A 144,179-nucleotide genomic window follows, 5' to 3' on the forward strand; every position below is an offset into this window, starting at 1 on the left:
GCAGGAGGCAGGAGAGATTTATTTCCCTAAACACTCTACACAAACGCTGCAGATTCTGACTTCTTGGGCCAGGGCTGGAGGTTTCCATGGGGAGAACTGCTTCAAAAAAGGTCATGTTAAGGTAAGACGAGAAATTCTTTTTCCAAAAATGACATAATTCAAGCTTTCCCAGAACGTCCAGTTTCTTACATTGAGCACTTACTCTGCGTCAAAATGTGGGCAAATCACACATAATATCTTATTTCATCTTTATTTTAAAACCCTATGAAGTGAGTGATGTTATTACTCCATTTGATAGATAAGGGAACTGAGAATCACAGAGAATAAGGGAGTAAGTAGTTTGTACAAGGTCACAAAGCTAGTTTGTGGTAAAACTTCAAATCCCTCACGAGAATTTATAAAATAATATGGGTTACACGAATGAGAGAATATTCCATAGACTATTTGGCTTTCTATTTCCTAAAGAAAGAAAGGGAAAGTAATAACATCAATTTGGAATTACACCAAAATCTTTAAATTTGCTTTAAATATAATAGACTTTTACAATTTCAGATACATACATGATTTCTACAGGCGAATGATTGCTTCTTGCATATATAATTTAGTAAATCAACTGGTCTAAGTAGATTACATTACAAAAGTCTACTAACAGATTATTAAAGTTAGTAGAAACAGAAGAAGAAGCATTCATTGCCCTTGGGTGACATTTCTATTTGGGAAATGTTGGAAGTTTATTTCTACAAGATTAAGAGCAGTACAAGAATATCCCATTAAATGAGATCCTATAAATCTAAAATTTTCTTAAAGGAAAAAATAAAACTACTTGAAAATAAATTATATTGTTCTGCTTCCTTACCAACACACATTATTTCACACACACACTCACGCCCAAACACACACACACACACATCCTTTTACACCATCTCATCTCCTCGAGCAGAGCCAATAGTGCATTATTAACATGCTACATTAATTTAGCACTGTTTTTTCTATACCATTAACTTTTTTTCTGGCTCTCTATATGTCAGTGTACATTAGTTTTTCATAGAAAAGTTACAATATCTGTTCTAAAGCTTAACTAAACTTCAGCGTAAATCTTCCTTGTCAAACCCAATCCTTTGACCCATCTTTAATCTGTGTTCCAAATTTACAGTTAGAGAAAGATGTGAGAGGGTGATATCAATGTAAAGTAAAAAAGTGTTTTGCCTGATAAATTTCAGTGTATAAAATCAGTAACTCCAGGAACCAAAATAGGACTTAAAATGTCATCTTTTAATATTTTTAAAGATTTTGCAAGCCAGCATGAAAATAGGAATGGTGTAAGGAAACTGATGGAGACATATTAGATATACAATTAAAGCTATAGTTGTGCAGAATACTGTTAGCCGAGACATGTATTGTCACTGATAAAGAGAAAAAAGAAAAGAGTTGCAGGGTTTTAGAAAATATTTTGCCAGTTAAATATACAAAAATATTCCCCATACTTTGGAAATGTCATACAATATGTGTCAAAGAGAAGTCTCATTCTCTTTGCAGCTCTGCTCAATGTTTTATGTTTCCATCATTTCTGTTTCCTCCTCTTCTGGTGATATGCATGTCATGTGTCTGTGGACCTAAAGGGAAAACTCACATAAACACAATGTCTGCATTGACAACTTTACAGTTCATCTGCAATAAAGACATCCATTGAGTATGATAAAATTCCATTGCAGTATATCATCTAGAGACTTTATGAAAGGAAAGCCCTAGGTGCTCAGCACCCATTGTGGCTACTAAATTATGTATACTGCTTTATGTTTCCTTAATTTCCAATGTCCCAATTAGATCACAGACTAGCATATTATGCCTTCTTTATAAATGCCAGGATTTGATTTGAAGTTATAGAATGGTCATTTATTACTTTTGGTTGAAATTCCCATTTTGGAAATATTGGAAGTTAATTTCTACAACATTAAATGCATGCAGTACAAGAATACTTCATTACATGAGATTCTATGAATCTAGCATTTATAAGGAAGGCAACAGGGATAGCAAATATCTGATTAAAGTAAATGACTAACAGGACTCTTATCAAATTTTTAATTCTGAAGATGCAAGGCAGGTTTGTATATTTATGGGATATATGGAATGTTTTGATGAATTATACAATGTGTAATAATCACAACAGGGTAAAAAGAGTATCCATCACCTCAGGCATTTATCCTTTGTGGTACAAACAATGACATTATACACTTTGAGTTACTTTAAAATTTACAATTAAAGTATTACTGACTATAGTCACCTTGTTGTGCTATCAAATACTAGATTTTATTCATTTAATTTAACTAATGTTTTGTGCCCATTAACCATTTCCACTTCTCTGCCTACCACCCTAACTACCCTTCTCAGCCTCTGGTAATCATCCTTCAACTTTCTATCTTCATAAGATTAGGTGTTTTAATATTTGGCTTCCACAAATGAGTGAGAACATGAGAAGTTTGCCTTTCTGTGCCTGGCTTATTTCACTTATGATGACCTCCAGCTCCATCCATGTTGTTACAAATGACAGGATCTCATTCTTTCTTATGACTGAACAGTACTCCATTGTGTGTATGTACCACATTTTCTTATTCCATTCATCTATTGATAGACGTTTAGGTTGCTTCCAAATCTTTGCTATTGTGAATAGTGCTGCAGTAAACATGGGAGTGCAGATATCTCTATATATTTGTATTACCTTTCTTTTATGGATATATCTAGGAGTGGGGTTGCTGGATCACAAGATATCTCTATTTTTAGTTTTTTGATGAATCTCCCAACTGTTCTCCACAGTGGTTGTACTAATTTATATTCCCACCAACAGTGTACAAGGGTTCCCTTTTCTCCACATCCTTGCCACCATTTGTTATTGCCTGTCTTTTGGATAAAAACCATTTTAACTGGGGTGAGATGATATCTCATTGTAGTTTTGTTTTGTATTTCTCTGGTGGTCAATGATGTTGAGCACCTTCTCGTATGCCTGTTTTCCATTTCTGTGTCTTCTTTTGAGAAATGTCTATTCAGATCTTTTGCCCATTTTTGATTGGATTATTAGATTTTTATCTATAGAGTTGTTGGAGTTCCTTCTATATTCAGGTTGTTGATCCTTTGTCAGATGAGGATTTTGCAAATATTTTCTCCCATTCTGTGGGTCACGACTCCTTTGGGTGGAAGTGACAAAAATTCAATGGAAGATAGCTTAAACTATAACAGTAAGAGCAATAATTAACATTCACCAAAAACTTACTGTGTTCCAAGCATTTAGCTAAGTATTTCTCACACATGTGCTAGGTACTCTCTTTGTCTCATTTTTGACACATGAGGAAATGTGGCTCAGAGAACTCAAGGCACTTGTCCACACCAACAGAACTGGTAGATCATGGATTCAGATAGGAATCGAGCCAGTTTGACACTTAATTACTATGCCACTGGGAAAGAAAAATCCATTTATCTGAAGAAAACAAGGGGTGGTCACAAAATTAAAGGAAGAACAAAACAACACCCCAAGTCAGGAAAGAGGGCAGAAAATAAAACCAAGAATTATCTTATGTTAAAATCTTGCATCTTTTTCTCCTACACAGTAACAGTCTCCATGTGGCAGAGAATATGGCTATGAACAGGTCAGATTCCCATCTTTACCACTAAAGTTGAAAGGACATAGCATCAACACAACCAACACCCAAGACTGAAACATTCTGGGGAAGAATTCTGATGCATACCCACCCTCAGACCCAACAATGGGCTGGCGAAGTGCTGCAAATGGTCCACCTCCTGCTGGTTTGAAGGGGATGGAAAGGGCTTAGGATCCATTACGGAACCACATGGAAGGATTTGAGGAGTAGTTTTCCAAAGAAAGGTGCCATTAACAGAAAAACCTAAAGGCAGTTGTATTATAATGGAAACAACAATAACTGTTTATTATTCTTAGATGCAGAGGTGTGGACTCAGACTTCGCTCAAGTGTGGCTGAATCAGAGGCCCTTGGGAATGTCTGCATTTCCATGTGACTTCTAATTCATTTAAAAATAATCATTTCTGCCCTACCATCTTTATGATTCTTTCAAATGTGGTAACAATTTTCAAAAAATTAAAATTCCTCGATAAGATTTGTGACTATTTCAAAAGGCAAAGCTTTGTACTATTTATAAGGACAAATATGTATACAAGCTAAGTAAATTGTATGCAACACTTTGACCTTCTAAAGAGAAAAAGCACTTTTCAAGTGTTTCAATAGTAGTACTTTAAAAACCAAACTTTAAGTGTGAAATATATACTAAATATAAATTTTTCAAGTTATTTATTAAAGCAGATATAAAAAGCCTTTGGCTGGTAGAAAATTCTATTAAGATTTTTCATGCTCCTATAACAAAACAATTATACCAAAATCTTTCATAATTCACTTTTCACTAATTAGATTTACATTTTTGCCATTCATTCTTAAACTCATCTATTCATGTACTTGTACATGCAAGGTAATTCTATCACAATGTGTATAAATTAATTGGCCTGACTCTATCAAGAAATCAGCAGCCACTTAATGACTTCATTCAACAAATGCTACAAGAAACATTAGCCTCAAATTTTCCCTCTTCACTGAGTCTAACAATCAAAGTCCTGTTCCACCATAAAAAAATGACTTTTTTCCCAAGGTAATGAGAATTTTACAACAAAATTTGAATTGTCTAGAATCACAAGTAGCCTCTTCTAAATTTTGTTTTGCATGTTGTTTCACTATTCTTTCCAAAATTTACTAGCTCCCTAACAATTCTGTCAAACTAGATATTATGGAATGGTTTGGCCCTCATTAGACCACTAGAAGATATAAAACATGTTTTAAATTTAACATGAGAGAGAGAAATATTCTTCCCATGTACCTGAGAATTTCCAGAGATACTTGGATAACAAAACTTCCTGCAAAGAACTTGAAACTCTTTGAACCATCTCATTCTTCCAAACCCTTAATCTACTTTAAACAATCATGAGAGCAAAATCTCTTCACGATATCTACTCAAAGAGCTAAAGTGAAGAGAAAGCATTCCTTATTATCTGAACTAGTAATACCAAAATAGAAATAGAAATAAGAGCAAAAATGTCTTTCATGTTTGTCTAATGCATGATCATTAAGCACTCATAATTATTTTTGCTCAAGCATATTCTATCATATTAATAAATCTGTTTTTACATGCAAATGGCCCACAGAAATTCAGTCTTTCTTATTCCTGAGTGGTTCTAAGAAAGACTTTATATCCATGAACAATTCTTGCTTGCATGTCACCATATAAATAAATAACTCCTAAAGGTTATCTTAAATGTCACTAAGCAGACATTGCATATCTAGCAAGAATGGATCTAAATATTGAGGCAAACTAGGTCCGAATTTCCAGAGAATCAAAATAGCAATTAAAGAAACTTCTTATAAAATTCAGAAAGTTCAGCACTGATTTCTCCACTGCTGATGGGAATCAGAGTAGCCAATGCATCTTCCTGTCTTTTAGAGTTGTTTTATTCAATGGCTGGAAAGAAATTACAAAAAGTACTTTGAAAGCCAAAATGATTTTGAAATAAAAAGCCACCACCCAAATGGATTAGACTATGAAATCTCTTGGTCGATTTAACAGAGTGGAAGCCTTCCACAAAGATTTGGCTATCTCTGAGACAAATCCCTCAGGACAGTTCAATCTATGCTCCCAGAGCATTTAAATTTAGGATATCATTTACACAGAAACCCTCTAAATCTGATACATTCACAGACCCTCACTAAGTGAAGTCATATTTGTATTCAGTGCTAGGTGATACTAGCTGCTACTTGCGAAAAGTGGTGTCGTTTGCTGAAATTTCTATTTTAAACCCAACATTCTTTGTGAGAATAGTTAGTCTATGATGTTGTGTCCTCAGCTCCCTGCCACAGTTGAGGGAAGGGCAACCCTCATTTTCTGGAAGTGGGTGACAGATGTTTCCTTCATGATAGAACCAAACTGTCCATCAGTGTGTTTTTGAAGGTCTTCTGCTGACACCTGGAAACCATCAGTTGTATTCGCAGGTAAAGAATTCTCCCCAACAAGGGAGAAATTGTAGTGGTATAAAGAAGCTACTGGAGAAGACAAAGAACACACTGTCTTCATCTTGCAGTTGGAAACTGGTTATGTTTGCTCCAGCTACTCCAAATAGCAGCTGAAATCTAAAAAGAAATGTGAAAAAGAAGATATTTTTCTTAAGGTGTTTCAAAACCATAATAAGCAGAGAGGAAAAAACTGTCACTCAGGATAGGATCTCCGTATGACTATCATATCCTTTCTAAGAATATTCTCTGGTTGTGGTCTGTCTCTACCTGGATACTCACTATCCACCTAACCAAACTACTTCTCTTGACTATTTAGGCTTAAGAGATACAAAGAAAGCCCTGACTCCAGCAAAACTAACAGGAGTGAGGTTGTCCATAGGCCTTCAGGCCTGAACTGAAATTGGCTTTTCCTTGGAGAAGCTTCCCCTGACACCCAAACAGGATTTGGTTTTCCCCACTATTGATTTTACTGGAATCATCCACTTTTTCTTCATAGTATTTATTCCAGCTGTACAAACATAATTAAATTATCATTTATGATATTATTTGTTTACTGTAGACTGATTAGGGGAAATGAATAAACAGATGTTACTAAAATAAAAAAAATTCTCAGTTAAACCATGAGAAAATTTAATTATTTAGAATTCTTTGTTCCAAAACACTTAATTGGAAAAAAAAAAAAAAGGAGGAAGGGAGAAAGGAAGGAAAAGAGGAAAGGAGGGATGGAAAAAGGGAGGAAGGGAGTGAGAATCTTAGTGATTCGCCTGAGGGAATAGTCCAGAGTAATTGTAATTTCAGATGAGACTGAATCTGGAGTTCAAACAATGTCACCATATTGTTTGTGACCATCTTTTCTGAACTACGTTTTCACAGGCTGGCTTCTTTCAATGGCCTTGCTTCAAGGTTACATGCTTATTTGTTATGCCTAGTGGAGAATAAAAGAACATTTTATTCACTAACAACTCAACTAAAGTCAGAGAATTGAGACTTTTTGGTCATATCTTAACTTGGCAGTGTGCCCATTCTTAAGCCAATCAATGTGGCGGGATTTGTGGACAGGCTCACTTGCTTAAGCCAATCAAAACTCATTCTCAGAGCCAAGCACAAGGTTGTTGCTCCCAAATCTCATCACTGAAAAATCCAGGGTACTATTCAAAAGGCAAAAATTAAGAATGGATGCTACAGAGACAAGAAATAAATGTCTACAACAAGGACCAATGAAATTTTGCACTCGAAGCCTCAAAGGGGTTTTCAGTAGGGAAATAGCAAAACCTGATTTAGGTTTGTAACTGCTACCAATGTGGAATTGTTAGATATAAAGGGAATTTTTAAAGCAAAACAATAAGATTTGATGACTGGATATAAATGATAAGAGAGGATATCATAAGGAGGATGGCTCTGAATTTTCTAGCTTCCATGAATGCATAGATGTTTCTACCATGGATTAAGATAAAATATACAGGAGAAGTAGCAAACAGTTAGGACTCTTAAAATCTCTGTATTATTTTTTACATTCTGTAGCAAAGGGCTTTTACACAGATAGAACATTGGAAACTACAGAGGAATGTGTTAATCAGTCACATGGTGAGCTTAATAGGCTACCACCTCCCAAGATCATATTAAAATAAACATTGAGTTACAATAAATTACAAACACATTGCCTAACTCTATTTTCTCATTTTTTTAGAGATAAAATTATATCTCTATTTTAGGTACCAAAACAGGATATCCTACAACTTGAATAGCTTTTTACTAGAATAAAAGCTGAAACTCAACTAGGAGTATCCAGTGAATTCCAGTACTATTTCTGCTAAACACAGTGGAGGAATTTTTACTCTCTCACCTGAACTCACATCAGCTAAGAGAGTTTATTAATTAGTTTTGCTGCATGACAAACCACCCCAAAATTTAGTAGTTTAAATTACAATGAAATAATTTAACTCATAATTCCATCAGTAGGCAGTTTGGGCTAGGCTCAGCTAATCTGGGCCTGGAAAGCAGATTTCAGCCAGGACTCAACCAGGGTCAGTCAGCTGCCAGGTCAACTGGAGTCCCTATTTTCTCCTTAATAAGGTCTATCAATACCCAATAGTCTAGCCCAAGTTTATATAAAGAGTGACAGTATGGTTCCAAGAAGAAGAAAAAGCAAGACCCAATGTACAAGTGCCTTTTAAGTCCTTACTTATATCACATTTGCAAACATCCCATTGACCCAATTAAGCCACATGGCCAAGGCCAGAGTTACTGTAAGGGGGCACTACTGAAAAGCTTGGAAAGAGGAATGTGTGAACCCACTGGAGCTTTTATGGCAATTAATCCACCACAGTGACCAACAATTTGACCTACACAAAGTATTAACCACAAAATACTTTCTTACTCTTAAACCTGAGGGAGCATTATATCTATATTAAAGCTTCCTAAATTTTTAGAGTTGGGAAAATTAAGAAAGTATTTTTTATTCTTTTCATTAGACAATTACGTTAAGATTCTTGTTCTGGAAAATTGGGGTGATGAGTTTTTAATTTGCTGTCTTACTTAAAATCACCCTCTCTGACACAATTATTTATAACTACATTGACAGTAAAATTCATAAGGCTTTATTTAACTAAAAAAATAGAAATTCAAATTAGCAACAGTTTAATTTAGTTCTGATCTTAATATTCTCATTGCTGTTCTCATTATTAATCTGCACCAACCAGTTTCAATCAGTTCTCAACAGTGAATCTCTATCCTAAGGCTCATGATGGTCTTTTTCAACTTTGCAAATCAGGTATGTGTAAGTTCCTGACAATAAAAAGTCTGCTAAAAACATAGTTTTGGGAAATTATATCTGTAATAATGAAACAGAAAAACAATTAAGACATTTAAAAATTCAACTTGTTTTTAACCATGAGGGAGCAACAAGGGCCAGACTTACCACTTGAAATAATTGTTGTGTTTTTATTATCATATGTTTCAAAAAATTTTTCAGTTTCTTTCTTAATATCTTCATGGATCAACTGGTCATTCAAGAGCATATTGTTTAATTTCCATGTGTTTATATAGTTTAAAAATCCTCTTGTTATTGATTTCTATTTTACTTCCATTGTGGACAGAAAAAATACTTGACATTATTTGAATTTTTTGAATGTTTTAAGAATTGTTTTGTGGCCCACCATAGGATCTATTCTTGAGAATGATCCATGCACTGAGGAGAAGAATGTGTATTTTGCAGCCATTGGATGGAACGTTCTGTAAATATGTATTACGTCCATTTGGACTATGGTGCAGTACAAGTCTGAGGTTTCTTTGTTGATTTTCTCTCTGGGAGATTTCTTCAATGCTGAAAGTGTAGTTTTAAAGTCTCCAGCTATTATTGTATTGGGATCTATCTCTCTCTTTAGCTCTAATAATAGTTGCTTTATATGTCTGGTTGTTCCAGTGTTGGGTGCATATATATTTACAATTGTTATAACCTCTTGCTGAATTGACTTTTTTATCATTATATAATGATCTTTTTTTCTCTGTATATAGATTTTTTCTTGAAATCTATTTTGTCTGATATAAGTGTAGATACTTCTGCTCTTTTTGTCTGTTTATTTCCATTGGAATGAAATATCTTTTTCCATCCCTTTATTTTCAGTCTATATGTGTAGAGATTAATCCATTTACTTGTAATGTTATTCTTGATAAGTAAACACTCACTCCTGCCATTTTGTTATTTGGTTTTTGGTGGTTTGTGGTCTTTTCTTCCTTGTTTCCTTCCTGCCTGCCTTTCTTTTAGTGAAGGTGATGTTCTCTGATGGTATGATTTAGCTCCTTGCTTGTTTCTTTAGTATTAGTCGTATATTTTTGATTTGAGGTTACCATGAGGCTTGCAAATAAAAGAGCCCATTATTTTAAACTGATCACAACACTGATTTCCTAAAAAAAAAAAAACTAGCCAAAACACAGGCAAATAGAAAATAAAAACTCTACACTTCAACTTCATTCCCCCAGTTTTTAACTTTTTGTTCTTTTCTACTTATATCTTACTGTACTGCCTATGTCAGGAAAAGTTGTGTAGTTATTATTTTTGTTTGTTTCATCTTTTTGTCTTTTTAAGATATGAGTGGTTTACATATCATGATTCCAGTGCTATAATATTCTGTGTGTTTCTGTGCACTTACTATTGCCAGTGAGCTTTGTACCTCAAGATAATTTCTTATTGCTCGTTAACATTCTTTTCCTTCAGAATGAAGAACTACCTTTAGCATTTCTTGTAGGACAGGTTCAGTGTTGATGAAAACCCTTTTGTTTGTCTGGGAAAATATTTCTCCTTCATGTTTGAAGCATATTTCGCTGGATATATTATTCTAGGAAAAATCTTTTCTTTTCCTTCAGCACTTTAAATATGTTATGCCACTCTCTCGGTCCATAAGGTTGCCACTGCAAAGTCTGCTGCCAGACATATTGCAGTTTCATTGTATGTTATTTGTTTATTTTATCTTGCTTCTTTTGAGATCCATTCTTTATTTTTGAGCTTTAGGAATTTGATTATTAAATGACTTGAGGTAGTCTTTTTTGGGTTAAATCTGCTTGGTGTTCTCTAATTTTCTTGTGCTTGAATGTTGATATCTTTCTCTAGTTTGGGAAATTCTCTGTTATTATCCCTTTGAATAAACTTCTCTCTCTCTCTCTCTCTCTCTCTCTCTCCACCCTCCCCCCCCCCCCCACTTTAAGGCCATTAACTCTTAGATTTGCCTTTTTGAGGCTATTTTCTTTTGAGGCTATTTTCTAGATCTTATAGACATGCTTTATTCTTTTTTATTATTTTTTCTTTTGTCTCCTCTAACTGTGTATTTTAAAATAGCCTGTCTTCAACCTCACTAATTATTTATTCTGCCTCATCTATTCTGCTATTAAAAGACTCTGATGCATTCTTCAGGATGTCAATTGCATTTTTCAGCTCTAGAATTTATGCTTGATTCTTTTTAATTATTTCAATCTCTGTTAAGTTTATCAGACAGAATTCTAAATTTTTTCTCTGTATTATCTTGAATCTCTCTGAGTTTTCTCAAAATAGATTTTTGAATTCTTTGTCTGAAATGTCACATATGTCTGTCTCTCTGGGCTTGGTCCTTGGTGCCTTATTTCACTTTTTTGGTCAGCTCATGTTTTTCTGGATGGTCTTGATGTTTTCCAGTGTCTGGGCATTAAAGAGTTTCATGTTTATTGTAGTCTTGGCAGTCTGGGCTTGTTTGTACCCATCCTTCTTGGTAAGGCTTTCCAGTTATTCAAAGGGACTTGAGTGTTGTGATCTACATTTTTGGTCACTGCAGCTATATCTGCATTAGGGGGCACCCCAAGCCCAGTAACACTGTGCTTCTTGCAGCCTCACAGAGGCACCACAATGGTGGTCATGGATAAGATCTGGAAGAATTCTCTGGATTACCAGGCAGAGACTCTTGTTCTCTGTCCCTATTTTCTCCCAAACAAATGGAGTTTCTCTTTCTGTGCTGAGCTCCCTGGAGCCGTAGGAGGGGTGACACTAGCACCCTGTGGCCACCACCCCTGGGACTGTGTTGGGTTAGACCTGAAGCCAGCACAATACTAGGTCTCATCTAAGGCCCATTTTAACCACTACCTGGCTATTGTCTATGTTCGCTGAAGGCCCCAGGGCTCTAGAATCAGCAGATGACAAAGCCAGCCAGGCTTGTGTCCTTTTTTACAGGGCTGGGAGTTCCCCTGGGAACTGCTGGGTCCAGAGATGCTGTCAGGGAGCCAGGGCCTGGAGTCAGAAACCTTCGAAATCTACCTAGTACTCTATCATACTACAGCTGAGCTGGCACCAAAACCACAAGGCAAAGTTCTTCTCACTCTTCCCTCCCTTTTTCCCAGATACAGGAGTCTCTCTCCATGTCCAACTACACCCCAGGCCTATAAGGACTACTGCCAGGCTACCATTAATGTTCACTTCAGGCCCAAGACCTGAAGGAGCTAAAGACTCACTACTCTGCCGAGTGCCCTATCCTACTGTGGCTAAGCTGGTATCCAAGTTGTAAGACAAGGTCATCTTTACTCTTCTCTCTCCTCTTCTCAAGCAGAAGGCAGGGGTCTCCTTCAGAGCTGCAAGCTGTGCTGATTGAGGCTGGGTTAAGGGTGGTGCAACCACTCCCTTGGCTGACCAGCCAGTAACTCACTAGATCTTTTGCCCCCCAAGTCCAATGGCTCCAAGACCAGGACAGCACTAGGACTTGCCCAGGAGTTGCATTCCTTGTGGCCTAGACTGCCTTTCAAGTTTATTTAGAACCCCCAGAGCACTTCAGCCTGTGGTGGCAAGGCTTGCCAAAACTCAAGTTCCAACCACTGGGATGGTTGACTTCCCTCTGGCTAGGGCCGGTCTAAATGCTCCCTCCATGGGCACTGGCTGAATTCTGACTGGTGTTGCTTTCCACTACATTAGGGCAGCACTGAGTTTCAATGAAAAGCCCTAAAATCGCTGTGCTCTCCCTCTCTCAAACACACAAATTCTCTCTCAGCACCACAGGATGCTGATGGTGTACAGGTTAGTGTTAACAATTCAAGACTGCTTTTCCTACCCTCTTCAATGTCTCTTTCACTGATATGAGTTTAAAACCAGGTGCTGTAATCACTCACCTAATTTTTGCATTTTATGAAGGTGTGTTTTTTTGTGTGTAGATAGCTGTTAAATTTTGTTTTCCTAAGAGGGGATGAGTGGTGGAGGCTTCTATTGAGCCATCTTGCTCTGTCTCCTCCTCTATGTTCATTATCTTGATGTGGTAAAGGTTTCACAGTTAATAGATATGTCATAACCCTTTGAAAGCTAAATATATGTAGTACGTTAATTAAACTTCCATAAAGCTGTAGAAGAAAAAAATTTAAAAATCTAATAAACAGTTTGAATTTTGAAACTAGTATTCTAGTTGAACTTCGATATGTTAGTGATCATTTCTGAGTCCCAGTTTTCTCATCTATAGAAAAGAAGGGTTGGATCAAATGACTTCTAAAGTTTTTTCAAGGTGAAATGCCTAATTCTTTTGTTTTATGTGTTTATTATCTCAGGCATAATAGATTGTATATTTGTTCACAAATATGTGCTACTTCATCTCATGACCTCTCCCCTTATGGTAATTTCCTGTGGGTAGATTATATTCACAGTTGCATGACAGATTGGCTTGGCCATGTGATTTACTTTAGTCAATGAAAAGTAATTGGAAGTAAAATGATCAGAAGCTTTAAGACTATGATTGTGCCCTATCCGTTACCCTTTTCCATGTGATTAATAAGTCCAAACAGGAGCTGCTCCTTCAGCCTGGGTTCCAGGATGAAGAAGATGTGGAGCAAAGCTGAAGACCTGCATGGGCATTAATGTGAGCCAGAAAGGAATATATTTTGATAAGCCTCTAAGGATTGAGGAGCTTTTGTTAATATTTGGTAAAACTATCACCTGTAATAAGTTTGAAGTAAATACTGTATGTAATAAATTTTGGGCATTAAGCAAATAACATGAAAAACAGAAGGCTCATAAGAGTGAGTTAGTTGCATGTGCTATTTCTCCTATCTGACCTTAAGCTTCATGAGGATGAGCAATAGAAATTGTTCATTTAAAAAGAAAATGATGAGCTCAGAAAAATATATATATATATGTATGTATATATATATTTATATATATACACCTATTTTTTGGCTGGTTTTCAAGTAGCACTTAAAGGGAACATAGAAAGTCTGGGAATTCTAGGTTGGGAAGATTAAACTAATTCTTAATTCTAACTAATGAATTATAAATTGGAAAGAACCACTGGGCAACCAAATGTAATTAACACTCAGCCTCTAAACCAGGACCAAATCAACAATATGCTGAAAAGCTTCTTTTTTTTTTTTTTTTGGATTGTTATCAGTGCTCTTGTCTTATTATTAATACATTTTAAAAGAAAAAACTTTGAATGGATTATGTTCTCTGAGGCCACAACAGTAGGAGATCTCTTCCTACGGCTGGTCTAAATACTCCCTCCATGGGCACTAGCCAAGTTCTGACTGATGTTGCCTTCCACGGCATTAGGGCAGCACTGAGTTCCAATGAACAGCATTGTATTTGATTGAGGTTCTACATGTATAGCACACATTTATTACAGAGTTTTTGGTTGGCTTACTTCCTTCATGAGATGAGATTATCCACTGTGATACCTTCTCAACTGGAAGGCCTCTTCCAAATAATCAACTGGCTTCTACCATTTCTGTGGCCTTTCTTATATCAAGAGTTTCTACTAATAATGTCATCAATGTTATCCCAAGTGAGTTCCCTGAAATACATATTTTGTAAAATGTTAATGTGTTAGGCAAAAATGGGTTTGTGGTCAAATTAGTTTAGAATGCACACAGTTAAACAAAATTAAACAGTTTTATCTAGTATAGAACTTCTCGCAGATTTTAAAATGCCAATGGATATGGTGAATCTCCAACGAGGGACTTGATATGCAACATTTGCCAAACTTATTTGACCACAGAACGCTTTTTTTCCCCTAGTGCATTTTGCATATTTTATATTCTATGGAAAACACATAGAATTTAATATTCTATGGAAAAACTATTTCAACACTGTGGGAAACACTAAATGTATGTTAACATCTACGTTTTAGCCCAACTTTACTTCATGTGGTGACTTCCATGATACTAAGAATAATTAGAAGCAATGATGACAAATCTTAAATTTTTGCTTCAGGTTCTTTTCTATGCATTTCTATATTCCATAAGGACTTGAATAATCAATACATTCTTTGTTCCTTCATTGTGCCATGTTTATAGTTCAATTACAGCACTTCTTTCCAGCTGAGAAACTGCCTTTTGTTGTCCCCAATGCAGCAACACGTGGCCCTGGTTCAATGGGAAGGAAGCTAATCATATCTAGTTGCTGGCCCAATGCCTGGCACACCAATTGTAAGCTACGTATGAGCATGGAGCCCTAAAAAGAGTTCTGAAAAAGTGTTGAAAAGTTGCTTATCTTGCTGGTCTCTCCAGCCCCTTCCCCTCCTTTTCTGTTCATGCCATTTTCCAGCATCTTTGAGATATGCTATTGCCCTTTGTTCGTTCATTATTCCCATTAACTCTGCTAGTTAATCCCCTCAATGTTCTCCAGATATGCTCTGTGCTTTCATTTCCTGCCTCTGCTCTGGTTGTCCCTTTTTCCCAAATGTCTCTTATTTCCACATAGGCAAGACTGCTTATCCTTCAAGGTCCAGTTCAAATGAGCTATTGCCTTGATTCCCTAATTTTAAGAAAGCTCTCTCTTGAGAATATCCACAGCATGCAGTTTTTGACATGAAGCATGCTCTTTCATATGGTAATTTATGCACATGTGTATCTCTTCTGACCATTAAGTTCCATGAGGGTGGATGGTACAATTTGCTCACCTTCAGCTCTTCCTGTGCACACACTTTCCTCGCCTATAATATGTTTCAGAAGACAGTGATGTGTAAGACATTTATTGAAAGTCTTCCACATTGACTGTCTCTATCTTGGTGCAGTACATACATCAACATTGACTGGCTTTATCTTGGTGCAACGTACACTAGTATATAAACTCAATACCCTTTTACTTCCCTAGAAAATAATTATTTGCAATAAATATGCTAGTAATATAGATTTTATAAATATTTTATAGAAAAGAAGATTTACGGCCAGGCACGGTAGCTCACGCCTATAATCCCAGCACTTTGGGAGGCCGAGGTGGGCAGATCACCCGAAGTCAGGAGTTCAAGACCAGCCTGGTCAACATGGTGAAACCCCATCTCTACTAAAAAATACAAAAAAAAAAAAATTAGCCTGGAATGGTGGCATGTGCCTGTAATCCCAGCTACTCAGGAGGCTGAGGCAGGAGAATCACTTGAACCTGGGAGGCGGAGGTTGCAGTGAGCCGAGATCATACCATTGCACTCCAGCCTAAGCTACAAGAACAAAATTCCATCCAAAAAAAAAAAAAAAAAGAAGACGAAGATTTACATGCCACACTCCACAACACCTTCATAATTTTTATGTGTTTGACACATCACTTCGTTAAGTCCCTGTAGACCTACTGGCCATGAGAGCACTTCATCATTTTCTCTCTCTCATAGCCAAGCACACTTGCTTTTGGCTTTTCCATTCCAAGACCCTCTTCCCCAGCCATGAACTCCCTTTCTTCCTTTATATGCAGAAAAGATATCTCCATATCTGAATCAACATACTCTCAGGAAAGGTGTGTATAATCACTGTCTGCAATTTCTCTCCTTCCACTCAATCTTCAACATACTCCAATTACACTTTTGCTACCATTACTCCACCAAAAATTACTCCCATCAGGGCCAAAATACTTCCAAACAACTAAACCCTTTGATCAATTTTGGATGAAGCATTTGACTACTAATCAGTCACTCCTCCTTAATACTTTTGTTCACTCAGCCTCCTACATAGTACATTTTTGTGGTTTTCCTTTTACTCAACTCTTTGCTTCCTCTCAGTCTCACTTGGTGATTTTACTTCTTCTCCTTGGCTTCTAAGTATGTACCTTCTAGGAACCAGTCATTGCATATTTTCTCTTCACTATCCTCATTTGTTTCATTAGAGATCTCATCCAGGCCCACAGCCTAAATGTATGTTCGCTAGCAACTCCTGAATTTATTTCTCAACCCAAACTTTTTCCAAAGTCCAGATTCCCATATCCAACTTTCTACTCAACATTTCTACTCAACTGGTTAACAGCCTTCTGTACCCTCACACACCCTGGCTGTTACTCCAACCCCTGCTCTATCCACAGCCTTCTAAGTCTCACTGATGGTAATGCCTTTCTTCTAGGTCACAGGACACGAACCTTGAAGTCATCCTTAATTCTTCTTCTCCTCACACTCATCAACCAATCTATCAGAAAATTATCCTGGCTCTACTTTCGTAGTGCATCCAAAATAAGAAGTCCTCTCACCCCATTCATTGCTACTCCCCTGCTCTGAACCACAACCATGCTGCCTGGATTGCTGCAATATCCACTTAACATGTTTCCCTACTTCTACCCTGGACCCACTTAAATCTGTTTTCAGTTTAGCAGCCAAAGTGACCATTTAAAATGTGAGACCATGTCACTCCTCTGCTTAAAACCTTCCAATATCACCACTCTGCTCAAAACCTTATGAATTGTACTCAAGGTAAAAACCATTTACAGAAGCCTAAAAACTCTACATTTCTTAATACTTCTCTGACCACCTCTCTTTCCCCTTTCTTTGTCAGTCCTTCTTCTCCAGCTGTACAGCTACACCAGCCACCTGGATGTTCATCAAACACCAAGCATCCTTCTGTCCTAAGGCCTTTGCTCCAACTGTTCCCTCTTTCTAGACACACATGAAGACACAAAGAGACCTGTTCATCTTTGCTTAAATCTCACTTACACTAAGCATATTATTTAATACTAAAACCTGGCATGCAGATGTGCACGCACACATAAAAACATACACTTAGCATTCCCAATCCACCCTACCCTATTCTAATTATTTTCCATAGCATTTATCACCTTCTGCCATAATGTATGATGTGTTTACTTATTACTTCTTGTTTTATTAAGTGTTACCACAGATGGAATATGAGTTCCATGAGAGGAGACATTTTAATCTGACCTATTTGTTTGTTTGTCTTTTACACTGATATGTTCCAGATACTTAGAATAGTACCTGGTACTCAGTTGATGCTCAATAAATATTTATTGAAAGAATAAGTAGCCAAGTGTTAAAAAAAAAAAAGTTCTTGACCTGGACCTACTTTCTTTAGTATACAATAGGGACAGAATAATAATTGTCACTATTCCCTTTATAAAAGATTTATATATTTTATTTCCTTTTTAATATGAAAATACTAGCAATTCCTAATTGTTTATTCCAGCAGTCCCCAACCTTCTTGGCACCAGCAACCAGTTTCATGGAAGAAAATAAATCAGAGGGGTGGGGTAGGTGGTTTCCGAATGATTCAAGCACATTGCATTTATTGTACATTTTATTTCTATTATTATTTACATACCCACCATAATGTGGAGTCAGTGGGAATCCCGAGCTTATTTTCCTGCAACTAGATGGTTCCTTCTGGGGGTGATGGGAGACAGTGACAGGTCATCAGGCATTAGATTTTCGTAAGGAGCGCGCAATCTAGATCCTTCGCATGCACAGTTCACAATACAGTTCACAATACTATGAGAATATATTCCCACCATTGATCTGACAGGAGGCAGAGCTCAGGTGGTAATGCTTGCTTGCCTACTGCTCACATCCTGCTGTGCAGCTGGGTTCCTAACAGGCCATGGACCAGTAACAGTCCATGGTCTGGGGTTTGGGGATCCCTGGTTTATACCTTTCACCTCTTCCTACAGTGTGATCCTCCATGTACAACTGACCTTTCTAGGCTCTTACACATTATTAAGATCAGTCCTTCTTCTTCCTCTCTACTTACCCCAACAATGCCAACTCTAATATTTTAGCAGCATATAGACAATATTCAATAGCATTTTTATAAAATTATAAGAGAAAGTTTGTTTAGCCTTATTAATCATTGTCTATCATGTTTGGATTTTTAAAATCATTCTTTTTATTGCATTATAATGCAATGAACATAAAATAAACTGCACATATCTTACATGTTCTATTATATAAAATTTGACTATTGTAAATATCAATGAAATCTATCATCCAAAAGAAGTTATGGACTATTTCTATTATAAATGTAAAGTTCCCTCAGGCCACTGTCTTTCAACTGTCTCACACCCATTCATAAGAGGCAATCATTGTCCTCACTTCTATCCACAGAATTGTTTTGCCTGTCTATGAACTTTACATAAATGTATATGGTATGTATTTTTATGAGTCTTAGTATTTTTAATCAACATATGGTTTTGAGACTCACTCTTTTTATTACATGTATCAGTAGTTTGTTTTTTATTGTTGAGTATATTCCACTATAGAAATATACCACAATGAATTTATCCACTCAACTTTTTGACAGAGAGGTATTTCCAGTTTGGAGTAACTAAGAATAAGGCTGCTATGTACATTCTTATGTAAGTGCCTCTGTAGATAAATATTTTCATGTCTCTCAATAAAAACAAAGAAGAGGAATTTCTGGGCTGTAGGTATGTGGGTTTTTTTTAAATCTTACAAGATATCACTAAAAAGGTACCTGAAGTTGTCATAACATTTTTGTCCTCATGAGAAATATATGAAAGTCAGTTACTCCACTCCTCATCAACATTTAGTGCTGTCCATCTTTTTCATTTTAGCCATCTTGGTGTGTGTGAAAGGAGATTTCACTGTGATTGTAATTCATATTTCTCTGTGACTGATAATGCTGACAACTTTTCATGTGCTTAGGAATCATTCAAATGTCATCTGTTGTGTAGTCCCTGAATTTTTTTGCCCATTTTGAGTGGAATGCTTGTACTTTGATAGTAAATTTGTAGGAATTCTTTACATATTTTTAATATGAATTTTTTGCCAAATACCTATGCTACAAATATTTTCTTAAGGATGACTTGCCTATTTATTTCCCTAATGGTGTATTTTGGTGAGCTAATATTTATAATTTTGATGCTACCTAATCTATGAGTTTTTTTTCTGTTACTGCTAGCTCTTTTTGTGAAAACCTAAATAGAGAGATACATCCCGTTCATGAATTGGAAAACTAAACGTTGTTAAGATATCAATTATTTCTATATAGCTATATAGGTTCATTGCAACTTCAGTGTAACACACAGCAGGGGTTTTAAAGAAATTGACATGCTAATTCCAAAATTGTATAATAAAATGTCATATATTTATAAGCATTAGACCAATATATTTAAAAATATAACCACTTAAATGAACTATGCTACCTTATATCAAAATTTGTGAAAAAAAATCACAGGAAATAAACCAGGATGGTATTTGTATTAGGGTAGAAAATAGATCATGGGACATAATAAATTGTCTGTATTTAGACCCACTTGAATATGGTTAATTGATTTCACTACAGATAATTAATTTAGTCAATTAAATGTAAAAAGAAAAAGGATTTTGAACAAATAGTGTGTATTAGTCCGTTTTCACGCTGCTGATAAAGACATACCTGAGACTGGGCAATTTACAAGAGAGATTTAATGGACTTAACAGTTCCACATGGCTGAGGTAGCCTCACAATCACGGCAGAAGGTGAAAGTCATGTCTCACATGGCGACAGACAAGAGAAGAGAGCTTGTGCATGGAAACTCCTCTTTTTAAAACCATCAGATCTCATGAGATTTATTCATTATCACAAGAATGGCAGGGAAAAGACCTGCTCCCATAATTCAATTACCTCAAACCAGGTCCTTCCCATAACACATGGCAATTCAAGATGAGATTTGGGTGGGGATGCAGCCAAACCATAACATTTTGCTCCTGGCCCCTCCCAAATCTCATGACCTTACATTTCAAAACAAATTATGCCTTCCCAACAGTCCCCTAAACTCTTAACTCATTTCAGCATTAACCCAAAAGTCCATAGTCCAGTGTCTCATCTGAGACAAGGCAAGACCCTTCCACCTATAAGCCTGTAAAATCAAAAGCAAGTTAGTTACTTCCTAGATACAATGGGGGTACAGGCATTGGGTAAATACAGCCATTCCAAATGGGAGAAATTGGCCCAAACAAAGGGGCTACAGGGTATGTGTAAGTCCAAAATCCAGGAGGACAGTAAAATCTTAGTTCTCCAAAATGATCTCCTTTGACTCCATATCTCACATCCAGGTCACGCTGATGCAAGAGGTGGGTGCATGGTCTTGGGGAGCTCTGCCCCTGTGGCTTTGCAGGGTACATACAGCCTCTCTCCCAGCTGCTTTCGCAGGCTGGCATTGAGTGTCTGTGACTTTTCCAGGTGGATGGCGCAAGGTGTTGGTGGATCTACCATTCTGGGGTCCGGTGGATGGTGGCCCTCTTCTCATAGCTCCACTAGGCAGTGCCCAAGTAGGGTCTCTGTATGGGGGCCCCAACCCCATATTTCCCTTCCACACTGTGCTAGCAGAGATTCTCTATGAGTGACCTGCCCCTGCAGCAAGTTTCTGCCTGGGCATCCAGGCATTTCCATACATACTCTGAAATCTAGGTTGAGGTTCCCAAACCCCAATTCTTGATTTCTGTGTACTTGTCAGCTCAACACCATGTGGAAGCTGCCAAGTCTTGGGGCTTGCACCCTCTGAAGCCACAGCCAAAGCTCTACATCTTTCAGCCAAGGCTGGAGCTGCTGGAGCTGCTGCTCTGAAGCCACAACCAGAGCTCTATGTTAGTCCCTTTCATCCAATGCTGGAGCTGCTGGGACACAGGGCACCAAGTCTCCACACTGAACACAGCACAGGGACCCTAGGCCTGGCCCACAAAACCATTTTTTCCTCCTAGGCCTGTGGGCCTGTGATGGGAGGGAGTGCTGTGAAGATCTCTAATATATCCTAAAGACATTTTCCCCACTGTCTTGGAATTAACATTCAGCTGCTTGTTACTTATGCAAATTTCTGCAACTGGGTTGAATTTCTCCTCAGAAAATGGGATTTTATTTTCTACTGCATTGCCAGGCTGCAAATTTTCTGAACTTTTATGCTCTCCTTCCCTTATAAAACTGAATGCCTTTAACAGCACCCAAGTCACCCTTTGAATGCTTTGCTGCTTAGAAATTTCTTCTGCCAGATACCCTAAATCATCTCTCTCAAGTTCAAAGTTTCACAAATCTCTAGGGCAGGGGTAAAATGCTGCCAGTCTCTTTGCTAAAACATAACAAGAGTCATCTTTGCTCCAGTTCCTAACAAGTTCCTTATTTCCATCTGAGACCATCTCAGCCTGGTCTTTATTGTCCATATCACTATAAGCATTTTGAGCAATGCCCTTCAACAAGTCTCTAGGAAGCTCCAAACTTTCCCACATTTTCCTGTCTTCTTCTGAGGCTTCCAAACTGTTCCAACCTTTGTCTGTTACTCAGTTCCACATTTTCAGGTATTTTTTCAGAAGTGCCCCACTCTACTGGTACCAACTTACTGTATTAGTACATTTTCATGCTGCTGATAAAGACATACCCAAGACTGGGTAATTTACAAAAGAAAGAGGTTTCATGGACTTAAATTTCCATGTGGCAGGGGAGGCCTCAAAATCATGGCAGAAGGTGAAAGACCCATCTCACATGATGGTAGACAAGAGAAGAGAGCTTGTGCAGGGAAACTCCCTTTTTTAAAACCATCAGATCTTGTGACACTTATGCACTATCCTGAGAAGAGTATGGGAAAGACCTGCCCCCATGATTTAGTTACCTCCCACCAGGTCCCTCCCATGACATATGGGAATTCAAGATGAGATTTGGGTGGGGACACAGCCAAACCATATCATTGTGCCAGCAAAATTACATGTACATAGGGGGAGAAAAAGAAACAACACTGATCACACTTCATTCCCAAGCAGTAATTTAGGGTGGATAATAAAGCTAAACTTAAAACATGGAATAACATTTTATGAAAAAAAATAAGAGAAAATCTTTATGATCTTAAAGTAGGCAAAGCTTTTTTGAAAATAACTTTTTTACTCTACTTCCAGGTTACTGAATGAAGCCAATCTGATTCCTTTATCTGAGCTCATTTGTTAATGAAGAGCAAAAGGTGTAAAATGTAGCCTATTTCAGAAAACACAAGGAGAATATTTGGAAAATTCAACCTTAGGAAGAATTTAGTACATAAGGTTGGAAAGAAAATATTTTTTGAGCAGAAGATACCCTCTTCAGATGCCTCTGTAATAAAAAGATAGCCCTCTTATTTGTAATATGTACCTTGTTGTATAAACGATTACCCTATGGTGACTACTCTGTTATAGAGACATGCAAGGACAGGCCTGCATTCCTATCATTAATGGGTGGTCCTTCCTTGAGAAAGTGGCCATTTCCTGGGGTCAGTCATCCTGATAGTGGTGGGTCTTTGGGTAGAAAACAAATCATGAGGAATGCTAAATTTTCTACTTCTTTTGGTCTATATTTAGACCAAAAATTTATCAAGGATGGCAAGTACCTGGCACATTGCTCCTTACCTTTAGAAGACACAATTAACATAGCATAAGCAACTACCTCCTATTTATTAGAATTGTCATTTAAGAAAACAATCAAGGTATTCTTAATCTAAATGATTAGAAAAGGTACCCTCAATGGTATGTTTTAAGATGGTGTTTGTTGGGTGAAATCCATCCTGGAATAAAAAGGGAGGGACATAGAGATTTTTTTTTCTAGGGCTCCTCATAGATGGCACAAAGACTAAAAGCTCAGGGAAATAAGTTAAAATACATTTGGAAATGTCATATGCTCTAGATATCTGGCATTCTGTATTTATTGGCTTTTCATTACCTCTAAGATTTTTATGCATGTATGTATGCATTTAATGTATGTATTTATTTATTTATTTTTGCATTTTGACTTTGCCTATGAAAATCAATTTCCCAGCTACCTTCTGCTTTTCTAACAAAACTCTGACTTTGTCTTATACTTTTGTCATACTTCCATGTGTTTCGGGGGAGTCTCAGGAATTGAGTGCTGATTGGTGCAAGCTAGTCATGCAGAGTACCATTTTTGTTACGGGCAATGAGTGCATGTATAAGGCAATGCTGGCCAAAGAGACACAAAGGGATGTCTGAGGGGTTTTAAGAAAGACTTTCTTGCTCTTTAAAACACATGAAAAGGTAGCCTTCCTCTTCCTCTGACCATCATCATGACTGGAAATAATGCCTGAAATTGCTGTAGTAATTGTGTGTCTCTAAGTGGCACAAATATAAAGAGGATGGTGAAACAAAAAGATGGAGGAAGCCAAAACTGGATGACATCATTGAATTTCTGACCATGTGGTGCCAAAGATCTGCTTTCCTCTGATGTTCTTGATAGAGTCCCATAAAGTTATATCAATTTAGTATAAGATGTTTTCCATTACTTGCTACTAAAGGCATACTAACTAATATGCTTTTTTTGTTTCTTTAAAAAGCTTCGGCCTTTCCTTCATTTGAGTAGTTAGGCTATAGGGATTTATGAAAATGGTTTTGGTTCATGTTTGACCTAAGTTAAAAATGGAGGAGAACAGTTCCATGCCCTCGTGTTCCCATAATCACCCTGCCTGGAAAGAGGTTGAGTGCCAACTTTGAAGAGTTTGAGTTTGATTTTAATTAGGAAAGATGTTATTCTTCTCAGACCTTCGAATCACACTAAGGAAATCACTCTCTGGCAGTTGAACACTTGTACACAGAGCCATTATGCTCAGAGACACTGGAGAAAGAAAAAAAGGCTGCTTGGATGTCTGCTGGCTCAGTGGGTACTTGTCCAGGAAAAGGCAAGAGTCAAATTCTTTGAACAATGATTACCAGACTCCAAGAAACCACTTCTGTATTTACTTTTCTTTCTATTTTACAAGTTAGGACATGTTTAGGAGGCAAGATCGTTTTTATTCTAAGTTTTCTTTTTTGATGCTAATCACTTAATGACATTTTCTCCTTCTGGGCTGAGGTTTTCCACATTTGGTCTCTGTCTTCTTTTTGGCTTCATTAATTGGACCATAATCCCCTTCCCATCTGCCCTGCATTACCACTGATTTTCAGAGCAATCTCACAAAGGTGGAACAAGTACAAGAATGTGGCTCTTTGCTGGTGATGATGCAGCAGACAAGGAAGTGAAAATATGGTGGCAGAAGATACATCTGGGTAGAGACTACATCGTGAGTATTCACAGGGTTCCAAAGGATTCTCCACACCACTCACCCTCCAAACTCTGGTTTGTCACAGCACAATAAAGTAACCACATTTGAGCATGTTTATAAATCCTAAGCTTAACCCCCTTACATAATATATTTTGTTCACATTGTTTCTTAAGTGCCTTCAATTCAGCATTTCATTTACAATAATGGTTCTCATCTTTGAATACTAAGTATCTGCCAGGCACTATGATACCTGATTTGCAGATAAATCTTATTCATTCCACGCAGTTATCTAGCAAAGTTGGTATTATATATTATATGTGAAGAAACTGATTAAAGGAGAATGATTTGCCCAGAGTCCCCCTGTATGTAAGTGCCAGAACGTAGATTCATTCTAGTCCTATCTGACTCCTGTCAATTCTCTTAAGCACTAAACTGATTTCTCTTTTTCTTTGGCATTCACCTTCCAAATATGAATTTCTTAAGGGTATATGTACAATTCACCCAGACCGAGTATACACATAAGTGCTCATAAACAGCTATTGCTATTAGTGTAGAATACTGTGAATAATATAGGCAAAAGGAATTTTATTGATTCAGAATAAAATTCTTGGTGAGTGAACATCAACTCTGAAGAAATTATCCTAAGTGTGGCACTTAGCTCAGTTATTTAAGATAGTTCTTAGTCAAGCTAGGTCTAAGATTTGGTGGCTATAATAGCTATTTAGCCAAACTCTTGGTGGTAAGAATTGGGTCTGATTTATCTCTATTCCTCCAAGAATTGACACACAGTGGCAGGCACATATAAAATATTAAATAAATGTTTGTTAAGTTGAATTAAAACACATTAAAGTCCAGGCGCGGTGGCTCATGCCTGTAATCCCAGCACTTTGGGAGGCCGAGGCAGGTATATCACCCAAGGTCAGGAGTTCGAGACCAGCCTGACCAATATGATGAAACCCCATCTCTACTAAAAATACAAAAAAATTAGCTGGGCATGGTGTTGTGCACCTGTAGTCCCAGCAACTTGGGAGGCTGAGACAAGAGAATTGCTTGAACCTGGTATGCGGAGGTTGCAGTGACGGAGATTGCACCTGCCCTCCAGCCTGGGTGACAGAGCTAGACTCTGTCTCAAAAAAAAAAAAAAAAAAAAAAAAAAAAAAAAAAAAAAAAAAAAAAAAAAAAAAAAAACACATTACATAGAGGGAAGGAAAATATATTTTAGTTATACATTTAAATAAATACAAATAAAAGTACAAAAGACCCTTTAACTGCCTCTCTATTTTAAATATATTTTGTAACCCTGATATTAAGAGAAAACATGGAGGTGGAAAGTCAAAGAAATATTTGCTCAAATCCTTCTCCTTTATTAAAAAGTTATATGATTCTGGATAAAACAATAAACATTTAAATTCTCAGTTTTTTCTTCTATTAAATTGAAAATCATATTCAACTCATGGAGTTTTTAAGAATATATATATAACTTATAAATTACATAAAAAATTGTTATATGTATTACATATATAAGATACGTATACAAACATACATATACATGTAATGCAATCATGCAAAGCTTAACAGGGAGATACATTCTGAGAAATGTGTTCTAGGTGATTCTGTCACTATGTGAACACCACAGAGTGCACTTACAGAAACCTAGATCGTGCATCCTACTACATGCCTAGCCTACATGATATAGCCTTTTGCTCCTAAGCTACAAACCTGTACAGCATGTTACTGTACTCAATACTATAGGCAACTGTAACACAATGGTATTTGTGTATCTAAACATATCTTAACATAGATAAGATATACACTAAACATACAGAATTTTATACTTATGAGACCACTATCTTATATGTGGTCCGTAATTGACCAAAGATGGATATACGGCACATTACTATATATTTAATATGTAAGATATATATCATATATGTAACATATAGTATGTATCACATATGTATTACATATTACATACATATGTGATATATACTATATATTACATATTTTTTATCATAAACTTATGAGTATTATTTTCTGTATCATATATAAATATGAAATATATGTATGTCACATATATGTGACATACATGTTATATATAAGGTAATCCGTCTATGTATTAGTTTTTGCTGCAGTAACAATCAACTGTAAAAATATCAGTGACTTATAAAAACAAATGTTTATTTCTTGCTCTTTTTACATAAGGGCTGCAAGAAGTGTGCTGCAGCTCTGCTCTAGACTGCAGGTGGGTGTAGACCTATTCCATGTTTCTTTTAATCTAGGACCCAGAAGGACCTGCTGACTCATGGAAGAGGGCAAAAACACAAAAGTACTGGTAGAAACTTACAATATCTCTAAAAGCATCTCACATTCTATTTCCAAAGTTAGTCACATAGCCAAGTCAAAATAAATGAGTCAGGAAGTATACCCACCTACAAAGAAAGTGGGTAATATAATTATTCACAATTATATCACCAACCACCATAGAGATATTTTTAAAAATTTAATTTTCATTTCTGTTAAAAAAAACAAACAAACAAACATTTATGGAATACTAGCTGTGTCCCATATATTGTGCTAGTGGCTGGGAATATAAATATGAAAAGTTTTAGATCCTGACCCTAAGGAGCACAAAATATCATAAAATGATATTTTTTAGAATCTCATCAGTCTAATACTGTTGCATCCCAAGCTGTATAATTCATTGAACAAAATTTTCTATAGTTAATACCTGTTATAAAGTACATGTATGTATACATATATCCAGTCTGGGTGACAGAGTGAAACTCTCTCTCTCTCTCTCTGTGTTTCTCTCTCTGTCTTAAATAAATGTTTATTAAGTTGAATTAAAACACATTACATAGATGGGACAAAAATACATTTTAGTTCATATACATATATATACACACATCTATATATGTGTGTGTATGTGTATATATACATATATATATAGAGAGAGAGAGATAGATAGATAGATAGATAGATAGATAGACAAATAGATAGATAGATACAGACAGACAGAGAGAGAGAGACTCACTCTGTCACTCAGGCTGGAGTACAGTGGCGCTATCATGGCTCACTGAAGCCTCGACCTTCCCAGGCACAACCGATCCTCCCATTTCCACCTCCTGAGTAGCTGGGACTACATGCATGCACCACCATGTCTGGTTTATTTATTTATTTATTTTGTATTTTCTAGAGACAGGGTTTCATTATCTTGCTCAGGCTGGTCTCGAGCTCCTGGGCTGAAGTGACTCACACACCTCAGCATCCCAAAGTGTTGGAATTACAGGTGTGAGCCACGGTGCCCAGCCTAAAGTATATATTTTTTTACTAAGTTTTCTAACTTTAATATTTTTGCTTATCTGAAGAAAATTATGTTGCTGAAAAACCATCCAACATTAAAGATGAACAGTCAGTATCCAAGTTAAGAACTGAATAGTCACATTAGCTAGTGCAACTTTTATATATTCCACATTTTCAATTGCTATCTTGTTAGAAGAAGTTTGTGGTCCTATCTGTTAAATATGGCCATATTAAAACTGACATGAAAGAGTCTCTAGTTTGTTATTTTCTGTTTATAACTTTTAGCCTAAATGTTGTTCATAAAATACACTTTCTTACTTAAATTCTTAATGAAAATGTATTTTAAAAAACCCAGAAAGCTGGCAGAACCTTTCTGCTAATTGTAAATGTGGTCAGGTTTTCTATGAACTTTCTGTCTGAAAGCAGCGCTGAGCTTGGAAGTGCACATGTGTATTTTTTCACACATGCAAAAACTTTTAGCAAAAAAAAGTTTTAGACAGGTCTTGCATCAAATTACTCAATTTTAAAGGTTGCCATGGAAACAGATTAGCCCTCTGGAAGTGCAAAACCATGCTTGAGTCTAATGCAAAGAACAATCCATAGTATGAAAGAGAAGAACAGCTGGGAGCTGAGGTAGTGTCAGCTGACATGTCAGACAGTAGCCAGACAAAGTGAGCCAGGCACTGTCTGGGAAAAAAGGGGAGTGGGGGCTGGGGACGCAACTGAACACTGGCTACAGAGTGAACAAAATGGCCCAGCTGTTCACTCTCATCATAACTAAGAAAATATAGAGAATTCCAAGGACGAAGATTAAATTTACTAAGAGAATGAATATTTAAAATAAAATGGATTGCCCAAAGCAGCCTCCACCAGATGCTTTTGACTAGAAAGTGCAAGCAGGACTCTTCGTGGTAGGCCCAGTATCCTGGTTGCTAATGTGTTTGGGATATAAAACTGAGTGTAATCTCTCTCTTCCTGGGATATTGCCCTTCTTGCTTTGTGGCTGTTGGAAAGTTGCTTTCTTCTAGCAAGTTATCATGTAGCACTTCTCTTCTTGCACTGTCCCGAAGGGGAGGGGCAATTCCTAGACTGAGATGGATTCAAGGAGACCTCTCATGTACATGGTATTGGTAGCATGATTTGGAGGAATGGCCTGGGAGACAAAATGTCTGGAGTCATCTAAGACACTTGTTTTCTCTGAGTTGCAGTTGTTGGGCAAAGGTAAGGCAGTATGTTTCACATAAGCTGAGGTCAGAAAAGATGTTTTAGGAAACAAACAGGTTGAAAGACACTGTGTTTTTGAATCTTGAGGACTCACAATCTTGTCTTGTAAGTCCTCACTTGATGTCATCAAAGGGTTCCTGGAAACAAAGACCTTAAGGGAAATGACGTATAACAAAACCAGTTTTACCACAGGCTACTTGCAATAAACAAGAGGTAAGTTTCTACAGCATATTTCTCATCACAAGACCTTCACCATTCTAAGTAAAGACGAAAAACACTCTTAATATTAAATATTGCAAGGTGAGATATATAAGCATTTTTAAAAGATTAATAAAAACAAGCAGGATAATTAGTTAATAATATTTTCAGTTAATGATCATGAGTTGCCAGAAGTGCCAGAGCCTATCCTGGTAGCTCAGGGTGAGTGGCAGGAACCAACAACCCTGGACAAGAGGCTATCCCATGGAAGGGCACACTCACACCCACACATACACTCGCTCAGATGAGGACCATGTTAGGGACCACATCACATAATATAAACATCTTTGAGATGTCCGAGGAAACCAGAGTACCTGGAGAAATCCCACACAGATGTGGGGAGAACTTGCAAACTCCACATAATAGCCCTGGCTGGGAATCTATTTTTTTTTTATAGCAAAACAATGTTGAATAAAATGATGTTATTCAAAGATCTGCTATATGCTAAATTCTCTACGAAATCCCAAAAAGGAGGAAAAGCTGTCAACTACGTTTAATCCAATGTTTCCCTCATTATTTGGCCACAGAAAACTTTTATCACTTAACACTTGTTAAGATCCCACAGTGATGGGACCTTACAGTTCACTTTGGAAAACACTGGAATAACTGTTCCCAAGGACATTTTCAGCTGTGAAATCTGCATTATATTCCATATTTTTCAACTTTGTTGACATAGGGTCAATGCCGGAAGCTCAACCTTGGCTAGCACCTGGAAAGGAAAGATTAACTATCTTTAAAATCATCATTAAAACACAGAGGGTAGCTTCTGTTTCATATATAAAGTATGGTCAAGTAGTAACTACAGGCAAATTATTTTTAAAAGTGGGTGCTCCCCTGGCCTCCAGAGTGTAATTAAAATGCAAGGCAAGTTCTTATCCACAGGCAGCATCAGGATAATGTAGTTTAAAAATAGCATAAAGAGCAAACTCTACAATCTCACAGTTTAAAACTCAACTTTATCACTAATTAACTGTGTGCCTTCGGGCAAATAGTTTAACCTCTCTAAATCTCAACTCCTTTTTTCTATAAAATAAAGATAACCACAATGTTCACCAACACAATACCTGACAAATAATAAGTGTTCAATAAAGGTTAGAAAAAAAAATCAGTAAAAGGAAATTAGGACGGCCTCAGAAAAACCAGGCAACTTCCCTAAACAAAAAAACAAAAACAAAAAAGCAAACAAAAAGAATCATCCTTAGGTCAGGCCTTTTAATGACATCCCTATCATTTTAAATTAAGAAGGAATAATATCTAAAGTTAACTGAGTCTAAACACAAAAAAGGGGGTTTCTTTCTTTAGTTGTACCTTCCTGAATACTTAGGTGATACTTTTTCCAAAATACAAATACAAGCATGTCATTTGCCTACTTAAAACCTTGCTGTATCCTAGGAAGCCACTGCCTGCGCAGTGACTCATCCCACACATTTATCTCTACAACACAGCCCTAGCCCTAGCTCCAGGTTGTGGATTTACTTGTGATATTGTAAATGTACCCTGTTGTGTCCTAAGTTGATGCCTTACACTAGTTGCTCCCTTAGCGTGAAACACCCTTACCCTCACTTATCTGTTTGTTCCTTTATTCCACCCCTGGTTCATGTCACCTCCTCTATAAGCCTTCCCTAAATCATCCCCCAGTTCCTGACTCACCCAAGTTCCTCCAGAGAGTTGGCTCTGTCCTCTGGGTGCCCTCATAGTTCACTACAGTGTCCCTGGGCTGCACTGAAATGATTTGCTTCCTCACCAACTCCCCAGCTCCAGCATGCTTCGTGCTAGAGACGCCATTTGTCTCTGTGTCCCCAGAGTCTCACAGGGCTCTGGGCAAACATCTGTTAAAGGAAGGCATGAGGATATAGGGAAATGTTTCTGGAAACTGTTTTACCAAACAAACACTGTTGTGGCATGGAAAAGGTATTTTTTCCCACCAAATGTTTTGTTTTGTTTTTTAGCTACATACCAAAACAAACAAACAAATTTGTATACCTCAGGAACCACAAGCAAAATTGGGGTGCAAATCACAAGTAGAAAAAAACAAATCCGCCACAGACATGAGAGTTAGTATCTTTAGCTATCAGAAAAGGCAAATGTAACAAATGCCAATAAATACCTTGCTCACCTTCCTCAAATGATGGGCTTTAGGATAGTGAAGGGTACTGGTTTCAGTTAGAAGGTGGTCTGGCATTCTCAGATAGGACTCTGAGATAGGATCTGGAAACCTGACGGTACATTTCTTTTTTTCTCTTTTATTATTATTTTTAGTTGACACATAATAATTATACACATTTATAGACTACAGTGTGATATTTCAGTATGTGTATACATTGTATAATGATCAAATCAGAGTAATTAACATATCCATCACCTCAAACATGTATCATTTCTTTGTGTTGGACGTTTTAATGTTCTAATAATGATCATAGTGGAACTTGAGGCTCTAGAGTTGCCTGTGTTTAAATCCAGGTTCCACTTCTTTCCAGCTCTGAAAATGCGAGAAAATTTTTTCATGTCTCTGAGCCTGTTTCCGCTTCTGTGAATAACCATACACACTCCAGTCCTTAGAACAGGGCCAAGCATATGGTAATGTTACCAGTGGAGGTTCTTGACTACGAGTCGTCCAGGTTCTTGGTGTTTTGAACAAAGAATTGAACAAAATGCACAAAAAAATGAAGGAATGAAGTAATAAAAGCATAGAATTATTGAAACAAAAGTACACTCCACAGACTAGGAGTGGGATTGTGCAAGTGGCTCAAGAGAGCTAGTTACAGAATTTTCTGGGGCTTAAATATCCTTTAGAGGTTTCCCACTGGGTATTTGATTACACCCTACATAAAGGAAGGAGTGGCCCACCGCGTCATATTGGTTGTGGGAGACAACCAATCAGAGGCTGAAGTGAAGTTACAAAGTTACACAAGAAGAATTGGCCCTTGACCAGCCTGATTGGTTGCAGGAGGGGACCAATCAGAGGTACCTTCCATTTTTCATCTGCAGCCCAGTGCAAAGGTAACTGATCGTTTTGTTACTTGTGTGTGGAGAGGTGGGGTTTTCCTTTTGATTCAGTTCTAGGAATTCAGCGTGAATCAGCCTTAGGTTCCTTGTCTCTGGACCCTATTCTCCTGCCTCAGTAACTGCTTGTTAATTGTTATTGGATCATTTTACTATTCTTTGCATCATTATAGTATTTGTTGTTGTTGTTGTTACATAAAGTTATTTAAGTGTGGTGCCTGGAGCAACGTGTTCATTGTGTGACCTTAGCCCAGGGGAATCTCACACTTTTTTATATGTAACAATAGCAGAGAGGAGGGCTGGAGTTAACACAAAAGATTAAATACGATAATCTCAAAAGGAAATCATTTGTAAACTGTAAAGAGCGATTAAGTCGTTAGTTCGATATTGTTTATCTTATTTAAACTCAATTAAATAAAATTTGGCCCGTTTGAACCTTCCTCTAGGTGTGGCCATTTGGTTGGGGACCAAGTAATATAAATAATGTGAGCTAATTAGAAACTATAATTGTAAAAGAATTTCTGAAACCTTTCATAGACTAAGTTTTCAGTGTGGAAGCCTACGAATTCTGCAGCCTCAAGACTACTTATTTTCCCAGATGGCATTCCAGATATACCTAAACTTTTGCAAAATCCATCCTCTTTAAGATGATGGGTAATTGAATAAAAAGAATGAAACTGACTCTGCAAATATCTGGTTAATACATTTACTCACTGCTCAGTACTTCAGTAATATAACAGTGAGCAGAAGCAGGTTGAAGGAGTAAGTCCTGAAACTTCATTCACTAGCAAATGGCTGTGACCTTGAGAGAACCACAAATTGGGAGTGAGTCCATGTATAACAAGCCCTTTTTTGGTTTGTTTGTTTTTACTTTCTCTTTCAGTAATGATATGGATCTGGAGAGATTCTCTTAGGAGAGAATCTGGCTAAGTGTCTAGCAGGATGATTGATTAACAAGATGTTTTGTTTTCATCATCTCAGAGATAAGTACAACTATTCTGTCATCTAATCTGCTAACTCCTACATTATCAATACGGTAGTAATAAATTATGAATAAACATAAAATATACAGAGATAGAAACTGCAAATTTATTTCAGAGAGCACAATTAAGGGACTGATTTTATTATTTACACTGAATTATAAGCACAATTATTTCCTCCAACTATAACCACAGAAAGCACTTTAAATTAGGATGCTTGGGCAGAACAGCCCCGAAAATCTACTAGCCAGAAATTGAGATGAGCCTGTGGATAGAGTTTTAGGTCATGCTTCCAGTTCACATTCCAGCAGAGATAAGTGTGAGGCCTGGGCAGCATTTAGATTTTGAGGTTTTTCACTCTTTGTTTTTTCCTTTGACTTTTAGCAGTAGCTAGCCATGATGAATGACTATCAGTTACAATTAGGGTTGCCAGATAAAATATAGGGCTTCACGTTAAACTGATTTTCAAATAAACAATAAATAATCATTTAATATAATTTGGCACATATACTAAAAATTTGGGTTATACTAAAAAAATTCATTGTTTATCTGAAATTCAAATATAATTCGACCCTCCATATTCTTTTTTAAACAGCTTTATTGAGGTATAATTGATATGCCAAATAACTGGACACATTCAACTTGTGCAATTTGATGAGTTTGGAGATACACATACATCTGTGAAACCATCACCAAAATCAAGGTAATACATATATCCATCACCACTAAAAGTTTCTTCTTTCTCCTTTTTTTGTTATTTTGAATTTTGTGGTAAAAACACTTACCATGAGATGCTATTAAATTTTTACATGTACAATACTGAATTGTCAACTAAGGGCACTATATTGTAGAGTAGATCTCTAGAACTTGTTCATCTTAAAAAACTGAAGCTTCAAACCTATTGAACAACTCCCCATCCCCATCTCTCCCAGGCTCTGGCAACCATCATTATACTCTGTTTCTGTGACTTGGACTATTTTATTTATTTATTTTTTTTTATTTTTTGAGAGTGAGACAAGGTCTCACTTTGTCACCCAGGCTGGCATACAATGGTGCAATCATGGCTCATTGCAGCGTCAAACTCCTGGGCTCAGGTGATCCTCCTGCCTCAACCTTTCAAGTAGCTGGGGCTACAGGCATAACCCATCATGCCAATTTTTTTTTTTTTTTTTTTTTTTTTTTTTTTTTGTAGAGATAGGGTCTTACTGTGTTGCTCAGGCTGATGCTAAACCCCTGGCCTCAAGTGATTCTCCTGGCTCAGCCTCTCAAAGCACTGGGATTATAGGCATGAGCCACCACACCTGGCCTGGTTGAACTATTTTAGATATTTCACCATGACTGCAATGGTACAATGATAGCTCACTGTAGCTATTAAGCCAGTCACAGAAGACCAAATATCTCACTTACATGAGGCATAATCACATTTAGTATAACGTCTTCCAGATTCATCCATGTTGTTGAATTTTTATTTGCCAGCTCTGACAACCTTAGTTACAATCAATTTCTGAGAAGGAATTATCTGTCTCCCTACATACATTTCCCAGTGAGGAGAAAATAAGTGATTCCCTCAGACACAGAGGTCCCAGACAGCCCCACTAGCTACATTTTCCTCTTCCAGGTACAGAAGGAAATAGCTCCTTTAATGTTAAGAAGGTACCAGTTGCTTCCTTTGCCTGACTAAACTTTTTTCCTGCCTTCCCCGTAACTCTTATTTAAGTGGGAGGAGAGAATGGAAAGGTGATTAAGCATTTCAACCCAATGCCAAAATACACAATTTGCTAAGCAAATGCTTGTAAAAGAGAGGCTTGTAACAGAAAGAAATTGTTCATTAATTTCCTTACACCCTTTTCTTTCATTAATGATTAATCTATTTTGGCAGTTAGCAGAAGACACTTCCCTCTCTTCTAGGGTATTTCTATGAGTCATGTTGGAGGGAAAAACAGGGGTTTGGGATTCATACAATGTAGTTTCAAATTCAGCCTCCAGGACATACAAGTTATATGAGCTCTGTTTCTTCATATTTTTATCTGTAAAATGGGGCAATAACACAGTAATCACCCTTACAGAACTATTGTGAGAGTTAAATGGTTTGAGGTAGAAAAAGACACAAAATGTTGGGTTGGGATTTTCCTCCTCCTTCTCTTTCTGAATTTTTAGAAAGCTTTGAAAGGTTTATTCATCCTTTCATCTTTTTATTTTTTAAAATGTAAAGAGTCAAGGCACTGCCTCCTCTTCTCTCCACCAAGTGTATTTCCCTTGGCACTGCTTGAAGGTTCAGGATTATCTGCTTAGGAATCCTCTCTGTGATCTCTATTTATAATCACCCTTACCTTCACATGTGTCTGCCATACAAACTTTATCTTTGGGGTAAGAATACTTGTAACTTCAAATCTGTAGATAAAAAAATAGTCTATTTTTATACATGCCTAATACTTTTTGGAAGAGACCATCGAAAATTATTAAGTCACTCTCTGAGTTTGGAAGTAATGGTTAATGTTCACTAAATGTTATAAAGCTGTGAATGTTTCCAAATTTTGAAATATAAATATGCATTATGTTTATGATAAAAATAAAATTAATTGAGTATCAAAATATTAATAAGTTACTAAAGACCTCATAACCAGTCAGAGGCAGAAAAAAACCTTGAATTTTGTTCTTCTGACTACAAATAGGGGCTTATTTCCTTCTAGTATGCTGTCTCCTTGGTATGTCCCACTTGCCCTGGTGATCTTACAATGGATAATAATAAATATTCAAAAGTGAACAAACCCTGTCTTCCCCAATAGATCATAATGACCTTGAGAACGGGAGCCATGCCCTGTACTTGCATAAAATGGTGTCATCTAGATCCTAAGTGCTTATCAAATGTTTATTGACTAAATGATTTCCTACTCACAATAACTTTTCATTATCTTTTTAATGGCCTGGTGGTCTGTCTGGAGTGGCCACTGCGAGGACACCATAAGCAGCGGGGTAGGTGCAGCTAGGGCTGCGCACTCTGTAGAGCCAACGGGGCCCAGAAATAGGTGATCCCGGCAGGAGGCCTGCACCCTACCAAGTTGGGAGTGGCAGAAGCCTGTGCTCCCAGGAGTGACTGCAGCCACCCAGCCATGGCTCCAGACCCAGGCCTCCCTGTACTCTCAGGGGCCTGGACAGTACCCTGTCCCCACAGGCTTGGAAATGCTTGCTTCCAATCCCTGGCCTCTTCCAGCCCCTGCCTCACAGTGGAGCAAAGTTGTGGACATGTCCCGATAACCGAGCCTGGGCACTGTCGTGACCTGACTGGGTGTGCATGTGGTTGGGGCAGCACTGATATGCCAGCCTCCCCACTGCCTCTGCCCCCTCTGGAAACTGCTTCTAAGGCTAAAACTTTGAGCACCAACTAGCACAAGAGTGAGGATGTGACCAGGGGTGGGAAGGCCTGAGGGTGGCTCTGGGCCTGCAGGCACCCCTCAGCACAGCCTGTGCACTGTGGACAGCATGTTGATGGTGGTGGGAGGCAGAGAGGTTCCTAGGTGGGAATGTGCAGGTACCCAGTAAAACCCAGCCTTCCAGCCAGGGACAGCCTGAAGCCTGGGGGCTGGGCTGCCCTTTCCAGGTGAAGTCCACAACCTGGAGTGATAACTTTCTTGATGCTTTTCAGCCAGTCGATTGGTGCTTTCTCTGGGCCCACTCATGGACTGATCAGCACACGCTTTCTCCTGCTTATGTGACCAATCAGCATGCACTTCCTCCATTCTGAGCCCATAAAAACTCTCAACTCAGCCAGACTCAGACAATGGTTGGGACTACCTGCCTGTGGATAGGAGCTACCCACTTCAGGTCTTCTCTCCACTGGGAGAAGTTTGGTCACTCAGTAAAGCTCTTCTCTGCCTTGCTCACCCTCCAGTTGTCTGCTTAACCTCATTTTTCTGGGATGTGGGACAAGAACTCAAGACCTACCAAATGGCAGTAGCAAAAGGAGTTGTAACATGTTCCTGGCTGACTTGCTGAGATGTAGGTGGACTGCAGAAGTGAAGAGTATTTACTGTATTAGTCCATTTTCATTCTGCTGATAAAGACGTACCCAAGACTGAGCAATTTACAAAAGAAAGAGGTTTATTGGACTTAGAGTTTCACATGGCTGGGGGGTGCTCACAATCATGGAGGAAGCCAAGGAGGAGCCAGTCATATCTTACATGGATGGCAGCAGGCAAAGAGAGAGCTTGTGCAGGGCAACTCCTGTTTTTAAAACCATAAGATCTCGTGAGACCCATTCACTATCACGAGAATAGCACAAGAAAGACCCACCCCCATAATTCAATCATCTCCCACCAGGTCCCTCACACAACAAGTGGGAATTATGAGAGCTACAAGGTGAGATTTGGGTGAGGACACAGAGCTAAACCATGTCAGTGAGCCTTCTGGGGGCCCAGACCTTGGGATTCCCGAAGCCAGAGCTTAACAATATAGACCTCCCACCCTATGCCAGTAACAGATGGCTGCCCCATATGACAAAAAGCAGCAGCAGCAGGGCCAGGCCAGGCCAGGAGCCATGGGCCAGAGTGGGATGGTGAGACTGAAAGAGCTGCAACACAGATGGGTTGAAACATGCCCCTCCACACATGGTCCCTGCCCACCCCACCCCACCCCTCATCCCCGGCTGGCCAGGCTGCAGACAAGAAGAAGAACAAGAAGGAGAGAAGAGCTGTGGCCCTTCTGGGAACCCAGATCTAGAGGATCCCTGAGCCAGGGTTGTAACATGTTGTAACTTGTAACATCCTCTTTGGGGCTTTGCAGTTCCTGGCATCTCCAAACTTTCAGGCATCACTGTGTTTCCCTCATCCAGATGCTGGTGCCTGCAGTGGAAGCTGCTTGAGATACATCTGGTCCAGTCACAGCCTTGATTGGGGCCAGTGCCTGTGCCAGCACCTGGAGCTGCCTGCCCCACCACAGCAGCCAGCGTGCCTGGCTGTGCACAGAGGCCAGACCTGTGCTCACTCACTCACACGCCCCTCACCACTCTGTGCCTGGCTCACCCTTGGCAGGCATGGGATCTCGGCCAGTAGCACGAGCCAAGCACAGCCTGCTGGGCCAAGTGGGTAAAACGAGCCCAGTGGGTGCGAGCAAGACTCAAGCAGAGGCACCACCAGCTGCCGAGGCACCACCAGCCACAGAGGTTTCTGGCTGGTGAAGCAACACCTGAAGAATCCTATGGCATTTTCCTGACTTTGAAATTTACCCACTTAGTCAAGAAAATATGAAGCTATTCATTCCCTTTACTTGTCTAGCAGAATATTTCCACATAGAAGATTTTAGTCTTTGTCATCAAGACTGCGTAACATTTAACACTCCACCACATCAAAATGCTACTTACACATACATAATAAACACTCAGAGAGGAATGCTGCCTTAGACATCATCTTTTCTTCACTCTGTCTAAAGCATGAATGTCCTTAGATGTTCATTCAAAATTAGTGCCAGGAAGTGCTATTTGGCAAGGCCACTTAGAATATAGTAATTAATTATAATGCATTTATTAAATTAAGCTGAAACTATCCTCTCTAACTTTCACTGATGATTCATATATAAGCCATGTGGACCCAAATAAATTTTCATCCTTTCTACTTTAGAACTGCTTTTGAAGTGCTTTTAGATATATTTGGACCTCCTAAATATTCTTTTTTCCTTTCTTTTGGCTGGATATTTTTTAAAAAATTAAGCCCCCTCCTCAAATTCTAGAACATCCAACTTTTAATTTCCTGCCTTGCATTTGATATCTTAAAGTAATATGAATAGATGAGTAAGGGTAATATCAAGTGTAACAAACGGATTCAAAAAATATATAATGTCTTAAATACAATAGAAGTTTATTTATCACTCATGTTATTGGTGGGCAGCTCGTTTTGACTTGGTGTTATGGACAGCTAGGAGGTTCACATCCCTTGGCTCTCTGATCCCCCAAGGTTTCATTATTATTGTTTGCATCCAACAGATAAAAGGAGACAGAAGAGTGTGGAAAAGAAATATTACTTAAAAACTCTTTTCTAGATACTCATCACTTATGTTTACACTCTAAGACCAAAAAAGAAAAAAAAGAATCAATCACATGGTTATCTCTGAATGTAAGGAGGCCACGGAGGACAACACTGGGAAAGATGGTCTCCTCTTTGGTTGTCACTTCCCTGGAACAACCTTACATTATCACTAAAGGGGAGAGAAAATTGTGTGTGTGACAGTAACCTTATCTGCCATAGTGTGAGGGTAGATCAGATTTAGCAACCAAGTAGCAAAGTGCCAGAAGCCTCAGGTTAACAAGAATTTCTCCTTTATAGGTTTTCTTCTCTCTAAGGCCTAGCTGTGCTACCCTCTCCATTATTCTCACCCTCTCCCATGACTTTCTACTCTGATCAATTAAAAGACTCACCCAATATTTTGTGTGACCCTATGAAAGGAAAAAAAAAACACTGCTGATTATTCTGACACCGTTCTTTCAGAGCACAGTGACTGTATGATATATCCCAATATCTGAAGTTTTAAAATTGGGAAAAAAAAGCATCTTAGAATCACAATGTATGGTATCTGCTGTCTTATACAAACACATACATGCGCACACTGCAATGCATAGCTTGTTCTATTTTCTTTCTCCTATTTCAGAACTTCCAGGTATTACTCCTTTAATATAATATACCTAAAGCTCATAGGAGATTGTTTTAACAATCTGGGAATCTCTCAATCACAGGACACTTATCTATCATGCCCCTTGTAACATGTTGTTACAAAGAGTGTAGCTCAAAACCTTGCTTTTTGAGTTTTCTGAATCAGTCTGAAAATCATACTGCTTGTAACACAGTATGAAACATACTCCTTGTATCCCAGTCTGAAAATGATACTCCTTGTTACAAGTCAGCAGAGACATGAAGGACAGGAGAGGCAATGGAGTCTCCAAGGCTCTAGCCACACCCAGCATACACTGAGGGAGACAAAACGAAAACAAAAACAAACAAAAAAACACACAAAGAAACGATTTTCTTTGTATTACCCACAGTTCTCAACTTTATTGATATGGATTGAAACTTAAAACTAGAAAATCTTCTCCTCTTTTTTGTAAAGAGGAGAGAGATGAGTACAGTTAAATTCCCGGACTTTTCCTCTCACCAAGTCACAATTTCACTGTCCAGCCACACCAACAGTTCAGCGCTCTCTTGGCAGTAGAGGCCAAAAGCTTCCAAATAGACTCTGAAAGTGGCTATGCAGCCATGGCAAGTGACGGGAACCCCTTGTTTCTGACAGGAAAACAACTCAGGAGCTGCTTGCCACTTTCACTGGGGCCTTTTGGAAAGCCTGACTTCGATGGGCCCTAGGGGTGCATTGTTGAGGGGGAAGATGAGAGAGCTCAAGAGGCTTGTGGAACGTGAGCCATGGCTTTTGAAATTACTTCTTCCTGTGGGCTGATTTTGCAGTTTGATTTTACTTTTAAGAGAGGAAATACAGAGCCAGTCTCCACTAACACTTCAACTCATTTGCCAGAAGAAAATCATATCAGAAAGCAACAGAGTTACCCCAAAGGCCCTGGAGTGGGCGGGGGGTGGGAGAATCAGAGGCAATGGGGGAGGGAGAAGAGAAGGAGAAGAAAAGAGGGGACTGTGGAACTGCAGCCCAAGAAAAACCTATATACTTTTAATCCCTTATGCACTGCAAAGTGATTAAACTCACCTACCTCACACCTGCCTTAGAAAGAATGCAGATATATGGAAGAAGAGAATATTTGCAAACTGCGCTTTGGACCCATGAAAAGTTCATTTGGAATTCAGAAGGCTGATCCCACTTAGGGTGTGAAATATACACGGGTTCTGGCGCAAAATTGGAGGGGAAAGGTATGAGCCATTATGAACCAGAAACCTGTCTTGTGTTTCTCCAGAGAAAGTGGACTATGAACAATCCAAAGAAAGTGGTGGATGGTTTCTGGAAGGACAAGTCTGCACCAGAGAATAAAAGGGCATTCCTTAGGGTTGCTGAGGATTTTCTTCGATTGTATTCTGCTAATGTGTGTGCAAGGCAGATATAACACATTTGTGGAAGGCTCTAGAGACATTTTCTACAAATTTTACCCTGGTTTCAGGTATTCTTCTTCTCCCCTCATTTTAATGTCATTATTATAAATTGGACTTAAAAAGTTGACATAAGAGTTGTTTGTGTCTTTTATAGAACTTTTTATACAATACAGAGTTAGGTGAATTCACTACATTTGTTTCTTTTTTGTGTATAATACATTCATTTTATTCTCTAACAATTTCAATATGTGTTTCCAAAAAATTTGGAAATGCCACTCAGTATAATCTTATCACTCTTCTTTTACTTTTTAAACTTTTAAAACTATTTTTCAAGTGATAGGGTAGTTAATATAATTGTTCCAATAGATAATTAGTCACAGAGTACAATAAGCATCTGGAAACTCAATACATCAATGACAAAAGAATATGATGAAGGAAAACTAAACAACTGCCTGGCCAATATAAGTATGCAGTAAAATTAGGATTCTTAAATGGTTTTGTGCAAGAATAACAATCCAAAGACTTTGCATTTCTATAGTGTCATTATCATCATCATCGTTAAGATTTTTATTATTGAGTCTGATCTTATGAAAAGACAAACAAAATAATCTACTATCTGGGAGTAATTTGTTCCCCCATATGATGTGAATTAACTTTTCCTGGAGAACAGGGTTCTGTTCCAAGCTCTGAGAAGAGATAATCTCTGGGGAGCTCATGCTAATGTGAATGCAGCAGCAGAGGCTGCAGCCAGGAAGCAGAAGATTGTGAGGCCATTCTTTAACCAAAAGGAATCTGTCTCCTGCAGCTCACAGAAGCTCCCCGCTCCCCGTCTGACTTAGTGCACATTCCCAAAGTATTGCAATCCGTCTGGGCCTCCTGATGAGCTAGATTACTCCAATACATCCTGCAGAGATTGCAGAAAGTCTAGTTTTCCCAGGAGTGACACAGCAGAAACAGCAGGGACTTGATATTCTACCTATGTTTCTGACATGTTACCTGATCACACAGTAGGGAAGAGGGAAAGAGTGGTTTCTTTTTTTTTTTTTTCCAGCCAGTCTTTCACTTCCCTTAGTTTCCCTAGGGACTTTCACGACCCTTGATGCCCACTATTTTCTTTATATATGCAAACCAAGTCAACACAAATCATATCACAACCCTATCTCTGGCACAAATGCTATCAATTCATGACTGAGAGAATCTAAAGTTCAAGAGCAGAGGATTTATATCAAACCAACACCCTCACTTATTAGCAATGTCACCTTGGGCAAATCAGGTAACAGCCTTAGTGATACAATGTAAATGCCCAATAAATGGTAGCTTTTAATATTATCTAATGCTGTATTAAGGAATAATATGTATGTTGTTTTTAATGTTTTTATTTTTTACTGATACATAATAGATGTACATATTTGGGGGTGCATGTGATAATGTAATACATTTGCATAATTAATAAAGATTAAATCAGTGTAATTGGGATATCCATCACCTTAAATATGTGTCTTTTCTTTATGCTAGAAACATTTGCCAGCTATTCTGAAATATACAATAGATTATCCTAAACTGTAGTCAGCCTACTATCTATCAAACACTAGGTCTTAATTTCTTCTATCAAACTGTATATTGTACTCATTAATCAACTTCTCTTCATCCTCCCCTCTCTACCCTTCCTGGCCTCTGATTACCATCATTCTAATCACTATCTTCATGAGATCCACCTTTTTTAGCTCCCACAAATGATTGAAACCATGTGATATTCATCTGTCTGTGTTTGGCTTATTTCACTTAATGTAATGACCTCCAGTTCTACTTAGACTGAGTCCATATTTTGGCTATTGTAAATTCAGTGCTGCAATAAACACGAGAGTGCACATATCTTTTCTGTATATTGATTTTCTTTCTTTTGGATATATAACCAGTAGCAGAATTGCTGGATCATATGGTAGTTATGTTTTCACTTTTTTGGAGAAGCTCCATACACTTTTCCATAGTGGCTATACTAAGTTACATTCCCACCAACAGTGTAGAAGGGTTCCCCTTTCTCCACATCCTCACCAGCATCTGTTATGCCTGTTTTGTTGATAAAAGCCATTTTATCTGGGGTGAGGTATTTCACTGTGGTTTTAATTTGCATTTTCCTGATGATTAGTGATGTTTCATAGACCAGTTGGCTATGTGTATGTACTCTTTTAAGAAATACCTACTCAGGTATCTACTCAGATATTTTCTATATTTTCTCCATTTTAAAATCAGATTCTTTTTTTTTTTTTTTTGCTATTGTGCTGTTTGAATTCCTTATATATGCTTGTTATTAGTCCCTAGTCAGATAGATAGTTTGCAAATATTTTCTCCCAGTCTGTGTGTTGCCTCTTCACTTTGTTGATTGTTTTCTTCTCTGTGTAGAAGCTTTTTGGCATGTTGTAATCCCATTTATCATTTTTGCTTCAGTTGCCTGTGCTTTTGAGGTCTTACCCACACACACACACAAAATTTGCCTAGACCAATGTCTTAGAGTGTCCCCTAAAGTTTTCTTCTAGTAGTTTCAAAATCTCAAGTATTAGATTAAAGTTGTTAACATATTGTGATTTGATTTTTGTATATGATGAAAAATAGGAGTCTAGTTTCATTCTTCTGCATATGGTTATCTAGTTTCCTCAGTACCATTTATTGAAGACACTGTCCTTTTCCCACTGTATGTTCTTGGAAACTGTCAAAAATGAGTTGGCTCTAAATACATAGATTTATATCTGGGTTCCCTATGTGTCTGTTTTTATGCCAGTATTATGCTGATTTAAGTTTCTACAGCTTTACAGTATGCTTTGAAGTCAGATAGTGTGATGCCTTTTGCTTTGTTCTTTTTACTCTAGATTACTTTGGCTATTTGAGGTCTTTTGTGGTTCCATATACATTTTAGAATTTTTCTTTATTTCTATGAAGAACATTATTGGTATTTTGGTAAGTATTGCATTGACTCTATAAATTGCTTTAGGTACAATTGTCAGTTTAACAATATTGATTCTTTCAATTCATGAACATGAAATATCTTTCCAGCTTTTAGTATACTCTTCAATTTCTTTCATCAGTGTCTTATAGTTTTCCTTGTATAAATCTTTAATTTCTTGGGTCAGATTGATTGCTAAGTATTTTATGTTCTTTGTAGATATTGTAACTGGGATTGCTTTCTTGATTTCATTTTCAGATTGTTTGTTGTGTATATATAAATGCTACTAATTTTTGTACGCTGATTTTTAATCCTGGACATTTACTGAATTTGTTTGTTGGTTCTATTTGACGGAATCTTTAGGTTTTCGAAGTATAAGATCATGTTGTCTGTCAACAAGCTTAATTTGACTTCTTTCTTTCCAATTTGCATTTTTCTTTTTCTTTTTTTTTGAGATGCAGTTTTGCTCTTGTTGCCCAGGCTGGAGTGCAATAATGTGATCTCAGCTCACCACAACCTCCGCCTCAAAGGTTCAAGTGATTCTCCTACCTCAGCCTCCCAAGTAGCTGGGATTATAGGCATACACCACCACACCTGGCTAATTTTGTACTTTTAACAGAGACAGGGTTTCACCATGTTGGTTAGGCTGGTCTCAAACTTCTGACCTCAAGTGATCCACCCACGTCGGCCTCCCAAAGTGCTGGGATTACAGGCGTGAGTCACCATGCCCAGCTGCATTTTCTTTATTTATTTCTCTTTACTAATTACTTAGGCCAGGACTTCCAGTGTTATGTGGAACAAAAGTAGCAAAATTGGCTTTCCTTGTTTTTTTCCAGATCTTAGGAGAAAGGTATTAAATTTTTCCCCAGTTAGTACAACGTTAGCTATGAGTTTGTCATATATGGTCTTTATTATGTTGAGGTCAGTTCCTTTTACACCCAGTTTGATAAAAGAATGTTATAACAAAAGGCTGTTGAATTTTATCATCAAATGTTCTTTCAGCATCTATTGAAATTATATGTCTTTTGTTCTTGGTTCTGTTAATGTAATGTATCACATTTATTGATTTACATATGTTGAATCATTTTTGCATCCCGGGGATGAATCTCAATCAATCACGGTGAATAATTTCTTTAATGTGTTGTTGAATTCAGTTTGCTAGCATTTTATTGGAGATTTTTGCATCTGTGTTCATCAGTGATATTTGCCTGTAGTTTGTTATTGTTGCTGTTCTGCTCTTGTCTGGTTTTGGAACTACAGTAATGCCTGACTTGTAGAATAAGTTTGGAAGTATTCCTTCCTCTTCAGTTTTTCTGAAGAGTTTAATTAGGACCAATACTAGCTTTTCTTTAAATGTTTGGTAGAATTCAGTAGTGAAACCATCAGGTCCTAGGCTTTACTTTGGTGGGAGACTTTTTATTATGGCTTCAATTTTATTACTTATTATTGGTTTGCTAAGATTTTCTGTTTCTCAAGGTTCCATCTTGGTAGGTTGTATGTGTCCAGGAATTTATCTATTTATTCTAGATTTTCAAATTTGTTGGCATTTGTTTATGTTAATGATGATGTCTAATGATTCTTTGTATTTCTGTGATCTCAGTTGTTTCGTTTCTATTTTCATTTCTAATTTACTTATTTGGTTCTTCTTTTTTTTTTTTTTTTTGTTAGTCTAGCTAAAGGTTTGCTGATTTTGTTTCTTTTTTCAAAAAGCCAAATTTTTGTTTTGTTCATCTTCCGTATTGTTTTTCTAGCCTCAATTTCATTTGTTTCTGCTTTGTTCTTCATTATTTCCTTCCTTCTACTATTTTTTTTCCCTCCAAGAGGTACACCCTTAAGTTGTTTATTTGAAGTCTTTCTACTTTTTTGATATAGCTGTTTATTTCTATAAACATCCCTCTTAATAGTGCTTTTGCTGGGCCCTTAGATTTGATATGTTGTTTTGCCATTTTTATTTGTTTCAAGAAATTGATTGATTTCCTTTATAATTTCTTCATTGACCACTTGGTCATTTAGGAGCATGTTGTTTAAGTTTCCCGTGTTTGTGTATTTTTTGAAGTTCCTCTTGTTATAGATTTCTAATTTTATTCCATTGGGGTCAGAAAAGATACTTTATATGATTTCTACTCTTTCAAATTTCTTGAGACTTGTTCTGTGGCCTAAGATTTGGTCTGTTCTGGAGAATGTTCCAATTGCTGATGAAAAGAGTGTGTATTCTGCAGCAGTTGGAGGCAACATTCTATAAATGTCAGTTAGGACTATTTGGTCTACTAAGTAATTAACAACAATATTTCTTTGTTGGTTTTCTGTCTGGATGATCTGTCCATTACCGCACATGAGGAGTTAAAGTCCCCTACCATTATTGTATTTCAGTCTATCTCTCTCTTTAGATCTATTAAAGTTTGCTTTATGTACTTGAGGGCACTGATGTTGGGTGCATAGATATTTATAATTGTTACATCCTTTTGCTGAATTGACCTATTTTTCATTATATAGTAACCTTGTCCCTTCTTACAGTGTTTGATTTGTAGTCTATTTTATCTGATATAAGTATAGCTACTCCTGCTCATTTTTGGTTTCCAGTTGCATGGAATATCTTTTTTAACTCTTTCACTTTCAGTCTCTATGTGTCCTTATAGGTAAAGTTGGTTTCCTATAGACTTTTTAATTGGAGAATTCAGTCCATTTACATTCCTTGTTACTGATGAGTAGAGATTGACTACTGCCATTTTGTTGTTTGTTTTCTGGTTGTTTGTAATCTTTTCTTTCTTCTTTCCTTTGACACTGCCTTCCTTTGTGGTTAAGCAATTTTCTCTGGTAGCACACTAGAATTCAGCACTTTTTATTTTTAAGTAATCTATTATAGGTTTTTTTTCACTGTGGTTATCATGAGGTTTACAAAACACATCTTATGGATATAATAAGTTATTTTTAACAGGTGACAACTTAGATCATAAAGAAAAGAATAGACACAAAGTAAACATTAAAAAAATACTTCTATAATTTAACTCCATCACCCCCAAGCAAACAAACATTTTGACTTTATTTTGTCTTCATGTATATATTTCTATATTACCTATTTCTTAACAGGTTGCTGTAAGTTTTATTACTTTGATACATTTGTCTTTTGGGCTTCATACTAGAGTTATGAGTGGATTGCACATCACAATTATGGTATTACATCTTTTTGTATCTGCTCATGTACTTAATTTTACTAGTGTAGGTTTTGTACCTTCAAGTGTTTTATTTTGGCACGTTAGTAATTTTTCTTTTAGATTTAAGAACTCCCTTTGACATTTCTTATAAGGCAAGTCTGGTGGTAGTGAACTCTCTCAGGTTTTGTCTGGAAAAATCTTTCTCTCACCTTTATATTTGGATACCTTTGTTGGATACACTATTCTTTGATGCCAGGTTTTTTCTTTGAGCACTTTGAAATGTTTCACTCCCTCCCAGCCTCTGTATTTTCTGTTGAGAAGGCTGTTGCCTGATCATTGGAGCTCCTTTATATGTTATTTGCTTCTTTTGTTTTGGTGCTGCTGCTTTTAGAATCCTCTCTTTGTCCTTGTCCTTTGAGAATTTGCTTGTTATATGTCTTGGGGTTGTCCTATTTGTTTTGAATCTGTTTGGTGTTCTCTGACATTCTGGTACCTGGATATTTGTCTCTTTCTCAAATTTTAGAATGTTTTATGTTATTATTTCTTTGAATAAGCTTTCTACCACTTACTCCTGCTTAACTCCCTCTTCAACACCAAGATTCTTAGATTTGGTCTTTGAAGTAATTCTCTATCTTGCATGCAACCTTCATTACTTTTTACTCTTTTTTCTTTTCTGAATGTTTATGTTCAAGTAGCCTATCTTCAAGCTCACAGATTATTTCCTCTGCTTGATTCGTCCTGCTGTTGATGTCTTCTAACAAATTTTAAAGTTCAGCAAGTGCATTTCTCAGTTCCAATATTTGTTTGATTTTTTAAATTATTTTAATATCTTTGTTAAATTTTTCTGATAAATTTCTGAGTTGTTTTCTTTGTAATTTTGAAGATCACTGAATTTTCTAAAACTGTTAATTTTAACTCTTGGTCAGAGAGTCCACATATTGCTGTCTCATTTGAGCTAGTTACTGGTTCCCTGTGTTGTTCATTTGAGAACGTCATGGTTCCCTGTTTGTTGTTGATTTTTGGGGATCCATATCTGTTTATTTGTATTAAAGGGTTAGTTATTTGTTCTAGTTTTCTCTAACTGGCTTGTTTTACTTTTTATTGAATATCATTGCCTAGAAATTCTTTGTAATTTACCTATTCTTTTCTTTTTTTTCTGCTAGGTTGCTGCCTCCTTTTGAGTACTAGATGGCATTGGCATCTTAAACCCACATTGGCCTCAGTTTTAGTAAACAGAGTGCTGCCCATCCTAAATGGGAGAGGTCCCAAAGGGAAAATCTTGATAGTGTGGGAAGGCTGGCTAGTGGTTTCTGTCCATGGTAACTGTGGATAAAACCTCTTATAGTATGGTGCTGCCAAAGAGCCACTCTGATTTGGCTATGGCCTAGTTACAGGGCAGAAGTTCCAGGGCTCTGGGTGATACATCCACCTCCCACTTTGTCTCTGGCTATGCTCAAGGATATTTCTCCCTTTAGTTGCTCTCAATGCTTCCTTTGGGTTGAAGCAGGGACTGGTCCCCTGACAGGGAATTCTAGATAGTAGGAAGCTGCTTGTCCACCTCAATCTCACTTTTTCCGGTGTAGAAACCGTGAGTCAGAGGGAAGAGTCCTGTGCATTTTGTGCCAGACATACTGGAAGAAGGGCCACTACAAATATGAAATTACAATTATCTTACCATCTGCTCAGAGTTGCTTCACTTCTCTGTGGCCCTAGAAACTATCTCATTCCCATATTTGACTTCTGGGATATTGCTGGTGATAATCTCGGGCACTGTATATTTGTTTTTCATTCTCTTCGGGGGTAGGGATGAAGCCAACTTGCTTCTACACTGCCATTTTAGAACCAGAAGTCTGAAGGGTAAGGTCTTTAGCTCTGGCAAATTGTCATATTGAGTAAAATTTTTCCATTGCATGAGATATTATAAGTTAGGCATGTGGAAAGGGCTCATTGTTTTATCAAGAGTCTTTTTTTGCATTAACTAAAACCAACTTGATTTAGGTTCAGCAAAAGAAAAATAAGGTAGAGTAGAGGAGTGTGATATATAGGTATCAGTATTTCTTAGAATCAAAGTAGCTGAATCTCTAGAGCACCAGTGTCTAATAGAAGTCTAATAGATAACACATTAATAAGGTTAGATTTCCTAGTAGCCATTTTAAAAAAGTAAAAGGGAATAAAGTTAAATGATTTTAACCCAATATATCCAAAATATTATCATTTCAACATGGAATAAATATAAAATATTGATGAAATTTTAAAACCATTTTTTGCACCAAGTTTCTGAAATCTAATGTATATTTTACACGTACAGACAACTTAATTTGGACTAGCCACATTGCAAGGACTTAGTAGCCACAGGTGACTACCATGTTGGAAAGCAGCTCTAGAGATTCCTGAAACCAAAAACTAGACAGCTGTCTGTAATCAGGTAGTAGTTTCTCTGCTTGATTCTCTTCTGTTCTCTACTCATATTCTTATTCCTTTGCAGAACAACTTTCTCTGATCTCTGTGGACATGCTTAAAATGGCTGACTCACACAGCAAGAGTATTTAACTGTGCCTAAAATCAACCCACATTCAGATGCTAACTGTAATCCTATTCCCTGATCCATCAGGAAAAAGAGTCTGATTGACATAACTTGTCAAGTGTTCGTCCCAGCTTCTATCAACTATGGGGAAGGAAGGGCCAGAAGAGGTGTAACCATCATGGCTACCAGGATTTGAGATATTTAGATTACATACTGCATTTATTAAAATACAAATTAAATCTGCAATAAAACACTAATTGACCATTCTCTGGGATTCCTCCTATGGGTAATATTTTCTGCAGAAAATGTTAACCTCTCCCGTAATGGTTAAGCTAAGTTGGTGCTTGATATTTATTTTGATTTTTTGTTTGTTTATTTTAGCTGTGAACATTGGACAGTCCATGAAATTAATATACTGAATCAGGGATCAGCAAATGTTTTTTTAAAGGCCAGGCAGTAAATATTTTCAGCTGTATGAACCAAGAAACACAACTGAGGATATTGCATAGATATAGTGTAACCATTTTAAAATCTTAAAACCATTCCCAGCTTACAAGCATGCAAAAAATAGGGGACAAGCCAGATATGCTGTACAGGCATAGTTTGCAGACCCGTGTCCCACATATTTCTGTTCCTATCATCTATAGGTACTAAGTGATGGTCTCCAGGTATAAGCCTGGCTCTTTCACTGCACCATGAAAACCTGTAACAGACCTTAATGTGAGCAGCATGATGAAGTTCAGCTTCACTATTCCAAAATTAAAAAGAAAGAGACTGTTCTGTGATGAAGCAAACTCATTCCCAATACTAAATGGGCCACACTCCCTCCTGCTGCTTTGCTACTTTTAGGTTTCCTATAGTCTGGGCCTTTGAGGGGGCATTTGTCTGACACACACAGAGATGGCAGAGCTTTTAAGGAAACTCACCTCCTAAGAGGGCATGCTTCTGAAATGCCCAGTCACAGATCATAGCACACCCCCAGGTGAGCTACTGTTATAACTTTTTTACTAGCAATTATTCTCACCAGTAATATGTCAAGCCACTTTTCAGGACAGTTAGATACAGAAGACAGTATTCTATATTTAACCCTGTTATCTTGGGCACATAACCTCTTTAAGCCCATGTCCCACTATATAAAAATTAGAGTTGAATGCCTACCTCACAGGGCAGCCATTAGGACTAATGCAAATAAAACACTTAGCACTGTGCTTGGCATATATTCAACCACTAAATATATGCAAGCAGTGATGATGATGATATGATGATGGTGATGATGGCAGTAATGATTAAGATTCAGAAGGCCAAACCAAGAGTTTCTCCTAGAAACACATGAAGTTAATCTTCAGGAAATCTAAGTTCCAAGTGCCTTAGTCCCAGTAACAGACATGCTGATATTTGAAGCTTACTGATATGATCCAGATTTGGAATTATCACATTAGTCACCACTCTGCAATTTCTCATCACTCCAATTTCAGATATTTTAGTGAGGGACACAATTTCCCAGCAATGTGTTCTGTGAAAAACAGAACAGTTTTTGGATTGAATAGCTTACATACACATGTGCAGAAACACCATACATACATAGGTTCTGTGGACAAACAAGTTTGAGAGATACTGAGCTAAATAAAGTTAAACACTTTTCATATCAGTTATTTTTAAAGCACATTTATGACAATTTACATAGTGACTCTCTACGAAGAAACTAAAGAAAAAGTAACACTTCCCAAATTCATTAATAGAGGCAGTCTTTTATTCAGTGAGCTGCTTGTTGTATCAGCTTTCTATGGAACACATTTTCAAAATGATGACATTAAAAATGAGCATTTATTGATCAATTAATATATGCTATACTGTCTGCTAAGAACTTTTATTTAACTTTCAAAATAACCTTATGAGGTAGGTACTATTCTAGCACCAATTCACAAATGAGGAAACTTCTCAGGAAAACTTAAATTTCCCACATTCAGACAGCAGAATCTGTATTTGAACCAAGTAACCTGAAGTCAGAGCCTGTGCTCTTGATCCATGTAAGTAATGAAATATGGAGAAAACTGATACATCATGTCCTATAGTCTAGATTAGGAATTGGATGGAGACAAATCAGAGGGGGAAAGTGGATGTTTTACATTCCTAACAATAACTCCCAAACCTGCTTCTCCTTTATTTTAAATGGAAGGTTCCCCTCCATCCATTTTTTTTTTTGCCAATTTGAGAATTATCTCACTTTTATCCTGAACCATTAGATTTAATAATACTGGATTCCGATTCTCAGAGTGAATGTTTCTATTTTCAAGGTTAACTGTCTGTTGGAGTGTTTATGGTATAAGATCATATTCTTAGAAACATAGGATCCTGTCTTTGATACTGGCTGTTCCATTCAATAGCTCTGAGACCTTGAGCACATTATAGGACTTCTCAGAGGCTCAGTTTCCCCACCTATAGATCAAGAATAATGAGACTTTTAAGAAGTGATTACTTACACGTAGAAATTTATGTAATTTAATAAGTTAATATTTGTATATGGCTTAGTGGAGAATCTGGTATGTAAATAGGAACTATATCAGTGTTCGTTAAATAAAATAAACAAACCATGTAAAGTTTTAAAATGGTATACATTAACCATTCAACAATGTTAGTTTTTATTATTATATTAGAAAATTTGGAAAATATTATCAACTATAGGTCATCAGGAAATTTACAATTATCTTCCGTGATGGTTAATATTAAATGTCAACCTGACTGGATTAAGGGATGGAAAGTATTGTTTCTGGGTATGACTGTGAGGGCATTGCCAGAGGAAGTAAACACTTGTGTCAGTGGACTGGGAGAGGAAGACCCACCCTCAGTGTGGGTGGGCACCAACCAATCTGCTGCAAGTGTAGGTAGAAAAAGCAGGAGGACGAAGGTGGGATAAGCTGGCTTGCTAAGTCTTCCGGTTTTCATCTTTCTCCCATGCTAGATGCTTCCTGCCTTTGAACATCAGGCTCTAGGTTCTTCAGCCTTTGGACTCTTGGACATATACTGGTGGTTTGCCCAGGGCTCTCAGGCCCCTGAAGGCTGCACTGTCAGCTTCCCTACTTTTTTTTCTGAGATGGAGTTTCACTCTTGTTGTCCAGGCTGGAATGCAATGGCAGATCTCAGTTCACTGCAACCTCTGCCTCCCAGGTTCAAGCGATTCTCCTGCCTCAGCTTCCCAAGTAGCTGGGATTACAGGCATGCACCACCATGCTCGGCTAATTTTTTATTTTTTAGTAGAGACGGGGTTTCTCCATATTGGTCAGGCTGGTCTTGAACTCCTGACCTCAGGTGATCCGCCCACCTCGGCCTCCCAAAGTGCTGAGATTACAGCTGTGAGCCACCACGCAAGGCCAGCTTCCCTACTTATGAGGCTTTGAGACTCGAGCTGTGGCACTAGTGGCTTCTTTGCTCCTCAGCTTGAAGAGGGCCTATCACGGGATTTCACCTTGTGATCATGTGAGTGAATTCTCCCTAATAAACTCCTTCACTATCATAAGAACAGCATGGGGAAAACTACCCTCAACCTGGTGGGATTACAATTTGAGATGAGATTTGTGTGGGGACACAGCCAAACCATATTAACAAAGTATGCCTGTATCCCCAAATCCTTTGTATTTTTGTTCTTTATGTTCCCAGAAATATTTTTTTCTGGAAATTTTAATTATTATCAGAGCAGTTGAGCACTCAGAAATAAAGAAAAAAAAAAGCCCCTAACTCCTATAATAACTGCTCAATTCCCTTGCACTAAAAGTTTAGTATTTTGTGGAACAAGAAAATAGTCTCTTCATTTATACACAAGAATAAATCTCTGAGTCACCTGAATTCTCATAGCTCAGTAGATCAGAAACAGTAAATTCGGAGACAGATGGCCACATGAACCCTGGGAGGGGTAGTTGATGGCTGGACAATGAAAAAGAGAAAAACAAAACCTACCAGAATAGAACTTAATGCAATTGCCAGTAGCCATCATGCTCTTTGCAGTTACTGAGAAAGTGTCACATTATAATCCGTATTTTTAAGAAAGTAAGAAATTATAAAGTGTAGAAAGAGTTATTTCAAAAACAATTGAAAATGATGGTTAAAATAGTAAAACTTCAGTTATACAGAAGCTTCACTTCTATGATCCCAAATTTCCACATAATAAAGTGTCATAGTATTTGATTTGGATGACTAAATTTATGAATGATAACTTTTTGTTTGTTTTTGAGACGGAGTCTCGCTCCGTCGCACAGACTGGAGCGCAATGGCGCAATCTCGGCTCACTACAACCTCCGCCTCCCAGATTGAAACAATTCTCCCACCTCAGACTCCCGAGTAGCTGGGACTACAGGCATGTGCTACCATGCCCGGCTAATTTTTGTATTTTTAGTAGAGACGGGGTTTCACCAGGTTGGCAAGACTGCTCTCGAACTCCTAACCTCAAGTGATCCACCGTCTCGGCCTCCCAAAGGGCTGGGATTACAGGCGTGAGCCACCGTGCCCAGCCGGTAACTTATTTTTTATTAAACAAAATAATGATTGAGTGCTTATGCCTTGGTAAAATTCTGTTTGGGTATTATTTTGAAAATAATAAGATTTCCCTAGGCACAAACCAAACATTTATAAAAGGTGATCTTACTAGTAATAAGCTCCACAGAGATGGTAAGTAAAATATATCAAGCAATGTGTGTGGAAGCCCATTCATTAGAAATTAAAATTTTACAGTTCTAGTGAGTTGCTATGAGGCTGAAATGACGATGGATTAAGTTGCTTTATTAATATTAAATTGTTATGCAATAATTTTAGTGCAGATAAAACTTTACCCTTTACAAGACATTTTTCAGCCATTATTTATTTCATTTAATTTTCACATAATAATTATAATGAAAATAGCAACAACGACAATGGCAATGTGTAGAACATTATCTTAAAATTTTATTTGATTATCTCACTTATTAATTCAAAAACTCCTAATGGTAAGTATCATTTTACCTTAGAAGAAAATGAAGTTTAAAGAGGTTAGGTAACTAGTTACGCAGGTAATAATTTACAGAGAATGCAATTCTAATATAAGCACCATGTTCTAAATCACAATGCACTGTTGCTTCCAAAAACTCTAAGTGCTGGAATTTTCTAGGACTGTTATGTACAACAAAATTAATCTCCGAGTAATTTCCAAGATTTTTTCTCAGCATGTAAGTCTAGGGTCAGATTCAGGCCTTCTGATGATTGATTCCATGCTATTGCTACCAGGCTTACCCCATCCATTTTACTTTCCTAGCTTTAGGAAGCACATTACGGTTCAAAATTCTTAACTCAAAAAACTCCACACAAATCAATTCCCTCAGTATAGCTGCAAAGTGCCAAACAAAGTGTTCTCTTGGGAGCATAGGGGAAAACCTTCCATAGAATCATAGTGAAGAAGTGACTTGGTCAATGGCAACTGGTGAGTCAGGGTTCCTCCAGCTAAAAATCCTGATTCACACCCTTTGAGACTTTTGTGACCTTGTCTCAAATCACCTTTCATGAGTAAAATGGTCAATGTCAAAGTATTACTTAGACAAGAGTGGGAGGGAGTTGTGCTTATTATTTGGGGGTCTATTCCTCCTGCAGCAAACATGAAGGAAAAACTGCTACTCTCTGAGGGGAAATTTACAGTCTAAGGACATGGTTTGGAAGCAGTAGAAAAATTACAACATAAAATATACTCCTCTTTCCCTTTGTAGACACAAATGTCTGTTCTGAACTCATGGGTTGCCTTGCATGGTGCATGAGATGGATGGAGTCAATGGTGGCCCAGGGTTTTGCAGGATTTCCAGTAATTCACAGCCTGTATTCCACTTGCCCAAAGTTTCTTATTAGGCAGCGAAGATAATATACTCACAAAAATCAAGGTGGCTACGAAGTATGTTTCTACTTCTAAAGAGGTATTTCCTTATCATTCTATGTAATTAAGACAAAAAAAACTGGGTTGTTTATCGAAAAGTCCACTGTGATATGTATGCTTCAATGTTTAATTGTAACATTCATCATTATTTGCCTTTGACTAAGAAAAAGCTTCAGTTGAAGGCAACGAAATCCCAAGGTTATATTAAACAATGCCTTTGGACTAGCTAAAAACAGCATGGACTCTGGCTTTCTTGGGTTCGTTAAAGAGCTCTTCTGGCAGCTAAACAGCAGGAGTGGGTGCTGTGGCATTAACAGTAACAGTGGTGTGCCGCCATTGCCTGTGCACAGCCATGTGTGATGCATGATGGAGAAATAAATAGAGAATCCTTTTTTTTAAAAAAAAGGCAGAGAGCAAAGAAAGGAAAGAGAAGAGGCTTCCAAATGTAGAACACTATCTTATTTTCCTATATTCAGCTCTTCACAGGGGCAAGTGCGGGAGAGGAAGACACGAAATTAACTTTTCAAAATATAATTGTTCTGCAAATTAATGACTTTCATGATTCACTGGAAGAAAGAGTATTATTTTATTTAAATTAAATCCAATATGTAATACCATTTTTGTCATACTGGAACTACTTACTGTGAATTCACAAGCTGCCTTATGTTAACTTCTGTTATCTTGTTATATCTCCTGTTTTGATTTTAATGAAGATGAGTTTCTACGAAGTACTTACAAAAGATCCTATGTCCAGGTTATTGGGATTTTTGGACATTGAAGTATACTCTGGCTATTCTTACCCTAAGTATTTACTCTGAGGTGTTCTTTTGGTTTAACAGTGTTTTTCAAAAAGTGTTATGTTCAGTATAGAGAGCAGTTTTAAGTAAACTGAATTCATTATGCAACATCTCAACCTTAAATTATAAATATGGTTTTTGTTAAAATCACAGTTTATTGAGTTATTTTGTATAACATCTAGCCAAATATAGGTACGGTTATATGTTTATTGTATATTTTTCAATAATTACGATACTTTAGTAGCCTTTCTCACATTCTAAAAATGAAAAAAATACATACCTCTGTATCAAATATTTGTAGATAATCTTAAATTTTAGGTAAGTAAGTTTATCAAAAAAATGTTATTGAAAAATTTTACCACCTTAATTGACATTGCTTAGGACTACACTTTAGGATGCATTATAAAAACACTGAATGTAAGCCCATAAGGGCAAAGAACTTTGTTCATTTTATTCACTGATGTATCTCAAGCCCCTAGAACACTTCCTGGCAAAATAAATTGTCACTCATTAAATACGTTTAATTGAATTATTATGTTTACCATTGTTATTCAATCCAGATACAAATACATTACTTTTAACAAAACACACACTAAAAAAGAATTGGAGTTTTTCATCCAGAGGGATCCCTCAGAGCTACTCCGGAAACTGTTCTGACAACTGTTATTTTAAGCCTTTTCTTTAGTCATCAACTACCTTCATAGCCCTCTGATGACCCTTTTGTTGCTCAAATTAGCCAGAATAAGCATATGTGGCTTGTATCAAGGAATCTTAATGGAAATAATAGTTGTATCTTGAATTATCAGTCTCATAAGTCTATATAATAAGTGAAATAACCCATGTCATTGTTGAGAAGAGGTTGTGTGTGTGTGTGTGTGTGTGTGTGTGTCTGTGTTTGTGTGTTGTGGGGAAAGTGGTTGCTTTGTGTTTTGTTGTTTCACTTTCTAATGCCATCCAAATCAGATTGTATTGTTTACAACCACCTGGATGTGAAGAGAGCAGTCTTGCTGAATAATATCTAGTTATTGCTTAGACTTTTAGAAATGTGCCATATGGCTGCTCATTAATTGCTCATAACGATGTTTTAACTACAAATAATTGGAGTAACTGGGCCTTGGAGCTCTCTTAATTTACCTTTCAATGGCTCCAGACATTCTCCCTCATTTCTCTCCACTCACCCTCCAACCCCTACTCCCTCATCTAGGCCAGAATTCCAGAGAAAGGAAAAAGAAAGCAGTGCCCAAACCACTTCCATTTTCCTGCTTATCCTTTGTAAAGTAGCTAGCCATTCCCCTTCCTGAGAGGTCAGTCCCACAGGAGGTCACCAAAGCCAGCCCACTTGAAAGGCCAGTGTCCTTTTATGAGCAGAAAGCACATGCAGAATAGCCACATGAACTAAATCCTCCACTTGGATCACCGTGTTCTGTTCAGAATTATTAAAGGCTTTTTATACCAGGAAAGCAACTACAGAAACTGCTGTGTGCACAGAGGCTGGGTTTTCCTTGAGTAATTGGATATTATTACCAGTATCAGGGCTTTTGAACAATGGATCATGAACCATCAGTGAAGTTTAAAATCAATTTCATGGATTGAAGCAAACACTTTTTAAAATGTAACTAAAATTTTTCGAATTATATTCTGTTGCTCTGAAAAGAGAATTCTCAATTCATTTAATTATCACAAAGTAGGCAAAACTGAAACTAGCTATGTAGGTGTTCTGAGCAAACAACATATATGAAATATGCTATGAAGTCAATTTTATAACAGATGATACAGTCCACAGACATGTATTAATAATACTGTGTGCCCTCCAGTGGCACCATACTCTTAGAAATTATTCTTGCCGAGTAGGTGGTAGACTCAATTGTCCTGTGAATGGGTAAATGTGCTATGAGCATGTAAATCTAACTCTAAAGTGATAATCTTTTGTATATCATTATTTACATTTTTGTACCCTAGGGTAAGTATTGGATTGGCTCTCTCTATGTATGGATCTGGAGATGAGTGTTAGTATTACCCTTATTTTTATGAATGAAGACACTGAGCTTCAAGGATTTGGATAACTTCGCCAAGGTCACACAACGAGTAAGTGGGAGAGCTTAGAGAAAGTTCTCATCACCACAATAGTGCACTGCCTCTTCTTGAAGCCTGGGAAGTAGAGCACCCTGCTCCACCCAACTGTACAAAACTGCTACAGCAGTGCGCCCTAAGAAACCGGTCTCCACCCAAGAGCAAAGTGGGAGAAGGAATGTGGGTGAAGCCATTTCATTTCTATTTTGTTCTTCCTGAGCTGCCTTTTTGTCAACTTCTCCAGAAAGAGCAGCCTTGCGCTGAATAACCATAATTTTATCTAGAAAGTTTTGCTGAAATGCTATCACCTTTCTTTATTCCTCTGTGTAGCTTTCATGACGTCTGCTCTATTGAATTTTCGGATATCTTTTGTCTGTTAACTCCTCCACTCTAACATCATACTATTCCTTCTCTACTTTTAGTCACACTGTTTCAGTTATTATTCTATTTTTAATTTACCTACTGAAAGCATTTGTCTATTATATCTTAAAATACCATGACTTAACGCATCTAATAGACTGAGAAAAAAATTAAATCTAAACTATTGAAAACAGTCAGCTTTTTAAAAAATATATATCATAAAATCACTTTCTGAGAATGCCCTGGAGAGCAAATTATAGATGGCTGGAGCTCAATAAAAACAACTTTGAAGGTATTGGGACTGGGTTATTACATGCTTCTGCTGCTTATAGCCAGCATATTTCCTCTTTATTGTAAATCGTGAGTTCAAACTACAAATACTTCCTATTGACCTAAACTTAGTTGCACTTCAGGATCTTTCTGTCCTGCCTGCCAGCCGCCTGCAATATCTGTTACAGGGATTTGGTGAGGTTTTATGATGACCCAGAATTTTTTTCCGCCAACATAAGCTATATTTTATGTTGGACAAGTGGATTTTATTTGATTATATTATCAAGATCTTGGAGTAGTAAGAAAACAGAAAACACAAGCAAAAGGGTGATGTGGCACAAAGAGAATCAGCTGGGTCAGAAATGCTAGGAAAGTCAGGTTCAAATTTTTGTTTTCTTGGTACAATCATTCTACTTCTCACCTCCATTTGGTTGCCTTCTTTTCTTGGCCAATTTCAGTGCTGAGGTTGAAACTAACATTCCAAGCTGAGCACTCCAATTAAGATTAGAATTGCAAAAATGAGACGAAAGCAGAGAATGACTGATTTCAGTCCTTATGTCAAGGCAAACATTCATTTGCCATTTAGACTTTCTTAACTGTAAGACTGGACAAATTGTCAGCCGCATGATGCTATGGTTCAAGATGTCAAAACATCAGTATGGCAGGCTATTGCAGATAAAAGTTCTAACTTTGGAATCAGATGGACTGCATTCAATCATATTTCCATTAATTACTAACAATGTGACTTTAGACAGATAACTTCCCTAAACCTCATTTATAAAATAAGGAAAATAATAATATCTACTTTATAGAGCTATGTGAAAATTAAAGGAGGTTATGGATATAAAATGCCTAATGGAGGATGCCTTGTGATCACTCAGTATGTTATTTTATTATTGTTACACTACACTACTTTTACACCAAGCCCAAGTTGAGAGGTAGGAAGAGAGTAAAGTTAGGTAGAATTGCCCACATTGGGAAAACCACTGCTGGAAGGCAAGATAGAGATAATTATGGAAGAAGCAAAGAAAGTTTGAGCCCAGAGAGTGTACATGTTTGTGGGTTGCAGGGCAGGTAATAGTGGTGGAATGAGAGAACATTTGTATGAGAGGGGCTTAGAGAAAAAGAAGCCTGGATTCTTGCTCTGGGTCAATACTAAATGGTTATGTGGCCTTTGGCAGGTCACACACTCTCTGCCTCTCACAAAACTCATCAGATGTAAAATGAAGAAATTGGTTTAATGCAGCTCTAATGCTCCTTCAAGCTATCAACGTATTTTGGCACATAGTTAAGAGTTAGTTAGCAAAGAAACAGAGAATCCAGGGGCAGAGGAAAGAGGCTTACTGCCAGTGGGGAGATGAGGCAGATGAGGCAAATTACTGTAACTGCCTGACAGGTTCTTCCTGCAAGCTGCACAAAGACAGACCACAGCAAAGAAAGGCCGGCCACACCACATTGGAGACAGAGTTATTACTCAGATGGATCTCCCCGAAAATTCGGAGACTGGGTTTTTTTAAGGATGATTTGGCAGGTAGGGCCCGGGGAGTGGGGAGTGTTGATTGGTTGGGTCAGAGATGAAATCATAGGGAGTAGAAGCTGTCCTCTTGCACTGAGTCATTTACTGGGTGGGGGCCACAAGATCAGATGAGCCAGTTTATCTACCCGGATGACATCAAATAATCCACCGAATGCAGGGTCTGAAAAAATATCTCAAGCCGCAGTCTTAGATTTTACAGTAGTGATGATATCTCTATGAGCAATTGAGGAGGTTTTGAATGTTGTAGCCTCTAGCCGCATGATACCTAAACCATAATTTCTAATCTTATGGCTAATTTGTTAGTCCTACAAAGGCAATCTAGTCCCCAGGCAAAAAGGGGGTTTGTTTGGGGAAAGGGGTGTTATCATCTTTGTTTCAAAGTTAAACTATAAACCAGGGTCCTTCCAAAGTTAGTTTGGCCTACACCCAGGAAGAAATAAGGACAGCTTGAAGGGAGGTTTGGAAGCAAGATGGAGTCATTGAGGTCAGATCTGTTTCACTATCATAGTTTTCTCAGTAATGATTTTTGCAAAGGCAGTTTCAGCACAATGAAGGATGGGAAAACATAGGAGGGAGAGAGAGAGATCTAGGAGAAAATAAAAATTGAGTGCAATTTTTCTATTTTCTATTATGCCAGAACATTTATAGTAGGAGTTGTTCCACATGGGGACATTGCAGTTATTTCCTCAATATCCTGATAATACGTAAAAAGCTTACATCATACTACCCATTACCCTCATAAAGCAGTTCTGTGGGTGTCAAATATGTTATCACTCAGTAGCCTCAGGTTAAGCCACAGCAAACAGACAGACAGACACACACACACTTCTGAAAAATATGCTATCCCTATTCATATTCCCAATCCCTGTCTCCATTAAAACTTCTGATTACTTAATTTTTCTGTATAAATACAAATAAGATTTAATACTAATTAGCTGTCTAGTTTTTTAGATTGTTATACTACAAAATAACCCTGCATAGTTCTTTATTCCTATAACATGCTGTAGAAGATCATCTTCCTGAAGTAGTCTAATTACAATATTAGATCATCAGTGCCCTCAACTATTTGTCTTTCCCCCTTCTCTTTGTTCCTCTCACAAATACATAAATAAAGTGGCAATAGGAATACCCTGAAGATTCTTTTAGCTTGCATTATATTTTCTTATATTTTTATATATGTATACCTACATCTATGTGTGTGTGTTTTAAACCATTCAGCATTCATACACTCTGTCTTATATCAGCTGTTTACAGGTATACTCTTCTTTCATTTATAGAAAATATGGGTCCCAAACCAAATCCAAGTGGAACACATAAACTAGGTTAGAAAAATTAGCACATTATATAACCTCTGGCCACTGCGACTGGTTCTTTAAAGGACACACAATTCAATTAGAGTCACTGAGATCCAATGAGAACCTTGCCTGAATGGAAAGCTGGGACCACCTGTAGTTATCTTCACTCCATGAAAGAAACTCTTCCAGAAATAGTGAGCTAATCCAGAAGCAGCAGGACTGAGGGATGAAGCAAGAGATTAGCTGAATCTGTTTCTACCATTTGAGGCCTTACATAAAGCTTAAACAAGGCCATTCTTACCTCTGAGCTTTTTAACATACTAGTTTTTTTTAAAGATATTGTTATTTTTAAGAGATCACTACTATGTATATGCATATGTAAGCTCAGTCAAAATTAGGTAAAATGCAGAATTTACCTTTACATATTAAATAAAATCACTTTTGTTCTAAAAGGAAGATGTACTGAAATCTGGCATTAAACCTGTACACACATACACACACACACACACACACACACACACACACACACACAGTGAGCTAACTTTAAACTTGAAAAGGACCTGTGATATTTTATTATTTCAAGTGTCACTGAAATTTTATTCTTGCTCACTAAAGCCTTTCTATTCTATCTTCAAACTGGCTTTTCATAGATATTCCTATTTCTTAGCTTACCAATGAAAATACAGCATTCTGAGATATTCAAAGCATGGCACTTTCAGCCCATAAAGACCTCAGATTTCAGGAGCTTAAATTTTCAGTTCACCTTATACTTCAACAAGAGCTTTATTTTGCCAGTTATAGTTCCTTTAAAGAAATAGCTCAAACTATTTCTATCCAGTGTTTAAAGTTAAGTGTTTTTCAGATGGATCATAGGGATAAATTGCCTCAAATAAGAAAATTGTTCATTTTGAGAGTAATTACAGGGCATTTTTCTTTTCCAAATGATTTTCTCTTCCAAATTTGTATCTCTCTAAATGAGCTGTCTCTGGTGACTAACTGCAGCTAGGATGTACAAACATGTCTGTGAGCAAACACGCACATTTATTCAGATATGTGGCATGTCCCAGATACTATCCTTGGCCTTCTTTCTCTTACGCTATGTCTCTTTTTGAATAATATCATCCATTCTCACGGTGTCTACTACCACCCAAATACTGATGATTTGCAAATGCATTTTTCCAACTCACTTCTATCTTCCAAAACCAGTGATGAAATGTCTGGGGTGTCCCAGAAGATGCCAGACTTAGTTGATTCAAAGCTAAATTCATCACCTTCCAATAAAACCTCTCTACAGACCAGGCAATGGATTCCTCTTCTGGGGCTGCCCATAACAAAGTACCCCAGATTGGGTGGCTTAAACAACAGAAAATTATTTTCTCACTAATCTGGAGGCTAGAAGTCTGAGATCAAGGTATTGGCAGGGTTGGTTTCTTCTGTATCTGTCAGTGTCCAAATTTCCTCTTCTTAGAAGGGCAGCAGTAATATTGAATTAATGCCTTCTCTAATGACATAATTGTAATTTAATAACCTCTTTAAAGATCCCTTCTCCAAATACTATCACATTCTGAGGAATTGGGAGTTAGGACTTCATATGAATTTTGTGGGGGACATAATTCAGCTTATAACAGAGTTGCACTTTAGGAGCCTCCCAGAAAATAAAGGCATTGTGTTTGGTATAGAGTGAGTGCTCTGTAAGCACCATAATACCACAACACCCCAGGCATAATAAACCTCATGCAGATTTCAAAACATGCCATGTTCTCTCATATGTCCAGCCCTTTATTCAGGTTCTTCCCTCTGCCTGGATTGTTCCCTGACGCCTTCATCCCCTACCATTCTGCCTCAACCTTTATACTCCCACTTAGCTCATATTTACCATTTAAGACTGAGTCCAAATATTACTTCCTTCTCTGAAATGCTATTTTCTACTTGTGATGAAAGAATTCATCACCTTTTCCTTTACAAATATTTTGTAGCTGGTATGCATATATATGGACTAATTTTATCTGGTGTCATTGTGGCAAGTAACATAAATGCCTAAATCCTCCTCTAAATTTCCTGCTTCTCAAAGCCAGGGGTTGTGTTCTTACCTTTACTGATCAAATTTTAGCAAAGTGCCTGGTGCATAGTAGTCACTCAGTGTATGTTTGTTAGATAAATAAACATAAATAAGCCCACGAATAAAGCCATCATGTGTGTAACAGCTTGCGTCTTACAAAGTACTTTTATGTACATGATCTCCTTTGAAAAGCTCAATAAGGTACGAGAGACAGAGTAGCATAGTGCAGGGGACAGCTAGCTATGGTTTCCAGGCCAAATCTGAGTGACCTCTGAGTAAAGTTTTTGTTTGTGTTTTGTTTTAGGGAGCATACTTACAATATTTCTTAACATTTAATAAACTTCCTATTTCCAAAATTTTATATTTGCAGAAAAGTTGCAAGAATACTAGAGGTTCCCTTTGTCCTACCTTCTAATTTCCTCATTGTGAACATCTTACGTTACTTTGATGCAAATGTTACAACTGATGAACCAATATTGATACATTATTAACTAATGTCCATACTTTATTACATTTCTTTTTTTCCTAATGTCCTTTTTTTGTTCCAGAACCTCATCCAAGATACCACACTGCATTTGGTCATCATACTTCCTCTAGGATCTCTTGGCTGTGATAGTTTCTCAGACCTTCTTTGTTTTTAACAACCTTGGCAATATTGAGATATACTGGTCAGATATTTTACAGGGTGCCCTTTACTTACTTTACATCCATGTTTTTCTCATAGAGTTTATAGGTTTTGGGAAGGAAGACCATAAATGTAAAGTGCCATTCCCATCACACATATCAGGGTTACTGATATGCTATTAACATAATTTTCACTGATGATATTAACTTTGAACACCTGGCTGAAGCTGAAGGATGGCTTTTACATTATGAAGGTTGAAATATCAAAAGAAGGTTAATATTTTGTGATGAGACAATTCTATGAAATTCAAATTTCAGTGTCCATAAATAAGTATTATTGCAACACAACCAAGCTCATTTATTTGCATATTGTCTAGGCTGCATTGACACTATAATGGCAGAATTGCAAAACAGGCTCATGGTCTGCAAAGCCAAAAATATTTACAATCTGGCCCCCTGGTGAAATGAAACAAGAACAAGCTCAAATCAGACATGTCTGAGTTTAAATCTCAGCTCTGGCATTACCGTCTATGTGACTTGCAGCCAGCTGCTTAACATCTTGGAAATAAGGTTCTCTCATCTGTCAAATGAGGTTGTCAATGTCTGTTTCAAGGTTCTAATGAAGATTGTGATAATGTTTATAAACCTTTCAATGATTAATATCAATTACTAATCAAACAGATAAAATTATCCTCATTAAATAGAGAAAATAGATTCAAAGGGGCAAAGTGATTTGCATACCACTGGTAAATGTCAAAGTGGAGTTTCAGTGTGCATTTGTAGGTGCCGCAGCATGAGGCATGCCACAAACTTTGAAACAGGACATCTTAGTGTGACTTTAGGTTCTGCCTGAGTCTTCCTAACTGTGAATTCTTGGGCAAGTCACTCACTCTTCCTCCCTGAGGCTGAGTTATTTTTATGTACAAAATGGGTCTCATGCACACTATTTACTACCGAAGACTGATGTGAAGAATAAGTGAGCAAAGGTATACAAATTCACTGTTACACAGGATGGAGTCCAGAAACATGAGTTCAATTTTTTACTACATCAAGCTCTATTTATGGGAATAAAACTTATTCAAATAGTACTTTGAGAAAAATATTAAAAGGAAGGCAAAAACACAAAAGGCAAAAAAATCAATAATCCTCTGATTATCTCTTGTTTTGAATCGTCTGCTTTGTACTTTCTTCTATGAGTCCAGACACTAGAGCACTTGCCAGGTCTAAAACATGGTAGACAGATAAATGAATGGGATGCAGCTACTGACTGCAGGAGTTATAAACCTGATGGATAGCAGTGTAAGACTAAGATGTTGTACATTCTATGAAGTAAGAAAGCCATGACTAAGCTATGCTAATGAATGAATTTTCTCATGTTACGTTCTCAGTTCTTTAAGAAGCCTCACAATTCCTATTGCCCTCACCACTTCCAAGCTCTCTCCAAATTATTTATGTAGCTTGACTCAATTCACACATACCCATGCTCTTGCAGACTCTCCTTCTTTACTCCCATAAATGCTTGGGAGAAAGCCCTATCATGGTTAAGAAGCTAACTTATAGTATCTTAAAGAAGTTTTGACATCAAGACATTCCTGGAGCTTCTCTTGGATGTTGGGGGCATATGGAGTGTTAAAAATAATTTGAAAAATGTAATATGTAATATTCTACAATATTATAAATACTTCATGAAAAAACAGAAATTAAATTAACTTTTAACTCTTTCTCATACACTATTTAGAGTACATGGTTTCCAGGCCAAATACCACAGTGTTCCAGGCAAGGATGTGGTCAGTTTCCATCTCTGCTGGATCCCAAAGCCCAGGGCAGCTCTTGCACATAGTAAGAACTTAATAAATATTTACCAAATGAATATCTACACAACAGCCAGAAAGAAAGACTGCCTGTACTAAGTGATTACTATATGACCTAATCAAAATATATTCATTTTATTTTCATTTTTTTAATCCTTTTCTGAATATTTAGAGTGTCTACTGTGTCGTGACAGATGCTAAGTGCCGGAATTCAAAGATGAACAAAACAGACACAGGCCTAGCCTTTATCGGTATTACAGCACATTGGAGGAAGCAGGCAATTATAAGAGCATTTACAATATAACTTGGTAAATGCTATGATAGGAATTATAGAGTGCTATAAGACTAATCTAGACTCAGAGGTCAGAAAAAGCTTCCCAGAGAATTCAACTTGGCTTAGACTTGAGGAATGAGTAAGAGTATTATAGGAACATAAATTGAAACCTTATGTGGTCCAGTTTCGTCATGGAAAACCTTGTAGTATAGTTTGAAGTCAGGTAACATGATGTCTCCAGCTTTGTTCTTTCAGCTTAGGATTGTCTTGGGTATACAGGCTCTTTTTTGATTCTGTATGAAATTTAAAAGTAGTTTTTTTTCTAATTCTGTGAGGAAGTCAGTGGTAGCTTGATGGGGATCGCACTGAATCTACAAATTACTTTTGGCAGTATGGTCATTTTCACGATATTGATTCTTCTTGAGCATCGAATGTTTTTCCATTTGTTTTTGTCCTCTCTTATTCCTTGAGCTGTGGTTTGTAGCTCTCCTTGAAGAGGTGCTTCACATCCCTTGTAAGTTGTATTGCTAGGTATTTTGTTCTTTTTGTTGCAGTTGCAAATGGGAGTTCATTCATGATTTCGGTCTCTGATTATCTATTATTGGTGTATAGGAATGCTTGTGATTTTTGCACATTGATTTTGTATCCTGAGACTTTGCTGAAGTTGTCTATCAGCTTAAGGAGATTTTGAACGTATTTTATACATTAACAATGAATTATCCAAAAAGGAAATTAAGAAAATATTCCCATTTACAATAGCATCAAAAAAAGTCATAGAAATAAATTTAACCAAAGAGGTGAAAGACCTATACACTGAACACTATAAAGCATGCATGAAAAATTAAACAAGAAACTGAAAAATGGAAAGATATCCTATGGTCATGGATTGGAAGGATTAATATCATCAAAATGTCCATACTACTGAAAGAAATCTATTGGTTGAATGCAATGTCTATCACAATTCAATGACATTTTTCACAGAGAGAAAAACAATTCTAAAATTCATGTGGAACCACAAAAGACTCTGAATAGCCAAAGCAATCTTGAGCAAAAAGAACAAAGCTTGTGGCCTCACACCACCTGATCTCAAAATATACTGCAAAGCTATGGTAATCAAAATAGTATGGTTCTGGCATAAAAACACATACACACCAACCAACAAAACAGAATAGACAGCCAAGAAATAAACCCAAGCATAGATGGGCAACTAATTTTTGGTAAGGGCACTAAGAAGACTCCATGATAGAAGGATAATCTCTTCAATACATGGTATTAGGAAAACTGGCTATCCACATGCAAAGGAATAAAATTAGATCTTTATCCTACACCATACACACACAAAAAATAAATTCAAAATAAATTAAAGACCTGAATATAAGACTCAAAACTATAAAACTCTTAAGAGAAAACATAGGGGAAAGGCTCCTGAACATTGATCTTGGCAATTATTTTTTGGATAGGACACCCAAAGCACAGCCAACAAAAGCAAAAATAAACTAATGAGACTACATCAAACCAAAAAGCTTATTCGCAGCAAAGGAAGCCATCAACAAAATGCAAAGGCAGACTACAGATTGGGAGAAATTATTTGCAAATCATATTATCTGACCAGGGGTTAACATTCAAAATATATAAGAAACTCACACAATTGAATAGCAAAAAGAAAGAAAGAATAACCCACTTAAAAAATGGGCAAAGGACCTGAATAGAAATTTCTCCAAAGAAGACATAAAAATGGACAACACGTATATGAAAATATGTTAAACATCACTAATCATCAGGGAAATTCAAATCAAAACTATGAGATATCTCATATCTGTTAGAATGGCTTTTAGCAAAAAGACAAGAAGTAACAAGTGTTGGTGAAGGTGCAGAGGAAGGGAACCACTGTACACTATTGGTGGAAATAAAGACTGATGCAACCACTGTGAGAAACAGTAAGGAGGTTCCCAAAGAAATTTAAAATAGAACTACCATAAGACCCAGCAATATCCCTCTTCTGTATAAATATCCAAAGAGTACTTACTTACTTCTGTGTATACACCCAAAGGAAAAGTGTCCATCAATGGTTGAATGGATGAAACTGTGTGTGCGTGTCCCCTTTGGTGCTCTTGCTAAAAATTAATTAGCGATATATGCTTGGGTTTACTTCTGTGCTCTGTATTCTGTTCCAGTGGTCTGTGTATCTGTTTTTGTGCCAATACCATGCTGTTTTTAATACTATATACATATGTACAGAATAGAATATTACTCAGCCATAAGAAAGAAAGAGATCCTGTCATTTACAACAACATAGATGAACCTAGAGGGCATTATACTAAGTGAAATAATCCAGATGTGAAAAGGCAAATAATGCATGGATCTCACTAATATGTGAAACTTTTTTAAAAAGAGAGGAAAATGGTGATGACCAGGAGCAGGGGTGGAGGGAAAGTTATGGGAAGATGTAAGTCAAAGGGTACAAAGCTGCAGTTTTATAGGATGATTAAATCCAGAGACTTAGTATACAGCATGAGAACTATAATTCCTAATATAGCATTGTATGCTGACAATTTGTCAAGAGAGTAGATTGTAGGTACTCTTACCACAAAAGAGTAAATATATGAGATATTGGGTATATTAACTTGCTTGTCTCTAGTAATCACACTACGAATATGTGTATCAAAACATGTTGTAAACGTTAACTATATACAAAACAAATTAAATCACCTCCTGATTAATAATTGGGTACAACAATGCCTTAGCTGGCTGTGATCAGGAGCCCTAGCCCTTTCTGGCTTCCTTCCCTCTACTTTGCTTCTGTGCTGCTCACATTCTTCTCCACCAGCTTCTCTACTGGACGGACCTACAATTTCCATGTTGGTTCCAAATGGCCTTTAAGGACATGGCATGACAATTGATGAAAGAAGCAAAAGTGCTTTACAAATAAACTGAGCAAAATTAACTCAAATAGTAGTTTAGTCATTAAATAACTTAAAGATATTACATAAACATGAAAGAACTCTTCACAACTCACAGTGTATGCTCAGAGTCCAATGATGTCACCACATAGTATCCCTCTTACACGTTCCATATATTGTATGCTTTCCACTTACGCTTCTTATTTGATCTGTGGTGTTTGTGTGTAGGTACGGGGGTGTGAGCACATATGAACATGTACTTGTTAGTGGCCCTATGTGCACAGAAGCCCCATTCTTACTAACTGGCTAATCTTAGTCAAGTCTTCTAAATTTAGTTTCCTCACCTAGAAAATGCAGATAGCAACACTTAACTTGGTTATGAAGGTTGGTTGTAAGACCAGAATGCAATGATAATTATGTAATAATTGTAGTACATGAAAGACCTTAATAACAAAAGTTATTAATAAGTGAACACTGAGGATATGCTAATTCCCTCTCTTGGTCTTTTTGATTGGTGAGAGAAGCAAATCGAACCCCATCTGTCTCTTCCTCATTCTTGGTAAAAAGAACAAAAGTCTGATGTTGACCTTCACCATGGGGTAATTCAAAAAGTCTGAATGGGACTGTGAACATGCCAGATCTTCCAGGGGTAAACTGTCTTTTGCCTGGACAGCACACACACTTTAAAATAATGTATTGTTCTAAAATGCCACTTTTCACCTCCATTGTCAATTCTGAATATTTGTTGCCCTCAGAAATTGAAACACAACAGTGGAGTCATTCCCATCTATCCATTCATCTTAGTAGTAATGGATTTGTGAGAGGAAACTGGCTGGAGTTTAGCAAAGGCAAAGCTCCATTCAGCTTCCAAAGGCCAGGGAGAAAGTCCAGGAGAACAGTGGGTTCTCAGGTCCTCTTATCCATTCTGCACCACATCATGATTCATGTCATCTAATGCTGTATATTTGGAGCACACATAGGGTGAAAGACTTCATAAGATTTCATCTGTGTCTTGAAACATAGATGGGACTTTGATAGCAAATGGCAGGAAAGGGCAATCTAAGTAGGCAAGAGAAAAGGTCTAGAGGCATAAGAAAATAAGAAAGTACCTGAAGACAAATATTAGATTAATACAGCTGTAACACATGGTACAGGGGAGCTACGTTTATAAGGAGCAGTGAAGAAATAGAATAGCTATTCTGAAAAAGGAACACAAAATTGGAGAAATAATACTACTAAATTTTAAGACTTACTATAAAGTTATAGCAATCAAATCAAAACAGTCAATAAAGCTTTAGCATTAGCAAAGAGACACAGAATAATGGAAGAAAATATAGTGTCCAGAAATATACCCATACAAATGTGGCTGTTTGAACCTTAACAGAGGGGCAAAAGTATTCAGTTGAGAAAGGATTATCTTTTCAATAAATAGTATTGGAATAATTGGATATATGTAAAAAATGGACCTTGAACTTGACCTAAACCTCACACATTTTATAAAGGCTAAAAATAAATAATTATTCTACCTGTAAAAGAAAACCATGCAACTTTTAGAAAAAAAACACAAGAGAAAATCTTCAAGACCTGGGGTTTGGAAGAAGGGAGAGGAGGAGGGACGGAGGAAGGGGAGAAAAGGAAGGTGGGAAGGAGGAAGGAAAAAAGAAAGAGGCAGGCAGGCTGGACAAAATGTGGGTAACTTTCATGACATTACAAACAGCTAAAACTGCTGATATATACGGAGCTCTTAAAAACTTGTAAGAAAAAAAGACTAACAGCTTATACAAAACAGCAAACTATATGAAAACTTAGTTTACAGAAAAGGAAATACAAATGACCTTTAAGTAATAAAATGCTACTCCTCACTCATAATAAAAAACAGACAAAAATTACATTGAGATCTAATTTTCACCTATCAAAATGTCAAGAATATGGAAACATTTTCATAAAATACTTCTGAAGATGCTGATGAAAATAAGAACCCTCACACACCGCTTGTGAGAACATTCTTGGGAAAATGCCTATGAAGGGCAATTTGATAATATCTATCAGAACTACAAATAAATGTGCTTTTTGACCTAGCAATTTTACTTGTGCAAATATATTCAACATATATTCCACACATACATGTACAAGTTTGCAGCATAATTCACAATGTAAGAAATCGGAATGAGTCACATTATCCATCAATTGGCACTGGTTCAATTAATTACAGTATATCCCTATAATGAAATATTATACAGCTATGAAAAGGAAAGAGGAAGCTCTCCATACTAGCATCCATAATACCTATTATCCTCTTAATCTTCACAGCCTGCGAGGCCACTGTAGGTTTAGCCCTACTAGTTCAGGCATAGAATGATTTCCGAGAACTTAAGTTAAAAAGGAAAAGATCTAGATACAGAACACCATGTGTAGTATGCTACATTTTATGAGTAAGAGTCCGAAAAGATCTTTTATGTGCTGCATATGCATAAAGCAATTCAAGAATACATAAGAAACTAAAAAAAAGTGGCTCTCTCCGTAACACTGGGGAAATTTGGAAGATCAGTGACAGAATGGGAGAGAAGCTTTAATTATATTGTTTTCCACAATTTAGAAATATATGAACCATATGAATGCTTTATTGAAAGTTGAAAGAATTGATTCATAAGTTTTTCAAAGTTTTCCTAAATTGGCTGAGTAGTTTAGTCACTCATTTACCCAAAACACAGATATTTTAAGGTGAAATGTATATATTCCTGTAGAGCAGGAGAAAACAAATTGCCATGGGCATCAGCCTATCTTTTTCAAACTCAGAATTTAAAGCCTCAAACTATGGGAATAAAATATCTAAAAATTACTGACATTTTCACACAACCTCATACTTGTACTTTTGCTAAGACTTTGATCCTCAACTTTTGTTCCTAAGCACCAAGAGTTAATAGGAGTTCCTCATGGCCATTAGTGGATGGGCTTAGTTGTATGAATAATGCAACAGAAGAGGCCTTGCTGTCTTCATCTCACTCTTCCACTAAGCCAGCTGCTGGCTTTAGTTGTCATTTCCAAGGACCACAAGATCAGTGAGGATTATACACTCTGGACTTCCTGACTACTAGCAGTGAAAATCAATAAAAATGATTGGTCATTTAGCATAATATATCTTGGAATAATGGGAAATTTCCCATTTGGTAACAGCTTGATTTTGAAACTCTGGTTTTTCATGCAGCTTGTTGAGATGTATCTCAGGAGCTGTCTTCTTGGATGACCAAATATATCATGGGTCAGAGAGACAAGGATTTATTTTAATATATCATGGACGCTTAATGATGCTTTGGCACTGTGGTTCATAATGAGCAGCTGTTTGCAGTGGCATTGCCTGCAGTCCTAATGGGGCCTTCATCGGGTTTCAGAGCTGGTTGCTAAGTAGGTGTTGGTGAATACAGATTTTGAAGTAGAAGACTTCCATCTGCCTTTAAAACTTTTCAAAAAATTATGCATTCCTTATCCTTGCCCAAACAGGAGGCTCACAAATGGAAATTGCTGATTTATTTTTAAGCAAGTAAAATATAAATAAATAGACTTATTTTTCCAACATTCTGTTACTAGGAGAAATTTCAGAGTTTGCTTAGCCAGATTTTCCCAGTCTCTACCCCATTCTCAGTTTGCATGTATGAGGAAGCCCTTAGAGAGATAATGTGATGAAATCAAAAGAGCAGAAGCATCTCTGTTTGAATTCTGACTCTATGCTTAGTAGCACTGGAGTCCTTGGGCGAGTTACTTACCTCTGAGCTCAGCTTTCTCATATAAAGTAATAATGATAATACTGCTTTGTACGGTAGTTCTGAGGATAAGAAAAATGTATATTAAAAGTGGCTGTTACATCAAAGACACTCAAAAAAATACGTTATTATTTTATCAAGGGTCATAACTTCCAGCTTTTGCAAACCAGTTAAGGTCTAGGAGTAGTTCCAGGAAATAGGTGAGCCATTCCTTTTGGCAGGACATTCCCTCTTTCTCTTAGTTAATTAGGTGAAGATACAATATACTCCAGAAGGTTCACTCCATTTTCTTTAGGTGGCCAGGTTAGTGACATTAAATGAGAAAGTGTCATTCTTATTCAAGACTTTTAAAAAATAAAATAAGCTTCCTGTTAGTTTTCTTAAACTTAGACTTCGATATACTCAATTCAGCAAGTCTCCAATCAGTTTCATCTCAATCTCAGACCCTTGCATTAATGGTGAAAAAGACAGACATAATTATTGTCCTTGTGATTCCTAAAATTTAATGAGTTTTAGGTAAAAAAATTAGCAGGCAATTAAAAATGGTGTGATACATGCTACAATAGAGAATCTACAGAATGCTGTATCAACAAAAACGTAGAGCTCGGCAGAGCGTAGGGGAACAGTCAGATAAGGCTAGCTTCAGAGACCTAATGGGTAAATAAGAGTTACCCAGAGGAATGTGGTGCATGGTGTTTGGGTGGGGAATAGACAGAAGGAACAGAAGTAGGTGAAGACTAGTGAAAAAATGAAGGGGCTAAAGAGTTGAGCAGTGAGCATACCCTGCAGGGTCATCTGAGTGAAGGTTTGTACACTATCCGAAGAGCAAAAGGCAGATTTCGTGTGCTTTAAGCAGGGGCAGGCACCATCAGATCTGTGTTTTAGAAGTATCAGTGACGGTAGGCTGCAGAATGGATTCAAGGTAATCAGACCAAAGACAACAAGCCACTAGCAAGTGGTCGCAGTAAGCCAGGTGAGAGATGAAGCTTCACTAGAGAACTAGCAATAGGACCTTGAAATAGAAAGGATTTTCTGGGTAATAACCTCATATTGCACATAAATCTTAGCAAATTTTACCAGTTAAAGTAAACAGGTAAAAATTTCAACTAATCGCAAACTTTGTGAGTTTAGTTTCAACTGGCAAAGCATTCCTACACAAACAGGCTCTAGCCATGGAATCATTTACTTTAAAAATCTTCAGGGACTGGCATGTGTACAAAGCACTCTGGACTTACAAAGCTAAAACTGCCACTGTTGGTCCAGTAGGGCAGATACAACAAATAGAAAAATAACTTGAATAGAAGGTATATGTCTTCTGTAGCATAAAAAAAAAAAAAAACATTTTCAACAAACATTGGTCAAATAAATTTTACAAATAAGTCAATGATGTTAGTTTATGTTAGGCCTTAAAGATTGGAGATGGGAGGACAGTTTTGGGAGGATCTTACTTTTGCAGCTTCACTCACACAGTCTCCTTAAGGTGGATATTAAGGTGGATATATGTCATATCCACTTGCATCATACCATATTCATATCCACATTTAGGAGACTCTGAGTGAAGATGCAGAGATAGGAAAATAGGGATTGTTTTCTGGGAACATGAAAGAGTTTCACTCAGTGAAGCATACAATTTCTGCACAGGGAGAGGCTGTAGTAAAAAATGGTAGTAAAGAACACACAAACAAGATGTAGTGAAGAATAACAAAACGTAGATAAGAGAATGCAGACATTTGAAAGACGGATATTTTGAAATTCTTTCAAAAAGAGGAAAACATTGGAGGTTCTGGGTATGAAAGTAGATAAGCCAGTGTCAGACCCGTTGACTTAATTGATTAATTTCTTGTCTTTACTCTCTTTCGTGCTTTATGTTCTACTATGCAAGTGTGTGTATGCATATGTACACATATTATAGTGGGTTGGTGAGTCTGTAATGCAAACATTTCTTTTAGGAATTTGGAGCCCTCCATGCAAATCCTTATGCTAAGTCCCTTTCCACCTTGTGCTCTTTCTTGTCTTTTTCTTTTCTCACAGATGCTTCACTTCAAACTTCTCCATCCTTTCTCTCCTATTGTGTGGTTTGCAGCTCTCTTACCATGCTGGCTCTCTCTGTGGTCAGACATGACTCTGCCATCAGGAACAGCTGGCAAACTCTCTGCAGAGCCTGCCCTCCCCTGCCACTCCTTCTGACCCCAGCCCCTTTCAGAGACCAGTATTTACCAGTACAGGCTTCACCCTCTAACATCCAGAGCAAAAGCTGCATTCCATATGGAGGTGACAACTGTAATTCTGTTTTAACTAGGAGTAGTAAGAACTGGACATCTACTCCTTGGGAAACCCTGGCTTTGAAGCAAAAAGACTGTTCTATTTTTAATCCTATTACAGATCAGCCTTCAGGAGCTAAAACATCTATGCTGCCTATGGTGTTTTGGGTTTCCTCCAAATGTCTCAGAAGCATCTTTGAGCATGATTGCAATGGGTTCTTAATTTATGGAGATTTACACAGCAGGAGATGGAATTTTAACTCTGCCAGCCATGTTCATTGGTTTCACACGGCCTGGTCTGGAGCAACTCTGTCTGTTGGAGACTAGGGTTGCATCTATCCCCACACCCAGCCCACCCCCACCACACACACCCATATCTAATAACCTCATTAGAAGAGGGAAAAATCCTCATGATATACAGGTGTGGTAGAAGAGGGACTTAATAATTTTTGACCTCATTCAAATCAAGAGCTACACAGCAATTTTTTTCTGGTCCACATCCTGGTATAGAGCTTTACAATTCCCATCAGTTCAGCAAATATATACCAATAATTCCCCAGGTACTAGGCCTGGAAAATCACCAACAATTGGGAAATATGTAACCTCTTCTCTCATTGACCTTATAATCAGGTAAAGGAAAAAGGTAAATGGAATAAAATGATACTATATTGTGACAAGCGCTCGACAGATGTGCTGTGGGAGCAGGGGAAGAATATCCTTTCATAAATAAGTAGCACAGATGCCTAGAGCCTTGGAACACAGGCAGACAGACAGGGTCAGAATCCCAGCTGGAGCACTTCCTACCTCTGCAACCTTGGGCATGTTACTCAACCTCTCTGTGCCACAGTTTCTTTATCTGTAAAATGGAGATAAGGAAATACTTTGCCTAATGGGATAGATGTGAGGATTAAATGAGAAACTACATGAAGAGCAACTGGCACAAGGCATGGCACATAGACAATGCTCAGTAAATGTTGACTAATATAGGAGTTTTGTTATTTGCACTCCAAACAGATACCCATTTAGTATTGGTCCAATCACATCAGACCACTTCTTGGATCCTAAACATGCTCTGTCCCCATGCATTTATTTACATTGTTCTCTCCATCTAGTTGCCCTTCCTCTTTCACTGCATATATTAAAACTCTACCCATCAGTATTAGTTTCCCATGACTGCTGTAATGAATTACCACAAACTAGGTGGCTTAAAACAACAGAAATTTATTTTATCATAGCTCTGGAGGCCAGAATTATGACATCCAAGTTATTGGCAGGGCTACACCCCATCTGAGTGGAATGAAGCGATCTCGGCTCACTGCAACCTCCGCCTCCCGGGTTCAAGCAATTCTCCTGCCTCAGCCTCTTGAGTAGCTGGGATTACAGGTGCCCACCACCATGTCGAGCTAATTTTTTGTATTTTTAGTAGAAATGGGGTTTCACCAAGTTAGTCAAGCCAGTCTTGAACTCCTGATCTCAGGTGATCTGCCCACCTCAGTCCCCCAGTGTCAGGATTACAAGCGTGAGCCACCATGCCCGGCCCTCCTCCAGGTTCTAATGACTGACCACATTCCTTGGCTAATGTCCCCACCTCTCCAATCTCTGCCTCTGTGGTCACAATGCCTCTTCCTATCTATCTATAAAATCTTTTTCTGTCTTATTTTTATAAGGATCATTGTCATTGGATTTAAGAGGGCCTACCCTGATAATACAGGATAAACTCCTCCCAAAACCTTTTCTTCTCTCAGAATCTTTTGGCAGGTAAGGTAATATTTACTCTTTAAATATAGAAGGTAATATCCATAGGTTCTGGGGATTAGCACATGGACATATCTTTTGGGACCACCATTTAGCCCTCTGGGCCATTTCTTAAGAACCAAATAAATGTCCCTTTCAGCATGAAGCCTTCCCTGACAGTATCCAGCTCAAAGTAGTCTTTCCACAACTTGAGACTCCATAACACTATTTTTATATCTCTTAACACCTTACTATGCTTTAAATTCTTAAGACAGTTATTTTTCTGCAAATCTAATTTTTCCTATCAGACTGTTTCTTATAAAGATAGCTAGACCAAAGGATCTTTACTTATTCTTCCAAACTGAAGATTGTATATTTTTCTACTTTAAGTTCTTTGACTTTAGGGACCGTGATGTTTTAACTTTGTATGCCTATTGATGTCTACTAAACTCTTCAGCAAATAATAGACTAAAGTAAATCTTTCTTGCATGGATGGATCACAGGATAGAAGGATGTATAGATGATTGATGTTTTTCAGCCTTTAAAAGTAGTTTTGTTTCAGAAGCATACAGAGGCAAATATGTTTCACCAAAATATTTCAAACAGTGGCCCTGTGAAGATTCTGTCAGAACAGCTTTCTAATATTAGGCGGGAATATTTTGATTCTGAATCATTTCTTCACACATCCTGCAGAGCAGGGTATAAGTCTCTTGTATAGCATTTTCTCATCATGTCATGTAAAGTAGGGAAAGCATGTTCTTCCTCACAGTAGCTGGAGACTCTTTCTTGGGCAATGACAGTGAACATGCTAGGCTTTGGCTTATAGTTAGGGAAATTCACTTTGCAGTTGGCAGGACACATAACCAAATTACAGAATTTGCCATGCCGCCCTGCTAGCTTCTAATTATCGATGATCATGTTGAAGTCTGGAGGGCAAAGTGTAGTTATAAAGTATGGCAATAAAGTTGTCCTTGGTTGTACCATCATTTTGTAATGTGCAAGCAGTGACTGATGTGACAGGCTACACCACAGGCCATCCGCAGTCTACCGAAAGGATGTGTCTGGCTCCAACACCAGGCTCAGGCTACTCTCGAACTTGACATTTTGCCTGAACAGCTGGAAGGTACACAGGCTTATGGTGCTATGCTCCAGCTTCATTTTCACTCCATAAGCTCCTCTGAATAAAACTAAATATGCAGATTCACATCCATCTGCTAACCAAAACCTCCTCACTGTTGAAGGACTGTCTCAACACTGCCTAGTATTTGATCTTTTAGGCATTAAAACTTGAGCAGGGGATTTGGAAATACCAGGGAGAGAAGCCTTGCTAGAATTCTAGGAGCTCCACATAGAACACAGGGAGCTTAAAGCTAGAGTATCTTACTATGAATATCAGAAAGAAGGCAATAAAAGCTAAAACACAGAAATATCTTGGATTTCCCCCAGCGCACATGTGCAGATGCCTGCCTGCTAGGATACCCAGTGTCAAGACCAGAGTTCCATCTCTATCTCTAGGCTCATCCCATAGCTTTAGATACAATTCCCCTTCCTCTCTGACTTTGTTTTTGGATTACTGTTTTTCACTATGTGTTCAGTGGTGGGTAATATTATTGTACTCTATTTTATGGCTTTTTATGAAACCATTATTTTGGAAATAAGAAGTATTTAGGAACACAAGTAAATAGAAATAGAAGGAAATAAAAGATCATAAACTGCTTATCAAATATTAAAATGTGGGACAATTACATTTTTTAAAAAAGAAAAGAACAACAGATTTCCCTGCTAGGAAAAGAACTGTCCTTGGCTTGGAAGAAATGAGCTATAGTTCAAACTTACTAGTAACTGTGGGTCCTTAAATAAGTCACTCTTTTGCTCCATGATTTGTGTCTTATTCCACCATTTAGCAAACACATTCAAGCATCTTCTACATGCCAAGAACTTGCTGGAAAACATCACAAAAGTTAATATTTTGTGGAGATCAAGGAATGAAACTCAGCCCTCTGCAAGTATGATTTCATTTGATGTCACACCAGTTTAATTAAATTCGTGCTATAATCCCTCACTTTATAGATGGGGAAACTAGTATTAAAGAGTTTGCACAGTGGTAAGCCGTGAAACTGTAATTCAAATCAGACTCTAGGGCTCTAAAACTCTGACACTAACACAACAGACTGCTTTCAAGGAGCCCAGGATACAGACAATTGCAACCCTGCTTGGAACAATAATTAGACAAAAAATAAAAATAAAAGAAACCCAAAATAAGTTTTTGAAAACATATTTTAGTAAATTGGAAGAAGAGAGACTAGAAAAAACATATAATAAAAAGGAAGAGGAAATAAAACTTATCAAGATGATGTTGTCTGAAGAGTCAATTAGAATATTCTACTCTAGATGCTGAATGTTTCTCCCATATGCATAATGATTGCCCTTTTATTGCTTAGGTCTATGCATGATCTCCTCTAGTACCAGCAAGAAATTTCCTGAAATATTCTTGATTATAGCATGGCCCTGACCTGAACATAGTTCTAAAACGTACTCTGGCCATCAAAAGAGAAGATGTTTGACAGCTTTGCCTTCACTGTGTGACAGGTCTATATTCAAGATTTGCATGAGAATATTTGTACTTTTCATTGGGAACAGATGGACCATCAGTTTAACATGAAAATGAACCCAGGCATAGCAGTCAGTAGTAGAGAGTTGAAAGCAAAGAAGGCAAGTCCCAAAGAAGCCTGGGAAGTGATGAGCACTGGAGCTAAGGGAAGGTGCATTCACTGAGCACATTCCTTCATCTCAACTGTTTGTTTATTCATTTAAAATGTAAAGTTGGCTTAATACACAAGACCAAAAAGTTTCTTTAAATCCACCTCTCATTTAAGGATCAATTTGATGATCACCTCCACACTGCTGCCTTTGCTGACTAAAAATAGATTAGGCCCACAGAGCTTTGTACATTTTATTAAAGCATTTATATCAGTCACCACATTTAATTCTATATTTACACTCTGCCTCCTCAGATGGAACACAAACGCCTGGTACATGGATGCTACAATGAAAAGAATATGGGTGCTGAAATCAGAGAGAATCATCCAAGGTCAGAATTGAAAGTGACAGAATTAAGTTAATTAACCTTATAAGCCTTCTTTTCTTCATCTGCCAATTGGAGATGATAATAATGTCTACTTACTAGAAGCCATGTGAGGAGAAATTAAGAAAATACATGGAAAATATTAACACAGTTCTCGTCACTCAACAAAGCTGAAATGTGAAAGTATTTTTATTAGTCTCATCTTCCTGATACCAAATCAAAATGCTGATAATTAACTGGATGAATACTATTTTGCCTATGGCTTATAATTAGAATAATCAATATAGTAAAACCACAGAAACCATGGAAAATAACTAGAATTATCTGTGAGAAACACTGTGGGTATTAATGAAAACTGTCCTGAAAGATTTTCCATGTCTTGGTGGTCCTCTTATGTCTGTCAAGGGTACTGAAGTAAAACATGAGTCCAGACCCCTCTTCCCAGGCATCCAATGCATTCATAATTTTCTCCCTTTATCCCCAGGGTCCCAAATTAAGGTAAGCACTTACTAGCAAGTTCCTCAGGCTCTAGACTGCTCTGGAGTGGCTCTGTGACTTTGAGCAAATTATTCTATTTCTGCATTTCTAAAGGAGTAATAATAAACCTACTTTATAACAATCTCATGAGGATTACATTTGAAAATATGCATAAAGTAACTCCATAAAATATACTATAAATGCAATTTTTTTCTCCCTCCTTTTCACCCTCCTCACCATTCTGATAAAGTGTCCTGATAATAAAAAGAGTAAAATGATAGATTCAGTCACACCTAGGTATCAATGACTAAAGTCAAAGCTTTTCCTCTGCTATTCCCAGCCTCTTTGGCTTGCCTTTTCCCACAGCTGGGACCACTTAATTCCCACATGCAGGTTTAGACCTGCTCCTCCCCCTGGGAGTGCTTTGCTTTCATGCCACAGGCATTTAAACACCTTCCTCCCAACATGGGCAAGGGAGAGGAAAAGAAATAATTCACAAATCCACCCATCCATTCACTCATGCCATCATTTAGTAAACATTTAATGAACAGATATCATGTGCCAGGCTCTGAACTAAGTACTAGAGACATGAAGACAACAACAAATCATAATGATAATACATGGTCCATGCCCTCATATTGCTCACAATTTAGTGAGCAAGACAGAAATGTAAACAGAACACTGCAATGCAGCCTGATGAGTACAATGCAAGATGCAGAAATAAGCTCCAGTGGAGAGATGCTTGAGTTGTGTCTGTGTCATTAAGAAAAAGCAGCAGCTCATGTATCTCTATCTCAAATGCTAATTCTGGTTTTTCATTACCTTTCTTGGCAACCCAGTACCTCCAGGGCGGGAGTCCTGCTTTGCCCTAGTCAATGGCTCTCTCAGAGACCCAAGTCCTTTCTTTGCACCCAAGCCAATGATTAGGGCCCACACCATGTTAGTAGGCTGCTCTGATGTTCTCACCCATGCCTGGATTCCTGAGGTTGCCTCCCCAGGTGACCCACAAGCCTATTGGACACATGTCTAGGCTCTGCAGTATTCTCTGAGTTACCATAAAATAGAATGCATGCTGTCTTGCCAAACAAGAATTTCTCTCTGCACCTACAGGTGGGTCTCCTCTGTCCTTACAATTTCCAGTCACACCTTAACCACTTTTCCAGATGATCCTTATGCATGCTGAACTCTGAGAGCCACCAGTGAAGAAGATAAGTGACCCATCTACCTGTAGCTGGAAAATAAAGGCTCTTTGGGATTCTTTCCCGTGAGTCTTCATTTCACCATATTGGTGAGAGAAGGCATTCAGGCCAATAATTAACTGAACATTAGCTGTGTACCAGACACTGTGGTCGACATTGAGATATAACGGTGAGTGAAGGCACAGCACATGGGACTTCCTATAGTCACATATGTGACCCATACGCTAGAACAGTTTTACCCACGGTGTGAATGGTGATAGGTATGGAAGGAATAGCTGTATGTTTGTCTCCAGTGTCCCATGGTTCCAAAAAATGCTATGTCTGCAGAGGTCCCAATATCTGAAGGTAATAAAATTAAATAAGTGCCAATAGCCAGGTAGGTCTCTTTCCTGTCTTAACTCTCTTTGATTCTCACAGTCTCTTATGAGAGCTATACATTAAACATAATTATATTAAAAACACACTTTTAAGAACAATTGAGATAGGGCTAAAAATAAAAAGTAGCTACAATATGGCAGGAATTGTTCTGCATATAAAGTCCAAGAAAAGGTAAATTAGAGACAATTTCTGCTTTAAGTAGCTCACAGTAGGGAAAGAAAATAGTATAAAAATTACCATGAAATATAAATTATAAAATGCTTTATGTTCAAGTGATTGATTGATTGTGCATGTGAAGGATGATTTTTACAAGTGCCTGAAAAAACTGAGTTCCACATTTTATAGACTATTGATTTGGAATTGTAGATGCCGAGTCACCTCCACCTAACTATCAGATTGACAACTTTCTGGATGTATTTCAATGGTGAAGCATTTTTCAAGAAAGGTACATTGCAATGCCCTCACATACCTGATGACAAGAGAAGATTATGCAGTTATATAATAACAGCCTCCATTTGCTAGTCCTAACCTTATGCTCAGCATCATGCCAAGACACAGAGTATTATAAATAATTCTCACAAGTGTCCTATAAAGTCAGCAATATTGTTGTTGCCAGTTTTCAGATGAAGAAACTGAGTTTCAGAGACAACACTTAACTTGCTAGATCAAGGGCCAGGCAGTGATAAAACTGATTTGGACCCATGTCTCTCTCACTCCAGCACCCAAAATCTTTTCTGCTATGGCATGCTACCTTGAATACACCGTATCCTCTCTAAATTTTGATTTTATTTTTTATTTTGGCCTACCAAAATAAAAAATTTTTCTGAGTTCCTTACATTCACATTTACTGCCTGCTTACTCATGCCAGATGCTGTGCCATGGATACTAATGCAAACAAAACCTTCATCCCTAAAGGAATTCAATCTTCCCACACCTTTTGATTAGAAAATTTGGTGCTATTAATTATCACGTGTTCCATAGCCTTTCATTTAACATATTATGCCCATATGAAACACCTACTCATACAAGACACTAGTGGCTTTGACCTCAAGGGACTCCTAGTCTAGTAGAGGAAGAAAAAAGGATTTTAAGCCAACATAATTAATACAACTAAATATAATATTAGAGATATGAAGGAGGTGCTATGCAAACTCAGGTGGGTGGGAGAGGTCAGAGAGAACTTCTTGGAAGCAGAATGGAATCCTGCATGAATTCCAGAGGGTGAGTAGAATCAGGGTAAAGTGAAGAGTGGATTGTGAGAACATTTGAGGCAAAAAGACTACAATCTTTTTTTCCAGAATCAGAAGGGCAACCACACCTAAATCAACATTAATTTTCCTAACTCATTATGCAAGCACTAAGTACAGGGTTATGCCAGAACACTGGGGTTGGCATTAGGCAGATCCAGTTTCAAAATTGGCCATCTCTATTCCCTCACCTATAAAATGGGGATAATACCTATTGTGAGGCATGAATAAAATAACGCATAGCCACAGAGTTTAACAGTGGTAAGCATTATTCGTGTTGTTATTGGCATGGCTATAGCACAGAGTGACAGAGCAGGTCTGTCCATTACCATCTGATTAGGGGCTTATATTATACGTTGTTTCAAGCCATAAAATACTGTTGCAGAATCTCCCTCATAGTCTCAGAGGGAGGATATGGATCAATGCTGTTTATGGTATGAGAGCCATAATTCTCCTGTGATCAGGCCAGACACGTCTATGAACAACACATACAGGAGAAAGCAGCAACTGACATCCATTTTTGCTTTGTTTTCTAAGAATGGTAGTGGCCTCAGCTTCCTTCCTTCCTCTCAGTGAGCTTGAGCAGAACAAAAACAGAATTTATTTTATTATACTGCCAACACTTCATTTCATTTCCCTGGAATAATTCTCTGGGTATATCCTTGGCTGTTTCTTATTTGTCAGTCCTTTCCCAGTGCAGCTTAGGACATCTTAGAGGAGAGATGCTGAATCAATATTTGAGCTTCGTGTGGGTCCTGGAAAAGCCCTGAGTACACAACAGTGAGTTTATGCAGAGTCCAAAGCTGCCTTGAATGGAGCCCTGTCCAACTGGGTTAGCTCCTGACCTAGAAGTGAAGCCTGGCTACAAAGCTACTTCTTGTATTTTGCCCAGGGCCCCAGAAGAGTCCAGGACATCTAGCTTTCAGAGGTTATGATATGGCTGTCTGAGGGCCACAACCACCACCTCCATACCGACACTTGGAATTACCTTTTCAGTTACCAGCTCTGAAATGGGTATTAGTGAGCCTGAGATCTAGCCTTAGCTCTGCTGTGTGACTTTAAGCAAATCATTGACTTCTCCTGTCTTTGTTTTCTCTTCTACAGATTGAACTAATTGGGCTAGTTTCCAAAGTTACTTCTAGTTTCATGCTATTTAGAAAAACCAGTATGCTCACATTTAATATTTTAATAACAGGGTACTCATTCAGTCAGTTTGTCATGCATTCATTCAATAAACATTTATTGCACACGTACCCCTGCTGGGCACTCTGCCAGGAAAACAAAACTACTTCATGATCTTTTCACTCTTATGGTCTTTGCCCCTCTTGCTGTCTTGCCAAAGATTCAGACACTAACACAATCACATAATTGCAAATTTTAGGAGTCTTAATAAATGGCAAGGGAGAAGTAGTGGATAACTCCTTTCTGTCCTTCTCAGAGCAGATCAGTCTTGGAGACCTGTATACAATGTTGAGCATTCCATTTAAAGACTCTTGAAGATGCAGTTGAGTATGTCTAGATATGAACAACCTGAGGACATCTCATTGAGATGCTGAGACTGGGCCACATAAAGTACTAAGAATAAATACACAAGAAAGAGAAGATTTGGGAGAGGGGGGTAGATATTTACCAAAAAAATGTACTTCAAATAATGAAAGTCATGTGGAAGAAGGATGAAACTTGTCCTAGATGGTCTTATGAGCTAAAATTATGACCAATGACTGCAAGTTGGAGGAAAATAGATTTTTGCACAACATAACATATATCACAACCTAAATATACAACAGAACAGGCTGCTTCAGGAAGTAGTGAATTCTCTATCACTAAAACTATTGAAACTGAGACTAGAAGGATGACAATACAGGCAGAGCATATTTAACTATGGTGAGCGAATAAAGGAATGGCTAAATGTATCAATGCATCCTAGGCCCAGAACATATATTTCAGCTTTGCCCATGTAGATGAAAAAAATTACCTATAAAATTCCTTTCATTCTGAAAATCTAGAATTTTTGTATCTATGATTCTAAGAGACATGTATTGCCCCAATAGAGTGCTTTGAGGAGCATAGAAAAGGTGCCCAGCCTAACAGATCTTTCTCACCTAATTGGAATTGCAAAGGACTTCATTTTCTGAATCTATAAAATGGCAACAATAACACTTATTATAGGCTGTGTTTTTATTATTATACTTTAAGTTCTAGGGTACATGTGCACAACATGCAGGTTTGTTACATATGTATACATGTGCCATGTTGGTTTGCTGCACCCATTAACTCGTCATTTACATTAGGTATTTCTCTTAATGCTGTCCCTCCCCCATCCTTCCACCCCATGACAGGCCCCCCTGTGTGATGCTCCCTGCCCTGTGTCCAAGTGTTCTCATTGTTCAATTCCCACCTATGAGTGAGAGCATGCTCATAGGTGTTTGGTTTTCTGTCCTTGTGATAGTTTGCCAGAATAATGGTTTCCAGCTCAGAATAATGGTTTCCAGCTTTATCCATGTCCCTGCAAAGGACATGAACTCATCATTTTTTATGGCTGCATTGTATTCCATGGTATATATATGCCACATTTTCTTAATCCAGTCTATCACTGTTTTATAAAAATTAAAAGAGGTAACATATGAGAAGTATCCATACTATGGGATTAAATAAATTAATCCATGCAACATATTTGGAATAGTACCTAAGCAGGTATTCATTGTAGCTTTGAGCAATAGTATTTGTTCCTTTTATACTTTAAAGACCACTTTAGATGAAGGGCACATTAACATGATCATTACACGGACCCTAAGGGAGAAAGCTGGCTGGATAAGGAGTGAAAACTTGAATTGTTGAATCAATTGGACTGGAGCTAGCTATCTGAACACTCCCAGATGAGAGAAGTGTCCATAACATCAGACCCAAATGAAAATTCCAGGAGCTTGGGTTTGGATGAGAAGAAATTTTTAAAAATAAAGACAGGTTACCAAAATATCTTCAAATGTTGGTCAGTATGTGGGCTGAGTGGATCAAGCTAACAAATACATTTGTTGGCTGTTTTAAAAATGGCTTTCAAATCTTTCTTTCCTATTTGTGGTGCTAGTGCCCTTAGGACAGAGAGAAACAACACAGGTAAAAGCAATGAAGCAGGAGCCAGACACAGCAGGCAGGATCAAAGCAGAAAGCAGAAACCTGACATGATTCCCTAAGGGGTTAGAGTGTAGCTGCAGACCTTGTGGACTCATCCCTTGAGGAAGGAAAGGGAAATGGTGTTAAGCTGGTTGAAACTAATTGTAAAATCTTCCTTTCAGTACCCCGCGTCTGCCTCAGTCCATCCTCCACACCAGAATAATCTTCCAGGGAAACAATGCTTATTATGTCTACTAAAACCTTCAGTGAGCTCCCCATGGCTATAGGATGTAGCACAAGTGCCTTGGCATCAACCAGCCCAGTTCCCCTCTTGGGCTTCATGTCCCACTTTCAGTGTATGTTATCTGTGCTCTGTCATCTGGGCTTTTACACCATCCCAAGACTTTTTGTGGTCTCCCTGCCATTACATGTGCCATTCTGGCCTCCTGATACCATTTTTCTGCCCCACAGATCCACCTCCCCACCCTGTCCTACATAAATCCATCCTTTTTTTAAACCCTTCTTTCCTTAAAATCTTGCTATACCACTTGAGAAGCCTTTCTCCAATATTTCCACCACCTGAATGCAATCCCCGAGCTCAACAGGGTTCATTTTTTCCCAGAGAACTTTTCTTCACATCTCTACAGAGTTTTGAGAAAAAGTCAAGTCAAAGTCTCACTTCCCAGATCGATAGTGAAATCTTCAGAGACTATATTATTATATCCTGAGTGCAGGGCAGTTAGTAGGTGCAGCTAATTTGTTTAATAAATAACTGATCAAACATTCAGCTTGAACTCCATGGAAGCAAAGATCTTGATAAAACATGAATGCCAACATATCTGCCATAATTCAGAATCTGTCTTATTTGCCCCTTCCCTGTTCTTTCTCTACCTTTTTATGTTCTTTTTACATTTGTGCATTTATTTCAGCCACACCAGACACTTATTTATCGCTTTTGATTTAATTTCTCCCTCCATAGATCTGCTGTGCATGGGCATCTCAGCTGCGAGCCTTATGTTCATAAATATCTGCCGGATGGCTTTCTTGTTCAGATGCCTTCAGCGTGTGAATGGAAACTGTCGACAAAGTCTGCTCAATAAGCTGCATTGTTTGCTCACACTCAAACAGGACTGAGATGTGTCCATCAATAACAATTCACATTGCATTAAAATATAGATGAAAACACATACAAGGAAAATAAACTTCATTTAGACTTAATGAAATTTAACGCATTTTACAAGAGTGTAAAATATTTTAAAAGGTGGACACTTTCAGAAAGAGCTTCTCTGACAGGAATACGTCCCTCTGGTGGTTTGCTATTGGGATACAGGAACAGTTAGTGTCTATGTTCTCATCATTTTATGATTTCGTGTGCTTAAATGGACAGCTCTATTTCTGTATTTTTCAAATGGGCAGCAGCATTCCACAAAGGAAGGAAAAGCCACAGGCACATCTCAGGCCTGAAGGATCACTTGGGTCTTCGGTGCGCCAAGTCTTAATTGCAAGCTCATGTTAATGAGAGAAGCAGGGCAGGCAGGCAGGGGTTGAATTAGAAGAAAGGAGTGCTTATATGCCATTCAGACCAACCTCACTCTCACCTAATTTAGAAGTGGAGCTGTTTCTGGCTTCCCCTAGTCCGGATGAGCTGACATGTGGATTCCCTATTAACTGTTGCTGCCTGTGAATTTTGTGATTTAAGAGAGGAGATGACTATGTTTTTCACCACATTAATAGCAATGAAACATATGATGAAGTGCCATGCTCTTTTCTGGGTCCAGCTGCACTTCCAGCCAGACTCTGTGGATTGAGAGCCCCGCTTGACTTAGTGTTCAATTTCTCTCCCTATAGATAGTATTGCATGGCCAGCAGCTCTCTGCCAGTCTGGAGCACAGAGACCCAGTCATGACCACACTGGTGACTGGAAGAGAGATAAATGCAGGCTTTGCAAGCCACTAGGTGGATTTTCCAGGAAGACAGAAGCACTATTGTAATTCCTAGCCTCACTAACTTATTTTTTTCTTAATGTTAGGGTTTAAGAAAGACTTTGTGGCTATGGTGGCTTCAAATCACTCCCGAGGCTTTAGAAGAATATAATTGCAGTTCTAAGAAGAATCTGAGGCCTCTAGGAGATCTGCCAGTAGTGGCCCCAATGTATAACAGCACTAGCTCAGTGAAGAGAGAGAAAAGATCTGAAGAGAGTGGTTGCAGGTATTCGTAGGGGTTTTCTCATACTTCCTCTTGTTTCTGGTGCATAACAATTCTTTATGATTTCTGGATGTTGCAGTAAATGAGGCCTGTGTAAGAGTTTTTATTTTTTGGTTTTGGTTTTGTTTTAAGGATGTGGACATCTACATATAATCATCTATGCATGTGAATGTATACACACTTATACATACATACACTTGTGTGTACGTGTATTTCTTCATGGGTGACAGGAAAACCAATGATCTTTCCAAACAAGCTTATCATTTTCCTTCAGCATACTTCTAAGGGTTGAAATTACATTGTGGCCTCATCCATTTCAGTGACCACAGCCTGAGTCTAGCCATGAGAACCACTCAAACACTTAACATGTCCCAGCCATGGACAACACAATTGCTTTGTCATGCTTGTTACTGTAAAGCCTGAATAAAGAGAAGCAGAGTCTGAATCCCTCTCTTCATATTTCTTGAACTTTTTGTTGCACAGAAAGCAAAAGATCAGGCTGACGTTTCTAGAGAAAAGTGGGTAGGTTAGTTTGATGGGGCTGCCATGGGAAAACAACACAGACTGGGTGGCTTAAACAACAGAAAATTATTTTCTTACAACTCTGGAGACTAGAAGTCCAAGATCAAGGTGTCAGTGGCTTTGTTTTCTCCCGAGGCCTCTCTCCTTGCAGGGGGCCACCATCTCCCTATGTCCTCGCATGGTCTCTCTGTGTGTGCCTGGGCTATCTTTTTCTCCTTTTGGAAGGACTCCAGGCCCCATGTTATTAGCCTTATTTTAGCCTCACTACCTCTTTACAGATCTTATCTCCAAATATATTCTGCAGTAGCAGGAATTTGGACCCCACATAGGAATTTTGGGGGACATAATTCAGGCTATAACAGTAGGCCTCTTCAGTGAATATCTCTACAAACATTATTATCAAGATTTTATTCAACTTGGGGCCCTCAGCTTCCAGAGGCTCTGCTTTTTGACAATGATATGCTTATTTAAGTCATTCTGTGGATGCCCTGTTTAGAATAATAGTCACTGTCTGTTGTTCATGGACAAAACAAAACAAAAGACCAGATCTGAGGCTTAACTCGGGTTACATTTGGTAAGGGGAATATGCCAAGTAGCATCATTTTTAATGAGACCTTCGGAAAACATTGCACGTGACTAAAATAAGGTAAGAAATGCCGGCCTTCCCTAGTATAAAATTGGAAGAGCTCTCAGGGCTGCATTGCTCTGACTCATTGAAATTTCTTCATCTGTCATCATATCTGCTTCTTTACTCCCAATTCACCTGTGCTACTATAGAAAATAACATATTTAAAAACCCTTCTGCCACTTGCCCAAGTCTCCCTCAGACATTCAAGGTTAGATATATGCACGATTGTTAAATAAGTTACAAAAGACTTCTTGGGATATTTCATCACTGTAAGATGTTCTCCTCCTCTGCAATTCCTTAATCATAATAATAATTATCATTACTAATGTCATAATGATAAAAACAAAAGCAGAGCTGCTATTATCAAGTTACAAGAATTTTGCTAAGAGCTTTGTATTTATTATCCCAATTAATTTTCACAACAGCCCTGTGAAATATGGACTATCAGTATTTCCATTAAGAGGATGAGAGAACTCAAACTCTATTCATCATCAAGTTCTTAACTACTTATTTTCTTCTTAGTCCTGAATCTCTCCAACTCCTGATGTCCAGCCAATCAGTCCTCCACTGTATTTGGTTTGGCAACTCTGGTGCTGATTTTAAGCATGTTCTAGGTCATAATTGCTCAAAATCTCTGACTCCCCTAACACGATCCAGCCCAAAGTCTAGGCTGGTCCTCTGGGTTGGTATTTTGCTAACCTGCCCCATCTCCACACCTGGGAATGTCTGAAAGCTCAAGTCTTATTAGGGTCATTTTTAAAAAGCCCTGCAGTAGCTGAGTTCAAAAATAATTCTGATAAATGAAGATGCTTTTCACCATTTAGGTTTGAAAAACGTTGCTATAAAAATGTGTAAGATAATCAGCTGATTAAATTTTGTGTATTTCACCTTTCTACCACAAGTGTCTAAATTAAAAAAAAAAAGAGCAGAATCTTTTACAAGGGCCAAGATATCATCAATAAAATAAAGACATTATCTATAATCTTAAGGCGCCATGAGGGCCCTTTTTTTCTCTGAATTCTTTCCAAAAGGAATTATAGCTTGTGTCCACACCCTCAACAACTCTGATACCGCCTTTTTGTGAAGACAGCACTGTGCTGCTGTCTAATAATTTCAAGAGATATCATACTGAGCATTTTCTCACCAAGAGACTTAAGATCACCTTCTTTCAGGACAACCTGATTGACATTGTGACCTCCTGTTTGTTTGCTTGCTTTTTGGCTTATGATTTTTTTTCCTTTGTAACAGAAGTGATGCCATCATTCATTCTGAATCCAGCATCCCCTTGAATTAAGATAAAGTCTGAGGCCACCTTTGTGACATGGAGTTATGCAGAGGGGCCTATATGTCAACTAAAAATCCCTACTTCCTTTCTCAGTCTAAAAGAACTAGCTAAAAACTGTATAGGAATTCCATCCATTTACTTCATTCCAGTCATAGAGTAAATTCCAAACCTGGGCAACTTTGTGCTGGCTAATTGACTTTATTCAGTATCTTGATCTAAAGGTTGACTGAAGGTGGAGAAGAAAAAAATACGAATTTATACAAATGACTTAACTGCATGTAATACAACACGAGGCACAGGCAAGCTCAGCATACACCAGGTGCATGGCAGATGGGGGAGTATTCCTTATTGCTAATAAATTCAAGTGCATGTCTTCAGTGGAAAAAGTGAAAATGCAGGCCCCATTAGTATTAATATAGTTACTTACCTCACATCTATACAGACTTTTTTTTGCATTATCCCAAAGCTGGTAGTCATAGCATGCACATTTTGCATCATTTTCATAGACCCTCTTGTCTTCCCACACACATCTATGAAATGTCCACTCACTCAGAATTTAATTATTATAATGCATTTGTCTCTTAACAAGTAATCCAGTACCTATAAATCAATGCTGGGCACCCCAAACTGATACAGGATGTGCTGTTGGAGTCTTGCTCTGCACATATGGCTGGGAGAATTCAAGAACAGAAAGAAGCAGGCTGTGATTCTGGCTCATTAGAAATATCCCCACCCTACAAAACCAACATATATGCTATGTTCCAGATACTTTTCTAGGTGCTTATGTTATTTCATTTAGTCCTTGCAATGACCCAATGGGAAAGGGATTATTATTATATCATATTACAGATGAAGAAATCAAGGCACAGAGAGGAACAGTAACTTACCCAGGGTCACCACTGTGACTGGTGGACCTGTGACCGAGCTAGAGCCACCTAACTGTGGAGTTTGTGTGTTGACCACTCCAGCCTATAGAAATGGGCCAGGACAGAGTCACTACTCATCTGCTTGGAGAGCCTCATGCTCAACAAGACATGAGAGAACCATTCTCCCAATAGAACATCTGAGCTATGTTCCTAAATCTGTCACCGACTTGATCCAAGACCCTGGGAAATGCCTCTTAAACTCCCTGGTAATTAGTATTGTTATGTGATTGCATGGTGGGAGTGAAACTATTTGGACAGCAGTAAACACTAGAGCAGTAAAAAGGGTCATGTGTGTTACTGTTGTTTATAAAAACATAAAAGTTATGGAGAACATTTTCCTTTCCCTTTTCTCAAACTTCATGTATTGTCCAGCATTGTCTTACCCTTATTAATATGTCACTAATATTTTCCTGGAAATTACTCTTTCTTTTAAGAAATAGGGTCTCATTCTGTCACCCAGGCTGGAGTGCAGTGTGCGGTCATGGATTGCTACAGTCTTGAATACCAGGGCTCAAGCCATCCTCCTGCCTCAGTCTCTTGAGTAGCTATTACTAAAAGTGTGCACCACCACATTCAGCTACTTTTTTTTTTTTTTTTTTTTTTTTTTTTTTTTGGTAGAGAGGTGGTCTCACTTTGCTGCCCAGGCTGCTCTCCAACTCTTGGCCTCGAGCAATCCTCCTGCCTTTGCCTCCCAAAGTGCTAGGATTACAGGTGTGAGCCACCATACCCAGCTGAATTTTTATATTAAATAATTAATCAAGTTCCTTTGTAAGAATGTCACCTAATCACCATTAAAATACATACAAAATAAGTAAATAAAATGAAGTTACCCAGATATCACTTAAAATCATCTCACATACCACAGAGGAAAATATAGCTCTTCCTGATAGTCTACATATATAAAATTTTCATATTTTCTTCCTGCCTTGCCTTGTCTTTTTTTTCTTCCTTCTTCCCTTCTCTTCACTAATACTTAATGAGTATATTCTATGTGCCAAGCAGCTTTCTATAACTAGAGAGAATCCAAAGTAAGTCTCTGTTTTCATAAACCTTTCTTCCCGCCATGAAAATAATCAACAAATAAACAAAATTTAGCATTGAATAATGTCAGAGTTTCTAAGGAAAATAAAACATGGTAAAGAGGCAGAGAGCAGAGCAGGTATGAAGAGATCTTCTCTGTCCCATCCAGATCACTCTCAATTATTTTCCACACCCTTTTTCCAGTTTGAGCTCTCTCAATGGGACAGTCCTGGGCAGGAGACTAGGGAGAAGAGGCGGCTTGCTGGTTTTCCTGAACCACTTCCTCCCTGAAAGGTCAGTGGATGGGGGACTGGGTCTCAGCACTTTCAACTCTCTTTCTGAATTTTGGGGCTTAGGACCCTGACTGTACGGGGAATGGAATTCTATTCGAGATGGGGTGATCAGGGAAGTCTTCCCTGAGGCCCTTTTACTTTTTCTTTAAATCAGAGAACATTACGAGACACCAAATAAGATAAACACAGGCCTTTGGTAACCTACAGCTCCCTTAGGGCCATCTGACATAAGAAGATTTTGGAAATTCAAATCAGATCTTTTTTCTTTTTCCTTCTAGACTCCTTGCATACAATCATCAGAGAAGAGCCATGGGAACCAAGAACCATGAGCAGGAGAACCATGAGCAGTAAGCACCTACAGGGACTGTGGAAATGGGAGAGACACTTGGACAGAAAAGCAGCTGAAGATGGGATGAGAAAGCAGACAAAGGAGGGAAGTGCTTCTGAACAGAGTGCCAGTCTATGGGGCCCAGAGCTAAATCCTCAACTTTCAAATCTGTGAAGACTGGGGATTCTTAATATATGATGATCTGGTTTATCTGCACATATAACTAGCATTATGTTACCCTCACATTAAGTTATATTCTTAGTTTCAGTTTTCCAAGAAATGCTGCTTGAAACTACAAACATCGTTTAAGTATTTTTGAGCTAAATGTATTCTCTTTTTAATACTCTTGCTTTAGTTTCTCTTTTTGCTTAATTTTTTATGGCTGGAAGAGTATAATTAATTCAACATGGTTGCTTAGAGAGACATTTTCCAGGCCCCACTAGGCACACTGTAGTCATTTATTCAAAATTAGGCCTAGGGAATAAGAATCTCAAGTAAATAATTTATTATATTTGATGTAAATTCATCTAGATTTTCTGACTTTTCTGAAAAATATATGCTAATGCCCTTAAACTGTATGAAATATTTGTAGTATACTTCTGGAATATCTTTATCACCCCACAACTTTGTTTAGACAAATACCAATTGGAACTCAGAAATTCAGTGTATTACTCTGAAAGTGTGCTCATTGGGCAAGATTTTTTAAGCCTTTTGGACTTTAACTGGAGCATAGTGAACTGCACTTTCTAAGATGTGAGAAAAATATATTTTTCATATTATTGGTATCAGAAACTTGTCTTCTGGGAAGCCCTTCACCCCCAAATGGGCCCTAACTCACTTCAATCACTTATGGTTTATCTGAAATGTTAAAATGTATGTTTTGCTGAATTCTGATACAGCAAGAGCTCTTTATTTTTCTTAAATAACTACTTTGAAAGAATGATTTTGCAATCCTATAACTAGTATTTATTACTTCAGATCATTCTAACATGACTCATAGATTAAGTCCTTGCCACTCACTCAACTTTTGGCAAGCATGAACATTACCTCCCCAAAATCTACAGAAATGTTTATACATGCTATGTTAACTGTGGGCTCTTCTGAGGATTGACTGGAAATTAAATAATATATGCGTTTTTTTAGCTTGGATTCCTATAAATTAAAGCAAAAATAGAAATTGTATTTATAGAATAAATGAGAGTTTACTGTAAGAAATATGACAACAAAAAAATCTTTTTGTCATGTTTCTCAATTTAACAAAATACTGTTAACAAATGTGCCAATGTTTCTCCGGGCAGCTTATATTTTATCTGAAAGTTGTCATGTAACTAAGTAATCAAAGAAAATGTGTCTTTGCTTAGCTCAGACTTTAGAGTTGGAAGGGGCCTTAAAAATTAATTGTATAAACTTTTTTATTGACAAGAATGCCCAGAGCTTGAACAGAGAAGTAAGTTAGCTAAGAATGGTTTAATCTTTTCTGAATTCATACAGAGGCCCCCAGGAGCTTCTTTCTCTCTGCCCTCCTTGCTATGCTCCTCTGAAACTTCAAGGAGGCTAACTGAGATTGGCCAGGCCAGGAAAAGTTACTGCCAGGAACGTTGGAGATCTTCAGCGACCAGAAGAAAGAAAGAAATTATTGAGGTTGATGTTCTAAGGAATTAGGGCCCAGTAATTACTGCTGGTCATTGTCCTATCAAACCTTAACAGGGTTCCACAGTTGCAGTCACTTCCTGCATGAATCTGATTCTCTGCCTGGAATTTAGATACATAAACCAGTGTCTTGTTTGGCCTCCAGTGCTTCTACATGTATCTGTGCTGAATGGTCACTGTACCAAAGTCCCCACCCACAGGGACAGATGGGGCTGAATTTTACTTAGCCCAACCCTGCCACTCATCGAGCCTTGCTCTGTGGCATACCAACATGTCACACCACCCAATGAAACAGATACCACTTTCTGGCCTTACAGGAGAATTACCCACTCATTGAATTATCCATCTCCCCAAAGGGGGTGCCCTAATGCACCTCTATAAGTCATGTGGACTGGTGGCATTCTGGATACTTTACCATTTGAATGTCTTTTGGAAATCTGCTTTTCAAGTGGGTAGCTTAGCTAGATGAACTTCATTAACAATAACTCTGACTTTTTAGTTCTAAGAGCAACAGAGAGGGCACCTATTCCTCCTTTATGCTAATTCTTCATAAAATTTCTACAGAAAGATTTAGCCAATTGGCAGCACATACAGGGTCCTCTGTGGTTATTATGAGCAGTCACCCTTGAATTTATAACTGGGAGCCATTTTTCATATTCTAATAATGATCAGTTCTACGCAATACATATACTATGGCATTTTCTTAAAGAAGGCGCTTTTCCAAATCTGTGCCCTTGGATATGTTTTAAGGCTTCGATTGAGTTTTGACATTTTCATGTCTTCATTAGTGAATTCCAGCAAATCTCTTCTCCTTGAAACCACTGCCTGCTCCCACCACCTCTCTCAGAGAGCCATTTGCTTACTGAAGGTTTAGGGCAAATTTTATTACTCTGGACAATAAAATAACATCCATTATTCTTACATATCCTCCCATCATATTGAGAATCCAAGTTTTAAAAAATTTTACTTAATCTATTGACTCATAGAATGTTAAGCCTGGAGTAATGCATATTAATAAGGTACCACGCCAATAGGCAGGACATTTTGTCCTCCGTGTTGGCCACCAAGAAGCTGCACTTTCCATTTTCCCTTCCTCTCCCCTTAGCTGAGGACTATGTCTGACACCCAGCAGGCCCTCAATGGACAGACAATGGATAACACAGTGAGTGTAGAAAGTAACTTCTTTTTTATCAATGGCACCTTCAATAGTCCCAGTGTAAAACTGGAAGCATGTGGCACAATAAAACACATGGGAACAACAGAAAAGATCAGGAAGAATTCTCAGAGCCACATTCTGAGTGATTCCAAGCTCTTAACTCTAACACTTAACTGTATCCCTCTGTTTCTCCAACTGGACCACAAAGCCTGTAAAGTGATTCCTGTCACTAATCTTGGGGATCCAAAACTTTTCCCTTTACATCTACCATTCTCCCCTTTCCCACAATCTAATAAGCCTCATGAGTGATGATCACAGCCTTGCTTTCTTCTGTTTTCACCTCTACTTAGGTCTCCAAAATCTTTATAGTCCAGGATCTACTTACTACAATCTATTGGAAGGAAATACATTATTGAGTTAAAGCAGAGATCTCAACTAGTTGAGTAAGGGTGTTGAGAAATGAGGTGGAGGAGAAGAAAATGAAATAAAATTAGTAACAGATTATTGTCTAAGATCCTTTTAACATCTTATTTGGAATGAATGTGAGGGTCTGTAACACTAGGCTTCTGAGTCCCTTCTTTACCAGAGCTACTAATGTAGTCTGCAAAGTAATAAGAGCTCCATTGGCCTGAGGGGATTTGTCCTGCTGCCAGACCTACCACCAAGAAGGCATACAGGCTTTCTGAGTGACTAACCATGCTCAGCAGATTTTATTAATGGTTGTGATGACTATCTACATAATTCCCCCCATATATAAGATTTTTAAGGGCACCTGTGTGGAGACAATTCTACCAATTTCTTTGGTAATCCCTTTTTCTGGTCATGTAACCAATGTAAGCCGGGGCTTTCCCACAGGTCTGAGATAAACTGGCCTGCTGAAGCTCACCCCCTTTCCAGAGAGTCTATTCTGGCCCCTCCACTTTCCTCTTCCACATAGATTTAATAATCTGATTTACTGCACTTTACTTTCATGGGGGTGTAGGGGTCTCTGAACCAGCCAGAATAATTGAAGACCCTCTTTCTCACCTGAGTTCTGAATAAATTGAGAAAAGAATAAAAGATGGCGATCAAAATATCCTTTTATGACCACTAACAGCTAAGGCAGAGGATGCAGCCTCATATGGCAACTAAACAGGCTTCTTAACAATAAACCTTTGAATAGATAAGACTTACTCCTCTGCCTGCCAAGTCCCAGGCCCATGCAGCTAAGATTTGCAGAATGAGTGAACAAAGAAGAGACCCTGCTCCCTGTGGGCACCTGTTCCCAACAGAAGTTGCTGAGCTGAGCTTTATTCTTCACAAATTTATTAATCATGTGAGGCACTGCCCCCTCCCCTCTCCTCAGGTTGCTGAGTGCATAGGGTGGAGAAGAGCCAGAAGTATTCAGGGAAAATCCCTTCTAATGTAAAGCAGAGGTTGGGAAGAGTCAACCTTTACTTAAAAATTAACCAGTGGGGCCAACTCTACTGAAATAAATTGAAGCTTTAAAACAATTTTTTTTTTTTTGGTCTACTTAGTCATTCCAGGAGCAGTCTCTGCCATTTTGAGGATAGGTGCAGCCATGGGTAACAGTTTTATGTCTCCTTCAGTAATGTTTATTTCTGAACATTCCTGGCTAATTATACTGCTTGGTCAACCAAACCAGGCAGGCCAAGCCTCCAATAAGAGGCTCTGTGGGAATTGCCTGGAGACTTGATTATTCATTTCAGTAGCCAGAAAGTTGATCCTGAGTCGCGGCTGAGTGCAGCCGTCTGGCTCAGTGTGCAGAACCCTGCCCTGGCTGAGCAGTTAACTTGTTCAGAGCCATGTCCTTAGCCTGATTCCAACAGTGCCACTAATTCTCACTAATCCTCCTCAGCTGAGACAGCCTGTACATGACACTTCATTTGGCACACTCATACCTCCATGGTTTTCCAAAGAGCCTGCGGGGAATGATGGCAGGGCCATGGTGATCAGTACCTGGGAATAAGGTGGGGTGAGAAAAGGTTATACTGGCATCCTCATCAACATGGTCAGTCTATGTCAGGTGAACATGGAGTGGCAGCTAGAGACTTGTTAGTCATCATCGCTATATGTGCTTTAAACCATATTACACATTTTTTGAGGGCAGAAAGGGACATTATTTCTCCAGTGTTTTCTTTCTGTGACTTGAATGTTTTTCCATGGAAAAGATCACCATGTGTCCTGGAGGAAACATGGGCCTTAGAGCTTGATGACCTTAAAGGTGGGGTTCAGCCCTCTTGGTGCTCTGGGGGGACATGTACCTTTATCTCATTGAACCTCAGCTTTCTCATCTGCAAAATAAATGCATAATAATTACCCCATGTATGCATGGTGAGTATTGACTGGGATTACACATGTGAAGTGCTCAGCACACCTAGTACTAACACATAGTTGCATAAAAGTTGATCCAACTAAAATTATCTTATGATGACCTACCACACAACAGAAAAAATAATCTTCAGATACATGCTTTTGGTATTTTATGAGGCAAGAATTTTGACTAATGAGATTACCCTTCAAATAATACATATTACTCTAAGTTTCTAGGGTATAATTCATTCTTTCCCTTTCCCTGTTTTCTAATTTTGACTCCCTTTTGATGGCATTAACCTAAAATGGTGTCATTTTACAACAAAGATAGAAATGGAAGTCATGTAAAGGTGAGGTTTCTACAAGGGAAATAAGGGAATAGAATTGCCTGCCTTAAGAACCTGCATGAAATGAGATGCCATCTCACCCCAGTTGAAACGGCTTTTACTCAAAAGACAGGCAATAACAAATGCTGGAGAGAATGAGGAGAAAAGAGAATCCTGGTACACTGTTGGTGGGAATGTAAATTAGTACAACCACTATGGAGAACAGGTTGGAGGTTCCCCAAAAAACAAAAATAGAATCACCATATAATCCAGCAACCCCACTGCTAGGCATATGACCAAAAGAAAGAAAATAAGGATATTGACTAGATATCTGCACTCTCATGTTTATTTCAGCACTGTTCGCAATGGCCAAGATTTGGAGGCAACCTAAGTGTCCATCGACAGACAAATGGTTAAAGAAAATGAGGTACATATACACAATGGAGTACTATTTGGCCATAAAAAAGAATGAGAGCTTGTCATTTGCAACAACATAGATAGAACTGGAGGTTATTATGTTAAGTGAAATAAGCCAGGCACAGAAAAAGAAACTGCATATTCAGAGTCACTTGTGAGGACTAAAAATTAAAACAATTGAACTCATGGAGACAAAGAGTAGAAGGATGGTTACTAGAGGCTGGGAGGGGTAGTGCAGGGCTGGGGAGAAGTTGGGAGGGTTAATTGGTACGAAAATATAGCTAGATAGAATGAATAACATCTAGTATTTGATAGTATAATAGGGTGGCTACAGTCAACAGTAATTTATTATATATTTTAAAATAACTAAAAGAGTATAATGGAATGTTTGTAACACAAAGAAATGATAAATGCTTGAGGTGATGGATACCCCATTTACTCTGATGTTATTATTATGCATTGTATTCTTGTATCAAAATATCTAATATACTCTATAAATATATACCTACTAGGTATGTATAAACATATAAAAAATAAAGAGCCTACATGAGACAGGTGCTCACATCCACTCAGTTAAAAAGTAGCAGAGCTATAATTTGAACTCAAAACTGTTTCCTTCCAAAGCATTTACCCTTTCCACTGAACCATTTTCCAGTCTAGTTAGTAGACGTCTGTCAGATAAGGACATGGTGAAGTACTTATAAGCTAATTAGTAAGTCTAAGTAACTGTACTGAACAATAAACTCTTGCTTCATGATTGTCCTCATTAGGAAGGAATATCAAGAAAATAGACTACAAATAAATTTCTTTTATTTCTACTTCTTCAATATATATTGTAACATTCTTCTTGCCAACTGATCTTCTTGCCTCCAATTTGACCCCTCTGATCCACCAAGTATTGCATACTACTGTGTTTTGAGACATAGTAAGTACTTGTAGGATGAAAATTCTATCTATTGCTTACAGCAGCATATTCAAAATTAAAATGTTACATTTACTCTCATCCTTATACCTCTTTGATAACTTTTCCTTGCCTTTCCTCGGTTGAAATGGACAGGTGTGACATACAAGAGCCTTCATGATTTGACCTGTTTCTCTCTGCATCTTTGTCTGTAACCACACATTTATGTTCAAATCATACTGAACTATTTGCAATTTCTCAAACATGTTCTGATAGCCATGTATGTTCTGATAGCCATTCCTTAAGATCTTTGCACATTCCTAGTCCCTGAAATACTCTTCCTACAATTTCTTTGCCTCCTATTTTATTTTTCATGTCTTAATACAGAAGGAAGACTTTCCTGACATCTCATAAGACAAAGTTAGCTATAATTTTTGTGTTTCCTTGTTAAATTCTGTGGTGGTATTTATCAATTTCTATCCTGTCCTAGCTACGTATCTCCACTAGATGATAAGCAGTTTGAGAGCAGCTATTCTTTCTGTTATATTCAGTGTTGTATCTTAAGGCCTAGAACTGTGTCTAAGCTCAAAAAAGGTTTGTTGAATGAATAAATGAATCAGACAATTGAGACAGAACACAGACATGAATTTGAAAGTGGTTGGGGGAAATTGGGCAGATAGTATATGTATATTTCAGAGCTCATAGTCCAGAGTCACCTTAATAGTGCCCCTAAAGTCTTCACCATTTTACATATGCATCTCCCAGGGAACTCTAGATCATTTCCATCTTTGTCCATAAGAATCAAAATCAACCAAGATAAACATGAAATGTATTATTAAACTAAGTTTGAATTAAACAAGCAGGAGAGAATATTTTCAAGTCAGTCTTCATATTCAACTGTGTAGCTAATTTTATATATAAGTAACAGACTACAGAGATTATCTAAGGAGACATTTATTCAACAAATATTACTGAGTGCCTACTCTGTGCCAACAGAGTGCTAGGCAATGAGGTTATGGAAGTGAATGATACTCACTGAAGGTCTCTGAGCCTCAGTTTCCTCACCTTAAAATGAAGACTTTTAAAGTAACTATCTCATAGATTTCATATAATTGCTTAGAATAATGGTTGGTTTATAGTAAGTACTCAATAAACATTAGCTTTGGTAAAGTGATGATAAAGAGGAGATGATGATTGTGGTGATAAAACAATTCAGCTACCATGTGGAACCCACAGTCTCACAGGAATGACAAACACATGAAAGGTATGTGTTCTACCACATGATAGGCACCATGAAAGAGAAGTCAAAAAGGAACAGCAGCGTAATGAGGGGAATAATTAGCTCTGTTGGGGGACAGCAAAAGAAAGTGGAACCAATCATAACAGCTTCCCCACAGAAGAGACAAATCTGAAGCTTAAAGAATTAGTTGTTCTCTGCAAGCATTTTAACCCATGTCTTACTTAACGATCTCAATCCTATGTCTCATTCTTCCTGTAAGTAACTTTTCCATAAATGATGGTCTTAATACCTGGGCAATCTCATCAGGAGAAAGTCAGATATAGAGGTACACTCTAGAGGGTTACCTCCTTAACTAAAGTTTATTTATCTACTTCAATTTTTTGGAAAAGAATTTTAAAGCATTTTAATGAAGTATGTTAATGAGATTGAAGTCTGAATATATTTTAAATTTTAATTTTTTTAATAGCTCACCTATCAAAGGGGGATTATCTATCTAATTATTTTCATGGCACCTATCATTGGTATCTTTCTGCTTTGACAAATGCATTCATTTTTAGGCAAAACATGTGTGCCAAGAAAATTACAGTGTCTGTCAAGCTTGGAGGAATCTGATGTACACACTTTGCTATGAAAATTATAGAATATGGAGTCTTAAGAATGTGGCCACAGTCCTAAGCTGGAATTGTAGATCTTCATGAAAAATTTTTTGAAAGTACCCTTTTAACCACTAGTACTGAAAATCAAATTGATATTGAGGGCACCTCACTCCATGTTGCTCTCTCTCTTACTCGTGAAGTAGGGATTGCTTTAGCAGGCTTCATACCCCAGGAATGAGCCTTTCTGTTGCTACAGCAAAAAAAAAAAACTTATTTCATCTTCATTAGGCATGGAAATCATCATCCAAGTAGATCTCCCTTTTCCAGGAGTACAGATAGACTTATGAAGCTATGTAGGTTTTAATTAGCCCACAGTATCTTCACCCTTTCATTTGGACCTCCTCAGTAACTAAAGTTTGATCTCTCTCTTTTTTCATTTTTATGATGTAAAGCCATTATAAATCTACAGCAAATAAACTAGCAGGAGATTAATACCAATAGCAACAATATAACAACAGCAGACATAAAAAATACAGCTGGACTCTACCATAAACAGATGAAACTGAGCTACAAAGAGCGCTTCACTATTCAGTTCATAAAAGGCTGAATGCTGTCAGCCCAGCCACAGGAGGACAATCAAACTGGCTTTCCTGGACAGGCACGGCAACTCATTGATCAACCCCGCCACTTCAGACAGAGTTAGCAAAGGGAAATAGATCTCTCTCCTTCCACTCCTGCAGTAGGAAACAAGGGGAGACAGGGAAAGTGAAGGGAGGAGGGCAGGATGTGTAGATGTGAAGTCAAGCAACCAGGCTTGGGGAAAACAATGGGGAAACCTCAGATGATCCTGCCCTGGAGATCTCAGCATAATCCACCATTCATTGAACATTGAACGATGCAGCACCCCCAAAGCCGATGTCAGAAGTGATGCAGCGTAGAGATGATGAAAATGAGGACCATATTTTTAAGCTGATAATCAAATATAAAACATATGTTCATGGGAAAATTTGAAAACTTACTGAAATTAGGATTGTTCCACAAAGTCTAGACACTATGGTTAGCAGACCTTTGAGATACACACACACATACGTATGTATAGTCACACACACATATATAATCATGTGTTGTGTAACAATAGTCAATGACAGACTGCATGTACAATGGTGGTTCCATAAAAGTGCAACACTATATTTTTGCTGTACTTTTTCTATGTTTAGAAATGTTTAGAAATACAAATACTTACCACTGTGTTACAGCTGCCTACAGTATTCAGTAAGGTAACATGCTATAAAGATTTGTAGTCTAGGAGCAATAGGCTATATCATATAGCCTAGGTGTATAGTAGGCAATGTTGTCTAGGTTTGTGTATGTATACTCTGTGATGTTTGGACAAGAATGAAATTGCCTAATGACACATTTCTCAGAATATATCCCCATCATTAAGTGAGATATTACTGTGTATGTGTGTGTACCCTATTATGATGTGTTAAGTCTTTTTCTAGGTATAAAAGACAGGCTTCACACAAAGTAGAATGAAAATGTTGCAAAATAGAGATGACCAATGTGTTTTGGTATTCACTCAGGCAGGAAGCTTGAAGGAAGACAAGGCATTTAGGCTTGATCTTAAAAGCTAAGTAAGATTTGCATAGGCAAAGTAAGAGGCAATAGAATGCTACAAAAGAAGAGCATGAAAGATGACATGATGGTGGTAAAGGTGTAATGGTGTAAATGTGTATTAAGAGTAAAGGAGTAAAGCTAGAGTGTGAGTACATAGAAGGGGAAAACAGAAAGGTAGGGTATGAACTTCATGGCGGGACTTGGACTTTATCCTTTAGCCAGTGGAAGCAATTCAAAGTCTATGCAAGAGAACGTGATGTGTTTTAGAATGATAGGTATACATAGGTCTGAAGGATCAATTATAAGAGAAAGACTGCAGTCAGTAATATTTCTTAGGAAGTTATTTTAATATTCCTGAGAGAGGGACTAAAAGACAAAGCAGAATTACCTACCTATTGGGTATGGAGTTTGGAGGAGAAGAAAGTTTTAGATCTGTGCTTCTCCTATGTTGATATGCATATAAATCATTGTTCTGGTTAAAATGGATATTCCAATTCAGTAGGTCTAGTGAGGCATAAGATTCTGTATTTGTAAGAAGCTCCCAGATGATGTCAATGCTGATGAATTGTACGTTCAACAACTAGATTTGAGACCACTCCAGGTATTTCCTTCTTGTGAAACTGGCTATGTGATGTTTCATTAAATGAGATAGGCTTGGATCAGGGGAAGATACTGACTGCCTCCACTACTGGACACATTCAATGTGAGGCACACCAGTCAAGAGTTAGAAATTGGATTGCTCTTTTAGAAATGAGGCTAAAGCTGTACTTACAGAATTGGAAATTACTAAAGGAGAGAATCAAGGCAAAATTTAAGTGGATAAGACTTCACAGAAAAAAAGGAATTAAAAAGAGTCAAAAATAGTATATTACCGAAGACCTGGAACAAAATGGGCACTTAATAATTACTTGTTGAAGGAACAAATGAATGTGCCCCTATTTAAAAGGCAAATGAGAAAAAAAAAAGGGAGAACAATGGGTGACTGAGAAGGAGCAGTCAAGAAGGCCAAATGACAGCTGAGTCACAGAAGACATAAGAGAGAAGCCTTTTGCTGAATGCTGAATAGGGAATGCATACTGTGAGATGTCGCTGTGAGTTTGCATGGTCTTTCTAAGATGTTGTAGTGGGTGATGTGGCATGCCACCCAGATGCCCTCCAGGATTGAGAAAATCATTCTCCCAACTGCTGGGAGAGTTGGCTGCAATGAATCTCAGCCAAGTTCTTTTCCAGAAATGTGCCTTCCTCAAGAGCAGCCTCATTCAAATTCATGCTCCCTTTCTACAGGCAGCTCAAGTCCAATGACTGGCCCATGTGGGGATATAAAGGCTTAGTCCCTTGCCTCAAAGTATGATCCTGCTGAAAAGGCATCTCAGCTTAAGACAGTCCGTGAGATCAGCTGAGGTCCTGTTTATACTATTTAACAGTCCAATTCCTCCTTCTGCCCAGCCCTACTGCCTTCATTCCTTCACAGGTGTTGTTTCTGGGAGAACTCCCCAGTAAAATTCCATCTGAGTCTGTTTCCCGGAAATCTGACCTAAGACAGATGTTGACTTTATTCCTAGAGATTAAATTGCAAAAGCCATTCATATTTGAGGCTGTGTCTCCCTAGGCCCTTTTCTAAACTGAGATCGCACTTCTCTGCCTCAATCTTCTTTTGCTTTTTTGCTTCTGAAACTGTACTGGTAGGTACTGCCACACCATCTGTGCATAACAGCCCAGCAAATTTTGGGGGCATCTGCTACAGTAAGGTCACATTCCCAGCTGTTGTGTCATGTCTTCAACATCTTCTTTGATTTCTCTCACTCCTTACTTTGCAGAGAGCAGTTCAAGGTACAATCTCCCTCCTTGTTTGTTTCTATTATCCACCTGCTGTTGTAGAGAACTGACATTATCTTATGTACTCTTTAAAATGGAAAGACATGGAACTCACTAATTAAATTTGCAGATCAAGCTGAAATAAAAGTCATAGCAAAATCACTAAGGACAGGCACATTATATAAAGTGGCTTCAGTGCTTAGAAATATAGTCAGGAAATGACCAAATGAGCTTTAGCAAGGAGACCTGAAAATTAATACATCTGGAGGAAAGGAACCTGAAACACAGCTATTTAAATTTCCAGGGAGAAAACTGGAAAGCAACAAGACCAGCAAGAAAAAAAAAGAATAAAAAGAACAGGAAGGTGATATTAGACACTTCAATATAAGCTTATGGTGCAGTGAAACCGAATAAAAAACAGGGTGCATTTCTTGGCTGTATTTTAAGATGCGTTACTGCACATGGTTGCAAGGTGATCCCTATATGGAGCTGCCACGTGGTAGACCATGTTGGTTTTCAGGTGCTTGGGTAATAGCATGAAATAGACAAATTGGGAGCAATTGGAAGACAGCTATAGAAATAATGAATAGGAGTGACTGAATTACAAGAAAAGGAGATAAATGGGTGTAGGTAATTTCCTCCAGTGCCAAGGGAGAGAGAAGATGAAGGTCAGCATGGGAGCAACATTGCTCTAATGCAGAAAAGCCTGTGCTGGAGTGTTACCTGTCAAAATGGGATTAAGGCTGAGAGAGGAAAGGGTAGTTTCAAAAAGTCGGCAAGTACTTCCAAATGCGCAGCCACTATGGCACAGTCATCAAAAAGGAGCTGTAAAAGAAACAGCACCACACTTGTAGACGAGTCTGTGAACACTGGGCTTCTTGGCATGAGTCTGAACCTGAGGCCAGCTTCAGCAGTGGACAAAGTTGCAGCTCCATTCCAGGCACAGAGTTGGTCAGTTCAGATAACTGTTCTAATTTCTCATTTTTAATTGATTCAAAATAAAAATAGATGAACAAGTAGAAGGTGTGTCCAAAAACAGAGTTGATGTTCCACCAGCCTATAAACTCATTAAGAGCTGAGCACTTGTCTTATTCATCTCTGTGTCTCAGGTGTCTGGTGCAACAGAACTGCTTATTATATGTTTTCTGAATTAGTTAATGAGGGAAAACTGAGAAAAAAATATTCCTGCCGTGAAGTTCCGGGCCACATTTCTGGCAGACCACAGGCTCAGCACTTCTGGGGATCTTTGGAAACTTTCCCCAAAGGGCTTGCATTCAAGAAAGAGATTTGTACCTCACTGGCTGTCCTGGGCTCATAGTATCCTTTTTCAAGGGGAGAAAATCCCTCAGCATGGGGTCAGGCAGGCTCCCACATTTAAAAATTGGATAGCTTCATTTTTTCTAAAGTCCAAGTGTGAAACGGAAGAAGGTGACAGGAAGTGTTCATTAATATATTGAACAAATGTTAGGACTCTGTATAGCTTAGCAGTTAAGAGCAGCTAAGAGCCAGATGGCCAGATTTCAAATTTTGGCTCTGCTACTTCCTAATTGGGTATATCCTTTGGCAAGTTATTTAACTTCCCTGTGCTTAGTTTCTTCATTTGTAAAACAAGGATAATAATAGTTCTTGATGAATGGAGTTGTACTGGGGATTAAATTAAATAATCTATGTAAAGCATTGAGAAGAATGCTGATCAGTAAATCTTTCATCTCTCTCTCCCCACTCTCTCTCTCTTGCTCTGTGTGTGTCTCTGTGTGTGTGTGTCTGTGTGTGTCTATGTGTATGCATGTATGTGTGTGTGTGTGTGTGTGTGTGTAGCACTTATGGGCTAGGCATTCCTATACATTGCAGAGACAATGGTAGGAAATAAGACTGGCAAGATATTTTCCTATATATGTCCTGCTCTCATAGATCTTCCCTTCTCATTAGAGAGTCAGACTCTAAGTAAAAAAGTAAGTAAATAAGGGCCATAATTTCAGATGGAGATGAGTTCCATGAGAAAATAAAATGAAATGATGTACTAAAGAATGACTTGGGGAAGAACAAGGTGCTGCATTAGAGCGTCCAGAAAGAGATGCTTTCAGAAAGTCAGAGCTGAGAACTGAATGACCAGAAGTAACCAGCCATGTGAGAGCACAGAGAAGAAATAATACAATGCATAGATGTCACTTTAAGATGGAATAAGTTTGTCATTTTCAAGAAGGCAGAGTAATAAGTGCTTTGCGGACAAGACAGGGCAGAGGTAGATGAGCTCTAGGAGGTAGACAGGGACAGATCATGCTGAGCTTTGTTGCCCAGGGCAATAGCTTTTAATCTAATTTTAATGCAGTGGGAAGCCATTGGAAACATTTGGGCAGAGAATGACATGATCTGACTTCAAATTTATAAAAGATCGTTTTGACTGGCTTCTGTGTAGAGACTCAACTACATGGTATTAGAGGAGAAACAAAGGGACCCATTGGAGGCGATTGGCTATTGCAGAATCCCGATGACAATTAATGCCACTTGGACTAGGGTTATAGCACTGAAGATGGAAAGAATGTGATGAGTTTAAGTTATGCATTAGAGTAAAACCAGTCAGACTTCCTCATGGATTAGATGTGGAGGAAGTTGAATCTGTTAGTTTCTTCAGTGTCTGGCACTTGACTAAGCCTAGAAACAAAAAGGTTAAAAACAATAATTATATACAGAGCCTGCCTTTAAGTAGCTCTTTTGAGCTGTATTTTGTAGGGAACAGAATCCTACTCAGACTTCAAGGAATGGATTATCTACAGAGGCATGAGCAACATTAGACAAGTCAGCAAAAATGGTAGAGAACATAGAAACTATCAAGAATCAAAAGCCACCACTACCTTAGGCTTAGAAAGGCAAGGCAAGGCAAGGAAATAGTACTAACAAAGCCCAGTGAACATGGGAATCTTGGAGAAGGGCTGCCCGGCAGGAGACGTATTCCCAGAGGGACATGCTCTGCCACAGAATGTGTCCAGCATAGAAAAGAAGTGGGGAGTGAATACCTCTTCCTTGTCCCACCCTCCAATTTCTTACGACTGCCTTCCATAAGCTAAGCCTCATTGGAATCCAGGCAGCAAAGGAGGTGTGATCATCTGAGGTGTCAGCCCACTCAGCGTATAGGACAGGACAGAGACAAGCAGAGGAGGAAGCTGGGTGAGTTGGGAGGGACAGGCAAATGGAAAATGAAAAGTATACAAGCATGCAAAAGTATTACAGAAAAAAGAAAATGTCATTTGGAATCAAGTGCAAGACTAGCTTCAGGGTTTTCACACAGGTTTAGCTCAGAGACAGTGCCCAGTTCAAATTCTTCTATGCAAAAAACCTGAGAATACAACCCAATTTCCCATCTTCTCAAAGTAGTCACTACTCTCTCATTTCTTTCTCCCCCCACAACAGGGAGGAGGAAAAAACCATGGCTGCGGAGGTGATTTAATATCCTGTTGCCTCTGAAGAAAAATACACTTCTTCATTATAAGAGTTTTATTGCCAATGACTAGAAGGAAATGTAAAGGGGACAACACAAGATGACTAACACAGGAAGTTATAAAACTCACAGCTCTAACTGTCATGGCCCTGGGCCCATGGTGCCTGAATCCCTCTGGGAGTATTAAATGGAAGGCCCCCTGGTACCTGAATTTTGTTTTAGTTTTCTCTCTCCATCTCTGTGATTACACATAAAATCAGCCAAGCACCTGCTCCCCTCCAGCCTAGATAACACATACCTCCATGCTATAAAGGGACAATTTGACCAAGAGACACCCACCTCACCTGACCACAGAGCTGGAAAGTCTACTATGTCAGACTTCCATGCAACCGCTGGTGGGAGAAAGTTTTCACGAGTCTCTGTGGGCCCTTATCCCTCTCCCCTGTATTCCCATCCTTATCCAAATCCACATTTCACCAAACTCCCTAACGCTAAGCAGCTGTTGAAGTTCAGATCACAGTCTCTGAGGAGCTCCTGGTTTCCCATGGAATGTGATTTGCCTCATCATCTTACAGCCTGCCTCCACTTTGCTTTCTTATCACTTCAGAGGCTTGGGATGCCTGTGTGCACAATAAATCAATGGCATTTTAAGCTTTCCCTGTGGCCTCAATTACTATGCGCCTTGGTGCAGCTTGCTGTGCTGATCACGTTTATGACTTCACCTAAATTCTTAATGCTCTATCTCATTGCAAAGAAAGGGGATTATTTTTTATGAAAATGTAACTTTTAGCTTAGCCACCAGACAATTTCCAATATGCTATGAAAAGAATAAAATAGCCCCCAAAAAGCCATATCTCCTAGAATTTACCCCTCCTATAATCTAGATTATAAACTCAATGGAGATACAGATCATATCTGAATTGAACATTACTGTACCCTAGACCCTATTGCTACATCTAGTGCACAATTTGTGCTTGGTATTTGTTGATACTGAATAGCACATTGTTTTGCAAATGGAATTTTTTAATTACCACCTCTTCCTGTGCCACCCTAAGCATGCACATGTATATGCATGCACACACACATGCACTTTACCTTCATACACGCATGATGCTCTCAGTGATAAAGTCATGTGTAGCTCAAGGTGATCAAAAGAGGTATTTGTATAAGAAAGCGGAAACAGTTCTTTATAAAAACAAGACAACAAAGATTACTGTTAGCAGTGGTCCCAGGAATGAGACCGCCCCCCATCCCCCACTGTCTCTATCTGTGCCCGTCCAGGGAGTCTGTTTTTAGAAAGCCCTTGTCTGTTTGCTTCCTCTCCACAATTCAAGAGAGAAACTCAGTTAGGTCTCTCTCTCTTCTTTTTTTTTTTTTTTTTTTAACTATTGCCTTTACTTCACCAAGTTTTCTATAGAGTAGAAATTTCCCCCTAGAGGAATTCTGGACTTTTGCATTTATATTAGACATTCTGGAATAATCTTCAGTATTTCTTTGTTCAATCTTCTTTGTCCATAAGCCTTTCCAGTGTCTCTCCCCCAGCACCATACAACAGCCTGCTTTGTGTTTCTTCTGCCTACCTCTTCCCCTAACTTCACCTCTTGTTTAGGTGCACATTTCTTTCAAAACTAGACCATTAACTTCTTGAGGAAAGCCCTAAGTCTTTTCCTTTTTGTATTACCTCATACATATACTTTACCTCCAATCAGAAAAAAATTGTCTTCTCTTTGGTCTCATAGCTGTTATTTCTTTCCAGCTTTGGTCTGTCAAAATTAATGTTATTTGGAAGAAGAATATAAAAATAGAAAAACACAATAGTTGAGTCAAGCCCATGAAAGCAAAATGCTCTCTAAGAGGAACCACTTTCAGGGCTCTAGGCTAAATGCTATTTGAATCCTGTGAACTGGAATTCCTCTGAGAGATCTTCTCTGCCTTCCTCAGGCAGTGGCCAGTCTTGGCCAGACACCTCTGGTTTTGCCAAGAAAGCACAGTTCCTGTCTGCAAACGGCACAAGCATAGTAGGTCAGCAGACAGGCAGAGCTGGCTCAAATTTATTAAAAGCATCTTCATATTGTAGCTCAAGAATACACTGCTGTTTTTACTGGGTGATGAAGATATTTGGTGAGGTTTTTAAAAGAATAAAAGAATAGAAAAGATAAACCTGACGTTTCTATGTAGCTTAGGGTCAGAGCATTTCATATTCATGCATCTAGCGGATTTTCACAATATCTCTGTGAAGCAGGCAGGGCAGTTATTATCCCCCTTTTATTGATGAGGACACTGAAGTTCAATATTTTAATTACTTGCCTAAGGCCACATCCAGCTCGTGATGTACCATCTACCATCTGGATGGCAGCACTCAGTCTCCAAAATAGACCTCCTGACTCCTGGAGCCAAAACTACCACACAGGTTTCAAACTTTTAGGCAAGTGTTGAGGAAAGAAATGGGATTTTTGTAAAGAAAAAAAAAACAAAAAACTCTTCTTTCCAGGTAATGTAAGTTAGCAAGGAGAGTTGATATCATAGAAATAGCACTCCATGGGAGAGAATATTAAGAAACTTCTTATTCTAAATTCCAAGGTTAGGCCTCTGAGATTTACATTGCCCTTTTTTTTTTTTTTTTTTTTTGAGAAGGAGTCTTGCTCTGTCACCCAGGCTGGAGTGCAGTGGCACGATCTCGGCTCACTGCAAGCTCTGCCTCCCAGGTTCACACCATTCTCCTGCCTCAGCCTCCCAAGTAGCTGGGACCACAGGCGCCCTCCATGCCTGGCTAGTTTTTTTGTATTTTTTGTAGTAGAGATGGGGTTTTACCGTGTTAGCCAGGATGGTCTCGATCTCCTGACCTCGTGATCTGGCCGCTTCGGCCTCCCAAAGTGCTGGGATTACAGGCGTGAGCCACTGCGCCCGGCCTGCATTGTCATTTATAACCAGAAGCATTTTCACCTGATTGCTTCCAGTTTTCACCTGATCCCTGATTACTCTGTATAGACAAAAGCTGGCCTACAACAATGGAAAGCTGCTTGCAGCATTAACTAAAGTGCAGGTGCCCACAGGAGAATACTCCTGTTCTACCCAGACCTCAGCAGTAGAGGCCAACTTACTCCTCTTTTGTCTTTAATGCTGTCATGGCATCATGCATCTGCTTCTACAAAGCCACTGGTAATTTATGCAGTTTCCGTATGTGAGATCTTGAAGGATTTCTAATGTAAACCTGAATATTTCCAGGCTCTGCTGCTTAGAAACATAAATTATTTACTCGTTTGCGTTTGATCTGTTGTTATTATATCTTGTTTGTAACAATTGGGATTTCCTATAAGAGAAGATTATACATCTTTCCTATGAAAATACATTTTAATAAAGCATAAAAATTTTCAGTCTCCATTATTCATAGTTGTATAGGGAATACTTAAGATTCTCTTCACCAGAAAGTATCTATACAGAGATGTATGCATGTATTTTGTTGCCCAGAGGAATAACAAATGCAGGCCTCAGATCTGTATAGACATACAGGTTGCTAGGTCTGAGACTTTAGCCCTCTTCTTCAAATTGTCTCAACCTTCTAGCATTTAAAAACAGTTGTTATGTGTGTGGATCTGAAATAAGGATGAAAAACTTCCTCATGGGGTCGGAAGTATGCTGTTTGCCAATCTGAAAGGCAAAACAACTGGAAGTTACAAACAATTGATTCGGGTGATAAACTGTACAAAAAGAAAATCAGGAAAATATTTTAGATTCAAAGAGTTGTAGAGAAATTGCTGGAGGTTTGGGACCATGGCCAGGACACCTTATATTAATATTTAATCTCTGAACATCAAGCCCATGAGAGAATATATCTTAATAATAATTCAGGCCAGGCACAGTGGCTCACACCTATATTCCCAACATTTTGGGAGGCCGAAGCAGGAGGATTGCTTGAGACCAGGAGTTTGAGAGCAACCTGGGGAACATAGCGAGATTCCCATCTCTACAAAAATATTAAAAATAATATTTCAAAAGTCGAAGTATGTAGAGCAGCTGAGGATTTGAAATAAGCCATTTTGTGATTCTTTTGCCTTCATTCATTCAACTGTTTCTTTCTATGGAGAAAAGACAGGATAAACAAATACTTGGGCATAGGAAAGCCCAGAACAAGCATGCCTAAAAGGAAACCATTATATATGAATGAAAAGTTTGGTATATTGAGCAAGATGTGAAAGTCATGCCATACCCAATCACCCTCAGGTTTTCTTGTTTTCAAAAAGGACTCATGTAACTCAGAAATTTGCTAAGCTCTGACTTTTTTATGTTGCCCAAATTCCTATCTCAGGGGTCTGGGGAGTCACGCCCTACAAACCATAAATTCTCATCAGATGGGTTTTATTTAAATCTTTATATTATGACTTATTTTCCAATCTGACTCTGGCATAACATAACATGACAAAGAAGAAAATCAAAATATTTTACCCCAAAACATGTTTCTTTGTCATATTTTGAAATGGTCCTGCAAAGCCATCCTTTGTGGGAGCAAATGTGCATCTGTAAAGAATCTCTATTTAAATAGCTAGATCTTTTTCTTTCAGGCCTTCCCAATCCTGAAGAGATTAACTAAAAGTCTAGTACCTTTTAAAGGTCTGAATAGGAAACATCTGTCATCTAATGTCTCTAAGGGCAGCCATTATGAGACTTCAAAAGAAACTTGGTTTCCACAATCTTTTATCTTAACTTGAACATTTCCCTTCTCTTAATTCCAGGCCTTTAGACAAACTCAATAAATTGTAAACCAGAAAACGTTTAAATTTACCTACAGCCTGGAAGCTCCCCTGCTTAGAATTGTCTCACCTTTCTGGTCCAAAACAATATATTTCTCAATATATTGATGTCTCATGCTTCCCTAAAACCAAGCTGCATCCCAAGCACCTTGGGCACATGTTCTCAGGACCTCCTGAGGGCTGTGTCATGGGCCATGGTTGCTCATATTTGGCTCAGAATAAATCTCTTCAAATATTTTACAGAGTTTGACTCTTTTCGTTGACATACTCATGATTTCAGTTTATTACAAAGTGTTACCAAATAAAATCAACAAAGGTAAAAAGTGCATGGGGCACAGTCCAGTAGAGACTACATTCAAGCTTCCAGTTGTATACTCCCAATGGACTCCTACCAACAGCACTTAATTTTCTCAGCAATAATGAGTGACAACAGGTATAGAGTATGGCCAGCCAGAGAAGGCCACCCAAGCCTACATGTCCATGGTTTTTATTGGGAGTCAGTCATGTAGGCATGGAGCATCTGCATGGCTGACTACTTAGTTACTTAGTCTCCAGCCCTTCCAGGTGTGCAACTGATACAGCATGGTCCAAGGCAGCCACCACAAATCACATTGTTAGCATAGACTATCTGGCATATCTCAAAGCTTTAGGTATATAAAGACACTCTCATGAGGCAAAATATTCCAAAGGCTTACTGGTCATCTCAAGGAGGTATCAAGAGTCAGTTTTCTCTTTAGAATGAATGGGGTTTCAACACCCCAGATCACTTAGTTCATCCTTCACAGCACAGGGACTAAACCATGGTGGGCTCCATGGGAAGCCTTGAATGCCAGGACAAAAGTAGACAGCTTAATCTAGTAGCAGAGTTTACAATGGGCTAGACAAGAAAAGAGTAGAAACTAGAGAATCAATTCCAAACTTTTTGTACTCATCCAAGTAAGATACTGAGGTCCTGAGAAGGCATAATAAATGAGGACAAAGGAACATTTTTGAGCAGAGGAATTATATGAAGAGATTTCTTTAAAGTTAAATCAGGCAGCAATGTGCAGTATTGCACTAAACCTTCAAGAACAGGAAAGCCTGAATCCCAACATTAAAACTTACCAGCCAAGAAAACACCTTGAACTCCCTAGATAGCTCTTTGTCCATGTGGATAGATGATCCCTACATGTGGTGGGAGGCTTTCACAGTTAATCTCTTGAAATGATTTCCAACTTGGTGTGTCTAAAACTATAGTCTACTCAAAACAAATGTTGAGGTAAGATAATAACATAAAGCAATAATTAAATATTTTTCCAGATTTTCTTTTTTTTTTTTCTTTCCATTTGGCATTTCTCCCCATTCCAGCAGTCAGGCTTTCTGTGTTCAAGGATTTAGAAAATGAATGTGACGTCTCACACGGAGAGAGAGTCTCTCCCTTGATTTTTGTGCATTAGAGGTTCAGGCACTTGGGAAAATACAAAGGGTATACAGCTTAGACAACAAACTGACAAAAATATCATAAAAACAACTTGGCCCGCCCTAGCTTTCACCCTCAAGGGTATGCCATTGAAAGGGAAGGCAGAGACTAAAGGACAGCCACAGAGGTGTTTTTACGTGTGTCACAGGGACAAGCCCAGAATGAACTCTGGGAGGCAGCATGTGCTATGGAGGGGCATTGGGCCCTCCTCCTGGGCGCATCCTCAGGAATGAGGCAGAACTCCAGAGGAGAAATCACTCCATCATACGTAGATGCGTACAGATAGAAAGTGCCTTAGAGAACCTCACCGGCCCTTAAGGTATAGGAGAATGACATGCATGCCCCCAAGAATGACTGGAATATGGCAAAGCTAATATGGAAACAAGTGATGCCTCCAGGGACTCCTGTGTACACTGACAAAGCAACGGATGGGACAATAGGGGTCTCAGAGGATGCTAGCATGATTACTGACAAAGAGGACCCAATGGGTTCCATCCTAATATGTTGTTAAAAAATAAACTTCCTGGCCAGGCGTGGTGGCTCATGCCTGTAATCCCAGGCACTTTGGGAGGCTGAGGTGGGCGGATCCCGAGGTCAGGAGATAGAGACCATCCTGGCTAACACAGTGAAACCCCGTCTCTACTAAAAAATACAAAAAATTAGCCAGGCGTGGTGGTGGGCGCCTGTGGTCCCAGCTACTCGGGAGGCTGAGGCAGGAAAATGGCGTGAACCTGGGAGGCGGAGCTTGCAGTGAGCCGAGATCGCGCCACTGCACTCTGGCTTGGGCAGCAGAGCGAGACTCCGTCTCAAAAATAACTAACTGACTGACTAAATAAATAAATAATAAATAAACTTCCTGAAATGTAATGAGATTCGGGGAAAATGTTAGAGTGTGATCCACAGATTGACTGCAATTAGTTTTTCATCAGCCCCTAACGGAAATAAGAAATTTTCAAGTTATAGAAAAAAGTTAAGTTGTATTTTTCACACTTTCTGGATCCAGAGATATATCCTTGATGTGATTTCCTTCCATGCTGTCCAGTGTGTCTCAGCTAGTTTGAAGTATGCTCCCCTAGCACCCTGGCCTCACCTGCCTTCCTCACATTGTATTTAATAGTTGTTTGTGCCACTGTCTCACTGAGGTGAACACCTTGAGAAAAGAAATTAAATCCTTTACATTTTTAGATCTTTCCTCATGCCTAGCACTGTGATTAGGACACCAAAATGCCCTAGTAAATTTGACAAATGGGAGAATATTATCTTAAAAAATGACAAATATAAGAAACTGAGGATGATAAAGACAAACCACAATGCTTCCCACTATGCAAAGTTATCCTGTCAGGTTTCTGTCAAATTGCCAGTCAGAATGTTTTATGCAATTTGACAGATCTTTTCAGTGACTCTATGAATCTATGAGCTGCTCTAGATTTGTGTGGACACAGTCAGAGGACCAGCCATAAAGTGAGCCTGACAAAGAAGGAATTTTTACTTTTATGATGTGGGAAATACATGCTGGGAATAAAAGGCCCTATTTCCACTAGAGTATATGGAAAATATCCTTTGGGTTGCCAGGAGTCTCACTTCTACAGTGAGATATTTCCATTTTTTTTCTCCCTTACATATTTGCCTCTCATAGGTTTCTAGTATAAACAATATCAAACACACATGCACGTTTCATCGCAGCTCTGTATTCAGATAGGAGATTTACCAAATGTATGTTAATCAAAGAAGAAACACAGAAAAAGCCAAAGAAAGGAAATAAATGACCCAAACCTATAAAAACAAAGCAATGTCCAACCTTCTTTTGAGGAGCAATTGTTTTCTGCAAAAGGAAATGATGCAGTAATCCTTTGCCATTTTCCAGATTGCTAAAAGGCAAATGTATCCTTCCAAAGTTAAATATTGCCTTTTTTTCCCCTTTGAACCTATATTTAACTTTAATTTCTGATCAAACTAACTGCCTGTGGAATGACAGAAATTCATTATCCTGTAAAAAGCATTTATCTTGGTGTCAGGTACCTAGGGGAGGAAAAAGAACAGTTGCATGAAAACGAGAGGCTCAGGTTCAGGGTGACTTGTGCACATCTCACAGGCTTGTGACTTATGCATATATGCAAAATGCCTCCATAATTTGTTAGATATATATGTAGCTGGAAAAATTAAATACTGCCACAGAGTGTTATTTAAGGAGTGATTGAATCCGTTCTGATAGAGTTAGAATTGATATGTGCACTTCGCAGAATTTTAAATAAATCTTGAATCAGGCATTTCAATCTTCTCATGACACAGTTCAAGCCCATCCCAAAGCTGTCCTTCCAGGCCTGCATGCAGAGGTCGAGACCTGACTTCTCTTATCATTTCCAAAATCCTGGCCTCGGGCTCAGAATCCTGTTATCAGAAATGATTTCTTCAGACCAAGAAAAGAAGGTGCAGTCATAAGCACATCACAATGACATTATAGTGTTGAAAGTGACATGAAAGATAAGTTAGTTCAACCTCCTATCTGAACTAAAAACCTTTCTATATTGTTACTTCCAAGTAGCCAAGCAATTTCTGTGCTGCTGGATCACCGGAGCTCTCAGTTGAACAAGTAGCCCATTCAATCTCTTAATAGGGGCCATTTTTTTTTCTAACATGTAAGTATGACATAAAAATCCACTCCACAGATTGTAATATTTGGAGAAACCACTTTCCAAGGATGTTATAACAACAAGAACATTAGTATTTATTTATTGCTTTCAAAGTGCCTGGCTAAATGCTTCATATTTTACATACATCCTTGAATAACTGTCAAAAATGCCATGAACAGAAGTGGATCCAGGTTTGTGTCATCTGAAGCATATTCTCTTTAAGAAAGAGAATGAAAAATAACAAATCCAATATTAGGTGCAAAGTAAATGTGTATTTCACATGGGAAAATAAATCTCAAAAAGGTACCAATTTTGAAAAATTGATATCAAATACATGACAAAAATCTAGAAAACATGCTGTTTTGGTTCTTTCTAAGGCTGCTATGAAGAAATACCTGAGACTGGGTAATTTATAAAGAAAAAAGGTTTAATTGACTCACAGTTCTGCATAGCTGGGGAGGCCTCAGGAAACTTACAATCATGGCAGAAGGCACCTCTTCACAGGGTGGCAGGAGAGAGAATGAGAGCCGAGCGAAGGGGGATGCCCCTTATAAAACCATTAGATATCTTGAGAACTTACTCAGTATCACAAGAATAGCATGGGGGAAACTGCCCCCCATGACTCAATTATTTCCACCTGGTCCTGCCTTTGACATGTGGGAATTATTACAATTGAAGGTGAGATTTGGGTGAGGACACAGAACGAAACCATATCGCATATCAAAAGTGTTTCTTAAGTGCTTTATCACACATCTCTATAGTACTTTTATCTTTTTTTTCAACTGCATGCTCTTAGATCACCTGTTAAAGTGACAGTGATTTTGAAATATTAATAAGATTTCTCACTGCTAAGATAGAGGCTTTCCTCTGGTAAGGCTGATTAGAATTTGTTTTTATTATTTATAATTTACAAAAACTTTCTCATAACTCTACAATCCATTAAAGCCAACATCATAGACAATTGTAGAATTTTAGCATTTATATTTGTAGAAACTTGTAGAATTCACATGTGATAAAACCAGGATCAAGTTATTACCTTTAATATTTCAGCAGCTGTAAGATTCCAGTCTTTTCTATTCTCTGAAAAAGTTGGTGTAAGATTGATGTTATTTTCTCCCTAAATGTATGGTAAATTTCACCAGAAAAATTACATTGTACCTGGAATGTTTTGTGGAACATATTTTAACTATGAATTCAAGTTCTTTAATCATTATTAGACTACTCAAATTATGTGTTTCTTCTTTCATCAATTTAATAGGGTTAAGTTTTCCTAGTAATTCACCCATTTTATCTACACATTCAAAAATTTTGGCACAACTTATTATAAACTCTCATGATCTTATGTCTATAGAAATGGTTAATTCCTGATATTGGTTATTTGGGCCTTTTCTCTCTTTATTGATAATTCTTGCCAAGATTTTATCAAATTTATTCATCCTTTCAAGAATCAAGCTTTGGCTTATTGATCCTCTTCATTATGTTTGTTTTCTATTTACATTAATTATGTTTATATTTATGTGAATATTTGCTCTTATTTTCATTTTTTGCCTTTCTTCTACTTAATGATTAGTTTATGCTTCTTAAAGCATTTTCTCGAGATGATATCTTGTTTTTAATTATCCCACATTATTTGCTATTGGTGTTATTTCAGTTAGAGCTTATTTAGTTTTAACCTCATATTTATGAGTAAGTTCTGGCTTCTGATATTCTAGACCTTTTTCCTGAAGTATATTCTTCAGCAGTTTGTTTCAGTGAAGTTCACTGAGTGGATTATTTTCTCAATCAGTTGTGTCTGAGAAATATCTTTATTTCACTCTATTTCTTTGGTCATGCACTGAATCCAGATTGACAGTTACTCAATCTCTATGAAGATAATATTCCATGATTGTCAGGCATCTATTTTGCTCCTGGAAATCTGTTCTCAGCTTAATTGTCAATCCTTTGTTATTTAATTGCCTTTCTTCTTTGATTGCTGAAATGGTAATCTCTTTGTTTTCATGTTCTATAGTGTCACTACCTGGTTTTTTATATCCCTTCAGGACTTTGTATGCTTCTTTAACCTAAGGACTGATATTTCTGTTATTTGTACTGGAAAGCTCTTAGCTAAAATTGTTCTGAATATTGTTTCTTCCCCCACGTTTTCTAGTCTCCTCTTCAAGGATTCTTATTAGATTTACATACGCTTAATCATCCTGCCCTCTCTTTCTCTAACACCTACATCAAATCTACGGGCAAATGCTGGCTATACCTTAAAAATATACACAGAGCCTGGTTATTTCTCTCTACTTCCACTGCTACACCCTGGTTCAAACCATCATCATTTAGTTCCTAAGAATTTGTAGTAGGCTTCTCATTGATTTATTTTGACATTTTTCTTCCTACAGTTTATTCTCCAAGCAGTGGCCACGATAATCCTGGTAAAGATACTTTTCAGCTCATGTAATGCCTACTCAAAACCCTCCAATAGCTTTCCATTTCACTTCAAGTAAAACTGAAGGTCCATTCAGTCTCAAAGGCCCTAAAACACCTCCACGCCCCACTGTCACCCTCAGCTACTTCTATGACTTTTTATTCCACTGCTCTGCCCCTCAGTCCACTCAGAGCCCACAGACTTACTTGTTGTTCCATGAACACACCAACTACTCTGCTCCCATATACTTCCCTTTACCTACAAATCTCTTTCTTTCCCAAGATCTCTGCACCACTCACTTGCCCTCTTCTCAGGGGTTTGCTTCAATATCAAACCTTCCCCCCGGTTATATTTCCCAGTACACTTAAAAAATGCTGCACACATCACAGGTACTCAATTAATATTTTATAGATCATAAAATGTGTATATTTATTTTTATTTCATAAAGTTTTGTCATTTTTTTACCCTGAGATTTTTAAATAGTAAGTTTTATTATGATTTATATTTTTTGTATCTTCAGAATTATTTTAAACATAAGTTTTTAGAGCCCTTTCTATTGTTTTATTATCTGAAATTCTTCGATTGCTAATCCTCCAGTTTGTGGTGTAGTATTTGATTAGCAATATTTATTGTGAGCCTATTTTCACTGTGGGGTGTTTCACTGTGTAGTCCCTGTGTTCCCTGTCCTGGGAGCATGCCTACCATGGATTTTGTGTTTGCTTCTGCAAGGATCCCTTAGGTTTTTTTTGCTCAGTACCAGATTTACCTTAATGTCACCTCCTGTCATTCCTGCACCACACCAGTTTCTCATGGGCAACTACTGTCTTTTTCTTGTTCAGAGCCAAAAACTCACACTCTCTACAGCTTTACTTTGACTGGTGGGAAGAGTTTTTCCCCTCATTTGTTTTCATAAAATGGTAGCCTTTCCAGGGCTTCAGTTATGTTCTGTGCAACACTCCCGCAGAGTCACCACACTTCCAACTTTAGCACTTGTTTGGTTTTAAATTTTCTCTGTGTTTCCAATTTGTGAAAATTTCTCCTTGTTTTTCATTTTAAGCTTACATGCTTTGCTTTTTGGTCATGTTTTAATCAGAATTTATAAATATTTGTAGTAGGTGGCATCTCTGTTAGCTCAATCCACTATTTAGAATTAAAAGACACCTGTTAAAATTTTTTATTAATTAAAAATGTGTAGAAATAAATTCTAAAATAATTGTAAAACTCAACCTTATTATATTATATTCAATATCAATTAACATATAGGTCTGGAAGCAAACCACCTGGTATCAAGTCCTAGTTCTTCTACTGTCTACTTGAGTAAATTACTTAACTGTCTGTGCCTCCATTTCATCAATGTAAAATGGGGATAATATTAGCACCTGAATTTTAGTTTCTTTAACCCCTTAATGATTTTAATACTCCTAGAGAACTCAGAATAGCATGAGGTGCATACATTAAGTGCTTGAAAAGATTTAACTAATATAATCCTCTTCATTATTATTGTATTAAGGTCTGCACGTGAATTCCATCCCATATATTTTGGTTAACCATTTATAGTCAGATGTCATATTCTTTTTGCATTCCCAGAGCCTATAATAATTTCTGGCAAATAATTGGTATTTCTAAAACATTTGTTAACTGAGAGTTATTTTAAAAAGCATTTCAGTCTATTAAGTTTTGAAATGCATGCTAGAAAGACCCAAAACTTTTACACCTTAGATTGATTACAAATACACACACACACACACACACACAAATATATACACAAATGTATGTATATATTCAGGAATTTTAGCAGTTGCTCAATTCATACTTCTCCAGTTCCTAGGTTTAATTATATTAAAATAATAAAACCTTCCTCAAGGAATTACTCAGAGAAATTCTATACCCAACCTGATGAAAAATCTAATTAAAAAATTCAATAACAGGGTTATTATGGTTACAAAGAACTGGTGGTAAGCATTTAAAGCAATTAAATAAAACAAGAATATACATTTGATATTAATATTGTCACAAAAATAATACAGATGACAACACTGAAATATGCATCTAATATAAATAATATGTTAGTAATACTCATTCTACCTAAAATCACCTATTACTAGTAATAAAAATTAGGATGTTGGCAGGGGAATATTGACAAAAACAGAACATGTTAACTTTGTCAATTTTTATGGAGAAAAGAATCAACATTCTTCAAATTATTCTGACTATAACTCATAATAAAAAACCCTTTTTAATTTTGTATTACTATCCAGCACAAACATCTTTTTTATCAAACATGTTATTTTATATTCATACACACACACACATATATGTGTATATATATATATACACACACATACTTGATTGTTAGGTAAAATGAGTTTTTAATGTGCACCACAGCTAAAAAGGGCTTGAGACACACTGTTCTAAGTTGGTTTTATGACCTACTATTGTATTGTAGCCCACAATTTTAAAAAATAGTTAATTTGTCTTTGCGTTTTCTTAATCTTGACAAATAGATTAGCTTAAATATTATTTTACAAACACATCTTCAAAGTATAGTTTTAATAAGGATGTGTAGAATCCACAGTCCAAAAACACACTTCAGTAAAAGAAATGAATCAACAAGAAAGCACACAAAATCAGAATAAACAAAAATGTAAAAATAAAATAAAACACCTGGACGCGGTGGCTCACGCCTGTAATCCCAGCACTTTGGGAGGCCGAGGCGGGCGGATCACGAGGTCAGGAGATCAAGACCATCATGGCTAACATGGTGAAACCCCGTCTCTACTAAAAACACAAAAAAATTAGCCGGGCGTGGGGGTGGGCACCTATAGTCCCAGCTACTTGGGAGGCTGAGGCAGGAGAATGGCGTGAACCCGGAAGGCGGAGCTTGCAGTGAGCGGAGATCGCACTACTGCACTACATCCTGGGTGACAGAGCGAGACTCAGTCTCAAAAAAATAATAATAAAAATATAAAAATAAAATAAAATAAAACACATTTGCTCAAAATAGATAAAAAAGGTTAAACACCCTAATTATAAGTTGAATAATCTGAATGCAGTTTTCAAACAACATGATCATATGCAATTAGCAACAATAAAAAATTAATACAATTTTATAATTATAAGCTTTGATCAAAACAATTAGAAAAACAGACAGAAAAAAATGGTTTACTATATCAAAATCAGCTCTAGTAGAATTCCAGAAAATGTTTAGTTGGAAAGACAAAATATATTTTGTATAAGAAAGCAGTACAAATGAGAAAATTTTTACATGTATGATTAATAACAGTTTTTTATACTTTTATATTTGCGTATGAGAAGCTTTTATAAATCAGTATTCTATCAGTTTTCTATTGGTACATAAATTATTTCAAAACTTAGCAGCATTCAAAACTAAGCAACAAGCATTTGTTATCTTTATGTTTTTGTGGTTCAGCAATTCAGGAGCAGCTTAGTTGGGTGGCCCTGACAGGGGCATCTCATGAGGTTACAGTCAAGATATTGGCTGTGGCTGCAGTCATTTTAAGCCTTGACTCAGGCTGTAGGATTCACATCCAAGAGGGCTCATTCACATGATATTGACAGGAAGCCCTCCTTAGGGCTCCTAGAGTGTCCTCACAACGTGGCAGCTAACTTTCCATAAAGACAGTGATCTAAGAGAGTCCACAAGGCACAAAATTGTGTTTTATGACCTAGGCTTGAAGGTCATATACCATCACTTCAGTTATATTCTACCAATCACACAGGAAAACATGAAAACAATGTAGAAGAGGATTACATAAGTGTATTAATACTTGGAAGCTGAATCACTAGCCCTTAACTTAGAGCAACTACAACTTAAAAAAAAATTGCCCAAAATGCACAAAGACTGTGAATGTCAAATCACCAAGTAAGACATACAAAAATTAAATGAACATGAAAAAGCTGACTCCTAATTCTAAAAGCAAATAATATTTAATATGTATTAAGTTCATGCATAAGTAATTGTGGTTTTTGCCATTACTTTTAATCACTTTAATGGCAAAACCATAATTACTTATTCACCAATCTAATAAGCCTGAAAAGTCAAGTGTAGATGAGAATTAAGAGCAATAGAACCCTTACATTGCTGGTGGAGTACAAATAATTTCAGCCACAGTGGAATTCAACATTATCTACCAAAGGTAAAGTTGTGAATATCCTGAGATCTAGCAATACTGCTCCAAACAACTTTTTGCTCTACTCTAGGGAACTTCTTTCACATGTGTACCAGAGAAAATTCAAAAATGTTCTTAGCAACATCATCTGTAATAGCAGAAAAAAAAATACTAGAAATAAGGTAATTGGTGTTTGTTATCTCTGAGTTTTGAGTTGTGATAAAATTTTAAAGTTTCTTTTTTTCTATTTCTGTATTCCTAAATTTACCATTACAAATAATGTCAAAAACAAAAATTCAATGGCTAAGACAATAATATCTTAACAATAAGGTGAGTGAAAGGGAGAGAGAGCTAGAAACAAGGGCTTGATATAAGCACTTTCAGATACAATGTGAAGAATATTCCCCTTTAGCTTCCTGATCACATATTGAAACGTAAGAATGAAGGACCATGTTTAAACCCAACCTAATAGTGCTCAAATGACTACAGTGACCTCATTTAAATGTTAGCGCTGGGTATAAAAGGGCAAAATATAAATGCAGCTTTGTGATGACCCTGGACCTAATGATGAGATTGATGCTAAATAACTAAACCTTTCCCAGAAGGTATAATATTCACATACTCTACAGTTCTCAGGAGCTACTTTGACCCAGACATCCGAGAATCTAGAATACATATAGCTATTATTCTAACAATAATTCTCAAACACCTCAATGGCTTATAAAGTGTGGTACCTTAAGGCAACACACATCTGTTGCTGCCATATGAAGTGGCTGGATGGGAAACGGTGAGGTGAATCAAAGTTTACAGTATTCTCCCTGCCTTCTCGGCAATCTTATTTCCCAGGCTTTCTCCCACACCCTATGCCCAATCTCTCTTTTCTCTTGCCAGGGGCCTAAGGAGATTAAATCAGTACAGTCTTTCTTGCCTGATCACACCTGAAGCTTTTGACATGTGGACCCGGCAACTCACGGGCCAACATCAGACCTTGCTTTCAGAGCATGTCAGCCTGTCTTCCTCTCTTGATCACTGCAGCCCACTTCCAAGACAGGAGGTACTTCTCCCTCTTGGGTGATGATGGACCTTCATGCAGTGAACCTTGAGATTCACTCTCCTACAATGTTTTTACTGATGTGATTATTGTTTTTAAGACATTATTCAAAATAAATCAGATTGTAGTTTAACAGAGGATATAGATAAGCAAGCCCACAATTATAGTATATTGTGATGATTACTTAATAGCTAACACTTTCAGAGCATACGTTCTGGCACTGTTGTAATGGGCTTTAAATATATTCACTCAGCTAAGCTTACAAAAATCTCCCATTTTATAGGTAAGAAAACTGAGGCATGGAGAGATCTAACTTCTGAGTCTCTGCTCTTGAATTCTACCCTATATTGCTAGGAGTGCGATGGAAGCACAGAGGAGGTGCACAAACTCATTCCTGGGTTTCCTTTAGAAACTGGGAAGAAAATACAAGCAACAGGATTTGAAGAGCATCTGTCACTCCATAACCTCTTCCATACCTTTCTCTAGCTGTGGCCCAACTGGAGTGCCTTCCTCCCTTTTCTGTCTGCCTGAACCAACTCATTTTTATGGATTAGTTTAAATGCATTTTTATGGATTAGTTTTAAATCCCAACAGTCTCGTTTTGGAACTGATTGCTTACTATCACACACAACCATTGCATTTTAGGTAAGCTGATATTTTGCCCGTGTAACTGTGATATGCATGCTAATTTAGAGTTATTTATAGATATGCCTATCTTTCTTACTGAATTTTAATCTCCTTATATAAATGTCTGTGTGTTTGTGTGTGTGTATTTCTTTATTTATTATTTTACTCTAGGACCTCTCACAGTTTCAAGATCTCATAGCTAGAAGATGGCAGAGTGATATGATGCCTGCATTGAAGTGCTCCTCCAGGTTTATGACTACCCCTGACCCATAGAATACTCAATGTATAGGCCTTTAGTAAATATTTTCATTAACAGCAGAAAACCACTATTTACAGTACATTTCATTTCCCATTCTTGTCACAGGAGACCTGCTTTACTAAGCTCTTTCACATCCACCACCACTCAGAATAAAATAGTATAAAGAATTGTGACAACGCTAGAAGAGAGAAAAATAAAAGCAGAGTTGATAAGAAAAACACTTCAAGACACCTCTGGGTACAACAGAATTGGAAAATAAACTTAGACCTTACCATGTATGATTCATCTCCAACAGAGTATGATTAAACATATTCAACTGACAAGAAAAGTATTTAAAAGTAATAAACCTCCCCCCCCCTTTTAACAGGTGTAAGGGTTTTTAGAACATATTATATTTTCTTTTGGGTATTTTAAGAAATGTTTCTTATCAGGTCGGAAAAACCTGATTACTTAGATCATGACCTTAGCTATACAAAGAGAAATAGGGATTTTTGATTAAATGCTAAATCCAGAATAGAAGAATTGCAAAGATTTGACTTTATCAGTGCTCATGAGAAGGGTTTTATTTTTGTCTGCCATCTTTTTTTGGGGTCCCTCTTCATCATATTACACACACCAGTGCTTTACTTCCTTTCAGTGCTTTGAGGTTAAGAGTTTACCTTTGGGACTTTCTGAATGCAATATACAAATAGATTCTCACCTTAACCACCTGTGGTAGCTGTTTCCAAGATGATCTCCAATGATTCCTGCCTCATAATATTTATGCTCTTTCTGTAGCCACTCTCCTCCACATTGAATATGGCTAATATGTAGGCAATAGAATATCATGGAAATGGTAGAGGGTGACTTCAAAGACTAGGTCATAAAAGATCTTGTGACTAACATCTTGCTTTTGTTTTTATAACTTACCCTGGCAGAAAGCAGCTGCCATGTTGTGAGGACACTCAAGCAACTCTATGGACAGGTGCATGTGGCAAGAACCTGAGGCCTCCTGCCAACAGCCAGCAGGGAACTAAGGCCTCATGCCAATAGCTATGTGAATACACCATCTTGGAATTGGATCCCCCAGCCCAAGTCAAGTCTTCAGATGCCTGCAAACCTGGCCAACTTCTTAACTGCAACCTCATTAAAGACCCACCCAGAATCACCTATATCTGCTCCTTTTTGACCTACAGAAACTGTACAATAATTAGTGTTTATTGTTTTGAGTCACTAAATTTTGAGCTAATTTGTTATATAGTAGTAGACAGCTAATAGAAAATTTAGTATTGATGATTAACTTTGCCAATGCCTTTCTACCCATTATCACATTTTGTCCTCTCAACAAGTCTTGATGATGATACTATTACAGTAAATTGAGGCTAAGAGTAGTCACACATGTATGAAGTGGCTGGGTTGGATTTGAACCCAGGACAGTCTGCTCCCAAAATCCAGGTTCTTAATCACTATGCTGAATCATATAATGCTCTATTTTTGTTAAAACACCAAAGTAACTCTGCCAGAACAGATGCTTATCAGTCCAGTAATTAATCTACAAGGGTTTCCTAGGCAAGGAAATTAAAACTGTTTTTAGAGTATGCATTATTTCAAAAGATTGTGTTGGCTTTCTATAGCTTATTAACTACTGAGAAAAAATAAGTAATAAGTACTTAACATAGCCAACATTAAATTCATATGGTCGGTATTATGTGATGGCTTACTGAATAACCTTCACTCTCCATAGTCACTATGGGGCTTTTATGTAAGGAAGTCATAATTATAAGACTGTACATTCAGTCTACTGTTTAGTAGACTAAACCCAGGAGTTGAGATTCAGCTGCCCATAAGAGGGTTCTTTTCACCACCATACTTTCCCTTATTAAACCCAAAGCAACACCAACTGGCAATCATCATAAGCAGTGTGTAGTCATTCAGATGCGAGAGCTGATTATCTAGCAGGATAGTGAGACTTCCAAAAAAGATATTCAGGTTTTTCTTTTCTAGGTCACTACCATCTGTCCCCAGGGTTGTGAAATTCCAGAAAAGGCAGACTGATAGGGGAATAACTTGTAGAATGGCACGTTCTATGAGACAAAGTTGTTTTAAAATAATAATAACAATGAGCAACAACAGTCCTTTTAAATTTATAAATCTTTTTACATATATTTGCTTTCAGGATCCTTAGTATCCTATAAGAAAAGATGACAATGATGATGACAGTGTCAACTATTAGTGCCCCTATTTTACAGATGAAGACTTCGAGGCTCAGGGAAATCAAATAATTCATTCAAAATCATTGAGCTAGGAATAGGACTGGAATTAAATCCCAGGCTTCTGATTTCATCCTGAATGACTTTCCTAAAACCTGAATTTCTAAATCTATTTTGTGCTGCTATAACAAAATACTGAAGACTAGGTAATTTATAAAGAACAGATCCTTATTTCTTGCGGTTCTGGAGGATGGAAGTCCGTGATCAAGGGGCCAACATCCAGTGAGGGCCTTCTTGCTGCACCATCACATGGCAGAAGACAGAAGGGTAAGAGAGAGCAAGAGACAACAGGAGGGAAGAGGGCTGAATATATCCTTTTATTAGACACCCACTCCCATAATAACCCAGTCTTGAGATAATGACATTAATCCATTAAGAGGACCTAATCACCTGTTACATGTCCCAGCTCTCAACACTGTTGCATTGGGAATTAAGTTTCCCATATTAACTCTGGGGGATACATTTAAACCGTAGTACTGACCGATGTGTCAATTATCTTTGTACACTTCACTGAAGGTGGCATGGTGCTTTGCCTACAGTAGACCCTCAATATGTTTTAGTTCTACTGAAACTGAGATGGAGCTTACATTGCAGTGAAGGAGGAAGGGGAAAATGGATTTTTAGGGAGCCAGTTCTATTGGTTGTTTTACTTCCCTTCTTTGTATGCGTATTGAGCAAGGATGTTAAGATGAGAGGCAAATGAATTTTGATGGAGCTAGATTTCAGGATGATATCCCAAATTGAGACACATTTTCTAATCTGCCTTATTTCATTCTTCCTCCTTACAAATCATGTGACTGATTCATGGGGAATCTTGTTCATTCACTGGATAGTTCGCTATAGGCATGAAGGTCACCTTGATACCCGCTTCCTCCCTCCCCTGTCTGTATATTATCATTTGAATAATCAGAATGAAAGGTGGGCTTTAGAAGCTTGGATTTCCCAAGAAATCTCTAGCTGGGCCGGTCCTTTCTGACCACTCTCATTTCAGGTCAGCACAGCTTTGGTAATACATGGCTCACTAAAGAGGTTGCTTTCATTCAATTCAGCTGTGTCCAGGCCCATTAATTAAAACCAGATTCCCAGATAATCTCATGATACTTATGTGAAGACTAAGTCAGAATTCTATTTCAACAGGCAAATGCTAATTTAAAAAAAGATGTGAGCCTTTATTTTTCTCTCCTCCTTCCTCCCTCTCCTTTTTCCTCTTTTACTCTCTCTCCCAGAAGTAACGAAGTCATTCTTAAATGTCTCTCTGCTCACAAGAACACCATTTCATTCAAAGTGCTTGCTCTGTATGTCTTTTGTCAAAATTTGTTTGCCATGATTAAAGGCTTTAGGAAGAGTTAATAAACACTTTAGCTGTGTTCTCATCATAGAAAAGTAATATCTGAGCCAAAGTGCAGTGGTTGTCTCATTCCTTTAGCAAGAGGTTTTTGTTGCGGTTGTTGTTGTTGTTATTTGTGTGTGTGCATGTGTCTTTCCAAATGTACCAAAATGTGCATCCATTTCATTAATGAGGTTACTAATGGAGAGAACATTTACCTTTTTTATTCTTTCTTACTTTGGAAAGCATTATTCTAGTACCATGCTTTTTCCACAAGAGGAAAATAATTGCATTGTGAAAGAGATCTTTGATTTACATTACTTCGTGTGGATGGAAACATAGGCCGATAAAGGAAAAAAAAATCTACTCACATTTCCATGAAAATATAAGCCTAGAAACCTGGACAAGTTACTAAGCTTGAGGATCATTCTGATTGATTAGTGAACTTAAGTTTTCTATCTTTTTTTTTTAATTACTCCTTAAAGTTGGCCTATTCATCTAGAAACCAAATTGTGTCTTTTCTCTAAGGGATTTAGAGTTTTGGAACTATATGTTCAAACTGTTAATATCCAAAGAACTAGCGGTGAACTACACAACAGGTAGTTCTGATATAAATTCTACTTCCCAGGTAAAAATTTAGTGTTCAGCTATTAAATACAATGGGTGTGGTTTCTGAGTGTGTGTCTAAAATGATTTAAATGCCTCATAAGTCTGAACATACATGAATACACTTAACATACTGCAAGCACATTCATTAATTGCAGTAACCTTTAAGCTTCTATTGTTAACTAGAACCCCATTTTGAAATTTGGACTGAATTTGTCATAGATTATAGTCATTACACTGAGATGTGATATGCTGAAACTCCATAGCACACATAACCCATTGTACAGTCCTAATTTTCTCAAAGAAGACCAATATCTGTTAGAATTTTCATATATTTTTAAACAGCCACTATAAAAGCAGAGGATTATACTAACTTTAACCAATGTTATTTTTTAACTACAGAACTAAAAACAGGACTCTACCAAATGGGCTCTGTTTGTATACTAGCCTACATTCTGCGATAATGTATATGAGATTCATATTATTGTCTCCAAAGTAACTAACATTTGTAATTACAGTCAAATGATGATATAGCTGTAGAATATTTACTCATAAAAATACTGTTTTCTGAAAATCCATTGTGTGTCAACAAATGGGCACTTAAAGAATTTCTTACAGAATTAGAATTGATCATGAGAGATCAGTAGAAAATGAGACTAGAATGTATGTCAGAGGTCTAATGAAGCTGGCTTTGTGGCTTCACTATTCTCATCAAAAGGAATAAAATAAAAACTCACAAAGATAACTTATCCAGGTGTTTGAAACAATATTTCAAAAGACTAAGATTCACTCATTTGTAATAGTTTACTTGAGTATATTGATTTTACATCAATACAATAATTTCATTAAAATTATCTTTTAAAGTCCTGGTACCCTGTTTTTTAAAGGGGATAAGACAGTTTTATAACTTTAATAAATTGAATATCACTGAAACATTCTGGGGGGAGGGGATGTTGTTTGCTCAGTGAGTGAATATTTGAGCTTTGGAGTTAGTGAGACCTTGGTTGCACTTGGATTCTTCAATACACAAGGTGATAAACTTGGAGCAAGTTGCTTACTCTTTCTAAACCTTTATTTCTTTAGGCATGAAATGAGGGTACCACAAACTTCAAGAAGTTACTAAGGGGATTAAATAGAGTGTGGTATGCAAAGGCTTTAAGTAGAATTATTGACATATACTAAAATACAAAATAGTAATAATTATGATGGTGCTGATTCTACCTACCAATTTATAGGCAGCCCAGTCATTAAGAAATATTTAAATATGGGCATTTTAATTTTGTTTCATAAATAACATTAATTCAGGCATCACAAAATCCATCACAGAACTCTGAAAAGGCAATGTCTGGTTCACTAAGGAGTTATCCAAAATATAAAACTAAGAGATTCCATTCTTAGAGGAGGTTATCAGACACACACACACACACACACTCATACACACACACACACACTCACACTCATACACACATGTTCTTATATCATATTAGGATATGTCCTAATATCATATAAATGCACAACTATCCCCAAAAGAAAATCTTAAGAGCTTATAAACAGAATTTGGTGAGGGCACTAAAAATTGTAGATTCTCATCTGCTAATTCATGTTTCTTACTTGCTCAAAATGTAGGTTGGCTATCATATCCCAACCAACATTGATTTCTCCTCTTTCCTAAAGTTCACTTATAATTTAAGAAGGTAGTTTGGGGTTATTTTCTATTACTCTTAAATGTGATAGACTTCAGAGTCAGCTCTGAATTCCAGTTTTGGCTCTCATACTATCTTGATTTGTGACTTGGGGCACTGTTTTTTCATTCATAAAATGGTACTATTATTTCAAGGGTTATTATGAGAGTTAAATAAGAAGCTCAATTTAAAATGTGCCCCAGTTGCTTGCACAGTAAATTATAGCCTCATTTTCTTTTAATATCTGCAATGGCTTCATGGTGTGCCAGGTTGACCAAGCTAACCTACATCTCCCAGAATCCCCCTTCTGGCATGTTTCAAGATAGGTGAGCTATGAAAGATATTTGTTTTTCTTTTGTGAGACGGAGGATGGAGAGGAAATAGCAGCCAGTTTGTAATAAGCAGGTACCTTATCCCGCTATTTAATCAAACTCTAGATGCTACTGTGAAGGTATTTTAGTGATGTAATTAAAGTCCCTAATCAGTAGCCTTTAAATTAAGTGGATGATCCTCAGCAGAGCTGACAATTTATTGGAAGCCTTTTAAAAGACAAATTGGTCTTTAAGAGAGAGACTCCACCTATGGATAACAAGCTCCAGCTTGTGTCTATGGGGTCTCTGTCTACTCATTGTCTGCCCCAAAACTAATTGCATAAGCCACTGTATCATTACATAGATGGGTGCATGTGATAGATAAATAGATACTACATAGACACATAGATGATAATGTGTGTAAATATGTACACACACACCCTACATACATGCACATATATAAACCAAAGTTCACCCAGAGAAACAGAACCAGCAATACACACACACACACACACACATTTCAACCCAAGTTCACCCAGAGAAACAGAACCAGCAATACACAAACACACATATACACATGTGTATAGGGTGTATGTGTATGTGTGTGTTTTGCTGGTTCTGTTTCTCTGGGTGAACTTTGGTTGATACCATGCCCAGTTTGATTACTATCCTTTTCATTTTATTTAGACTTCACCACTCTGCCTGGTAGAGAAGGGTAATGACAAATAGAACAAAGAACTATAGATTTAGATTCAAGATGAGAGAGTGTCCCAAGCCCACCACTTCTTGCAGTACGTAAATGTGGCCGAAAACTTAATCTCACAAGGGCAAATGTGAGTAGAATTGCCATCACATTTTTTTAACCACATAAAAGACTCAGTAAATATTACATCCCTTTCTCTACCCACAGCTCACAGAATTTAGGAAGAATAAAATGATTATAGAATGTATTTACTTTCATTAATTTCAGAAATTGTTTTTTAGTACTTATTATGTACCAGGCACTGTTAAAAGTTATTTACACCTGTAATCCCAGCACTTTGGGAGGCTGAGGCAGGTGGATCACGAAGTCAGGAGATCGAGACCATCCTGGCTAACACGGTGAAACCCTGTCTCTACTAAAAATACAAAAAATTAGCTGGGCGCGGTGGCAGGCGCCTGTATCCCAGCTACTTGGGAGGCTGAGGCAGGAGAATGGCGTGAACCCAGGAGGCGGAGCTTGCAGTGAGCCGAGATTGCACCATTGCACTCCAGCCTGGGTGACAGAGCAAGACTCCGTCTCAAAAAAAAAAAAAAAAAAGTGATTTACAAACATTAGCTCATTTAATCCCGATAATAAGCCTCCTAGTTAAATAACACTATAATCAACTCCATTTTACAGATGAAGAAACTGAGGCACAGAAAGGCTAGAAAACTTCCTAAGGTCACACAGAGGGTAGATTAGAGCCCAGGAGGTCTGGCTCCAGGTCAATACCCTTGGCCACTAAAAACAACATGAATTTTACAAAAGTATAAACGTAATACAAATTTAAAATATTACTGTATTAGGTTCTGGGTATCTCATAATGAAATATCAAAGATAGGGTGGCATTAAAAACAGAAAATTTATTTTCTCAAAGTTCTGAAGGCTGGATGTCCAAAATCAAGCTATTGGGAGGGCTGGTTTCTTCTGAGGCCTCCCTCTTTGACTTGCAGATGTTGCTTTCTCTCTGTGTCCTCATGTGGTCTTTCCTCTATGCATGTGCATCTCTAGTTTCTCTATGTCCAAATTTCCTCTTCTTATAAGATCACCAGTCAGATAGGACTAGGACTCTTCCTTACAGCCTCATTTCAACTTCATGACCTCCTTAAAGACCCTATCTCCACATATAATCACATTCTGAGATACTGAAATCTAGGGCTTCAACATATGAATTTGAAGGAGGAGGACACAGTTTATTCCATATTAATGACTATTGTTAGTATTTATATTACTGCTAAAACATTCTGCCTACATTAGGCACTGAGTGACTGCATAGTGAGAGATTGGGTAAACAAACAGATAAATGTGGAATTGCTCATTATAAGCTGTGCTGGGGACTCTGATTATTCTTTTATGTCCTAAATTCTTGAAAATTCTAGACCATTGTATTTCCTACATTATTATCATTTCTTGTTTAGGGAGAGTAAACTGCAAAACTGGTTATTAATTATTTGGCTTTAAATTCTGCTGCATTACTAGCCAAAGTGCTTTTTCACCCAAATAAAACGTAAATAAAACTACAAGTTTCAAAGCTGTCATAAGAGAAACCAGTGTCTTGAGGAGGCTGAGAAATGTTCTCATAAGAAAGAAAGAAATAAGGCTAGGGATAACTAAAAAGAAAGATAGCACCCAGAGGGTTTTTCAAAATGTGTTTGAAGCTGGGACGAATAGATTGGGGTAGGCAGGGTAGCTTGCAATTTCGATAACTAGGAGACTGTACACATTTATAACTGCTCTAAAGAAATGACACTTTCCTTCGGTCTTCAAATTTCCAAGCCTTATATTCAAAAGAAGGTAATACCTAAAATCAGCAAATGATCCTCTGTTTTGTAGATGAGCAGCAAAGATGTAAGAATTGTTTTCTCCTATATCCTAAGAGTTGCTTTGCTTAATATATGAAAGAGACACTCTGAAGGATTATTTGCTTAAAATAAGGAAGAGAACCTGACGATGCCTACAAGAAGGAGGAAAAGTAGAGCAGTTTCTATTTATTGAGTGCCTAGTATGTACTAATCAATATCGCTAATATTTACTGCACATTTAATATTTGCTGGTCAATGTGTGTTTTCACTTATTTATCTTCACAAGAAGGTTATAAGGTAGGTGCTATTATAATCTTCATTTCATGATGAGAAAAGGATCTTAGGCAAGTAAATTATCTTCACAAGAATATAACCAGGATTTGGTCCCATGGAGTATAACTCTAGAACTCCTGTGCTTAAAGACAAATGCCACCATTATACCACTGGATCCTCTTAACAACTGTTGGAATACACAGGCATTAACCCCATCACACCAATGAAGAAAGTAAAACCTAGAAAGACTGAATAATAATTTGCTCTAGGTCATGCAGCTACCAGGTCACAGAGCCAAAGTGGAATTCTAGGTCTTTGTAACTCCAAAATCTTTTTCCAAGAATGCCACACTGCTTTTCCCTGTGTTTCTCCTAGGAGAGGTGATACAGGAACATAACAGCAATATTAAAGCTTTCTTTCATTCTTTAGCTAAGAAAGCACTGCATCTTAAATAAAAGGGTATTTCCGTTTAGAATATTTATAAAGGTTAATGAGAAACAAAATGAACTGAAAGCCAGCAGGGAAATATTCCCAGCTGTAAACACCAAACTTTTACATTCTAATTATACAAGAAAATATCCCAAACAGAACATCAGATTTTTTAATCAGATGCAGGTGAATCAGCTGAGCAACATTTTCACCATTTTTTATCTCTATTTTGAGGTCACTACTGACTAAACATTGGCAACATCACTCTGTTCAGGCAAATGTTGATGGATGAAGTAGGTGCTTAAAAAGGGAAAGGTGGACTCAAGTCCTACAATGAGGAATTTCCCATAAAAACAAGGAAATTAATACAGGATTTCTTTCATCTTTTCCCATTAAAATTATGAGGTCTTTTTTATCATTTTTTTTCAGAAGGTGGAAAAGGAGTAAAAAGACACGGAGTCAATTGTGCCTTTATTTTAGTGGAAGTAGGCTTTTGGGAAGCTAACAGCATATATCTTATAAAGGCCTCTTTTTCACTATATGTATACATGGTCCAGAAGGCAAAGGTTCTGGGGGCATCTATGAACATCAACTTGGGCAATCTTGGTGATCACGGGAACAGCAAACCTTCTTTAAGTTTTGAGAGAGACCATAGTGAGATAGCAGGGTTGATCCAAAGCATGTAGAAAATCTAGGACAAATTCTTTTGGCAACTGGTTCCAAACCACTTCGTACCTGCCAAAGGGTGCATCAATCTATTAAGCCAGATTTTACTAAAGCCAGTTCTCTCTTATACTGACAAGGAAAATTAAAACCAGATGGGGTCAGATAATAACTTGCCCTAGGTCATAGAGCTGGCAACTAACAGAACTACTTGTCTATCAAACTGACGGCATCCTCTTTATTAGCCATATCTGCCTATGTGACAGTTTTTTACCTTAGTAGACCCAAGAGGTTTCCCAGCATCTCAAATACCTAAAAACACAAACATTCAATGTCACTCTCTTTCCTCCCCCCTTGCCTCCCTGTGCCATTTCTCATGCTGCCTTTCCTATTTCTGCTCATACCACCAACTTTTTTTCCGAATCATGCAGGCTCAAAACCTTAGAGTCATGTTCAACTCATCTTTCTTGCCAAGTTCTGCTAATTCTGCTGCAACAACATCTCCCAAATTTGTTCACTTTCAAGCATCTCAGTGGTAACATGAAGTGTAGGATACCATCATCTGCCTTTCACTTAAACTATTCAATGGGTTCCTAACCCCTCTCCTGCCTTCTAGTCATATTGTATTCTAATTCACCCTTGTTCAAATCTATCCTTACACCACTACTGAATTAATCTTCCTAATGTCTCATTATGTCACTCCCCCGATCAAAAATTTTTTATCTCAAGTCATCCTGAGTAATTTCCACCTCATTTTCAAACCCATATATCAAATATTCCATGAATATGTTTCACTTCATATAAATTGGGTATGACCCTTTAGATTCATTGGTTTTTATTTATAACTTTTAGGTAGTACAGCATACTTTTCTTAATATTCTTATTTCCCACCCTATTATTTGTGAATTTTTGAAGTACACAGACTGCATCACACTTTTCAGTTTCTGGTGATACTTAATAATTTTGCCAAATAAATAATCAGTAAGTTTTTTTTTCACTTGGGTGCAAAATAATCAAATAGACTGCAATTAAAGTATGTCAAGGTCTGCCTAAAGCAAATCTCTCAAGTTAAAATGAAATAAAAGAAATTTATAAGAACATTCATTCCCTACATTTCCTTGTGTGTATCTATTAACTGTAGGGCACTGAGTTAGGTGCTTGGGAAGAAAAGGGAGGAACATGCTGTCAAGTACCACCCACTCTAAGGGGAAATGAATGAGGCGATGACTATTAGACAGGGTTGGAGTACTAATAACACTCTAGGAAGGAAAACCAAAAAAAAAGGACGAGAAAGAAGAGACAAATGAATGTCTTAAGAACTGCAAGCTGACCTCTTTAAGGCAGCTCCCTAATAACTGCCTGGGCTATTATTTTGTAAGGATGTGGAAATAAATAGTACTAGACCTCTCTATTTTTGAGGCGGTTCACACAGTTTATATCTTCCACATATTTGCTTCATGTGAATAGTATAAAAAATGGCATTCCCACAATCACCTTAAGCAACATGCTTCCATCACATGGGCCCTTTGTAGGAGAAATTACAGGGGAGAAAAAACACTTTTCTAATGTAGGTAATCTCACCGTTAACAGATAATACAGTGAGAGCTCCTGAGAGGGGATAAGAAAAGGAGCAGAGCACAAAGGCTACAGTATTTCAAGTAATTTGAATAGTTGTGTTAAAATGGAAATCACATAAATATTAGACTTGTGCTTTTCAGGGTAAAGCCTCTGCAGACCAAATTGCCAACAGGAATGAATTTTAATGACTAGTTTATAACCTCTGAGATGCTTGAAAATCTAACACAGTTGTAGTTAAAATGTAATACTATTATAGCATCAGTGCAATTAAGAATTCTGCAGGGAACATTCCCTGCTGGAAAATTTAAGTTGGCTTCACATTGGGAAACGAAGCTATTCCTGATCATTTAAGATGGAATGTGTCTAATTTATTGATCTGTGAATGTTACCAAAATATTTGACCCCCAAATATTAAATCACATTAATAAACAATTCAGTCTCTCCATGGAATGAATGTAAATATCAACATAAAAACTGACATTTATGCTGGTTTACAGTTTCCCATTTTTATGAATGCAGTCGTTTCATTTAAAATCACTTGGGTCTTGAAAGCACAGTTAGGAAAACATTACAGACCCGAAATGCAGGTGCCAATAGAAGCGTTAGGTCATGGAACGGCTGCTCGGTGGCCTATGTACAGCTCCACTTTCTACATTCAAATGTGTTGCAGTCAACTCTCTCGGTAGCACTGCAATTAAAAAGTATGGTTTTGGTAATAATTTGCTTATTACTAGGGGAGCAACACCTGATATTATGAACGCTTATAAAGAGTTAGTCACGACCGCTCTTAGCTTTCACTAAGATCAAAAACTACATCTCACAAACCCCTGGACAATAGGGAGTGAAAAGGAAATGGCATTTAAATCTATAACTCAAAATATCTTTTCTTCTTAGAGAACATAAAATCAATGCTTCATATAAAATCAAAACTACATTTATTCCTTACCAAGGCTGATCCTGCACAGAGGAAACATATAGAATAGTATATTCTTGAAATCCCAAATTTCCACCATTCAGGTTATTACTTGGTTAAAGCAGCATGTCTTCAAATGTTCTGTCTTAAAATAAAATGTTATTTTCTCTGGTGAGTCGCCCTTCTATGATTTAACATGTTTTAATGTTGATTTGCCTCTCTGTGACTAACTCATGAGAAAGAAGGGCTGTAAGAGAATGACCATAAAACAGGGAAATCTTATTTCTAGGCAAAGAGGGAAAAGGAAGTAGCTGGACTGAGGCAGGGGAGCAGGCCAAGAAGAAGGGCAGTCAAGTTAGGGCCATTACAGGTTAAGGCTTGAAAGTGGAGAACTGCCTAAGGAAAAGTGGTGTCCATGGGAAGATGGGGTGCAAAACCAAAAGGTACCCAATTTGTAATACTGCCCAGAGATAACCCTGTTAATGTCTCCATGAAACCTTAAGAAGCTATAAGGAGTAAAATGCACATACAATGTTAGCTACATCATGATAAATCAGTTAAAAAATGCCCCTATTAAAGTATTTGGCATTGTTCCTGGAAGATAGTGTTGGAAGAGGCAATATGCCATGAGCCCTGAGCCTTGCACTTGTTGCTAGGTGTGCCAACAATGCAAAGCCCTGAAGGCTCTTTGTCAGGGCCATTCTCAGAGTTGTGTTTGCAGCAAGCAACCTTGAAAGATGAAGGAATGTCTCCCTCTGGGACTAAGAGCATACTTATTTACTGTTTGCTACAAAATGGTGAGTGCCTGAGATCTGGTGTTCCCTGGCTACAGTGAAATCTGGTTATGTGCACAGCATCCATGTGGGTCCTTATCACAATTAACCCTGTGATATTTTGGGGCCAAGGAGAACTGACACACGTGTTGATGCTCATGATGCTTGCTCTACTATGAGTTATAAAATATTCTTTGTCTCTGATTTAGGAATCTTGTCTCTTCTCAGCGTCCATAAAACAGACTAACTTATCACCTAACTAGTGGGGTTAATTCTTAGACTTGATACCTAGGAATTGCTCAAAAAAAGTAGCCATTCTTATTAATGAAAAGTATGCATTTCAACAACTTACTAGAAGAAGATATAATATGAAAGAACTAGGGATGCATCCCAAGATTTGAAATCAAGGGGAAGGTTTTAAAATACAATCATTATGCTATAGTATAGTAAAATTTAATCAAGCAATTAGTGACTAAGGATTATTCCCTCCTCCAGGCTGTCCAGAAGGACAAAATCTGGCTAATGTTTAGAGTTAGCTTTATACATAGCTCTTGTACAATTCAAGACTCTCTATGAATCTAAAATTTTGCTTTCTTAATTAATATATACAGATTTCTTGAAATTCTTAGAAATAATAACAAACAGTAAAATGGTTTTCAACACTGTTCTAAGCAACTTATAATTGTTAATAATTCACTATACAGAAGCTCTATAAGTTAGGTACTCGTCTTATTATCCCAATTTTACAAGTCAAGAAACTAAGGCACAAAAAGGTTAAATAACTTGCTCTCAGCACCCAGCTGGTAAATGGCAGAGCAAGGATTTGAACTCAGGTAGTGTGGCTCCAAAGAGTGTGTTCTTGACAAGCACATTGTAAGTCTTTATAGAAAATAATGGTAAATGATGGACAGAAAAAAAGACTAACATTTTTGAACACCCCTTGTTGCCAGACATTTTGGCAAAATTATCTCATTATCTTTTTTCTTGCAGGGAAAATATTGTCATCATCATTTTTACAGATAAGGAAACTGGAACTCAGAGAAGATTCATAATTCAGCCAAGGTCACACAAATAGAACATTGGAGAAATACAAATTAGAATTCAGTTTGATTTACTCTAAACCCTGTGTTCTTTCTATGACAAAATAGTGTCTACAAGACACTTGAAGGAAAGGCTATGAACGCAGAAGACAAATTTTCCCAAATAAATATTTTTCTATGTCATTTTTTACTGAAATAGAAATGGAAACAAATAGGAACTGCCCAAGGAGGTAATCTTGTCACTAGAAACTTTCTATATAATTTGAAGGTATAGTTTGTTTGCTTTTTAAATAGTCCTGATTTTTGTATAAAAGAATTACTTTATTTAAGTATTTGTCATTTTTTAGTATTTGTGTGCTTTTTAAAAACTCTTATACTTTAGCATCATAAAGTTAGCATTGGACTGGAGGCTAAGACTAACTCTCTACTAAATATCTAAATTATTTTCGTATTTTAACCTGTCTGAAGATCATTTAAAATGATAGAGCAGTGGAGCTTGAAGAGATTCCTACAGCAACTTAATTTCTTTGAGGAAGAACTCCTAGAGAGGCAGTTGACCTACCCAAGATTATATGCGAACTTAAAGGCAAGAATAAGTCCAGAACCTGGGTTTCTAATAAACAGAAGGGCTAAAACAGCTGATCACTAAGGTCTCACAAGCTGTAAGTTTCTGTACTTTTTTGAATCTGGGAAATTAATTGTCACAAAAAGCCTACATACATCATAAAATCCTCAAACTTGCATATTTTTCCTCAACATTTTAAAAGTGTTCTATCTAAAAAAAAACTAAGCATAGTACAGTGAACAGTCAGAAATCTTGTACCTAGATTCACCAACTGCAAAGATTACATTTGAGCTCACTTGCTTTTGCTTTATCTGTTTGTATATGAGTGTTTGTGTACATATGTACATGTAGGTGCATATACAGTCAGTTTGCATTACTTGAGGTAGCTATGTTCTATAAAATCACTGCAAACAGTGAACTGGAGAATATTAGGCCATTGATCCAAGGGAAAATACAAGATTTTTTTCTTAAGAGCCTATCATCAAAATATTTTAATTAACCAATCAAGATATAACCTTGTTTCATATGTATTTCCATTTAAAGACATTTTATTTATTATTATTGTTAATTAACTAACCTTGAACTCATAGACACAGCACCATAACTCATGCCTAAATGAACTTTATCTAATGTATGTATTTTTTTTGTAAGGCCCAACACAACCTTTTGTGCTTAGAAATACTAGACTGAACCAGCAGCATTACTCTTGGAGGCCATTTTAAGCAGCAAAATCAACAACAAAATGCACACATACAAAAAAAGAATGCTAAAGACGTGGCACCACGTACACTGCAAAAAGAACACTAGTTTACAGTGTGAGAGCTGAAACAAGAAGTCAGGGTGTGGCCTCATTTGACCTCAGCTGGGAATGTGTACATCAGAAGACTCCAATTTTTCACCACTCTGAACACGGCTGCAAATGATTATGAAAGCAATATGGGTATTGATCTTACAGTTACAAATAAATTTTAGTGAAGAGGTGAATTTGAAAATACGGAATCTGTAAATAATGAAGCTTAGTTGTATATATAAACCATGTAATTTAAGTAGCAAGCCTCATGACATTTTACACTAAACACATTAAAGATGGTAAAATTTGAGTATATATGAAGCAAAAGTAAAAATAAGTAAATAAAAACATTGTAGAAATGTTTGCAGCCTGAGGGTACCCTAATTTCACCTTGTTGGAAATCATATTTGCCTTTTTTAGGCCTACCTGAACTACCAAGCCAAAGCACACCACTCTCAAGTTAATAATCATCCTAACAGAAAGAGCCAACTGGAAAACATTATCTCAGAATATTCCTGGAATTACCAACAAAACAATGAAGTATCTCACTTATCTCCATCTGCCAGTGACCTTTATATGTCAGTTATGGATTTCATCATCTGATCTACAGTATTTCCTTGAGCTAATCTCCAATGAGCATGGAACTCACACTTTTCACAATCACTCTGCTTGTAGCAATGCCGTGGACTGCAGTGAACCAGGAAGAAGCTATGACTGTGCCTCAGCATTGAGCATTATATTTCTATTTGTGCTGAGCGAACAATGTGACCTCATGTCTCAGAAGTTAGGGCCAAAAGCAGGCACAAAAGCATCAGTTTCAGCTTCCAATCAAGGCCATCTTATACGTTTAGTGAGAACTTGATCATTTTTCATCTCACCAAGATTTTGTATCTTCCCCCATCCATCATCGAGTACCTGGTATGCAAGTAACTATTCGAGGGAATGAGATGAAGCATTGATCTTGAGCTAGAAAAACATGTATTACTAAGAGAGAAAGGAGGACTTTGGGATTTTAAAGTACCTAGCTTTACTTTCAATTATTACAAAAGTCATGTAAGTTTTATATGCCTTGTGCTTGGCTTTACTGGTTTAAAGGAAGTTTCTGAGAGCCACTTGCACCAGAAAAG

General features: G+C 37.7%; 1 long non-coding RNA gene across 4 annotated transcripts; it reads left to right on the forward strand.

The window, feature by feature from the left end:
• Positions 1-32,441: 32,441 nt before the first annotated feature.
• Positions 32,442-110,600, forward strand: LOC107967188 (uncharacterized). 4 transcript variants are annotated; one of them, XR_010147629.1, is made up of 14 exons: positions 32,442-32,560; positions 33,447-33,550; positions 34,139-34,246; positions 66,825-66,925; positions 77,758-77,848; positions 79,729-79,830; positions 80,839-80,915; positions 82,550-82,754; positions 89,351-89,529; positions 94,112-94,201; positions 94,479-94,547; positions 100,328-100,400; positions 101,161-101,315; positions 109,968-110,600. It is a non-coding gene; the product is annotated as an uncharacterized LOC107967188 (long non-coding RNA). The 4 variants fall into 4 exon arrangements; XR_001707484.4 differs by lacking the exons at positions 33,447-33,550; positions 66,825-66,925; positions 77,758-77,848; ... (7 more) ...; positions 101,161-101,315; positions 109,968-110,600 and adding exons at positions 41,444-41,644; positions 50,152-50,436; XR_010147630.1 differs by lacking the exons at positions 66,825-66,925; positions 77,758-77,848; positions 79,729-79,830; ... (6 more) ...; positions 101,161-101,315; positions 109,968-110,600 and adding an exon at positions 38,372-39,121.
• The last annotated feature ends 33,579 nt before the right edge of the window (positions 110,601-144,179 follow it).

The sequence above is a fragment of the Pan troglodytes genome, chromosome 9, assembly GCF_028858775.2.
Source record: "Pan troglodytes isolate AG18354 chromosome 9, NHGRI_mPanTro3-v2.0_pri, whole genome shotgun sequence".
NCBI classification, from domain to species: domain Eukaryota; kingdom Metazoa; phylum Chordata; class Mammalia; order Primates; family Hominidae; genus Pan; species Pan troglodytes.